The sequence below is a fragment of the Bubalus bubalis genome, chromosome 1 (genome assembly GCF_019923935.1).
Source record: "Bubalus bubalis isolate 160015118507 breed Murrah chromosome 1, NDDB_SH_1, whole genome shotgun sequence".
Taxonomy (NCBI): domain Eukaryota; kingdom Metazoa; phylum Chordata; class Mammalia; order Artiodactyla; family Bovidae; genus Bubalus; species Bubalus bubalis.
Window position 1 is genome coordinate 189770486 of NC_059157.1, and position 142300 is coordinate 189912785.

The 142300-nt window shown below is 50.6% G+C and overlaps 1 protein-coding gene across 4 annotated transcripts; it reads left to right on the plus strand.

The window, feature by feature from the left end:
• The first annotated feature begins 3004 nt into the window (after window positions 1–3004).
• ADARB1 (adenosine deaminase RNA specific B1) lies at window positions 3005–118720 on the plus strand. Of its 4 annotated transcripts, none has more exons than XM_044947714.2 (15): window positions 3005–3174; window positions 27061–27167; window positions 30372–30518; window positions 48752–48888; window positions 71009–71044; window positions 77500–77574; window positions 77737–77775; window positions 81622–82556; window positions 86969–87083; window positions 87807–87975; window positions 88586–88734; window positions 90024–90192; window positions 95322–95503; window positions 113480–113614; window positions 114977–118720. In XM_044947714.2, the coding sequence occupies exons 2-15, from the start codon at window positions 27151–27153 to the stop codon at window positions 115375–115377; spliced, it is 2706 nt and encodes a 901-aa protein (XP_044803649.2). In that variant the 5' UTR covers window positions 3005–3174; window positions 27061–27150; the 3' UTR covers window positions 115378–118720. The 4 variants fall into 4 exon arrangements, with proteins under 4 accessions (XP_044803649.2, XP_025148624.3, XP_044803655.2 ...); XM_044947720.2 differs by having other exon boundaries at window positions 3008–3174; window positions 113480–113658; window positions 114977–115367; XM_025292839.3 differs by lacking the exon at window positions 77737–77775 and having other exon boundaries at window positions 3006–3174.
• Window positions 118721–142300: the final 23580 nt, after the last annotated feature.

Genomic DNA, 142300 nt, shown 5'->3' on the forward strand with positions numbered 1-142300 from the left:
AAGGGAATGGCTACCCACTCAGTATTCTTGCCTGGGGAATTCCATGGACAGAGGAGCCTGGCGGGCTATATAGTCCATGGGGCCACAAAGACTGGGACATGACTGAGCTTCTAACACACACACACACACACACACACACACAAACGTTTCACAGGGACGACAAAGTGGCTTCCAAAGAACAATTAAATGTGGTCCTTCCCCACCATCAAGTGACCGAAACCAACACTCCCTGCGGGGCAGCAAGGCCTGAGTGAACTCTGACTGTGCTGGGTGGCGGCCTCAGCAGGACTGGCCTGGACCATGCTCGGCCAGCGGGGGACAGGGACTGGGTCACTCCGGTCAGCTTGCCCCATGTGAGCAGGACAGGCGGCCCCTAGGCTAGAACAGAGGGTCAGGAAGCCAGGCTGACAGCCGCCCCCTCTCAGGGCTGCAGGACTGCCACACTTCGCTGGATTGTTGGACAAGACAGTGGTTTCTACACCTGGGACACAACATTCTGTGGAAAGCCGTCCTGAGAATCAGGATATGAACGCTCAGCGAGCAGCTCCTGGCCATTGGCCTGAGCCCCTCACCCCTCCTTCCAGCTTTCCCAAACAGCCCTGAGCTACAAGCTGAAACCAGTCACACGCCTGCCCCACAGCAGGCGAGGTCTTTGTCCTTTGTCCCTGACAAGTCCTTCTGCACCATTCTGTCCTACATGTGGCGACCGGAGAAGTCCTTGTTCTGCTGCATGGTCAGGCTGTCTGGTTCATCTGGTGAGAAGCAGCAAGGCGGCCAGTGCTCCCAGCAGAGGCTTCATACACTCATGTGGATCCTATCCCCCAACTTCTGGGGTAGAGAGGGGACAGCCGGATCCCTACAAGCACATTTCCAGGCATCACCTGCATTTCCTTGGACAACCTTCACTTTCACAGTTTGCACAGGGAGGTAAACAGAATGGTGTCTGGGTGGTGGTGGTGGTCTGGCTGCTGCTCTTTGCACTGAAGGCTGTGCGGTCACAGCTGCCAGCACCTCTGTGGAGGCTGGGGCCCCTTCCTGGACGGCCATGGGTCTGACACAGAGTGAAAGGGAGAAGGACCGGCTTTTCTCAGGGGGCTGTGGGATCTCGCCTCAAGGAACCTGACCTCTCAGGCACCTGCAGGACCCTCCCTGTCTGGTGCACCCGTCTTGGCCCTGGGGCCTAAAAGTCACTGTCTCCCATGTCCACGTGTACTGGCAAGCTCTGTGTGTCATGCCCCCAGGTCGGGAGACCTCCACCATAAACCCATCTCTGGAGACGATGGAGGCAGAGGTTAGAGTACAACAGTCAGGGGTGACCTCAGGTTCTACAGCTGTCGTGAGGCTGGCCACCCAGCAAAAGCAGCGTGCAGGCCTTGGTCACGGTGGCACCACTCTCGACCCTGCTGCTGAGGTTCACACCACCCGCTTCGACAGGAGGCTCATGTTTCCTTGCAGGACACACAGGAGGCCACAGCCTCCAGGGCACACACAGCCCCCCCGGATACAGGCTCGGGCTGGGTCCTTTGCCTGGCTTCCGCCAAGGAGATGTTAGTAAGCACTGTGCAGTGGCTGAGAAGCCCTGTGACCGAGCTCTGCTGGCCGCGTCTCTTGCTGGTGACCGAGTCATGCCAGTGCAAGCAATAGCCGGGGCCACAGGGGGTCCCGGCCCACAAACCATGGGAGGGGAGTGGCCCATGGGAGTCCCAGCTAATACGGGCTGCACCCCAAGAAGCAGAGATGAGCTGTCCCACCTGCTGGCCCTCAGCATCATGAGCAAATAAAGGAATGCTTCAAGTCACTTAGTTTTCAGGTGGTTTTTGTTCATTAAGGATGAACTCCTAGGAGGCATTACAGGAGTCTTGACTTCTCCAAGCCCTCACAAGCACCCCTTTGAACCCTGTGCTGGCACTTAGCCCTCAGGAGGGTGTTGGGCTTGCCTGGTGGCTGGCTGGCCCCGAAGGCAGGTTTTCCTTTCCATCAGACAGCAACCTGAAACAGATAACAGGCCGGCTGCTGCACTTTCCCCTGTGGTTAAATTATGCTCCAAGCCACTGAGTCTCAGGGAAGCTCAGTTCTGTCTGATGACAAGGAATAGCTGCAAGAGGGAACCATCATGGAGCGCTGCGCTAGCCTCTTCCCCCACATTTGACTTTTCTCCCCCATTTTAACAGCAGAAAACAGGCAGAGGTCCGGAGAGACCTCCTGGCCCCACAGCTGAGGAGGGCGGCAGTGGCACTTGACCTCGGAGTCTTGCGGTCACCGGCCTTGCGCAGATGGAGGCCCCAGGCTTGCCCAGCTGCCCTGGCGGACCACCAGTGGCCCAAGTGCATTCAAGAATTAGTTTTCCCTACCCAACTATTTTATGTTGAGTAGACCTGCTGCTTCGAGTTGCTTATTCCGCTCTGGGACGTGGCACTTCTATAAATGCTTGCCGTCCGGTGTGCAAACGTTCTTGGTGCAGCTGTGCAGGAGCCAGTGGATATAAGAGTCCGCGTACTGCCCGGCTGCAAGAAGCTTTCACTGCCTCACGGCAAACCCACCGACCACCACCCCCAACCGCTCACCTGGACTCGCTTCTGCTCGCACCCAGGGCGCCCCTGGGGCCGTGACCCCACCTCCTCCTCCTCCCAACTCGTCCCGACCAGACCCCGCACAGGCCGGATGCACCTTCGCGTCCCGCTCCCGGCGCGCCCTCCAGCGCGGGGACTGTGTGGACCGGCTCGCTTCGTCCAGGGCTTCGTGCTTCAGGGCGGGGGTGTCGTGGTGCGGGCCCCGCCGGGTTTCCCGCTTCTCGCGTCCCACCCGGGTCCCCGGAGCCCACCCCCACCCTGGCGCCGCGTCCTCTCGGTCCTCCGCGTACTACCGGCAGGGCTCGGCGCGGCATGCGTGCGCGCGCCCTCCTGCGTCTTGGCGTCGCTCCCCGGCGTGCGCGCGGCCGGCGGCGGGGGCGGTGGGAGGGCGGAGCCGATGCTGGGGGCGGAGGGCGGAGGCTGAGGCGACGGCTGAGGCGGCGGCCGGTCTGGCCGCGCTCGGGGGCGCGCTCGGGAGCGCGCTCGGGGCCGCGCCAGGCCACGGCCAGCGCGCCGCAGCCCCCGGCGCCCGAGCAGAGTCCCGCGGACTTGCTGTCCGAGCCCAGGCGTTGAGCTGCGCGGAGCTGAGAGGCCCGCGGCTGAGGTGAGGCGCGCTGGCGGGGGCGGCAGGGCGGCGGGGTCTGGGGGGACGGCGGGGCTCGGACACCGCGGGCGGACACCACGGCCCGACCACGCTGCCGGGCAGCGCTGGGCAGCGCCGCGACCGCGTTTATGTAAGCGCCGCTGGGCAGGTGGTGAGGCCGCGTCGGGCGTGCGGCTCGAGCGGGAGCCGTGCTGCCCCGAGCCCTGTCCGGAGGGGCCGCGGCCGCCCGCCAGGGGAGGTTCGCCTAGGACGGCCCCGCGTCTCCTCCCCGGGCGCCGCATAAGCGCGGGATGCGCTGCGCTGCGCCGCGCCGCGGGATGGAGGGAGGCTGCGTTCCCAGAGTGAAGCTGCGCCCCGGCGCGTGTACACCGAACCCGGGATGAAGGGGAGCCTGCGCCCCCGGGGACAACCCTGTCCCCTCCCCAGGGGTGCCGTTTCTGCTCCGGATGCGCAGCGCCCTAGGGAGGGAAGGCTGCTCCCGGGACCAGGCTGTGCCCGGGACGGCCCCCGGGTCCCCTTCGGGAGAGCGCCGTGTCCGCGCGGGGTGCCCTGCGCTGCGCAGAGGGGAGAGGCACCCCCGGGGGAGGCTGCGCCCCCGGGGAGGGGAGGCTGCGCCAGGGCGGCCCGCGTCCCCTCGCTAGGGCGCAGTGTCCGCGTGGGATGCTTTTCGCCGCGGGTGTCGCGGGGCGGGGAAGTTCCCGCTGGTGCCCGGCGTCTGAGGCGACTGGGGGCTCGAGGTGAATTCTGTCGTGCTCAGATCTGCAGTAGGAAAATCACCGAGCTGTGAACGGGTCTGGGGGAAGGTGTCAAGATGGGCTGTGGACGCTACAACGGGTGGGAGTCCCAGTATACAGACTGGAGAACCTGAAATGTGTTCTAATACCGATTTATATATGCGAGACCCACAGCGCCGTGTTTGGTTCGCAGTTCATATTTTTAGCCAGCAGGTTTGGGTTGTTACTAATGATAAGGGCGTTTATTTATTTATTTTTTTCCCCTACACAAGCAATAGTGGTTAGCATTCAGCCCTCTAAGTATAAGGAAAACTGGCTTGGTTGTCAGACTTACTTTTCTACTCTTAGTGCCCTAATTGAGATGATGATCAGTTAAGTTTTGAGAATAGGAATATTTATTTACCTCTCTTTAATCTCTCCTAAATTTACAGTATGTTTTATTCCTTCAAAAGGTGCCACCTAGAGCTACAGTTTCCAAAACCTGGGATGTGTTAGGAGCAGTTCCAGCAGTGTCTTTTGATACCATGGTTTCTCTGAGGCTGAGATTCCTTTACCTGCTTGCTGAGGGTTTCCCTGAGGGGAAAGGGAGAAGGAAAATGCAAAGGTTGGCTGGTACCCTTCCTCCTGGGTGTGAGAAGTCCCTGCCCTCCCTGCAGGGTCCCTCCAGGGACAGGGTCCCCTCCTCATGCCACCCACAGCAGGGCCCGTAAAGTATTGGTTGAGAGTGGCTCAGCTGGGTGGTGAGCCCGCCCTGCTGGGGTGGAGGCAGGGACTGACCCCTGCTTTGCAGGGAGAGCCTTATCTCTGAGTGGCGTCCTGTTTGACATCTGAATGTTCCTGAGACTGAGTGTATTCAGGGACATCTTCAACAAAAATTGAAGCTGTAAGTGGAAGGGGAAAAAAAAAAAGGCGTTTCTGCAGGGGGCAGTGGTGAAAAGAAAATTGGTCCAGCTCTGAGAAAGTGATGACACATAGCTCTGGAGATGCAGCGTGCTCATGAGGCCAGTTCTGACCTGGGAGGTGAAGGTCGGACAGTTAGCTAGTAACAGCTTCCTCAAGAAACTTCTCAGCTTATAGGCGAATCCAGTCCTCCGTAAATTTACAGGTTGTAAAAGCATCTCAACTGCTTTTAGATTGGAGTAGGAACATTCTTTAAATTTATATTTATCTGGTGAACGAATGAAGCAGACTGATTCACTTGGCAGGTACTTATCTGTGTCGTGCTGCTCACTCTTTTAGGCTCCTTCGATACAGTGCTGAACAAATGAGGCAGAGTTCAAAAAAGCTTGAAAGCTGGCAGTTTGTTTTACTAAACAGTGTTACAGTATTACATTTTAAAAGTTACATCTGTACTTTTAGTTATAAAATTTTAAAATGTATACCATTGAAATTTTCATTTATAGATGTGAAAGTATGAGCATGCATATGCACAAAGGTATAAACACATAAGAAAACCCCATTCCACTCCACCCCAGCCATTCGGGTCCCTGCCACTGCTGTGGTCATTTGACTGTGGATTGTCCCAGCAGTAGTCAAAATATTCATGATTATGTGTATGTTTTAATATAATTTTTAATATCTGCTAAAAGTACTGCAGTGAATTTTTTTTATATATTAGTGTGCAAACAAAATCCACTAATCATTTTTTATTAATTGTCAAAATTCCTTAGCTGTAAGGTTTATTTAAGAGCTGGTTTGTATTCCCTTGAATGCTGTGATGAGCTATGTAAGTACTTAGCACCAAGGAATTTATTTAAATATTTAGGTTGGAGATAGTTAGAAAGTACATTTTCAAGATTAATAGGTGAAGTTATCCAGCCTATAAAAAACTTGTTTAAGAAAAATTGTTGGAGGAATTCCCTGGAGGTGTCAGTGGTTAGGACTTGGTGCTCCCACTGCTGCTGCTGCTGCTAAGTCACTTCAGTCGTGTCCGACTCTGTGCCACCCCATAGACGGCAGGCAGCCCACCAGGCTCCCCCATCCCTGGGATTCTCCAGGCCAGAACACTGGAGTGGGTTGCCATTTCCTTCTCCAATGCGTGAAAGTGAAAAGTGAAAGTGAAGTTGCTCAGTTGTGTCCGACCCTCAGTGACCCCGTGGACTGCAGCCTTCCAGGCTCCTCCGTCCATGGGATTTTCCAGGCAAGAGTACTGGAGTGGGGTGCCATTGCCTTCTCCATCCCACTGCTGAGGCCCTGAGTTTGATCCCTGGCCAGGGAACTAAGATCCTGCTATACGAGTGGTGGAGCAAAAAAAAAAAAGTCAATCTTCGTATGAAACTGAAGAGCTTAGAGAGGTCAGATTTTATTGGAAAACTTGATGTTTTTTTGTGTCAGATTTCTAAACACAAATTTCCGAATCTGAAATTTGGTGTGATAGAAATGCCTGTGTGTGCTAAGTCACTTCAGTCGTGTTTGACTCTTTGTGACCCCATGGACTATAGCCCACCAGGCTCTCATGTCTGTGGGATGCTCCAGGCAAGGATACCAGAGTGGGTTACCATGCCCTCCTCCAGGGGATCTTTCCAACCCAGGGCTGGAAACTGCATCTCTTATGTCTCCTGCATCAGCAGGCAAGTTCTTTACCACTAGCGCCCCTGGTAATGCTGCTGTTGAAAAAAAGAAAAAACGGAAAAAAACCTTTAAAAAGTGTGTTCCTAATATGTGAGGTAGGAAAGACAAACAGAATTTCATTTAAAAATTGTAAGTCATTAAGTCATTGAAGTCATTAAGATTTTCTTGTTCCGAGAGTGACTTTTCTTTCCGAGGTTACGTTTTGCTTGGAGTGTGGACAGAGGTGTTCACCTGGCCTTGCTGTATTCTTGGTGGTCTGATTAGTACTGCCAGCTGCTCTCCTGTATGTGTGTGTTGTATTCTAGGAGTGTACCAAAAAACGAGTTTGGTTTTCAGTTTGTGTTTGTGGTGGATTTAAAATGAAGACGGGGCAGGGAGTTGGGGGAAGTAGCTGAGAGGGCCTGGTGGTCTTTCGGAGAGTGCAGTGATGCTCTGTTTGCATGGAGGGCAGTTTCACTTCATTCCCATGCTCATCCCTCAAGTGTTTACCACATGCCAGGTCCTGTTCTAGGTGCTGGAGACAGAGGGGTAAACACAGAAAGGTAGTCCCTGCCCTCAGGGGTTCACATTCTGGAGGAGACAAGGATCGTAAACCCCAGCTCCAGCCCTAAGTGCTGGCCAGAGAAAAGCACAATTCGAAATGATACGTGCACCCCAGTGTTCGCTGCAGCATAATTTACAGTAGCCAAGACCTGGGAGCAGCCTACGTGTCCGTGGACAGAGGAACGGACGGAAAGATGTGGTACACGAATACAAGGGAATGGTACTCAGCCATCAAAAGGAACGAAATAATGTCATTTGCAGCAACATGGATGGACCTAGAGATTATCATATCAAGTGAATTGTCAGGCAGATAAAAACAAATATTGTATGGTATCCCTTATATGTGTAGTTAAAAAGAGCAATACAAATGAACTTATTTACAAAACAGAAATGGATGGCCAGACATAGAAAACAAAACTATGGTTGGTTACTAAAGGGGAAAAGTAGGGGGAGGGATAGATTAGCAGTTTGGGATTAACACACCCCCGCTGCTGTATATAAAATAGATAACCAACAAGGGCCTACTTACTGTAGGGCACAGGGAACTCTACTCAGTGTTTTGTAATCACCTATATGGGAAAGAATCTGAAAAAGAATAGATGTATGCTTACTTATGAGTGAATCACTTTGCTGTACATCTGATATTAACATATCTTTGTAAATTAACTATATTCCAATGTAAAATTTACAAAGTCCTGAGTGCCCTGCTGGGATGGGGATGGGGCTAGCAGGCCGGGAGGTCTATGGGGAGAGCTCAGGGTGGAGGGAGCTGGGCGCCGCCTGGCTGGGCGCTGGTGAAGGGGGTTCTGGACTCACAGGTTGGCCCCATCGTCCCAGCTTCCTGTCCTGTGCTGATGATAGCCGGGAGCCTAGTGTGGCCTGGAGGGAGGGAGGGAGGGAGGCAGGAAGTGAGTCCAGAGCCTGGCGGCTGGCTGTGGCTTGCGGAACCTGGCTTGGGGTGTGGAATTTAGACGGTAGCCTCAGCCTTGCTGGGGCTGCCGGCCTGCCTGCTTGCCGTCCTCGTTGGCGTCACAGTTTTGGACAACAGATGACACAATCTGCTTTCTCTTTGAAAAGAATTGCTCTGGCCATTATATAGCAGTGTTTATTGGGAGCTTGTGGTGTGCCAGGCCATTTAAGCGCTTCACATATATTAATTAAATTCTTGTGATCATCTGTAAGGCATGCAGTACTCTGAGTCTCCCACATTGCTGCTGCTGCTGCTAAGTCACTTCAGTCGTGTCCAACTCTTTGCGACCCCATGGACTGCAGCCTACCAGGCTCCTCCGTCCATGAGAGTTTCCAAGCAGGAGTACTGGAGTGGGGCGCCATCGCCTTCTCCGGTCTCCCACATTATGTGTGTGTAAAGCTCGGCGCAGGGAGACCACAGATCAGGGGCCAAGGGCGGACTCCCCCGTCCCTGCCCGGGGCTAGAGGGGAGCAGCCCGGCCATGGTGACCTGCTGGGGCCTGGCACCAGGGCAGAGGTGCGGAGGTCACCGATTTTGGCATCATTTTGTACTGAATCAGAAAATGCTGCCCATGTGCCTGCGACACAGTGCTTTCCTGTCACTTGTGTGCGTGTGCTCACTTACACCCACTGAGACAGCTTTCAGACTTTACGAATAGACTTTTAAAACCATCCCAGTCTCATTTGATGTAGAAGGAAAATGAAAGTGAACTAAGGTGATTATAAAATTGTGTTTCACCTTCAGCATTCAGTCCCTCCGAGCCAGCGCCGTGGCTGGGTGCGCTGCCCTGTCGCCATCTGTTGCGAGACGGAACCCTTCTCGACTGTCCTGCTGCCGTCTCTGGGGCGCGTCCAAGCTTCGGGACACACGATCCCGGAGGCTGGGAGCTTTCTGTCCTACCAGCAGGTGTTAAGGAGAGGTTTCCGGTCCTCGAATGGTTTGTGGACTGACCCGTTGACGGGGTAGGGAGCTCCTTCAGTCATGCCTCCTCGAGGAACTGCTGGGCTTGAGTGACTGCTCAGCCCCACCCCACCTCAAAGTCGCGATAACGTGGGAAAACTCGGGTCTTAGGGCCCAGGCGCCCTGGTGTATTTGCTGGTGGGGATTGCTGGCAGACTCTGAGGTGGAACAGCCCAGAAACGCCCCAGGTGCTGGCTGGCAGAGCAGCAGCCAGCGGAGCTTCTCTGACCCTGGCCCACTGGCTGTGTCAGCCTGTGCTCCCTCTGCCGCCGACCAGCGCTGCAGTGTTCTCTTCTGTAGATTAGGAGGAATGGCAACACCTGGTCCTCCACGGCCCGTGGGTCGATAGCCAAGCTGATGTAAAGGGCCTGAAACAGTATTTCACTGACGGAATTTAGGAGGGTTTACTCTGCTTGTTATCTTTGTGATCAGTCATTGAGTGGAGGTGTGTGGGTCTGCGCAGAATTTTAGGGTTGGGTTCAAGGAGAGGCTGGGGGTCATTTGTATATTGCTGGTGTTTGAGACTATAGGCTGGGCCCTGGGTGTAGACGGGGTGAGGACTGAGCCTGGGGGCTTTGGGTCCACAGAGGAGGAGGGTCTGGGGTTTAATAAGAGGCGGTGCCCTGTGGTGGGTGGAGAGCATCAGGTGTGGAGGACCCCCAGGAGGGGCCAGAGTAACAGGACAGTGACTGGAGGGTTGTGGGCTCAGGGAGCTTTTATTGTTAATTTTCAGGTAGAGTGATTATTGTGTGTCCTGGGGCTGATAGGACAGATTTCTAGCAAGAGGGGAAGCGACCAGGGTGGAGCGGCAGGGCGGTACAGCCCCCCCACCCCACCACCTCGGAGCGAGGCGGGACTTCTGTGCGTGGGAGCCTCCGAGAATATTGCTAAGAGACACACTGCCCCTTTGAAAGGAGGGCATAAAATAAAATATAATTTTGTGCTCAGTCCAGGAACCTTGGGAACTGTGCTGTAGGACTTAGGATCTAGTTTCTTATTAGCTTGTGTGCTAAACATACCTTGGGGTATCCTTACAGAAAGATACATGTGGAAATGGCATTTTTCTTTATTAAAAATATTCACTTGTCCCTAGAAGTATCATTAACTCAACTAGAAGTTGGCACCTTTATTCACCAAATCCAGTCCTGCGCAGAGGACTAACCAGACTTGGCTTCTGGTTTGCCCTTTATTTGTCTGAAAGCCCTCGAGGGAGGTGCGTGGGGGCCGGCTGCCCCCACCACCCGGAGGCTGGCACTGTTGCTTTGGGCCCTGTGGGCTGAAGCTCCCCTGAGGCAGCAGCGTTCACTTCCAGTTGCCTGGTGAAATGGTAGAACATCTGCCCTGCGTGTTGATTTGTACTCTGTGTGGTTATTTGGGGTTTTTAGGTTTGGAATTCCAAAATGTCAGCCTTCTCAGTGGTTCAGTCAATAGGATGAAACACATGAGGCCCCCCGACCCCTTGTCCTCAGGCCGTGGGGGAGCCGAGGGGGAGCTGGTCATGTCCCCCTGCCCTCTGTGGATGTGGAGGTTTGGCTGGGGACATTCTCTGGCCAGACTCGTGGAGGGGGACACTCTCTGCCTCTGGGAGCCGGCCTTCCTGTGGGACGACCCAGCCAGGTGGAGGTAGGGGGCAGACACCCTGCCCCAACGTGGAGGCCACTTATCAGAGTGACTGAGGGAGGCCAGCAGCCTCCATCGGGTTGTGTGTGGTGATGCCAGCTCTGGGGGCTCTCCTGGGCCTGGGAAGGGCCTGCAGAGAGGGGCGAGGGGCCCTGGAGTAGGACAGGGGGCCGTGGTGGAGGACAGACCTGGCTGGAGCCGTGTGGGGCCGCTGGGGAGGAGGGGCAGAGGTGTCCGCGGAGTCAGCAGGGTTTGGTGACGCACGGGGTCTGGGAGGCGGGGTCCAGGAGGGTTAAGAAGGGTTCTTGGAGCTGTGGATCCGATGCCGCTGAGGCCAGAGGGTCTGAGGTGGGGAATCTCAGTCATGGACATCAGCTTATGGTGGGTTCGGTTTGAGTCTGCACCTCACTTCCCCCTGCTGTGAAGTGTGCAGAGAATTTCTTTGTCCATACTTAGGTGTGATCTGTAGACATAACATGCATTGTCTGTGAAAGGCAGGCATGCGTGTGCTTACACTTCTGTGGGGCAGGACTTTGCTTCCATCAGCCTTTCCTCACAGTAGATGTTTCATTGCCCCTATTTTTCAAATCAGGAACTGGCAGAAGAGGCTCAGTAACTTCCTGGGAAAGCGGAATAATTTAATTTTATTACTATTATTATTAATAACTTAGTAATATTTAGCTGACATTTATTAAGTTCCTGCTATGTGTCAGCTGTGGTGGAACCAGTTTAATCTCGTTTACTCCTGAAGGTAATTTCAGAAGGTTCCTGTTCTATGGAACCATGGTTGTCCCCTTTTACCTGGCTCACCTGAGTAGCTACCTTACAGCCTCCGCTCCATTCCCCTCTGCCCTCCCCACTTCTCCCTTCTCCCTGTCCGTTCTTGACCAGCAGCCAGATTCAAGCCTGCACTACAGCCCTGTACCTGCCCCCACCTCAGGCCTCCTCTCCTGCCCTTCCCTCTGGCCACTCCCTCCAGCTGTCCCATGGCTTCACTCCTCCATGCCCTTGCCTCCCCCTCTCCCCTGCTGTGGGCCCTTCAGTCTGTTCTGTTCATCTGCCCCACCCCCCCCACCTCCTTTTACCAGCCTGCATGGCAGAGTGGAGGCCTCAGGAAGGCAGGGATCTTAATTCTGTCTTTATCCTAAGGGCCCAGAACAGTGCCTGGCAGATAGAGGCACTAATCAATGTTTGCTGAATGAATGAATAAGTTTTTCTCACTTGCAATGTAGGTAGTAGAATCCGAAACAAGGCTGTCTGCCTCTGAAAATATATTTTTTTCCACCCGAGCATACTGCACCCCCAGTTGCCCTCCCCCCACCAATGGGTCCCATCGTACTTGGTGAATCAGTCATATATTTACGGCCCATATGTCTGTGTTATCTCCAGATTTCTGTGCTTTTCTTTGTAGAACAGAAACATTTACAAAACATTCAAACTTGTTCTGAAACTATCAAGTGCAATATAGCAGTTAATCTGTTGAAAACACAGAGTTCTCAACTTGAAAAAAAAATAGCTCTGTTCTGCTAACCCCTTTCAGGTGGCATATTGAAATGCATCCTCATAAGAACTAACAGTATCCGTTGTAGAGAAGTGATATTCCTAACTACATCTTAATGAAAGTGAGGATACTTTGAATAATTCTCGGAGATTTCAGAAAAGCAGCCAAATAAAATGAAGTAGATTCACGGTGGAGGCTCAGAGGGTTTAAAGGTTGGAAGGAACGTCATGTAAGAGCTGTTTGGCAGGGGGGCCAGTGGTAGGGGGTACCAGAGTGGGGCGCTGGCACTTGGTCCAGCCCCATTCCCACGTGGTGGGCTCCTCCCACGTCTCCTCAGCAGGTCCTTGAGTGTAAAGGGGTGGTCGAGCTGGCGATGTCCAAGGTCACGCTGTTCCTAGCAAGCTGTTGTACCTGGGAGTCAGATGACAAATTCTGAGTGCTCTGAGAGTTGACAGCTCTCAGTCAGCTGTCAACAAGTGTTTGTCAAGAACAGCCCTGTGAGGATAGCATGGGGTGCCAGTCACCCAGCGACTGTGGACGCACAAGAGCCTGGGCTCGTCATGAGACATCCTGTCACCTCCCGGACCCACAGCTTTCCTGAAGGAGGGCCAGGAGGGGTTCAGGACACAGGACTGGTCTCTGGGACATCCCGATGACCCCGTCTCTTGTTTTTTCAGTCTCTGGGGACGAGACAAGATTGTACTCCGTCACATCTGACTCTGTGCGACACCAGGGCCCATAGTCCTCCAGGCTCGTCTGTCCATGGGATTCTCCAGGCAAGGATACTGGAGTGCTGGGGAGTCCGGATGAGCCCTGTCTCTATTTTCTCAGTTTCTGGGGACGAGACTGTATTAGTTGTTGAATTAAATTGGGTGAGGATTGGGTTTTCAGGTTTTCACGGTGACGCTTTCTACTCTTTAATTTTACCCTCCAGTGAAACCAAGGGTATTGATGACATTTCCACAGGAAAAGCAGGTGCTGCGTGACCTGGCCAGCGCCCCTCGAGTTCTCCCTGAGCACAGCTGGGAAGGAGGCGCTTGATGGCTTTCAGCATTTCTCTCTGAAAGCCTCACTGTAGGAAAAGCAGGGCTTTCCCTTCAGTTCACCAGGGCTTTGAGCCACACACTAGCCGTGTAGCTGGGTAAGGTGCTCAGGACTCGTGGGGCCAGAGCTCTGCTGGGAGCAGCTGGGGAGGGAAGTGCTGCACGGCCGGCGTGTGCTATTCACGGGCACAAACCCCAGGAGCCCGCCCAGCCTCACTGGAGGGGGAGAGAAGCCACACAGATGGACAGATGGTGCGCACCGTCAGCCTGTGGCCTGCATGTCCATTTCAAGTGCTTGGAGGTCGTGGGCAGGAAGTACAGGGACTGGCAGGGCCTGGGGAAGCTTTGCTTTCTTGCTTTAAAAGCTAGCGTGAGCTTCACCCCTGGTAAGTGCACAAGTCAGCGCTTTTCATGAATTTCTGAGTTGTGCAGCTAGTACCACAGTCCAGTTTTAAAACGTCGCCGTCACCCCAAAGTGCCCCTTGTGTCTGTGGTTAATTCCTGTTCCCACCTCCAGCCATGGGCAACCACTGATCCGCTTTCTGTTTCTCTAAGTGTGCCTTTTCTGAGCATTTCACATAAATAGAATCGTGCAGCCTGGAGTCTTTTGAATCAGGCTTCTTTCACCTCACGTGACTATTTTGGGGTTCGCCTGTGCTGTAAGTGGATCAGTGGTTTGTTCCTTTTAGTGGTCGACTAGGACTCTGCTGCGTGAGGGTCACACGCCTGTATTACCCTCCGCCAGGGACGGGCGTTTGGATGCGTTCTGCCTCTTGCCTCTGTGAACAGTGTGCTCTGAGTGTTAGCGGGTGCATCTCTGTGGGAACCGGCTCTCGGGTGGGGTTGGGATGATGGCACAGCCGCTCTCGGGACCCCAGTTACACTCAGGCCTGTCACTGCGAGGGGCACTGCGCGTCCGGAGCAGTGTAGACCCGTTAATTCCGGGATGAAGTACTGTGATGTGATGGCGCCCTCGGGGCTGAGCGTGGGGCCAAGGAGCCCTTCCCAGTGTTAGTCTGGCTTTTCTTTTCACTCATCAGAAGCCGTCCAGGAGGAACTCTGAGGTTTGTTAAAATCCACACCCGGCCTGCAGACACCACGGGCTTCATGCTTTGACCCTACAGTCCTCTTCTAGGAATTCAGCCCGAGGACACACCGCTAATAAGATGGAAATACAGATGGAAGTGACCTAACTGTGCAGTCAAGGGCAGGCAGATGGGCTCTGGGTGACCACACCATAACGAGCTATGTGGAGGTGTCGGTCTCTGATCTGAGGCGATTTCCAGAACATACAGGAAGGGAGTTGGGCCAAGCACTGGAGCGTGGCCAGTGAGCACCCTTGAAGTGAGCAAACGTGTATCTGTGCCTTCGTGTGGAAGGGACACCGAAAAGGAAAGCCAGGGCGAGCGGGGTGGGGCCCCGGCCGGTGGGAAGGAGCGGGGACACAGGAGGGTGGAGGGCTGGCAGGGGCTTCTCTGAGCGACCCTCTCAGTACAGCCCAAGTCTGGGAACCACAGACCCCAAGACAAAATAAATGAGCGTCAGCCAGGATGTTCGGGACCCAGAATGGAACACAGACAGAACCAGAGCTCCGTGTAGGACAGACAGTCATGGAGCTACAGTGGGGGTGGGGAGGGATTAGCTGGATTTTGGAAAACAAACTTTTCTGGGTTCTGTAAGGCCACAGACAAAAAGGGCTGCACATCATCTGTCTCTCTATCTCTCCCAGTGCCAGGTTAGTGGTGCAGCGTTCACAAAGGTGGGACAGCCAGTGTGTGGTAGGGATGGGATCCGGGAGGAAGGTGCGGATGAGGGGAGGGGACAGAGGAGCCTGGGCACTGGGCTAGAAGCAGGTGTCAGTGTGCACAGATGGGCAGAGAGAATAAGTGTCAGAGCCCAGGCCACTCAGCTCCTCAGCCAATCCCCCAAGGACAGTCAGGGGCTCTCCCGAGCAGAGAAGCAGGGCTCCTCCAAGATGATGCGACTGGAAGCCCTAGGTGCAGGAAGCAAGGAGGAGCCCGGAAGGGACCGGCCCACATGGAGGGGGTGGGGCAGAGCTGGGGGGTCTGAGCGAGGACCTTCACGGCGATGGCGTGGCTCATAACCTGTAGAATAAAGTAAAGCCCATCACTCCATGCTGGTGCGCGTAAGCAGCAGTCAGTAAGCAAGGAGAGGGAAACCAAAGAGTTCCAGCTAAGCAACGGGGAAGGAATGAAGACACAGGATCACCAAGAGGCAGACACCAGGGTAATAATTACTTTAGGCAGGGCTCGGGACTCATGCTAAATTAGTGAGAGTTTGAGGAGAAACAGGATATTTGTCTCGTCTCAAAGTATCTGTTCCCCAAGTTACTTATTTATTGAAAAGGGAAAAGCAGTAACTTTAGAGTGGAGAGAGCCAGCAAGACACCACCCCACCCGATGATCTGGGCAGTGTCACCCGTGATAAGACAGGTCACCCTTGTGCCCTCCCTCCTGCTTGGGCACGGGCACAGTGCAGGCCTGCCCCACAGAGGACGTCCCCAAAACACCAGGCCAGGCCCTTCACATGTCCACATCCCGAGAGACCAGGCAATTGAGGGGGTCTCGGCCTGGAGGGGCCTAAGGAGACAGGGAAGCGTGTGTATGGTCCTAACTCTGTCCCAGGGGAGGGTCAGTGTCGTCTCAACGAGAAACTCATGCCTTCTTACCAGAAGTTCTGGCCATCTGGACCAGGCATGGAGCATTCTGGAGACGTGTGACCTGCACCCTCGGCAGAGGGGCATGGCTCTTTCCAAAGTGGGAGCATCGGGGTGGCCTGGACCCAGTGGGCAGAGACCCTGTGACCCAGAGGCAGTGACCTCCAGAGGCGCAGGTAGGGACTTCTCAGCAGCAGGAGGGTTGTCCTGGGTTGTTCTTGATCTTTTGATTTTATCATTTTTTCCAAAGTGAAGTGAAAGTCGCTCAGTCATGTCCGACTCTTTGCGACCCCATGGACTATACAGTCCATGGGATTCTCCAGATCAGAATACTGGAGTGGGTAGCCTTTCCCTTCCCCATGGGATCTTCCCAACCCAGAGATCGAACCCAGGTCTCCTGCATTGCAGGTGGATTCTTTACCAGCTGAGCCACAAGGGAAGCCCATTTTTTCTGAAGAGAAATTTAAAAATTTTAAATGTTCAGATTTGCCAGTCTTTTCCTTTATGACTTGGTTTTGAATCTGCCTGAGAACACTGTCCTGTTTCAGGAGTCGTTCTTCTTCCAGCAGTTTTCTGTTGTTTTCCACACAGCCTGTTAATGCATGTGAAATCTGCTTCTGTACCGTTTAAGGCCAGGATCTAATATTTTTTTCTGGTTGGCTAGCCAGTTGCCTCAGTTGTCGCTTGCTCTGCCTTTTGTCCAGTGTTCAGAAATGTATTTAGTATTGTATTAGTCATTGTATCCTGACTAAATTTATTTAATTTGCTATTTAACTTGCTATTTATTTTAATGTTTTCTCCCTTTTAGAATGTGTCTCTTCTCTCCCCCGTGTCCTGTGTGCCTTTGAGACATGGTGCGCCTACTGTGAGGTACCTGCAGGGCTGTGCTGATCCATGTTTAACAGATGGTTTTTTTGGTGCTGGTGCTGGTGTAAAAAGCCCTGATTTGTAGCATTTGCCAATTTCCGCAGCGTAAATCTTCTCACCATCACCTATTTCAGGATACTGACGAGCTATTGGCTGGTAGTCCTGAGATATAACAGTTCTCTCGAGCTGGTAGGAGCTGGCCCAGCTGCCAAGTTTGGTGGGCAGCCTGCTGACTGATGGCCACACCCATGTGGCTCACAGGACCATCTCAGACATCCCCTGTGCTTCCTGGCCGTCCACTGGCACCCATGCCCTAGGTCTAACCTTAGTCACCCAGGGTCCTTGCCCCGTCTGGAGCCCTGGCATTCTTTCCTGTGTTCATAGCTCCTCTCTCCCACCGGCCACCTAGTGTAGAAAAGGTAAGACATTGGGTCACAGTGAGCTCTGTTGCAGAACTGAACATTGGACTCATGATTACTATTGTGGCACTGACTTTACTAGAGAACAGTGAGGGTTCTGATAGCAGCTTCCTTTAAATCTGAGGGGTTGCTAGCATGTTATAATCATGCAGCTTTTCATCTTCCTTAGTATTGATTAGGGCCTTTTCCCTTCATTTATTTGTTCAGTCATTCAGTTGGCATTTTATGAACATCCACCAGTGTCAGGCATTTGGTGCCAAAGGTATAGCAGTGAATAAAAGACTCAGTCTCTATCCTCATAGCAGGCTTCACCAGTGGCACAGTTGGTAAAGAATCTGCCTGCATTCAGGAGCCATGAGATGTAAGTTTGATCCCTGGGTCAGGAGGATCCCCTGGAGGAGGGCACGGCAACCCACTCTAGTATTCTTGCCTGGAGAATCTCACGGACAGAGGAGCCTGGCAGGCTACGGTCCATGGGGCCGCAGAGTTGGACATGACTGAGTAACTGAGCATGCATGCACGCTTTCTTCATAGAGCCCAAGTTCTGATCTACCTTTAAGTTGTGTGTTTTTCTGATCTGATCATTCTTGTGAGTTTTCTCCTTAGACATCCACTTGTCTTTGCCGCTGGTGTTATCTTAAATCAACCCTAAATTAATCCAATTTCTTCCACTGCTCCAGTTTTGAAATCCCCTGCTTCGATGTTAGTTGACATTACCTTAACTACTTATACAGCAATTTCTACTTTTACCAAAATCTCACCAGGAAAAGGCAAAGAATTGCATCTGGTGGCTTTTATGTTAGGAAAGATCAGTGTTTTTAAAGGGTTTGGTCAGTAGACTAATTGAAGAAGTTTAGTGAAGTGACATTCTTTATGGTGTGTGGCCTGTTGTCCGAGGAGGAGCCGGGGACGAGCTGGTGGTCTTCTGCTACAGTTCTTTTTGGGGGGGCAGGTGTCCACGGGCTGCTCCTCACCACCGTGGTCTCATCTCGCTCTGGACAGCATCAGGGTGTATGGGGCTGTGCCCTGGCAGCTTGGCTGCTCTGAGGGTGGGAACCCAGCCACCGATCCTTGTTAGACATTCACTGGGAGCTCTGGAACCAGGCGAGGTGGAGGAGATGGGGGCCAGGTCCCTGTGCCCATGGGCCACAGGCCAGGAGAGAGGAGGCTCCTGTGGGGAAGAGGAGCGAGAGGACCTTGATTGTGAGCAGCTGGCCCGGGGGCAGCTGGAAAATTAGGGTGCAGCCGGCGGGCCTTGCCAGTTTACCTCCCTGTCTCTGCTAAGCTGATTGTGATTTCTGCTTTTCAATCCTTTGCACAATTAGTTTGTCTTTAATTTAAAAGTCACTATTTCATTTTAATAAGAACAATCAGTTGTAGTTTATTTATTCAGGATCTTAAAAGACCTCAGAGATCAACTTTGCTGCCTCTCCGGGAGGATATGAGGAAGTCAGATGTGTGAAAGAACAGCATGGGTAGGCCTTGGCTCCTGGCCCCTAAGTGTCCGTCTGCACAGAAGAACCTTCCAGGGAAGGACGGGTCAGTCTGCTGCCAGCTGTCGGTCCAGAGGTGTGGTCTGGCCCTCAGTGTCAAGGATGGACAGAACCTCCGAGAGCCTTCTGCCGTGGGTGACTTGTGACCATTAGTAAACGCTCCGCAAGCTGGCTTTCCTTTCTCTTCTGACTGTATTGCAGCTGGCTTATGAAGAGGATTTACTATAAAAATGGATGTGACGAAAAGTGTTTTTCATGGGATTAAATATATTTTGGTGGGGGTATAGCTACACCTTGGAATTTAGTCTTTGAAAGTAACAATTCTGGGGGTGCAGGCTTAATCTGAAGGTTGAATCCTCACAGACTGCCTTTAAATCTTAGAATCAGAATTCAAGAACCCTTGTCAGAAATAATTTTCCATTGTTGTGGTCCTATTGGATTTTTAAATGGATACATCTTATTTATCTGTACTTAAATGTATAAGTCAGATACTAATAGTATCACAGAATATGAAAACAAAACATCCTTCTATAGATACCAAAAGAATGGACGAGTTAGAGGTTGTACCAGACACAGCAGATGAGATGGGGGAGATCGATGAGGCTCTAACGGCTCAAACCTAACTCTTGTGTCCTTATTTAAAGTGTCTTAGTGAGTAGAGCTTCTCACTACTGTGAAGTGGCAGTCATTCATCACTACACATTTGTATTCTTCGTTCTTTTTCCCGAAGCTGGATCCAGGGTCCTGGAGATGCCGAAACCACGGTCACCTTGAGTTTCCTAAAGCTGAGGAAATCTTTGTCCTGCTTCCTAGAGTCCACGAGGTCGTCTGTTCCAGGCCTGTGACACCCTTCTGGGGAGTCTCAGATTGCCCCCACCCCTGTGTTTACACAATAGGCACAATGAAAACCAGGAAACCGAGACTCTGAGATAAGTAAGGTCTCTGGGAGGAAGGAAGCTTGGCTCCCGACACCCTGTGCGGTCACACCCACCCGCACGTGACTCTGGCCAAGAAGGACCTCGAGACCCTGGCTGCTGGGTGCTGGGCACGGAGGTGGGGGCAGCCGCTGGAGGCTGGCCTCCTTCCCACTTCCCGGGAGGCTCCAGAGCTGGACCTGGGCCGTGGGGCCCTCTTACACCCTGGGCACTGCTGTCCCGGGGCGGCTCCCCTCCTGTTGGCCACTTTCCAGACCCACTGGCATCCCTGACTATCAGTTGGAAGAGAGAGAAGCGGGACCTCTCATGGTGCCACCTTTGGAGCCCCCCCTCTGCTCTCCTCTGACTCTGCAGCCCTGGGACCAGCTTTGCCCTCCACGGGGAGGCTCGGTGGGCAAGCTCAGGGCTGCGGTCTCACTGCGAGGGCACAGCCACTCCTGGGAGGAGGCCTTGGAGCCCGGGACCTGGGGAGGTACAGGCCTAGTTGGGGAATGCAGGGTACAGGCAGGCCTCCTGGATTTCTCACTCACAGTCCGGAACCTCCTTCCTCCATGTCCTTCCTGCTGGGCACCTTGGGGCTGGGCTTCGTGTCCCCACTGTACACGGTGCCCAGAAGAGGTTTGATACAATCTGATGAAATAACTTGCCTTCCGGCATTTCATAGGACAATCTTTTTAGTTGCCTTCTCAACTTGTGACTCATCTGAGTATTTGTATTGCTCAATGTGATTGCAACGTTTTTATTCAAAGCATTCTTAGAGGTGGTGCCTTGTTTTTAGTATATAATGTCTTTTTAGTTAAGATGAGTTTCTGGTGATTTTGTATATAAAAAGTGAGGCTCTTTTCCGAAATGGAATAAATCAAATGATTTGTTCAGAAATGTCCAGAAGTAGGTTTCACAACTCTGAGAGCAGCTGGGTTTAAACACAATCTTTAATGTGTCTCAATAAAGGCCCAGAAGAGCAGCCAGTTCAGGGCCGCTTGCCTGTCTTTATTGAGGGCAGGGCTTCCCAAAGGCTGTAGCCTCCTTTGGACCCAGTGCTGGTTTATTGTCTGAAATCACCTTTAGGGTGGGAAATCTTTCAGTAAAGTCTGGAAAGCTTAGGCTTCGTTCCCCAGGGTGCTTTTGAGTTGTGGGTTGGGCGGATAACCTGCTTTGGATGGTTCGCCTCCACTGCCGCCTGGGCTGGTTGTGGTCACTGGTCAGGACACCCCCTGCCCGGAGAAGCAGCCCCAGCGTGTCTGCTTTGGTGGGGCCTGTCCCCTCACCCCAGCCCAGGTGAATGCAGCTCCCTCAAGTGCCAGCCTGGGGGCTCTCTGCACAGGTGCCTCCCGCTTCCTGGCCCCGCTGTCAGCATCTCCTGGGCTATTGTGGTCAGGTGGCCTTGCCATCCCTGCACGTGGCTCTTCCAGCCCCTGGGGACCTGTCTTTGTTGAGGACAGTGGCCCATGCCAGCCTATCTTCCTGTCTACCCTCAGCCCGAGACCACCCTCCCTCCTGCTCTGGAGTCGGGGCCTCTCCTGCCCACCCCTGCTCCCCACCGGCTGGCCATGTGCTCAGCCCCCTTCTCAGCTTCGCTGTGTCTCAACCTGGCTGTCATCCTCTCCTCCTGGCTGTCATCCTCTCCTCCCAGTTCCCGTCTCCCGCTTGAGCCTCGCTCCGGGCCGTGGGCGCTCCTCCTCCGCTTCCTGGGTCTGGACTTGCTCTCGAGAAGCCCACCCTTCATCTGGCCCCTGCAGGCATCTCTCTGGGGGCACATCCTGCCCGGGAGCCTTCCTGGTGACTTCCCATCACACCAGGAGGGCGCTGTCTCTGCAGGAGTTCACAGTCTTCCCTGAGCCTGCTTCCCTCTGTTGCCCTGTGTGCTGCTCTGCGCAGAGCCGCCCTCCCCCCACCCCCCAGGGCCACAGTGTCCGCTCTTCCTCCTATGGGCAATGGCTGTCTCCTGGTGTTCACGGAGCTGCTGCTGCTCCCTGTTCAGCCATCCGCGCTGGCCCCCTGGCCTTCCCACCCCTATTGTGAGCACTCAAGGTGCCCCATTTGCTTGTAGGCACGTGTGCTGTCTGTCCCCTGCCCTGGCATGTGAGCTTTTGGAAACCAGAGGCGGTCTTGGGTCACTGGGGGCTTTCTCCCGGGCCTGTGTTTGGCTTGGGGGTGGTTTGGCAGCAAGTAGCAGACCACTGGCTCCTGTCAGGGCCCGGGACCCTCTGTCTCTCCTCTCTGCTGTGCCACTGTTCCGCTGGCTCCTTGGCCTCGGGGCGGCTGTTCTGAGGGGAAGCAAGGGACCGGTCTCTTTCAGGAGCCCTGCCGCCACCCCGCTGGCTGGGAGGGTGTCTCCGGAGTCAGGCTTTGCAAGGAGCAGAGATATAGTAGGGGGAGGCCTGGCAGGGCTAAAGGGTATGGCCTCCTGTCACCTGCGCCCACTCTTCTTGGCTCAAGTTCCTCTGTGGGGAGGGCCCCACACCCCATACACGGGCTTGTGGTTCCTCTGTGGGGACGGCCCCCATACCCATGGATGGGCTTGTGGAGAACAGAGGCGGCCCAGCCCTGTGGGATGACATTATCATTAGCCTACAGGCTGCTCCTCTTTCATCTCAGATTAGTCAGACCGACCCCCCTGGTGTCGAGCATGGCCAGGCAGGTGACCTCGACAGGGACCAGCCCCTCCTGCACAGTGACTTGAGGGGCTGGTCTCGGGGGTGGGCCACCCTCCCCCAGACCATCATTGCTGCCTCCTCCCTCCTTGAGGATGAGCTGGCTTCTCCCCTCAGGGCAACAGAAGCCAGAAGACGGCCTCCTCATCCGCCGTGGTCTTGGCCATCTCCCGTGGGGGCAGCCTGACATGAGTCGGCCTCAGGGATGGTGGCCCTGTCCTCACACAGCCCCTGATGAGCCCCCCTGCTACCTCTGTGACCCCCCCCGGGGGCCCTGCTGACCCTTGCCCCCTTCTTGCCGCCTCTTTGTGGCTTCTGAGGAGAAACCCCCCAAAGGTTGATTCCACAGTCCTGACAGTCAAGGGGCACCTCTGGGGGCACTCTTCTGGGATTTGGTAGCAGTGTTCCCCTGGCATCCCCCCGCCCCCCCCCGCCCCCTTGTATCCTGCAGGGAAGGGGCTGGGTTTCCTCTGCAGCCCCAGAGAGGGGTGGCGAGAGCAGGTGGACAGCCCCTTTGGTTCTTCAGAGAGAGTCACTCACCACCAGGTAGGCCCTGTACCTTCTCTTTGTTAGTCAATGGGGATGGAGCAGAGCTTTGCTGGAAACCTGGGTTGCAGGAGAGGAGGCTGGCGGAGGGTCTGTGGGCGGCAGGCGGTTGTGTCTGCTCTGAGAATTAGGGCAGGAGGAGAGCTCAGGCATGTTGGGGCTGCGTGTGGGGCGAAGGGGTGCCTTTGCCTGAACAGAGCTTGCTGGGAGGCAGCTGTAGCAGTGGGAGGCCTGGAGCAGCAGGTCTGTTCTGCACGCACACACTTGGCCGTGAGGGAGGTTTGCGTTTCCATCTCCAGCTCCCTCGGCTCTGGGCCCGGGCCTGCCAGGAGCACGGTGCACCCCGCGCGCCACGCTGACGAGCCACAGGCCCCAAACTGAACGTATGGAACCAATCCCTCTCTTCTCCTAAATTTTCTACCCTTCGCCCCCCAGTCTGTGTCCCAACACCCCCGGGTGTCCTGCTAGAAACCGGGCAGGTGTCCTAGACTTTCTCTGCTGTCACCTCCAGCCCCTCTCACATTGTATCACTGCTGTCCCTGCGTTCATCTCCTGGACGCCTGCTTCCCGTCCACCCCACCCCCCACCCCCCGCCCCCGCAGCCTGCAGGCCGCTGCTGTCTCTCCTTTGGCCTTAACAGAGGCATCCCGCTGGGCCCTGAGTCTTACCTTGTCTCTCCGAGTGCTCCGCAAGGTAGTGGCGGTCAGACCGTCTCACCTTGCGCTTTCAGTCTTTCCTGACGTGCCTTTGCATCTGCAGAGAACCCTGACTTAATTCTTAGCTACCAGCGCCTTGCTTTCCCTGGCCTCCAGCTGGCCCTGGCTTTCCTCTGACCACTGTTTCCTTATGCCTGGTCCACCCCAGCCTTGTGCCTAGTCGGCCCTAGCCTCCCGCTTCTGACCACTCGGGCGCCCGCCCCTGTCTGCCTGGTCCGCCCCAGCCTCCCAGCCCTGCTTCACTTGTTCCCGCCTCCTGGCTTTCCCTGGGCTCTTCTTCTCCATCAGGTGACTGCCACTGAGGTGGGCCTGGCGCACCTGTTCGTGGGGGTGTCTTCTGATGTTCTGTTGGGAGGTGGCTTCGGGATATGGTCATGGGCCTGGTCTCTGGAACCAAACTGGGTTTGAGTCATGCTGACCTTGCCTCTTACTGTGTGACCTTGACATTTAACCTTCTGGGCCTCAGTTTCCCCATCTGCAAGATGAGGATTAAATGGTCATGTGAAGCATTTGTGACAGTGTGTGTGTGGACAGCAGGTACTGGGAAGAACTGGACGGAACACCTAGCAGAGTGCCCCGCAGAGAGTGGCCGCGCAGGCAGTCAGGAACTGGTCTCCTTACCCTTGATCCCTACAGCCTTGCTTTGGGATTGGACACATGGCCAGGCTTTTCTTAGTATTTCAGCCTGGTAGACCAGAGTGAGCATGTTCCCTGCAGAGCAGCCGTGGCTGACCACAGGACAGAAACACAGTTTCCCCAACAGAACAGATACCTGATGCCAGCAGGAGTGGAGCTGGCAAGGGCTGCTCCAGCCTTCAGAGGTGAAATCTAATAGATGCTGGAGATGGAAAGGAATTCCCGTATCTTCTCTTAAGGGGTGTTAATTCAGCACCACTCCTTGAGAAATGGGTTTTGTAGGATTGGTGGCCAAAAAAATGTTTCCTATGGGAGAGCAGCATTTTCATCATCATTTTAAGTGAAATAAAGCTGTTATTGGTCACCATTCTTTACTGCAGAGTAAAACCTAGCTGTTAAATTAGGATCTTTTTCTTTCAAATGCTCTATAAGCTTAAAAAAACTACCACTTATGTTCAGTGCAAATACTTTATCATTTTATGTAAATCAAAGCATAATTATACACTAAACACAGCGTGTGATGCAGGACACACGCAGTGTTTGTTCACACGTGCTGTCCTCCCAATCTCTGGCCCCGGTGTTTCTGGAATGCCCTCTAAGGCTGGCACGTGTTTGGTCCTGAAGGCCTGTAGCCTCTGGGGGCCGGAATGTCCACGTGCAGCTGTGAACCACAGACTCTAGAGGGGGTGTCTGTGCATCACTGACTGTATTAGAGTTACCTCTGGAATCTATTTTAGGCTTTGCCCCAGATACTATCTGAAAACACTGATAGCAAGCAGTCCAGGTGTGGATTTGTAAAGAGAAAACACACCTTATAAAAAGAGCATGAAATTTGTGTGAACTCAACCTAGGCAAGTTCCAATCTTCCCTTTCCAAACGCTCAATTTACCTTTTTACCCAAACCTTATGTTCAAGATTTTTAAATGTTAAAAATACCCCTCACCTTTAAATTGTAAAAATTATTGGACATACAGAAATAAAGCAGCAGCATCTGCAGTTCAGTGAGGCTATGTGCGTCTCTCTCTGGGTCAGGGTAGGGTGTGTGGGGAAGCGGGGTGCACAAGTGACTCACGAGGTCTGGATTTGGGGACCATCTGCCATCACTGTGTAGGCCCTTGTCACTTACTGTCCCCAGGTCAAATGTGGCCACCAGCTCCTAAGAGAACTGCAGCTTACGAGCTGCCCTGGTGGGAGGCCTGGCCGCTGCCGATGGCCCACACTTCAGAGACACGCTTTGCCGTTTTTCAGAGACACCACCCAGCCATTGTTTGGCTTTATAATTTAATGAATCAAAGTAGAGATAAACTATCTTCTGGTTTCCTGGTACCCAGATTTCCTGAGCCCTGTCTTCAGTTCGCTGGGATGTGGCATCTCCTTTCAGGCTGTTCAGGGAGTCGCTGGGAGGTGTGACCTTGACAGTCACTGACGGCACACGGGGTGGTGGTGGGGTTCTGCTTTCTGGACCTGTTTCTGTCCGTGAGGTCGAGACGTGGAGGCCGGCGAGGTGCTGGTGCAGTGTCCACGCTGGGCAGGCCTGATGCAGCGTCCCTACCCGAGGACCAGCCACAGGGCAAGCGGGGCCAGCACGGCGAGTGGGCCAGGGACGGGGCTCGAGCCGCGGGCTCTGAGCTCGATGCCGGGCAAGGCCCGGCTCTCCGAGATGTTGCCCTCCGGGGTCAGGGTCGCGGTCGGGGTGGGCGCGCTGTTTGTGGACTCCGCGCAGGTCTGCGTGGGCAAGAGCAGCGCCAGCAGCAGCAGCAGCAGCACCGTCATGGGCGGGGTCGCCATGGCCGTGAGCTCAGGCACCTCCCAGTCAGGCCAGCGGGACGCGTCAGTGCCCGGTGAGTCTGCAGAGACCTTTCGGGGTCCTGTCGGGAGAGGTCTGGGAGGCTGCCCGCTATGAACTCACGTCAGCTACTGTTAACGGTCGGCTCTGGGCTGGCCGCGCGCCTGCGCCCTCCCACTCTCGGGAGCCTCGGTGCACGCGCCCAGCCTTGGGTCAGGGGTTAGCGCGCCGCCTGCTCTGGGTCTTCCCCTCCCACTTCCATCCGCTGCAAGCCCCGCCCGATTCCGCAGATCCCCAGGTGCGGATATTTTAGGGGACATCGGAAGACCTTGCCTCCTAAAGTATACACACAGAGATTTGGTTTTAGAAACCTTGAAATTATAAATTATACTTTTTCTTAAGTATACCTGTGATGTCACTAAAACATTTTTTGGCTAATTTTTCTCTTTTGCTAATGTACAACATTTACTTCCTGTCCTGGAGTTTAAGGGGTATCTGCCACCTCATGTGAAGAGTTGACTCATTGGAAAAGACTGATGCTGGGAGGGATTGGGGGCAGGAGGAGAAGGGGACGACAGAGGATGAGATGGCTGGATTGCATCACCGACTCGATGGACGTGAGTCTGAGTGAACTCCGGGAGTTGGTGATGGACAGGGAGGCCTGGCATGCTGCGATTCATGGAGTCGCAAAGAGTCGGACACGACTGAGCGACTGAACTGAACTTCTCAAGTAGGTCAAGAATGCTTTCGCTTTGGGGAGTTATGGTGAACCCCACCATCTTTGCAGCTATAAAACTTCTCAAGCAAAGCGTTTTGTAAAAGTTTCTAAATACTGTGTATTCAGCAAAAGCATTTGAATACTTTGAATGCTGTTCATGTTAGTTAACCAGAGTCTCTGCTGATTGTTAAATGATTGAAAGAGCAATGTAAAATTGTGTAAGAAAAAGAGTGGACACTAGACAGGTGGTGTGTGCTTTGCTAGACTCAGTCTATTCTGAAGTGAGCATGCTTTGTGTTCATTTTTATTCAAAATCAGAATTGTTACTATTCTCTCTCTTTCTTAGATTTGGTTTGTACTTATTGACAACACAAGGGTTTAAGTTAATTTTTTACATTTTGAAAAATATGTGGAAATAATACACATCCTCGGAAAAAGTTATGCAAGCAATTTAAAATGAAAAGTTTGGGCTTCCTCCGCCATCTTACTCCCTGCAGGTAACCCTTTCCAGAGAACCACCCAGTCATGTCCAGTGGGAGAAAGTCATTCCTTCTGAACAAGGTCAAGGTGCTGTTCCCAGGAGGAAGATGCCTACCTTTGCAAGGTAGGCAAAGCTAGCTGTCTGCCACTCGTGTTTTTTTAACATGTAACTGCATGCTCCATAAATGAGCATGTAAAAAATAAAGAGTGAGGGTTTCTTTCTGAGACTGTGCAGGAAATACCCAAGATGACCTGGAGCCCCTGGTAGTGCCAGAAAGTACAAAAGTGCTAAAAACAAAACAAAACAAAAGCCAGCCCCCACGGACGGGCGTGTCAGGGGACAGTAGAGCCAACCGAGGAACTCCCGAGGGCCAGCGCTGGAACAGGTTCAGCAGCAGAACAGAGTTGTACTGGATCACGGCCCAAAGCATAAAATAAATAAATACCCCTGGGGCCAGCCTGACATAAACAAGTGACAGAGAAGGAAACCAGGAGGATCCACGTGGCTCTGCAGCTGTCCCGTCCTCAGGGGAGGGGAGCGCCCCCTCCTCGGGCCGGGGGTGGGCACAGCGACCTCCTCCCAGAGGACGGTGGGAGGTGGTGGCAGCATAGTGGAGACACCTGCCAGACTCGCCTGAGCCGGGCGACCACGGTCAGCGTCCACCATGGAGGTCACGTGACGGCACGCACCCTGGACGGGACGTGGTGAGAAGGGCCCCTGCCCTCTGTGGTCTTCCCTGAGGGGCGTCCTGAAAGACGCCTGGCTCCTCCTCCAAACCATCAAGGTCCTTAAAGACAGGAAGGTCTGAGAGACTGTCACAGCCCAGAGGCGCTCTAAGGGGGACATGATGGCTGCATGTCACGTGGGGGCCTGGCTGGAGCCCTGGGGCAGCAGAAGGTCAGTAGCGGAAACTGAGGAGTCTGAACAGACTGTGACTTCCTGGTTTCATTAGCTAAAGTCTGACTTAGGTGACAGCTGTCCACTTGGTTCTCGTAGATATCACATTGGTGTGTTGCCCTGGTCAGTGTCTCTCGTGAATTTGCCAGTGCAGACCCTGCTCGGGGAAAAGGTCCAGTCACTAGCGAGGGTTGTGAGCAGAAACTGCCCTGCTTGTCAGCGGTGCCTCTTGCAGAGTTGAGGTGCCTGTTTTTCCCAGTGGGATGCCGTGCGGCCTTGGGGAGTGGGGCCTCTGCCCTGCAGCCTTGGGGAGCGGGGCCTCTGCCCTGCAGTGGGCGGCAGCCCTGTGAGCCCCCTGCCTGCTGGCCTGGGAGCTCTGCTCTGGTGTTGCCTCTGCGCACGCTCCTGCTGGCTGCCTGGGGTGACTGCTGGCTGGGAGGGCGGGGTCTTGGGTTTTATGACCTTAATACCAATCTCTGTTTTCCCCAAAAGGACACCCTCCCAAATGAAGGGCCGGGTTTAGTGGAAGAAACTCACCTCCCACTCAGGGTGACGGTGCTGGGGGCGTGTGAGCTGGCTGGCTTACCTCCTCCGAGGCTCTTCTGCTGCCTCAGATGCATCACTGAACCTTTGATTTTCACTTTTTGACAGTGGCGTTTGTGTTTTTAGAGGAACATTTGGGTTCTTTTTGGCCCTTCGTGTGATAACCGAGGGGCAAGGCCAGGTCTCTTGTGTTGGTCATTCTCAGAGGATAAGTAATGGATTGTATTCCCTGGTGGCTCAGCTGGTAAAGAACCCATCTGCCAGTGGAGATGCAGTGGATGTGAGTTCCCTGGGTCAGGAAGATCTCCTGAAGAAGGGAATGGGAACCCACTCCAGTAATCTTGGCTGGGAATTCCATGGACAGAGAAGCTGGTGGGCCACAGTCCATGGGGTCTCAAAGAGTCAGAAACTGAGCACTCACACATACACGTACCCTAAAGGAGATAGCCCCCGAGAGCCGGCTGTAAGCAAGCAGGGAAGTCTTTCGAGCACTGTACAGATGAAAGCACCCAGAAGTGTTGGTTCTGGCTTTCCGGTACACCTGCTATCTAGAGACTTGGTAAGGGGGTTTATTTCAGGAACTGGCCTCTTTCATGAAGGTGCACCAGAGGCCATGGGGGGATGTGGGACCGACCGCGTGGGGTTCACCGGCCTCAGAAGCAATGACTCCCTCACCCTGGCTGGGCTTTCTGGACCCGTCGGCTCTGTGCTCTTTTCATAACAGGTCTCTGTCTAGGAACTGGGGCTGAAGTCAGCTTCTTTGCTTTTTCAGACTGTTTTGCTCATGACACTGTTGCTTCTGTCCAGTGGAGCAGCTGTGGGGGAATGTCAAGAACCCGGGGTCCCTTCTCTCCTGAAGAGAAAGCACCTTGATGCCATTTCGAGTCTTAAGATTCTTCTCAGCTTGTTTACAAAGCTGTTCTTAGATTTTCAAGCGTCGTCAATAGGGTTCAGGCTTTCAAAGCTGCTTTTTTTTTTTTCGTTCTTCACAGCAGTGGTAATTCCTTTCTTTGTTTTTGTTGCAATTGTATCCTGTAAAACCAGGCTTATTAAATTCCTCTGGAGGTTTTTATAGGTCCCTCTCTCCACGATGCCTGCTGAGTTTAAAGACCTTTTCTGGGTCCAACAGAGCTCTCTCTGTTCAGGGCAGGTGGCGGGCCTGCTCCGTGTTGCAGCCTAGGCTAGTATATTCAGTACACACGTGGTCTGTCAGCTAACTCATCCTTCTGTTTCCACGATCGTTTCTGCACAACCGTCCCGCCACATGAACTTGCCTAGGCCTGACCACTGTGGTGCCTGCTTCCTGGGTGTGGTCTCCACAGCAACCCCTGCGAGAACACGGGAGGCCGCTGGCCTGTGGCGTGTTTGCTGACCCCTTTATTCTTTCTCTCTAATAATGAATGACTTGGGAATTAGAACAACAAATTAATAAAAAATGAATTTTCCCAGCAACATAAAGAAGTTCAGCCCACGTCACTTTTACAAACCGTGTTACTGCATCTGCGGTGGCCTCGGGTCCTCCCAGTGAAAGACTCTGAGGGCAGGATGCAAGGATCCCACGCCCCTGTGTGAGCGCGCTGCCCGGGGCTAAGCATGGGGTCTGTGAGGCACGTGATCATTGGACGCTGCACTCATGGAATAGGAGGCAGAAACGTGTTCTATTTGTTTCAAATTCTAATGAACATAACCTTTAGAAATCTTAAGGGTCTCTTTTTCAGGTCTACAGGTGTCAATCATTCAGTTTGTCCCAGATGGAAGTTTTGTTTTTCTGTTTGAAAAAGTCTTATCAGAGGTTTAAATAAGAGTCAGAAAAATAAAGAAGGTTTTACTGAAAAGTAAATTTTAGGCACTAATTGATCCTCCTTCCATCCCCTGTGCTCCCCTCAGAGACGTTGACCTGGCTGCGGACCAAAGGGAGGGCAGGAGGCAGGGGCTGCACCAAACACAGGTGTGCAGTGTGACGACTGATCACAGAGCTCCTCCCAGCCAGGCTGAGGAAAGAATAGAACACAAGTGGGGTTTGGACCAGAGGAGGTGAGTGGCCCGTCTTGGCAGCAAACCCGGGCAGTGCTGTCCAGCAGAACTTTCTGTGGTGGGGGCGGGACTACTCACACCTGGGCTGTCCATGCAGAGGCCACCACTCAGAGAATCGGTGATGAGAGCAACTCAGGTAATGAAAGAATTTGCCAAGGTAGTGGGAATACAAAGTTGATATGCAGATGTTCCTAGTGTCTTTCACATTCACAGAATTAACCAATTAGAAGATACCAGGGAGAAGACAGCCCTCTTTACAATAGCAAAATAAAGTCCTTAGGAATAAATGGAATAAGAATTATTCAAAACCTAAGGAAGAACATTCTAAAAGTTCTCCAGAAAGACACACAGGTAGCCTTTGGCAGACAGAAGGACAGGCCTTTTTCCTGGTTTGGTTGTTGCAGCACCAGTGAGATGGCAGATCTCTCTACATCAGGTTTTTTTTTCCCCTGGGGCTGGACATGTTGATTGTGTCGTTAACAGAAGAACATGTGTGACCACCTAGAAAACTCAGAAGAGAAAGGACCAAGGAGAAGAGCCCTGCCAGACATTAACTCATCCTGTAAGTAAGATAAGGTGGTGACAGAGCAGGACAAACATGAGTAACAGACAGCCCAGCAGACAGAAGTGCAGGAAGAAGCAGGTACAGACGGAAGCCTCGGGTCTGACGAAGGCGGCATCTCAGAGTGCTGGGTCAGGATGAACTTTCAGTAAGTGATTTTGGGACAGTCTGACACCATTTTGTAAAAGACAACAGTAGGTTTATGCCTTAGACCATGTACGAGGATAAGCACCAAATGGATCCGAGGAGACTATTCTGGTGTTAGAAACACCGGCCAGTATAATCTCAGTGCTGGGAAGGGCTTTTAAAACATGACTCAGAGTTGAGAGTCAACCAGGAGAGGGAGAATCTTATGACATTACAGTCCTCCAGCGATGAAGAACTTCTGACGAGGATTCAAACAGCAGCAATAGCACTGTACATGAGGTCAGAAGTCAGAAAGGTCAGCTGTGAGAAACATCTCCGCAACATATCACACATGCACATGTGCATGCGTGCGCACACACAGACCTGCACACAGGCCTATGCATACATGCTCAAGCACATGAGCACATGCAGGCACGCATGCATGTCTATGTATATGCACACACCTGCGCCGTGCACACGACCATGCACACACACTGCATGCATGTATGCACACATGTGCGTGCACACACGTGTGCACATATGTACACATGTGTTTGCACACACATATAAAAACGGCCCTTCAGCTTCTTGGAGGTACTGTTTCTCACACATCAGATGGGCAGAAATTCCAAAGCCCTTTGTCAAGCTGTCACTGTGTATGTGCTTAGTGGGAGAAGATGGTCAGCGGATGAAGGGGCCTCTTGGCTCCACCAAGAGGCTGCGTTCACAGTGGTTGACTCTGAGCTGACCTGCAACTGGCCTTGAAATGGACTTTATGATGGAAGTGACAACCCTGCCCTTGTTTTCATTGTTTGTAGGTTCTGAGCATAGAGCGAGTGTTTGGGAAGCTGTGTGTGTGAGCTGCTGGGCCCCGGGCCCCTTCCTGGGTCCCATGGGTCCCTCGGGCTGTTTGTCCTTCCCTCTCCCCATGCCTGAAGTTTAGGAGCTGCTGCTCTGCTGCCCTTTGCTGTAGGTAGTTCTGTGCTCACATGGATTTCACGCTCTGCTTGGCGGGAAGGTGTCTGCGATGTGTGTGTGGATTTAGGGGGAAGGGTGACGCCTCGTTCGTGTAGGCCATGTGGGTGCCCCTTCATCCGTCCTCGAGCCGGCTCACCCTAGGGGCTGGTCTCTGGGGACGAGACAGCCCCGTGCAGTCAGTGTGGAGAGTGTTGGCCTCGCTCCGCTGGCATCTGTCTCGGGAACTTTATGCGAAGAAGCGAGACAGGGAGGAGGAGAGGCCAGAGGAGAGGTCAGACCTGCAGCCTGGGCTGTGCCAGGCCCTCCCATCCTGGCCCTCAGGCCGCTGTCTCACCACTGACAGCCTCTGCAGACACTGGACAGCCTTCTCTGCTCCTGGGTTCTGGTTAAAGGCCAAATGGTTTTGATTTTGTGTCCCTTGTGTGGACCTACGAGCCCACAGCCTTGCACACAGGGAAGGCAGCCTCAAAGGTCTGACTGAGGAGTTTCAGGGCTGCTTCCGGCCCTCCTGTGCCCAGTGTGTGTGAGTGTGTGGGAGTGTGCATTCACCCGGGGTGGGGTGGGAAGCCGGGCCAAGGCCTCTTCCAGGCTGGGAGCCGTGCCCCCATTCCATGCGGGTGACAACATGGGGGCTGTTGTCCGTCCTGCCAGCCGCCTCTGTGGCTGAGGCCTGCTTCTCGCTGGGGGTTCAGCTTGGCCCTGGCCGGCTTCAGCAGCCACCCTGTCGCTCACATTGAGACAAACCCCCACCACCACACCAGGGTCAGTAGTGGGAGAGCGTGACGGGTCCGCCCCATGGTGGGGCCAGGAGGATGGCTGGCTGGAGGCTTGCTCCCTGCCCTCCCAGCAGACACTCGCAGTCCTCCTCTGTGGCCGCAGCCTGGCCTGGCCTCTGTGTCTGCAGGAGAGACAGTGGGCGGTGGGTGAGAGGTCTGGCAGGCGCGCATCCCCCTCTGTCCCTCATCCCCCCACACACAGCGGGTGCCCCATCCTTTACAGGCTGCTCGGGCATCGCCCACCACATTGGGAGCTTCCGTCCCTGGCATCTTCCTGCTCTGCGTGCCAGGCCTTGAAGCTTCGTTTCATCTTGGAGACCGGCTGGAGAGGAGGAGAGATGCCTCACCATGAAGAGGGCCTGGGAGGGAGGCACAGGAGCTGCCTCCCCGAGTGGCCGTTAGGACTTGCAGGGACCCTGACAGCAGCGCCGCCTGCCATGCTGGTTTGCATTTAAATTAAATAGAGACAGAAGTTGGTCTGCTCAGGTGCAATGGATGCCGAGGGCCTGAGTGGGGGACGGCAGGGACAGTGGTGTGGGGCACCGAGCCCAGCCCAGAGCCCAGTCGTGGGTCTCAGGCACAGGGGCAGCCAGGGCTCAGCCACCTCCTCTCCTGTGGGGCTTGCCCCTCTCACCGCTGGAGTTTTTCTCTTGTGAGAATCGTTTGCTTTGCTGTAGAAAATTCAGACTGCAGAGATGAGCAGAAGAAAGCAAAAGACGTCATCTCACCACCCAGAGGGGACTGCAGTGACCATCTGGGGCGGTGCCTCCTCGTGGACACATGTGGGCGCACGGGTGGGTGTGCCTTGGACCCAAGTTCCCCTGGCGTGTCAGTGGCCAAGGGGACATGGGGTCCGGCCTCTCTGCTCTCATCACAGTTCAGGGGGCTGAGGGGGACCAAGCAGCTGCCTGGGGGCTTAGCTCTGGGCTCACACGTGTGTCACTGCACAGCCACGCCCAAGCACGTGTGTGCCTATCTGTGTGGGCTCACACCTGAGGTCGTGGCTCTGCTGGCTTCTCAAGCGCCCGTTGCTGTGTGTGAGTGCTCCCGTGGCCAGTGGTGTCCCTCCGCACCCCTTCCTCTAGAGCTGGTGTGTGCTCCTTCTCAGCCCCTCCCCAGCACCTGCCTCTAGGGGCCTGGGCCCCTCGCTTGTTGGAGAGTGGCTGAGTGCCCCAGTATTTTAATCCTGGTGTGCTTTTTGCTTGCCTCCAGGTTTGCTGTTTAACCAGTGTTTGCTGCGGCTCTTAGTGTGCTTTCAGCTGAAAGGATAGAGAAACCAGTTCGATCTGATTTTCAACAAACATAGTTAATCTACCCCTGAAGTTCCCTTTGGGGTCCTGCTGCGAGTGAATCATTCCCGGCGCACAGCCGCTCGCCAGCCGCGAGGTGAGGAGTTTCCTCTCCTGCTGCTCATGGAAACGTGCGGGTCGGGCGCAGGGCTGCTCCGCAGTCACGACTCAGCCCCGAGTCAGATGTGAGTGTGTATTTATATCCTCAGCCTTTCTCCAGAAAGCTCAGACCGCTTTGCTTTCTAACTTTAGCTTTCTGCTCTATTAGCCAGCGCAGGGAGGAGAGAAGCCCAGATTAGTCAGTTTGCTTTGTATTTATTTTTACTTGGCCTTTTCACTTCCAGAGTTTGAGGAGAAAATGTGTGATTCTTTTCTCTGCATAATTTTGTGTCTTGACAAGAAGCCACTCTCAGCATGAGATGCTCCGAAAGTGGTGGGATTAACCTCAGGGTAGCATGTTCATTTTCCGTTCATGAAGCACACTTTAAAATGTTAATCCGTTTACTCTATGAAGCAATTGTTAATTCTTTCTCAGTAAGTTGGAGAACAGCACAGACCTGCCCCAAGTGGTGGTTGCGTTTTCCAGGCAGTCCGGCAGAGTCCCACGGCAGAGGGTCTTGGGGTGGCCGCACACGAGGGCCGTTTTGTCAGAGAGCCAGATGAGGCGAGTGTGCGGAGGATCTGCTTACTGTTTGGTGTTTGTTTATGTTTTCCTACAGGAATTAAACTAAATAATAGTCACTGGCAGGAATGTATTTTAATTCCTCAGAGAGTGAACCCCTCACTGGTGGCCATGGGAGGGGTCAGCCTGATGCGTTTAAGCCTCTGTCCGTTTGGAGCGTCTCACAGCCGAGGACTTGCTAGCATTTATAGCACCTTTGACCTTTCTAGTTAGCTTCCAGCAGGATTCATTTTGTTTTGAACAGGTGATGAATCTTTAGCCATTGTTAAAAGTAATAAACAAACACGTTGAATCTCATGGAAAGTGTTGCACAGACTCCTGTCCTGCCTCGTAAAAGCTCGCCGTGCATCTCTGTCCAGTTTGGCTCTTCTGGAGAGGACGGCCGTTGGCCCTGCGAGAACTTGTTCCTCTGTGGAGGCCCTCGTGGGAGGTGAGGGTGCTCGACTCTCTCAGGAACCCTCGTGCACTTCCTGTCTCACCTGTTCCGACTCAGCAGTGACTTAAAACAGTTCGTGTTTGAACTGTTGTTGAGAGGCATCACATGCACGGAACTTGCACAGAACAGAGACACGCAGCCCCGTGGGCTGTCACAGAGCAGGACGCCGAGCACTGGGAGCGAGCCCTGCTGGCCCTCCCCACCCCCATCCCCCAGGGCCGCCCCGCAGGCAGGGTTCACCAGGCATGCGGAGTTCAGAACGCCGCGGCACCCCTCGCCCTGCCAATGTCCTCTCCAGAGTTCTCGTTCCCGGGTCACGTTGTGATGAGGGGTGATCTCCTGGTTGTGCGTGCCTCTGGCTTCAGCACCCTCCCCCTTCTCCTGAAGTCTTGGGTTTTGAACTTCACATGTTTAAGAGCTGAGATGTCTTTCTTTACTTGTGTTGATGAAACCTGAGGATTCTTGCAGAAGTCGTTGAGGTTGTCTGGAAGGTGAGCGTGACTCATTTGCTCTGAATGCCCTTGTGGGGTCTGCGTCCTGTTGTGTAACACATGGGGTTGCCAGAGCCAGGCCTCATCCCCTGAACTGCGGGGTGAGGTCATCCCCCTAAGTTAGCGTTTGGAACGCGGACTTGTCCAGAAGGGAGCTTGCTTTGTCATCTTCCGCACAGACAGAAGCTGGGGAGACAGACACCTGTTAGCTCAGTGACCTCTCCTTGGTTGCCCCCACGCGGGGCCCATGTGCTGCGTCTCCAGCATGGAGACTCTGCCCGCTCATTAGGGCAGGTAATGGGGCGGGGGTGGTGAGTGCTTCCAGGGACGCTGGTTGGTCAGCGTGTCCCCCTGGTCCTCCTTTGAGCCAGGTTTGTCTTACGAGCAGGGTCAGTCTGGGAACCACCTTGTCCGGGCGGGGCTGGCGGGACAGGGTTGTGCCCTCTGGCCCCACTGTCCCACCATGTGTGCCCTTTGCCTCAACTGCGGTCTCTGCAGAGCACTCCTCACACTGCTGAGTTTGAGTGAGATTTTATGTTTTATTCAGAAACAAAATATTGTTGTGAACCGTGCAGTGTGCAGGGATGCACACTAGGAGCAAGGAGGAGCAGTGACCCCTCTGCCTGATGGCAGCTGTGCTGATAGCGTTTGTCTGTGCTCTTAGTCTCTTTCATACGGACATGTTTTATTTTTCCCTAAACACATTCGAGAGACTGCTGTTTCTCTGCGTATTTCTGCGGGTCTCTCATGTCATCGGAGCAACATGTGCTACAGATTAGCAGCAGCGACTGGAAGAATGGTTTATATTTCGTTTTCACTGTACAGCATCGTTTAGTAGGACTTTGCTGCAGGTCCCACGTGGAGTGGACGGCACTGTTGTGCATCTGGGGTTTCTTCCTCTGAGGACAGTGGCGCAGCAGAGGAGCAGCCCTGGGCACTGCCCTGGCCTCTCTCTCCTCCAGGATGCTGTGCCCGCTGCCTGCCTGAGTTTCCAGGGAGGCCATCTCCAAGCACTCCAGCATCTTCCCATGATGTCTGTTCACTCTCCCGGCCGGCGTGTAGGGTGTGTGAGTGTGCGAGTGTACATGCAGGATAAACGTGGAAGGGGGCAGCTAAACGTGCTTGTAGCCCTGACTTCCTTCCGTGCTGGGTTTGGGTCTGTTGTCATGTCCGTGGGCTTCCTGTGACATGTGTGGGGTTTCTGTTGTCTGTGTGGCATTTCTGTGGTACGTATGGGACTCATGTTGTGCACATGGGATTCCTGAGATCTATGTCCACATCGTATAGCAAGCATATACACATACATGACGTATCTGCGGGCTTTCTCCATTAGATACTGGCTTATTCTCTGCCCAGTTGTAACAACACACCTTTTCCATTACCTTGTGGGCGTGTTAGTGCACAGGGACCTCCCTCTTCTTAGGGCTGATACATTTTATCTGGTACATGTTTGCTTCCACAGTTAAAAATAGTTTCAGAAGCCTTCTGATTTTGTGTAACCAATACCATGCTCATAACCTTGTTATCGGGCTCATTTTGCCATATTTACCAGGACAGCCTGTCCTTCTGTCCTGCAGATGGACTGCAGCCGTTCAATATGCCCTGATGGGTGAGGGTGCCCTTGCAGTTTAACTGTTTAAAAGCCCAGAGTGCTGTGAGCATGCATTCGGAACGAAGTCACCCGTCCCCTTCCGCCCTCGGTGCTCCCCGAGGTGAGCAGTTGAGAGCGTGCGGCTCCTCTGCTTCCCCATCCTTTTGGTCCTGACCGTCATCACTTCGTCTCTCTTCTGTTTCTGTGTGGAGCCAGCAAGCAGCGCCTCTCCAGCGCTTGACTTTTACGAGTTACATTTTTAGATTTATATTGACTAAGCTCTAAACATTTGTAGTCTGTTTCTCATCTACCATTATTTTAGGCTTTCTGTGCTTTTTCTACAGCGTTAGTCCAGGAATGTTAACAGAAGGAAAGCAGCGTGTATAGTACTATGATCATATAAATGTATTTCACTGCAGAGCCAAGTAGCAGAAAATGCAATTCCGAATCACAGAGCTCCTGCCCAGCAAAGAGGACATTCAGACGGCACCTCCTGCCCTCTTGTGGGGCTTCCGTACTGCCTCTGGCTGCTCCAGCTGCTGTGGGTCCTCATACCCCATAATGTTCATTTCTTAGATTCCGTTTCTCTTTTGCTGGTGCACCTCCTTCATCCACTTCCTTATGGAATGCACAGCTGAGAGACTTCCTGGGTTCCTGCACACAGTTTTCAAACATGGTTTTTTTTTGTTTCTGAACTCAATCGATAATTGGCTGGGTCTAGAATTCTTGGTCCGTGTCACTTTCCTTTAGAACTTGGCAAGTATTCTCTAGTATCTTCCAGGGTCTGGTGTCACTGATGGGAAGTCAGGACGGCGATGCTCATTCTTCTGCAGGTAGATCTCCTGCTGTCCCGTCACGTCCCTGCGTGGCTTTGAGTGCTGCTTATCTGACTTAGGATTGCCCTCTGCTCCCCCCTGCTTCTCATCTAGTCCCATGCTTGGGCCTCCTTCAGACTCTTGGCCTGTCTTTTGACAGTCATTCTCAAGTCCTGCTCTTGGCTCGTTGGTCTTGGAACCCCTGCCCTGCCATCCTGCACATGGCTCCTTCCACTCACATGAGTCAGGCTGGGTCCACCTGCCTTCTGCCATGATGCCTGTCCCAGCTTCCTCCACTGCTGGGCCCCCTTGGTGACTTTTCAGCACTATTTCAGCTCATTCACCTCCAGAACGTAGCTTTTCTGACCCTTTGACAGGGCCTTGGGAAGGAAGGAAGGAAGGTGTGGACTTTATCACTGTTTTCATTTAAAAGCCTTTTTAGATCACTGTGAGTGGCAAGGTTCTTGAACATCTCCAACAGTCGGGGTTCTTTCTTTCCACTGGAAGAACTGCCCAACATTATCAAAGAATTGGGAAGAAATTAAATGAGCCGGTTCCAGTAAATTTGTCAGCAGCATGTACTTGTCATTTTGTATTATGTAAGTGTGCCCTATAAATTTAAAAATAGCTGGGTAATATTGTTACATTTACCTAGATACTGTGTTGCATGTTAGTTAAATTTCACAGACTCAGAGTCAGCACGTGGTTTCCTGATAAACGTCTCTGCTGCTGCTGCTGTTGCTAAGTCGCTTCAGTCGTGTCTGACTCTGTGTGACCCCATAGATGGCAGCCCACCAGGCTCCCCTGTCCCTGGGATTCTCCAGGCAAGAACACTGGAGTGGGTTGCCATTTCCTTCTCCAATGCATGAAAGTGAAAGGTGAAAGTGAATTCGCTCAGTCGTGTCCGACTCTTAGCAACCCCATGGACTGCAGCCCCCCAGGCTCCTCCATTCATGGGATTTCCCAGGCAAGAGTACTGGAGTGGGGTGCTATCGCCTTCTCCGGATAAACATCTCTACTGGATCACAATTCAGAGGGGCTCTATACACATGTTTAGCCATAAGGTTGGAGATCATTTATGATACTGAAAGTTTAGTTATTGAAAAATTATGGTCCAGGAAAACTGACCAAATTTCCTCCCTGTGTACCCAAATAACCCATATTAAACTAATATGGAATGATAAAGCAAAGGTAATGTTATAATGATTAAAAAAAATAATAGTTAGCCATTGGAGTCCATGATAAATTAAAGCCATCATTGATAAAAGAACTGTTCTTTCTGAACTTGGAAGTACATGGCCCTCTGCAAACTTGAGAACACCCCAGGTTTGGGTTATGAATTACAACTTTTAGTTTTCCTTAATGATTCACTTTATAGGTTACCATCGAGTGATAGTTATATCAAAAAAAGAAAGGCTGTAACATCTTGTTGGTTAAGTGCCAAAGAGAGGAATGGGGGCTGCCCTGGTGGTCCAGTGGATAAGACTCTGCCTGCCAGTGCAGGGGACACAGGTTTGATTCCTTCTCTGGGAAGATTCCACATGCCCCAGAGCAACTAAGCCCATGCACCAAACTCCTGAGCCTACGTGCCATAACTCCTGAAGCCCACGAAGCCCACACGCCTACAGCCCGTTGCTCTACAAGAGAAGCCACCACAGTGAGAAGTCCGCGCAGAGCAACGAAGAGTAGCTCCTGCTTTCCACGGCTAGAGAAAGCCCATGTGCAGCAACAAAGACCCCCAGATAAACGAGCAAATAAAAGAAAGGCTGAAAATCATTAAAAAAAATAAAAAGAGACTGGGTTTGAGGTCAGCCACAACCTGTGGTTAGACATGCCTGAAGCAGGGTGCAGGCCAGAGGGTCTCGGGGTGTCTGACTGCAGCTCTGTTCATCTGTCCTAGGAAGGTGTGTCTGGACACACACACACACCATTATGTGTCTAATTTTATGTTTCCACAGACTCGAGGACCCCTCAGTGCACCCCTCCTCTAGATAAGGTGGTGGGGCCATTGTTTCCCTCTGCCCAGCACCCACCGGGCGGGGGGCATCACGCATGGAAGCAAAGGACAGAGGGCCCACAGGTTGCTGCCCCCTCCTGCCACAGCCTGCGGCTCTCTCACAACTTCCTGACGGAGGACCCAGAGTCTTCCGAGGATGCTGAGCCCTGCGGCCCTCGTCCTCCCAAAGGAAGGACGGGGCCAGAGAGGCTTCTGTGTGCTTGGTTTTCATCTTTGTGATTTGCAAGGACGCAGACTTTCATTCTCTTGGCTTCTTTATTTCTCCTTGCCCTGTCTTCAGTTCTTTTCCGTAATAGAGGGTGGTTTTGGGGACGAGCACCAGGCTCACCACACTAGTGTACAGTCAGGAGAACACCAGTTGGGTCACTGGGGAGCCTTGTCGCTGGTGACGTGGGTACTGGTTTGTTTTCAGATCCAGCCCACCGTGCCCTCTCGGTATGAACACAAGGAGCTGATGGTGACATGTTGTCACACGTGCCAGGGTTTGAATTTGCTTGTATTTTCGTTATGGTTTTTGTGTCTCTGTAAGAGAAGTTGGCCACTAGGTTTTAATTCCTGTAACTGATGTCCTCGAGAGGCTTCCAGCCAAGGTCGTGGCGGCCGTGAGGAGCATTGGGAAGTGCGCCCTCTTCCCTTCTCTGGGGGTCTGGGAGGCCCTCAGGCTGCCCGCCTCATCTCCATCCTGCCCGTCCTCCACCTCACCTCCTCCTGCTGAGATGACTACCGCGCTTGGCTGCAGGGGGCCCCAGGCGCCTGTCTGGGCCTCTTGGCTTTCCTCACCGTGGAAGGGCTACTGCCCATGTCTCTTGCTTGTGGGGGTCTCACCACCCCCCTCCAGGCCTGGGCTCTCTGGGGTCTAAGCTCATAGTTTTTAATAGCTTCGTTTATTCATCTGGAGTGACTGGGCTGGTCCCCCACCCACCCCAGCCTCCTGGCTATTCCCTCCTTCTAGGGACCTTCCCCCTTCTCTTTTCTGATCTCTAACCAAAGACCATTTTCTGGTTAAAAACTTATGTTTAGTTCATCTTATGTAAGAGCAGGGAGACAGATTTGAGAACTTTCTATCAAAAATGATTAAAGGTTTTTCTTGTCTAGACAGCTCATCTTCCTGCAATGGATAATAGGATATATTAATTTTCAGTATTTGATACATAACCTTACTGACGGCTTTTAAAATTACAACATTACTTAAGAAATACAGAGATCACATTTGTTTGGGCTTTAATTAAGAGCGTCTGAGAATGTGTTAGTTTGACACATGAATCGGATCCAAGAGGTCGATGGCTGGCCCGGGTTTATGTAACGCAGGGACGTGACGGTGGGGGCTGGCGCTGCTGTCACTCAGGGACACGCGTCCTTAGGGCAGTTTCCGCACTATTGGTATTTTTAGACCTTGCAGTGAATGGTGGACCCCTGCACTCCCTGCTAGGGCTGCTGCCCCAGCATCTCTGCTTGTCTGCTCTGGTCTGTGCGGGTCTCAGAGTTTTGTTCTTTCTTTCAGTTACAGGAAGCTTCCTGAGTTTTGCTCTGCGTGTTAATTCTTCCTGTCACTCTGCCTTCCATACTTGGCTTGTGCATTTCAGTCTGGAGAGCGTTTTGTTTTCTCCAGTTGTTCAGTTCATGATCCAGTCCAGGTTTCTCGGGGGAGTGGCAGGGCCTTCCTTGTGGGTTTCCTGGTGTCTGTGGGCAGCGGCTGCAGACTAGGGGCAGGCAGGCATCCTCTGGGGCAGGTCCCCCTCGCCTGCTGCTCTGGGTCCTGTTGTTTGTCGGCTGTGATGGGGTTCGAGGCTCCACTCTAGGCCAGTGTGCCTTTGGGGTCCCCTTGGCAAAGACACCTCCTCTGCTCACCCATTGGTCTCACTGGTTTGTCCTGAAGGGCGCAGGGGCCGAGGGCGGGGCGGGCTCAGAACGCCTGTCCCTCCCCATCTGCTGCACCTGCTGTTCTGGTGACCAGGCCTCTGCCCTGTGCCCAGGATGGAGTCACTCCTGCTCCGGGCTGGTGATGGCAGTGCTGCCCGCAGCCCGTGTCAGCATCGACTGTCCTGGGCCCGAGTGCGGAAGGGCAGGCGAGGCCGGGCCTTGGGCGCTGGGTGACGGCTCGCTCTGTTCCTGCTGGTCTCTCTGGCCCTCTCTCGCTGCCTCTCTTCCCTCTGTGTGCCTCTCCTTCTCTTTGGGTGTGTGTCTCTCTCTCTGTGTCTTTCCCTTTCTGGGTCGGTCTCTCTCTCTCTCTCTCTCTCTCTCTCTCTCTCTTCCACTCCATCTCTGCTGTCTTCCAGTGGAGACCCAGGGCTCATTCCTAGTGTTGGGAACATTGGGTTTCTCTAAAAACGATCATAAAACAATAAAATATATCCAGACAGGGAGCAGCCTCCCACCTACTTAATGAATTGTTTTAATATTTGCAACACGCTTTAATTGCCCATGAAGCATTTGATTGTTGAAAGTTTGAAAAAAAATAACATTTCCTTCAGGTCATAAAAATATTTCCAGTAATGTTCACCAGTTCACTTCAAAAAATAAGTGGTGTTTTAAAATACAAAACAAAGTAGTCTTTTTTTTGACGGCAGCCTTTTTGGGGTGCGGTTGACGTATGCCCGGAACCTGCACGTGTAACAGGAGCAGCTGGCTGAGTGTTGAGCCCCAAGGGGCCTCGCCCTGTGAAGGTGGTGAACGCCCCCACCCGGCTCCGTCCTGTCACGATGGATCCTGTGCAGCTCCTGGCTCACGTGGATGGGATCAGGCCATGCGTCCCTCTCTGTCTGGCTCATTTCACTCAGCTCGATGACTCAGAGACCCAGCGTGTTGTTGAAACTGTCAGTGCTTCATCCCAAAGGAATCTTTCTTATGAGGGAAAGGACAGTACTCTTGCTTGCTCAGAAGGTGGGGTAGATCTAATTCACTGAGGAGAACAAAGTCCACTTCGACTGGGGCTATTAAGCCCCAAAAGCGGGGGGAATGAAAGGCTGGTAAATTGAGGCCCTGCTGGGCGGTCCCAATGTCACATGAGAACCTGTATCTGGCTGAGCCTTCAGGACTAGGCAGATCCAGTGCTCTCCCCTGGACCCCGTCCCCCTGGCTCAGACTGGAGTGGGCCCTGCTTGGGAGCAATGTCGAGGGTGGTTCTCGGGTGTCGTGGAATAAATGCCTGTCCGGAGCGTTTCCTTGGCGTGCAGGGTCTTGGATCCCCAACCAGAATTTGAACCTGGATCCTGGCAGTGGAAGTGCCGAGTCCTAACCACTGGACTGCCAGGGAATTCCAAGTGGAATGTAAGTTAATACAAAAAGAGATGAAATCAAACCAAGGCCTCTGGACTAGAGAATCATTTCCTTGGGCGAGTCTTTCTTCATAGACTTGCCAGAGGAAGTGAGGGCCAGTGCCCCCCGCCCACTTCCCTTCCTTGGGTGTCCCCTTCCTCGGGATGTTTTTACATTTAAGTGCTTATTGTAGTTTTACCACATGAAGCTGCTGCTTGTCTCCACAGTGGTCACATACCAGGATCGACTTGATTCTTCTGAAATCAGCCAGGGAAGCTTCTGTCATATCGGAGCTGCAATATCAATGCTCAGAGGTTTCCCCAGTTCAGAACAGTTGAAGACACCTGTCTTCTAGAACTTCCTTTGCATTTTCTCATGCTAGTTGTTGAAGAGCCAGCCGCTCTGCCCTCTGGGTGGAGCCAGGATCCTCAGAATGAGGATCCTGAGTCACTCGGCTTCGATGGTCTCCTCCACCCACAGGCCTCATCCCGGAGGCCCAGCCACTGAGCCTCCCAGTGAGAAGCCTGACGTTTCCATCTCTGTCATCCCTCTGCCCCCAGCTGTCCCGGCCTCACCCCTGGCATTGCCCACAGAGCTATCAGCCTGATCTTTCAGAAAACACATCCCAGATTCCTCTTTCTCACACCAGCTTCTGCCGAGAGCCCCTCTCCTACCAAAGGCATCCGGAGGGGGGACTCCTGCCTTCAGTCTCAGCCTCAGCTGAGGGACGTCCGCACCCCCTGCCTGGCTCAGTGACTTGGGGGTCCCCTCCTGGCTCAGTGACTTGGGGTCCCCCCTGCGGTCCCTCGTCTGGTGCTCCCCCGTGATCCCACCTCCTGGTGCCCCCCCTCCCAGCCTCTCCTCCTGGTGGCCCCCTGTGGCCCCTCCTCCTGGTGCCTCCCCTGTGGCCCCTCCTGGTGCCCTCCCTGCCCGCTCAGTGACTCGGGGGGCCCCCCTGCGACCCCTCCTCCAGTACCAGCCCCCGTGGCCCCTCTTCCTGGTGCCTCCTTGGTGGAAGATGGCAGGACTAGTTAAGCACTTGACGCGGCGGCGCCAGTGGTGTGGAAGTACCCCTGTGTCAGCATCCCTCTGCTGACCGTTTTCTGTCCCCTGCCTTGAGCTGTGAAGCCTTGTGTCTCGGATAGTCGGCATCTCTAACATCAGGGAATCTGGTGTGTGTAACTGCATACTCACAAACGGTGCTACACACCCGCAAGGTAGAATGTCGGGGCAGAGTGAGTGAGTAAATGTCGCTCAGTCGTGTCTGACTCTTTGCGACCCCATGCAGTCCATGGAATTCTCCAGGCCAGAATACTGGAGTGAGTAGCCTTCTCCTTCTCCAGGTCTTCCTAACCCAGGGATCGAACCCAGATCTCCCACATTGCAGGTGGATTCTTTACCAGCTGAACAAGGGAAGCCCGGGAATACTGGAGTGGGTGTCTGCTTTGTGTATCTGCACACTTACGAATGGTGCTACGCATCTGCAAGGTAGAATGTGAGATACTTATTTGGGGGCAGAGTGAAGCCTTGATTTCCAAAGTCAAGTAAAACTGTAATGATAAATACCACTTCTCAAGGAAATCCGAGAGCTTCATTCAGTCAGCAAGGTTCCCAAGGGCACAGCAGTCCATCGGGTGCTGAGCAACGCGTTCGTGTAACGGGACTGGTTCTGTGTTTGCAGTTAGTGCCCACGAGCTCAGCCCCACCTGACCCTGTTCCACCAGCACTGCTGTGGCATCTGAGCTCCTTTCGTCAGCAGAACGACGAAGCCCTGCAGAAACCCTTGCAGCCTGACTAATGAGTGGTCACGCTGCTGTCAGAGGAGGGTGTCCTGAGCCAGGCGCAGCCACCAGGAGAGGGCTCCGGGAGGCGGTGGCGGTGGCGCCTGGGTGTGTCAGGGACTGGAGACCATGGAGCCTCCAGCTGACAGGGCTCCTCCATGTCCCACCCCCTCGACCCCTTCCGGAGTTTCAGGGTGCCCAGGCCCTACCCTTCTCCTGTGGCGTGCCGGGTGTATCGAGCCGGGCAGGGTCTGGCTCCTGACCCTGCGCCATCAGCTGGCCTCCTATCCCTGCGGCCTGGCTCCCTGCGTGCCTCTTCTCCCACAGGGTCTCTCTTCTCTTTTGCGAGAAATAGGAAACCTCCTTGATGGTTCAGATGGTAAAGAATCTGCCGACAATGTAGGAAACCCAGGTTTGGATCCCAGGAAGAACCCCTGGAGAAGGGAATAGCAGCCCACTCCAGTTTTCCTGCCTGGAGAATCCCATGGACAGAGGAGCCTGGCAGGCTGCGGTCCGTGGGGTCACAAAGAGTGAGCCACAAGTGGGCGACTAACACGCGCGCCTTCACGGGCAGGAGCGTGCCAGCGGCCTCTCCCGGCCTTGCCTGAGGCCCCGCCGCCCTTTACGCCCAGGCTCCTCGGCTCTCTGCTGCCGCAGTCAGTGCCGCTGTCACTGGTCTCGTCTGGGTCACAGCGCGGCAGGTGCGGCTGGCCCTGGCCCAGCTTGGGTGTGAATGGGTCGCCTTTCCATCAGTAGTAGTTCTACAGCACTGCGCGACCCAAGGACACAGGGGACCTGGGCACCCGGGGCACCACGCGTGGCCGTGTCGTTCCCGGGTCATTCCCGGTTCAGCTGTGCTGGGCTCCGTTGTTACTGACAGCGCTCCCTAACACCGTGGGCACCATGGCGGGTTTGTCTTCTGTGCCTTGTAATTTTCTCCTACATCTGTATTATAAGCTGTGTGACTCCCGCAGAGGCGTGAGGGTCAGGAGAGTGGTTCTGATGACACGTCCGTCCTCTGCCTTCCCCAGGGTAAAAGCAGACATGTCTCAGTCTCCCTCGAGCTCCTCCTTGACCACAGCCCCTCCCCATGTGGACATGGCCGCTGTCCCGGGTTTCAAAACAGCACTGTGCTTGCCGTTCTCTCTACATCAGCACGGAAGCCTGTGTCCCTTGGAATCCAGCTCAACTGTGCCTGCTACTGAGCTGCCAGTAGTGGGGTCATGGGATGTCCTCCTGCGGCCCTCTAGGTTTATTAGCACGGAGGATTACATCAATAGATGTCCACGCATGCAGTCATTCTCGTGTTCCCAGCACAAATCCAGCCAGATCATGCAGGATTAGTAAGGACTGCACTCGCTGATGTTTTGTCGTGGGTGTTTACGTCTGTCCCTGGGAGTAGTTTGGCTGACACCTCTTCCTTCCTCCTCGCACTTGGCAGATGTGTTCCTGCTGAGTGTTGGGCGAACTTCCTGGGGGAGCCACCCGGGCATGGACTGTTGTTCGTACAGTGAATTTTTTTCTCTCTTGATTGTACTTCTTTAATGTCAGTAGTCTAGTCAGATTTTCCATTTCTTCCTGAGTCAGCTTTGATGAGTTGCATTTTCTTGGAATTTGCTCATTTTACCTAAGGTTTACAAGGTTTTTGGAGTAGCTCCATTCTGGGGGGGTCTCTTGCTGCTTAACTCACACACCCAAGACTCAGCTTCAGAGAACAGTCACAATGTTGTTCTGCTTGTGTCTTCATGGGTCAGGGATTTGCAGGGCACGTGTGGGTGGCATGTCTGTGCTCTGCAGTGATGGGGACCTCAGCTGGGCTCGCCCAGATATCTGGAGGTTGGCCATGTGTCTGGAGCCATCGTTTAGGCTGATGCCTGGGTTCATTGGTTCTTAGTGTCCTGCCCAAGGAGGCTTCGTGAGTGGCATGGGGTGGCACCTCACGCAGCTGGGTGATGATGGGTGGGCAACGCTGGGCACAGCTCTGGGCACTCGGCTCAGAACCTCTGTACTGGACAAGATGGCTGTGTGACCGTAACCCCAGGCCTCAGGGGCTCTGCAGCGAGTGCCCATCACACCTGGTGATGCTGGAAAGGAGATGGGGACGCCATGTGCCCTGTCCTCATAGACACGTTCTAGGGGCATCTGAGCTGGTCACAGCAGAGAGGTGTGGCGGAGCCTGAGGACCTGCAGCTGTGGCTATGCAGAGGGCGGGTCCTGGTGGCTGGGGATGGGGTCTGCACAGCTTGGCCGCACTGTGGTCAGATGCACTGCCTGCCCTGTCTTGCCACTGCCCCTCTGAGACCTGCCGCTCTCCCCACAGACGTGGGCCGGTAGGTCTGCACTGGAGAAGCAGGTGTCATTTGGATATCAGTTTGTTTTTCAGAAAGAAAATACGGGCGCTCCATTGTCAGGTCTCATAGGTATATCAGCAAGTTCCATCGTCCCACTGGTCAGGAGGAAGTGATCTGAAGAGTTGTTTCCTGGGCTCCGCTCCAGACACAGGGCGGGCTGTCGGCGCTGACTGGGGCGGGAAGGGGCGGGGGGATGCCGAGCCTGCAACTCCGGGTCTGTCTGGACTCACACACGTGTGCACAGGCCTGCGCAGGTGGCGTCTGCTCTCTCGGAAGATGGGTCCGGACAGGACTCTGCCCGAGGCCTCATTCCTTGGCGTGTGGTTGGTGCTTGTTTGCACTGGCCTGTTGGCGAGTGGAGATCTGATGGTGTGTGTCACGCATGCCCCTGTCTGTCATGGCAGGGGGTGAAGGTGGAAGTTATCATGGGGCATCTGCTTTAAAAACCAAGAACACATTAGAAGTAAGTGAAACATATCTAGGAGTTGTTCAGTCGCTCAGTTGTGTCTGACTCTTTGTGATCGCATGGACTGTAGCCCGCCAGGCTCCCCTGTTCATGAGATTCTCCAGGCAAGAATACTGGAGTGGGTTGCCATTTTCTTCTCCAGGGGTTCTTCCCGACCCAAGGATTGAACCTGCATCTTCTGCATTGGCAGGCAGATTCTTTATCACTGAGCCACCAGGGAAGCCCCCATATTCAAGAGAGGACTGGTTTTTGGGGGGGCTGTGCTGTGCAGCCTGCAGGGTCAGTTCCCTGGGAGAGGACTTTTCACGAGCAGCATGTGTTATGGAGTTGTCTTCCCTGGTGGCTCAGAGGTTAAAGCGTCTGCCTGCAATGCAGGAGACCTGAGTTCGATCCCTGGGTGGGGAAGATCCCCTGGAGAAGGAAATGTGCAACCCACTCCAGTATTCTTGCCTGGGAAATCCCATGGACGGAGGAGCCTGGTGGGCTACAGTCCACAGGGTTGCAAAGAGTCGGACACAACTGAGTGACTTCACTTTTTCACTTTGACTTCTGCAATGGTGGAAAGGCTTTATTGTTGGGTTAAAGTTAACATGAAGCATGGGAACCATCTGTTACAGGGGGAAAGCTTTCCGGTCGGCATGGAGAGCTGGACAAGGGCCTGAAGGAAGCTCGCCGAGCCGGCACCACGTTCGGATCATCTCAGCTCCACCCGCTCTGCAGGGCCCAGGCAGCACAGGAACACGAGGGAGTCACGGTAAGAGTGGAACCTGTAAACCTTTGCTAACTTTCGACTCATAAAAAATACCTCTGGCCCCACGTAAACCCATTAGTTAAGCCTTTTGGCTGGCTGTTTAAAATGCATTTTGTTAGGAGCTTTCTACCGATGGTCTGTCCCTGTCCCCACAGCCTCTCAGCTGGTACTCTGCTGCCCCCCAGTGGCCGCCGCGGTGGCCAAGGGCTGGGCACTACTGGGGACTTGCTGTAAAGCCTTTACTGCAGGTTACTTTCTTTGAGGTAATTAAAAGAACATTTCTTCGGTACTTGTTGTTGGCGACTATTACATGATTCAGCGTCTGCTCTTGAGGAAGCTGAGACGATAGCTAATCCCTGTAGTTAGTATGACGTAAGGTTAGTTTGTGGCCTGCAGAGTGACTGAGTCAGGAAGGTTGAGCACTGAACTTTCACATAGGTTTTTTTCTTGGGGAAGAAGTATTATAGGAAGTGGCTGCCAGAGGCTGCTGCTTGCAGAAAGAGGGCGTTCTGTGTTCGTCCACTCCCTCGCTGGGGGCTGAGGCGTGTCAGCCAGGACACAGCCCCCGCTGGGCCGTGGTGGGCGTGGAGCCCATGGGGTTGCTTAGGGGCGGGAGATGTGCCATGCCTGACCACAGGGCCCTGGAATTGTACCTGGAAAGCCCCACCTGTCGTTTCTGTGTCCGTAGACATCAGGAACATCAGGTCCCTGGTTTCCAGGGAAACCTTTAAAAGAGGTTTTGTCTAATCTTCAACTGGTGCTTTCTTTCCGTTGTCTTTTTTTTCTCTTTTGTACATAGCCAGCAAGTGTACGGAGAGGGCAAACCATGGTTACTTTTACCACTGCTTGTGCCGGTAGGATGGAGTTGTATTTTTAACCACAACTCATCTTTTAGCTCAATTAGTGATCTTAAACCAGTTTCTCTGTAGCCAGAGTTGATTGGGAGATGGTAAAAAGCCCAGAGTGAGACCATGCTTCAGCACTGCAGGTGAGCTGGGGTTTACGGCCACCTCCATCCAGGCTGCTGTAGGTGCAGCGCTTTTGTTTAGTCGCCCAGTTGTGTCTGACTCTTTATGACCCCATGGACTGTGGGTCACCAGGCTCCTCTGTCCATGAGACTTCCCAGTCAAGAATCCCAGAGTGGGTTGCTATTTCCTTCTCTAGGGGATCTTCCTGACCTAGGGATTGAACCTGTATCTCCTGCACTGGAAGGTGGATTCTTTCCCACTGCGCCATCAGGGAAGCCCCCAAAACATTGCCCTCTTAAGCCTGTCTGGGATTCAAACCCAAGATCTCCTGTTTACTAGACAGGTGCTTTCACAGCTAAGCCACAGAGCCAGTCATAATGTGATGTGAACTATCGTTTTAATTATGCTGTTGAAGTGAATTAGAAAGTGTTTTTTAATGTGACGTAAGCATGCACTGAAGAAGCGAATTGTTTTCGATCCTGTGCACAAGTCAGTTGTCCCTAAAGGCACAGGAAAAAAAGCAAGGACAAAAGGTGGCATCTGAAGCAGAACAGAGGGCGGCATGGTCAGACGCCCAGAGTCAGGAATCAGGTCTTCTGCTGAGTCTGTGCTGATAGGTGGTACCTGCAGAGTAGACACTTCGCATTTGTTTCATAAAATGAGAGCTAATTCTAGCACCCGTAATCCCGTGTATTAATCTTTTTTTCACAGTGATTTGAAAAAGAAAAAAGCATGCAAGTTTCTGGCTGGATAAAGTATCTCTTGGCTGACGTGCTCCTGCTCGGTAGCCTCATTTGCCGTCTGGCGGGAGCGCTGCAGGCAGCCTGTATTTTTAGCTCCAGGCCAGTCCCTGCTGCCACCTCTCTTGCTCCTCTCTTGCTCCTTAAACAGGCTGAAGTTGCTTCCTGTGCCTCACAGGTGAGAACACCTTCCAAGGCTGGGGCCTCTTGAGGTTGTGCTGTGGAGCCCCTGCAGAGTTCAAGGGCCCGTGCGTGCTGTGCAGGCCAAGTTGCTTCAGTCCTGTCTGATTCTTTGTGACCCTATGGACTGTAGCCTGTCAGGCTCCTCTGTCCATGGGATTCTCCAGGCAAGAATACTGGAGTGGGTTGCTGTTCCCTTCTCCAGGGGATCTTCCCAACCCAAGGATCGAGCCGAGTCTCTTACATCTCCTACATTGGCAGGCGGGCTCTTTACCACTGGTGCCACCTGGGAAGCCCTTAGGCTCCCTCAGGGGGTTAATTTGAGGGGGTCCCAGGGAGGCCTGGCTCTGCTCAGACGCTGAGGCTTTCCTCAATGTCTCATTGCCACCAATCCCCGCAGTCTGCTTATGACAAATACGTATAGACTCCCCTTCTAATTCTGAAATGAAATCATTACACTTATGACCGTATCCAAATGTAGTAAAAGAGAAATTAAGGACGCACAATGAGTAGCTCTCACGTGGACCTGTGAACGTCCTGTGCCGCGCACACACCTGCGGACGCAAGCTGCAGGCGCTGCGATGGTGACGTGGGGCTGCGGTGCTGACTGGAGTGGTCTGGCCCTCAGCTCGTGGACTGGCTCTCAGAGCCGCAGGATGCGGCCCACTCTGCCTTCACACAGCAGTTGCACTCTGGACTGCTGGGTGTGTGGGGAGTTGTGACCGTATTGAAACAGGCCTGGTCTTGTGTCCCCATGAACCTCTTTGTCACCTGCGTGTCAGTCCTTTGGGCAGGACAGTTATTTCTGGGACAGTCCTGCTTGTCTCACACATTCCCTCTCCCTATATGGTGCCCGAGCGCCCCAACCCTGTGGCGACCAGACCGTGTCCACACGTGGCTACCGCTGATAGGAGCCTTGGCAGAGAGAAGAAAGTGGCAAGGAGGGTGGCCTCAAGATCCTTACAGGCCTCTGGGTGTCCTGAAAGTGAGGTAGCTGTGGGCCTGGGAGGGGCCCCCTGGGGCATCAGGCAGGCCCTGGCAGGTGCAGTGACCCCGGGCGCTCCTGACTAAGCCCAGTGGGGGAAGCGGGAGGCAGCGCTGCGAGGGCGCCTAGTGCTTAGGCAGGTGGCTGAACCCTCACATACTGGGGTGGAAACTTGACTTTCCCCCTTCCTGTGATTTACTGGCGAACAGAATCTGTTCAACACAGATGACACTTCAGTTTACAAACACTTCTGAAGGTCAGTGAACTAAAGAAAAGTTTGGCTGAGAATGAAGAGTGTCTCAGTGTGCTTCTGGCATGAGTCACTGCTGCCGAGAAGGTGTCCTTGTGTGGCCTGCCTGACTCATCAGCGTCAGCTCAACAAGGGGCGTCCAGGCAGAAGCGTCCCTGTTTGTGAGGTCACGGGTCTCGGGCAGCCAGGGGCAGAGACTGGCCCTGTGGGACCCCGGTGCTGCCCAGGGATCCGAGGTCTGCCCAGCTCAGGTCTGCCAGTGTTCACTCTTCTGCTCGGGAACCAGGAAGCCGAGCGGGAAACGGATCCTGCTGGGGACCGTGCTCTTCTCCTGGAGGCTTCTGCATGTGAACCTTGGTGGCCCAGTCATCACTCATTGGGAAGCTTGTGTCCTGCCTCCTGGGGTGGCGAGGGCCTGCTTCCCCAGGCCACGTGGAGGAGACGCGCTCAGGGTCCAAAGAGCCCAGGTCGTGGGCGTGGCCGGTGTGGCGGGCATGGCCGGCTTCGTGGGCGTGGCCGGCGTTGTGGGCGTGGTTGGCGCAGTGGTTGTGCTTGGTGCAGTTGGCGTGGCTAGCGTCAGGCAAGCCACACTTCCCCGGCCGCCACAGGTCACCCGCCGGCTCAGTGCAGAGTGTGAACCCAGTTCTGTCCTTGGAAGCATCGGTGGTCAGCATGCCCGTGGACTAACTTCTTGTCACTGAAACAAACCGCAGCAAATGTCCTCCAGCCGTCTCAGCGTCAGGGCCAGATTCCTTGCTCCCGCTTTCACCTGGTCCAGAGTTTAGAGGCCCAGGGGCCCTATCCAACCCACGGAGTTACTTGTGGTTGCAGGATGCAGGCCTTTGGCCCCAACCCCTGGACACGGGACGGGGAGGGAGCCTCTTCTGCTGCCTCCCATTCGGATTTCTTTCCTTCACCCTAATTGGGTGAGCCCACCCAGGGAAGCCAGCTGATTCGGGACCTTCATCATATCTGCACATCCCTTCCCCATGCCTGTGGCAGTAGGCCCGTCATGTCTGCAGCTCTGCCACCATCAAGGGGGAGGGAGAAGCAAGGTGTGGAATGAAGTTTGGCGCCAACACCCATTGTCGGGGAAGAACTTACTGCACCCACACCTGGTTGAGGTGCGTATCTGAGGTGTGTGTGCCTCGCAGGATGTGTATCTGATTGGTGTGTACCAGACAGGCAGAGGCCTGCGTGGTCTCTAAGCACATAATGCATATGGGCCCCTACAAACCAATATGGGCAAGACAGTGGGGAAAAAAGGGCAGGAAAGCTTGCACAGGTTTGGCACCAGAAATGAAATGGGGGTGGCCAGTGAACATATGAAGCAGTGCCCACTGGCAGCGAAACCCAGCATGTCTGGAGGATGGGCCAGCACCAGCCTGAAAGCCACCTGGGGATCCTCCCGGAACCATCCCCAAGGTGGGTACCTGGGCCCCAGGTGGGCCTGGCATTCTACTTCTGGGGCCTGTCCCAAGATATGTGCAGCCTAGAGACTGAGACCCTGGCAGCAGCCCTTGACTGAGTCTGTGTATGTGGACTTGAAGCTAGAGTGGAGAGGCTGGTTCCTGGGGAATCCTCCCCTGCTCACCCTCTCCCCGTTCCTGCTGCTTGGCACTCCCGGAGCCCGAGGAAGCCCTGAGGGTGTTACCGCAGCTGTTGTCTCAGCACTCAGTGCAGGATAGACAGTTAGAAGCTGCTGTGAGCATACTCACGGGGAGACCTTATGGGCTCATCAGCAGAGCCAGGAGGTCATTCTGAAACTGCTGGCCTGCTTCTGTGCCTCACTGCCCATCAGACAGGCTGGGAAGGATGGGGGCCTGCTAGGTGGTCAGGTGTGTGGAGGGTGCTGCAGATAGACTTCTGGGGGGCCTGGGGTTGGGGCGAGGCTGGGATGAGTGGACCAGGGCTGGAGCTGGGGGGAGGGAAGAACTCCATCTTCTCCCCCGACCTGGAGCTCACCTTCTGGGAGGGCTGTTCCCAGGTTGTCGCCCCTGGCGCGGTCCAGCTCCGGCCTCCTCCCCACCCCTCATGGTGGGTGATGGTGCGGACCAGGCACTGGGTTCATGACCTCCTGGCCAATCTTGCATAATTGGGGGTGCCCCCTTCAACGTCCTGGGCCCCTAACGCGCCTTCTTTCTCAGCTCCAGGGCCTCAGGTAGGGGCTCAGATGGCAGGGAATGTCCGAATGAAGCTTCTTAGCACCTGCAGCAGTGTTCGAGGAAGATCTCTGTTGCACTCTGGACCCAGTCTGTCATTTATCCAGCAGATACGTGCCTTCCACCTGTGGGCAGGCACTAACGGAGGCCCTTGGGACCTGGAAGCAGAGGACAGTCATGGTTGCCACCAGGAAGTGCTGGCTGTGAGGGGGACCTGCAGGCCAGGGGTGGGACCTCTCCCAGGGGGCAGCATCCCAGCGAGGACCCAGGAGGGGCCCCCATGTGCCTTCTCTGCATATCCCTGGCTGAGGGTGGCTGCAGGCAAAGTAGTGCTCAGTTAACCTCACGAGTGGGCTTCCCTGGGGTCTCAGACAGTAAATAATCTGCCTGCAACGCGGGAGACCTGGGTTTGATCCCTGGGTTGGGAAGATTCCCCTGGAGGATGGCATGGCGACCCAATCCAGTTTTCTTGCCTGGAGAATCCCATGGACAGAGGAGTCTGGCGGGCTGCATTCCATGGGTTTGCAAAGAGACACAACTGAGCAGCTAAGCCCAGCGCAACTCAAAAATACGACTCGGCAAATAAAAATCCAGTTGCCTTTGCAGTGTTGTGTGCCGTTGCATCTGTTGTTCTTGGAGATTAATTGGTGATTTTCTTCTAGCTGTTTTGAGCTCTAGTCAATACTAGACTCAATACTAGATAATAGAATCAGACACTTAAGACTGATGTGTAAAAGAAAAGTTAAGAGATTCAATTATATTCTTTAGTCGCTAAGTTGTGTCCACGTCTTTGTGACCTCATGGACTACAGCTCACCAGTTTCCTCTGTCCTCCGGTATCTCCTGGAGTTTAATCAGATTATGTCCATTGAGTCAGTGATGCCATCCAACCATCCCAGCCTCTGTGGCTCGATCATTGTAGATACAGGAAAATCTGGTGTTCTTCCCTGTGTCCTCATGGAGGGAGTTTTAGAAATACTAGCATCGCCCTCTTGTGGACGGGTTTGTTACGTAGTCACCACTCTAAAATCTGAAAGGCTGAATCTATGAGACCCCCTGGCCCTCCTGTGCACATGGAGAATTCTAGAAGATTGATGTTTCCTGACCATCTTATGAATGCACTCTTGGCTGTGTCCAGGACGCTGTGGACCGCTTCTGGGTTTGTAGTCCACCTTTTGAACGTGAACTGGGACATTCCACGTGGTCTCTCATCACTCCCTGGAGTTTGTCAGGTGGCAACTGGCAGCAGTGATGAGAACTCCATGGGCCCAATTCTGGAAGAACAAAGCCCAGAGCCGCTTAGAGGACAGGGCGGGTCTCTTGGTTCCTGGGGGCCCTCGGGCCTCTGCAGTGCTGCACAGGCAGGCCCTGCAGGACGGGCGTGGCTGGGGGTGGGTAGGAAGCAAGTGATGACAGCCGTGGCTGCTGCTGGGAAGAGAGTGGGCGCAGAGGCCAGCGACCTGCTCTCTAGGCAGGGCTGCAGGCTTCATGGGGGTGGGGAGTCCTGAACATTGTGTATTTTCCAAGCAGATGGTACGGGGAAGTGGGCACAGAGCAGGGGATTGGGGACAGGAGAGGATCCCAGCAGCCTAGTGGGCCCAAGCGGGCTGCAGCTGTCGGGGTGGGGGCATGGAGGGCACTTTAGCCTTATCATTGGGTCGTGCCTTTTTTGTTCAGTGTTATCCTCTTCTTCCTGCATTCTTGCATTGTCTGGGGTGGTGGAGCGGGCCGGTGAGAAGTGGCTCCAGCCCGAGTTTGGACTTTGGCCTCCCTGACACAGCTCTGTGCTTGAGGCAGTTTGCCGGCTTCCCAGCCCGGCCTCCTCGCATGATATGTCACCCGTAGCAGCGAGAGCTGGTGGCACCGTCCTCTGCTGTCCTGATGAGAGAGACCGTGCTTTCCAGTCTTTTCCAACTGATTCATTCTGTGTTTGGAATCCATTCATTCCTTCTTCTACATACCTTTTATTTCAAATTGAATGGTGACTTTCTCATATAATTTGTGTTTTTTTTTTTCTGGGATTTTTTTTTAAAAGCTGACTTTATTGAGATATAGTTGACAGGCAATAAAAATCACTTTTCTGTGAGCAGTTAGACGTGTGCTGACAGTGTGTGCACTTAGCACAGCACCGCCGTGTCTCCTTCCTCCCAGAGGCGCCCTCTGGCCCGCTCAGATGTCCCCATCCACCCTCATCGCAGAGTGGCCTTGTCTGTTGGTGGTGTTCTGTGCCATTGCCTGCCACTGACAGAGAGCCAGGACGTAGCAGTGGAGAGGGCGGACCGCACTGTCCAGCGTGCCCAGAGCCCCAGGTGGACGCCTTCAGACAGGAGGTGGCGCTGTGGGGTCGTGCCGAGATAACGAGAGAAGCCTGTTTCCCATCCTGAACCCAGATACCAACTTATGTGGAAAGTCTGCAGGAAAGTTTCGGTTCACTGACTTTGTTTCAACCATTTTAAAGGAGCCAGGAGACAATGGCATGGAATACTTATGGCTGGTTTAGTTTACTGAATGACCTGATTTATACATTTTATCAAATAATTTATGTTTAACTATACTAATAAATTGAGTCTGTGTTACAGACTTGGAAAGCACAGTCACATAATTTGTTCTCATCTTTAAAAAAGTATTGCTTTGCTTATTTATGTGTAACATAATTCTGTAGTTCTACTATTTTAGCTTAATATTTCACATAGGCAATAATGAAGAAAAAATGCAAAAGAAAAAATCCCAGTCTGTACTCTCAAGTTCTAAATGTATGGTAACAGATTGCTGATTTTAATAAGACTAACCAAAATTTGTATGTGTGTGTTTGATCTTTAGTGAAGACAACTCTTCACTAAATAAAGAAATAATACGACTGCTTAAGGTTTAAAATTCCTCTTCCATAAACCCGTGTCTTGCAGCCCTATGGCTGTGTTGAAACCACGCCCACTCTGTTGTCCTGTCCGCACCCTAACTTGCTCTGCTGAGGCTGACCTTGCAACACTGTGAACCAGGGAGAGGGGGAGGGGGGTCGGGTCTGGCCAGGCAGTAGCCAGGGTCCTGGCCAGGCAGTAGCCGGGGTGCTGGCCAGGCAGTAGCCGGGGTCCATGGTGTAATCCAGGGCCTCCAAGTCGTGGCTCAGATTCTGCCTATGAGATCCCAGGGTGCTAGACTTTGGGGATGAAGGCACACTCCAGCCAGTAGAGATCCCTGCGGGCCAGAGTGAGTAAGGGACCTGTTCCCACACCTCTCTGTGAACGTCCGTCCAGGATGACACTCACATCTCCTGAGGGCCTCCTGGCAGTTTGGGGATACAGATCTGCAGGTGGGGTGAGGCCTGTGGGCTGCCCCACCCTGGAACTCGGGGTCTCTTAGGCTCCCACCTACATAGGTGATCAGCTTGAGGGACCTGAGATGGGTCACCCCCTCTCAAACTAGGTGACACCCTGCCACTGCCCTCCAGCCCAGCTTCATTGCCTCAGTAACCAGACTGCTTTGGTCTCGACTCCGTTGGCGCTCTCTAGTCATGGATTTCAGTGACAAAGATGTGGGTTTTCATTGTTGCCTTTTATTGCCGTCTCCTTGCGCTTGGCATCCATTTGGTGGCAGATTCGGATCTTCACACCCTGAGATATTTCCCCTCTTGCAGCTCTGAGTGTGCCCCTCGTGTGTCTGTTCCTCAGGCTCATGAATTGCATGCCTCAGGTGCCACCTGCGGTCCAGGCTTTCACACCTCTGGTCTCTTTTCAAGTTGTTTCTTCCCCTTCAGTCTTGCTGATGTTTTTAGTCAAATCTGGTCACTTTTGTCCTCTTGGGCTCCAGAATCACTGCAGATGGTGACTACAGCCATGAAATTAAAGGATACTTGCTCCTTGGAAGAAAAGCTGTGACCAACCTAGGCAGCATATTAAAAAGCAGAGATTTTGCCAGCAAAGGTCCATCTAGTCAAAGCTCTGGTTTTTCCAGTAGTTATGTGTGGATGTAAGAGTTGGACCATAAAGAAAGCTGAGTGCCAAAGAATTGATGCTTTTGTCCTGTGGTGTTGAAGACTGTTGAGAGTTCCTTGGACTGCATGGAGATCAAGCCAATCTATCCTAGAGGAAATCAATCCTGAATATTCTTTGGAAGGACTGATGGTGAAGCTGAAGCTCCAATACTTTGGCCACTTGATGCGAAGAACTGACTCATTGGAAGAGACCCTGATGCTGGGCAAGATTGAAGGTAGAAGGCGAAGGGGATGACAGAGGATGAGGTGGTTGGATGGCATCACCAACTCAATGGACTTGAGTTTGAGCAAGCTCTGGGAGTTGGTGATGAACAGGGAAGCCTGGCATGCTGCAGTCCATGGGTCACAAAGAGTCAGACACGACTGAGCAACTGAACTGAACTGAACCTTCCTTGTACATACATACGTTCACATCAGCTCTTTCATCTACACATACCCAGTTAAAAAACGACAACCCTGGAATCATTTATAAATAGATCAACTAGGCCAGAGGTTTTCTACTCTAGATTGAGCAAAGTCACTCTGTCTTCTTTGAAGAACCAGCCAGATTTAATTTGTATTTCAAAAAGTTTATGTTCTAATTTGTTATTAATAATCAGTAATAGCTAAAGCATTTTAAAGGATACTTCAAAAACTGTTTAAAGAAAAACATACATATATGTATATCTATGACTGATTCATGTTGATGTTTGAGAGAAAACAACAAAATTCTGTAAAGCAATTATCCTTCAATTAAAAAATAAATAAATTTAAAAATATATACAGTAGAGAAAAAATACCTATCCAATCATGACTATCAATTGTGTACTCAGTTTAGCTTCAAATTTATGTTCAGACTTGATGGCAGTGTTTATTTCAGACTTTCTTTTCATCTTTAGCTAGGTGTCCGAGCCCTCCCCGCACAGCCCAGGCCTCTTGGGTTTGAGATGGCCTCTGCTGCGGGCACTCATCCACGGGCCACCATGGCCACTTGTGGATCACCTCCGTCATCCATGGAACACTTGAGCCATTTGCCTACCACCATCTGTGGCTACTTCCTTGCCTGACTTTGTTCAGTTGCTCAGTTGTGTCCAACCCTTTGCAACCCCAGGAATGGCAGCACGCCAGGCTCCTGTCCTCCACTGTCTCCTGGATCTTGAGCACTGTCTTGCTCAAACTCGTGTCCACTGAGTCAGTGATGCCATCCAACCATCTCATCTATCACCCCCTTCTGCCCTCAGTCTTTGCCAGAATCAGGGTCTTTTCCAAAGAGTCGACTCTTCCCATCAGGTGGCCAGAGTATTGGAGCTTCAGCTTCAGCATCAGTCCTTCTAATTAATATTCAGGATTGATTTCCTTTAGGATTGATTGGTTTGATCTTGTAGTGCAAGGGACTCAAGAGTTTTCTCTAGCACTACAGTTCAAAAGCATCAATTCTTTAGTGCTCAGCCTTCTTTATGGTCCAACTCTCACATTCATATATGACTGCTGGAAAAACCATAGCCTTGACTATAAGGACCTTTGTTGGCCAAGTGATGTCTCCGTTTTTAAATATACTGCCTGTTTGTCATAGCTTTTCTTCCAAGAAGCAAGCATCTTTTAATATCATGGCTGTAGTTACTGTCCCCATGATTGGCTATTGGAACTAATTTCAGGGCCTAATTTCAATTCAAGTGTCTCCCCACTTTTTTTTTTTTTTTTTAGATTCAACACCTGCTTTACCTATTTGAGCTGTGTAGATTCTTATTTTAATCCAAAGTTCCTTGGTAAAATCACTTTAAAAGAAAATGGAAAAAGCTTGCTTGAATCCGTGATCTTAACTGAGTGGAGCAATGTTGCAGGTAGACTGACAACTACGCTCACCTTAGTCTGCTTGAAACTGTTCTATCAGAGAAGGTGGAAACATGCAATGTTAAAGAAATATGGGCATGTCATTTTGACAATACTGTAGAATCTTAATATACCAAAAAAGTAAACTTGAGTGGCTGTGCTTTTGCCATGTTGGCTGTGTTGCAGAGGTTGAAGCGCTGGGTCTGAGCTGGGTATGTCCTGGGTTCTGAACAGGGCCCTGCTGCCTGCCTAGTTGTGACTGTGGACAGGTCACTTAGCCTCTCCAGCTGGCAGGCTCCTCTGTAAAGCGGTGCTGCTAATACAGGAGCAGCTACAGCTGAGGGTCCCCGCCCTCCCTGCACACCGTCCTCATGTGGTCTCCCCAGCAAGCTGGAGGGAACCTTCACTGTCACTGGGGAGCCAGGAGGGTGAGAAATTCCTGTGGCCCCAGGCCAGGAGGAGGTGGAGCAGGGCTTCAGCGGGGAGGCCCCTGTGCTGTAATCAGGCTGCACTGCACCACTCCCCTCACAGAGGCTTGACTGGCATCCCTTCTGGCCGTGAAACAGCTGGTGGTTGTGTCCAGGCTGCCCCTCGTGCAGTCATTGCAGAGTCTTCTTTACTGAGATTTGGTGATGTTCAAGTGAGCTAAAGCACGGGCAATGACTGACAGGCGATGGTCAGTGGATAAACCTGTCCTACGCACACCAGCACACCACCTCGTGGCTGCTCCCTCTCCCAACCGCCCAGCAGCAGCGTGTGTCGCATCCACACTCAAGACTCTCGCCTCCTCTCTGTGTAGGTGAGTCCCATACCTGAGTCTCCAGCCCAGACCTTTCTCTTGCTCTCTGTACTCAGACCCTGGGTCCCCCTGCATCTTCTGGGGAACTACCTCATCTCCAGCTTGGCACATCAGAGTGAACTCCCAATGACCTGCCCCCACCCCCCACAGGCCTCAGCTCAGCGGCTCCGTCCTTCTGGGCTCTCAGGCTGAAAGCCAGGCATCCTTTCTCTCTTGCCCCAGACCCGAGCCATGAGGCCGGCCCGCCTGCTGTGCTGCTCCACTGCACTGTGGAGTCGGGCTGTTTCTCGCCTCGCCACTGGCGGGCTCCGAGCCGCTGGGGCTGTTGGCACTGGCCTCCTGCCCTGTCTGCCGCCTCAGCCCTGCCCCACACCCACTCCCCAGAGGATGGCCGGACGAGCGAGGGGGCCAGTGCTACTTTCCTTATTAAGAGCGATTTCTCAGGTGCCGTAATGTTAACATTAAATCAAGTGCTGTTACAGTTTCCCATGTGTTCATTATATATGAGTAACTAATGAATAACTGACTCATTTAGAGGGTTTAGAATTCTAATAGAATAAACTTTTTTTTTCCTTCTTGTAAGAGTAGAAAAATAGTTTTCAAGAGTCTTATTCTAGATTAATAGTCTAGGAACATTAAATTTTGGTGTCTTTACTCTAAGACCTGGATAAAAATAAAGTTAATTAGGGTACCAGGAATGTCAGATGCTAAATGGTGTCTGACTATTTATGACTTTCTCTTGGAATTCAGTAGTTATTAACTTGCAAAGATGTGACAGCTGAAGTCCGAAATTGATGTATTTTTAAATTAAAAAAGAGCTTTGAAGTATTTTTTTAGATTATAAACTGTCAATTTAATGGTTCTGGAATCCCTATCTGAAACAGCAAATCATTGCCATTCTGCTGTGAATCTCTTGATTCTCATGAACATGGGAATTCTATTTTTACACTTCTCTTAAATAATCCTAAAGGTGGAAGAAGGAAGTGGGAAGAAAGAAGACTATGATAGATGCAGAGAGAGGTCATTACTTCACCTCTGGGGACTCCGTGTGGAGTGGCTCTGAGATAAATTAAGACGCAGAGAGAAGCATGGTGCTCCTTGAGGGCGCCGCCTGACCACAGCCACAGGCTCAGCATGGTCAGGGCCCCACTCGCCTTGTCATTCTGGTGGATTCTGCCTCACACTTACTCTTGAGAATATGGCATTCATTACTTGATGAAGATTCATTGTGCATTGGGTCATGTCATTTGATGAGAAAAGCAAGCTGTCAGTTTATGAAGTGAAGGCTGTATGCTTGTAACTGCCACTTTGCCTGCCTCTTGATACGGATGTAGAGCGGGTGTGAAGTGGGCTTGTGCACATGCTTGTAGGAAGCTAGCTTGCCCTTGTGTCTCATGGACTTTAGTCGAAAGGAACCTAAATGGACTCAGTGTCATCACACCAAGTGTCTTGAGAACCAAACTGTGTCCTCTTGCACCCATGGGATCATCGTGAGCAGTGGGTGCCCTGGAGAAGCCTGGCTGCACACATGCCCTGCAGAACATGGTAGCACCCACTGGGGTCTGGAGGGATAAGGCAGTGAGAAGGCCTTTTGGGGAGTTTGCATGGGGACAGCTAACAGAAGCAGAAGATATTAAGAGGAAGTGACCAGAATACACAGAAGAACTATATGAAAAAGATCTTAATGACCCAGATAACCATAATGGTGTGATCACGGACCTCGAGCCAGACATCCTGGAGTGCTGTGTCAAGTGGGTTTTAGGAGCTATCACTACAAACAAAGCTAGTGGAGGTGATGGAATTCCAGCTGAGCTATTTCAAATCCTAAAAGATGATGCTGTTAAAGTGCTGCACTCAATATGCCAGCAGATTTGGAAAATTCAGCAATAGAGCCCCAGGAAGGGAAAAGGTCAGTTTTCATTCCAATTGCGTAGAAAGGGAATGCCAAAGAATGTTCAAACTACTGCACAATTGCACTCATTTCACATGCTAGCAAGGTAATGCTCAAAATCTTTCAAGTTACAGTTCAATAGTATGTGAGCCAAGAACTTCTAGATGTACAAGCTGGATTTAGAAAAGGCAAAGGAACCAAGATATAATTGCCAACATGTGTTAGATCATAGAAAAAGCAAGAGAATTCCAAAAAACATCTACTTCTGTTTCATTGACTATGCTAAAGGCTTTGACTGTGTGGATCACAACAAACTGTGGAAAATTCTTAAAGAGATATAATACCAGACCATCTTACTTGTCTTCTGAGAAATTTGTGTGCAGGTCAGAAACCGGCAGTTAGAACCAGACATGGAACAACGGACTGGTTCCACATTGGGAAAAGTGTATGTACGTCAAGGCTGTACATTGTCACCCTGATTATTTAACTTCTATGCAGGGTGAGTGAGTGAAAGTTGCTCAGTTGTGTCCAACTCTTTGTGACCCCATGGACTATACAGTCCATGGAGTTCTCCAGGCCAGAGTATTGGAGTGGGTAGCCGTTCCTTCTCCAGGGGATCTTCCGAACCCAGGTCTCCCACATTGCAGGCAGATTCTTTACCAGCTGAGCTACAAGAGTACATCATGTGAAATAGCATGCTGGATGAATCACAAGCTGGAATCAAGATTGCCAGGAGAAATAACAACCTCAGATACGCAAATGATACTACTCTAATAGCAGAAAGGGAAGAAGAACTAAATAACTTCTTGATGAGGGTGCAAGAGCTTAAAACTCAACATTCAAAAAAATAAAATCATGACATCCTGTCCCATCACTTCACGCCTAATAGATGGGGGAGAAATGGATACAGTGACAGATTTTCTTTTCTTGGGCTCCAAAATTGCTACGGACAGTGACTGCAGCTATGAAATTAAAAGACACTTGCTTGTTGAAAGAAAAGCTATGACAGTCCTAGATAGCGTATTAGAAAACAGCAACATCACTTTGCCTACGAAGTTCCATATAGTTGAAATTATAGTTTTTCCAGTAGTCGTGTATGGATGTGAGAGTTGGATCATAAAGAAGGCTGAGCACCAAAGAATTGATTCTTTTGAACTGTGGTGTTGGAGAAGACTCTTGAGAGTCTCTTGGACAGCAAGGAGATCAAAGCTGTCAATCCTAAAGGAAATCAACCCTGCATATTCATTGGGAGGACTGATGCTGAATCTGAAGCTCCAATACTTTGGCCACCTGATGCGAAGAGCCGACTCACTGGGAAAAACCCTGATGCTGCAAAGGATTGAAGGCAGGAGAAGGGGATGACACAGGATGAAATGGTTGGATGGCATCACTGACTCAGTGGACATGAATTTGAGCAAACTCCGGGAGGTAGTGAAGGACAGGGAAGCCTAGCACGCTGCAGTCTGTGGGGTTGCAGAGTCGGACATGACTTTGTTGTGTTAGCAACTGAGTAACAGCATGGAAACAGCGAAGCGGGGCAGAGTCAGCCACACAGGACTGGTCGGTGTGGGTCGTGCTGACAGGCTCCAGGCTGGAGCGGTGACTTCTGCTGGCCTGGTCCCTGCCTGAGGGCCTTGGGGTGAGGCAGAGGGTCTGGGGAGAGGTTGGATGGTGGTGGGCACTGGGGTTTGCACTGCTCCTGGCTGAGCCCTCTGCTGTCTCTGGGAATTGGCTCATTGGGAAGGGGCAGTCTCTCTTGGGGTCAGCAAGGCCTCTCCCCATGCCAGAGCATCAACAAAAAGAAAATAATGTGCTGTGTGGTGTATGGATGCCACGTGGAAAAATACTGGACAGAGTCCAGAAAATCAGAGTTAGCGTGACCGCCTCCATCAGCAGCATGAACGGCTGTGCCTGGGGCTGGGGACAGTCCCTGGGCTCTGCCCACCAAGCCGGCCCACCGCTCGGGTTTGCGCTCTGATCCCCTGCCCCACCCCTACCCCAGGCCAGGGGTGGATTCTGTTCCCCTCGTGCCCACTGCCTGGAGCCTTGGGGAGGGGGCTGTGCAGGGCAACCTCTTCTGTGGGGCACATTTGGATGGGCACACCCACAAGCCTAAGGTAATAGGAGCTGCTCGACGTGACAAGACATGGCTCAGCTCTGCATGCAGTTGGTGAATCTGGTGTTAATTCGTGTACACCTTTGGAATACTAAATTGTAAAAGGGACGCTGGCATTACTGGGAAAGGAACTTTTTTTTTTTTGCAAGACACAGTCAGTCATGTTGTAAAGAAGAGTTTGACACATTGATTGACTTTTCTTTGGCTGAAGGACTGTGGCATTCATGTCCTCCCGGCTGCAGCTGCCTTTTTTTCGGAGGACAGGGCCCCCTAGATGTGGGAGAGTGTCTACACTGCCTGTCTGGATGAGGGGGACCAAGGGCGTGGGTTGTGCTGGGCCAGCCCGAGTGCGGGGGTCCCATGCCCCGAGATGTGCCTCTGTGTGTGTGCGCGCGGGTGTATAACTCTGTGTGTGTGTGTGCGCGCGCGTGCCTGTGCACCTGGATGCGTGGAAGGGGCGAGTGGCACTGCCTGGCCTGGCTGCCCACATGCAGGTGAGCGGCAGTGTCCCTAGACGGGGTCCTGGCCCCTGTGTGTTCTCCCTGGCTGCATTACTTTGTGCAGTGTGTTTTGTGAACTGGCCTCCTGGCAGTTCTGCTTCATTACTTGAGGGTTCTGCGTGTTTTGAAGATGCTGGGCTTTTTCAGGTCAGGTTCTGTTTGCTGGGGAGAGCATGTCTCTCCTCCCTTTCAGGGTCATGTCCCTGCTTGTGTTTCAGGGCTGAGGGTCCCGGGCCACTCTCCAGCTGGTGGCCCCTCCATCTGCCTCTGATGAGTGAGCCTGGGGCGGGGGAGGAGCCGCCCTCCCACGTGTCCCCGGGCGGCCGTCGCAGCTGTGCAGCTCCAAGGGTTGGCTGAGCGTCCACCCCAGTAGCTGCAGGGCCAGACTAGGGCCGGGCTGCCCCGGGCTGGCTCGCTCATCACGGGGACACAGGCTATGGGGACCATCCTCAGCATCAGGGGCCGCCGGTGTAAGAGGAGGCGCAGGAGACGCTCCGAGAGGAAAGGTGAGTCGTCCTCTTTTATTTTGAAATGCAGATCCTGGATGCAAATGCGCTGTGGGAATGTGTTCTGACTTGTGGTGCTGTGAATTCATCTTATTGATGCCAGTGATTCCAGCTCTCCATTTAAAGCCCTCCTTCTCTGTTGGCACTTCATAGAATGTCAGTGAGGGGCCAGCTTACAAAGGCAGATTTAAAGAACATGTCTAGAAACATGTCTAGAAATCCCGTTGGCTTCCAGGTTTAAAGTATTGTTTGGAAAGACGTTTATGGAATCTCAGAAGTGTGCGGCTTGGAGTCCTGGGGGATTCTCCCTCTAGAGACGGGCGCTCTGTAATTTCCCTTCTGCTGCCACGCTTCCTTACTGACTTTTCCAACCTTAAAACTGCTCTTCATGCTGTTTGCCACTGTTACGTGTTTGCCTTTTTAAAAACGCGGAGAGCGTTCCATTCACCACTTCAGATGATTTCAGTCTTTAATTCAATTTAATGTGTTAAGATGTTAAAATCATTATTTTTTTCTTAACACCAGATTCAGAAGTTGCCCTTGACTATAAAAATCACTCACTCCTGGCTTTGGGGCAAATCGCTGCTTTAACAGATGTTGAGAGTTTGCTGTTTCCATGTAACGTGCGTGAACTAACAGAAAACGTCATCAGTGCAAAGACGCCCCTACTGAGGGAAAAGCCAGGTGTTTTCTGGGGGCCACCTCGTTACCCAGCAGCCGACAGGGCTGGAACGGACCTTTCAGGAGCACCACATCTTTGGGGTCTTCTGCAGCAGGAGACAGTGACCTCTCCAGGAAATAGAATGAGCCTGTTTTTAGTGCGTGTCCTGAGAGGAGGAGGAGGAAACCCACCTTGATACTGGCAGTCTTTCGATATCACAGACAATCACACTAGTGGGAGCAGTGGGGCTGGCTCACAGTGCGAGACCTCCGGGGGTGCCGTGCCCACGTGCTTGTCCAGGATCCGAGGGCACGCGGGTGCTGCCTCAGTGTGTCCCTGCTGCTCCCACCGCGCATCTGGGTGACAGTATCAGTCAGGCTTGGGAGAGCAAGATGGCAGGAAGACAAGCAGCAGGAAACTGAGACAAAGGCAGGAATGCAAACTTTAAGAATTCTCATCCAAAGACCCTAAATTTAGACTTGCCACCTTTTTCCCCACGGTCCTTCATCACTAGACATTTAAATTGGAGAAAGTTTTGAGAAGCGTAAGAACAGTTGTGTCATCATTTGGAACTTGCTGTAACTCACGTGGTTTGCGTTAGCCCCACCGTACACAAATTCTGAATGTCTTCACGCATGCTGGAATCTTTTTCTGCAGTAGGAAAGCTGTTGGCATTTTCAGACCAGCATCTTGGGAGGCTGAGCGTAATGAGATGTAGCAGTGCTCACTGCACATTGCCATGTGTGCACGCCCGTGGTGGACACTGTATGTGCACGCTCATGGTGGACACTGTATGTGCACGCTCGTGGTGGACACTGCGTGCACGCTCATGGTGGTTGCTGTGTGTGCGCGCTCATTGTGGACACCGCTGATGAGTGGGGCACACGTGAATGCCTGCTCCTGTTTACCACACACCCTATGTTTGAAACTAATAAGAATGCCTTTCAAATTTATGAGTGTTATTAGGACTGGCCATCCCGTTTATGGGATGAGTTTTACAGGATTTGAAATGTAATCTTTACTGTTTTGTAATTTTCAAGTGCTCCCGGTCACGTGTAAAGCCTGGTGTGACATGTGGCTTTTCGAATGCCATTGGTTGTCAGTATAGCATAGCAGCAGGTGACTTGCTCTCAGTAGTGATGGGGTCTCAGTGGTTTTTCACCAATCCTAAATTATCCCTGTGGTCACCCCCTCCACAAGGCAGATGTTGGCTGTGGCTGTGGATGAGACTCTGGTGGATTAACTCAGTCGTCAGGAAATGAATCGCAGTTAGAAAAGAGTGATGTGCAGTTTAATTACCAACCACCAACCAGGACCCGTGAGGCAGATGCTGCTGGTGGGCACTGTGCCCAAGGCCCAAGGTGGGCTGGAGCCCAGGTCACACCCGGGGACTGTGGAGCAAACCCCAGCCTCCCCAGGGCCCCGAGGAGTGCCGCCAGCTCCACTGTGACCTCCTCCACTCCTGGCCTGCTGCTGAGAACGGGTGGGGGAACCCCATGTGAACAGGCTCCTGTGTTTTGGGGTTATGGGCTTCCCTAGTGAGTGCTGGGTCCTGAGTGTTATAGCACCCTTATCTGTGTGCTCTGTGATGGTCACTGTCCTGTGCTCAGGCCATCTGGGCGCCCCCATCTTTCCAGAATGGAGAAGTGGATGGGCATGGAGCCTGTTGTAGAAATGGAAGCCCAGACCCACAGCGGTGAGCCTCTTCTGAGCACCGCCAGAGGACAGGGCAGCAGAGACTGGGCTGACTTCCCCTTGTAGATGGAGGAGATGCAGACAGTGCCTGAGGCTTCGGGCTCCTTCCCTGCTTCCGCCTTGCTGAGAGAACACCTCCTTGTGAGGGGCGGAGCACTGTGCCAGCTGGAGGCATAGGGAGGGAGAGCATTTATCCACCCACCCAGGCATCCACCCATCCTTCCATCCATCCATTTGTTCATCCACTCATTGATCTAATCCATCCACTCATCCTACCACCCACCCTCCCACCCACCCACCCATCCATCCTTCTATCCATCCATTGTTCACCCGCCCATCCACTCATTCATCCAGTCCACCCACTCATCCCCCCACCCACCCACCCAGGCATCCTTTCATGCAACAAGTAGCTATTGGCGCCCTCAAGTGCCAGCACCAGGATTGGGGCCTGTGTGTGCAGGCATGGGTGATAGGATGGTAGCCTGGACACTGCTCTGCAGTGGGCCACCCGAAGTGCCCTTTGGTGGGTGAAGAGAGAGGAGTTCCATGTATGCCTCAGGAAGGAAGGATCAAGCCCGTCTCTGGCAAGAGTCGGTGACACCATGTCTGCCAGGAGAGGATACAGGGAGGGGAAGTTGCTGACCGCTGATGAGCAGCAGTAGTGGACAGAGGGCCCGAGGCTCCCAGAATTGACCGTGACACGTGTGTGGGTGCGTGTTACTGCACTTGTACTGCTGGGCTTCCCAGCATGAGTGGGGACCAGGCTCCCCGGGGAGGAGCTCCTCCAGTGGGGGGCCTTTGGGGTGGACAGAGCCACCTCGCCTGATAGTTGAAATTCTAAAACAAACGTGGGGTTAGGTCTGTGGACTGTACTGCTACTGCTGCTGCTAAGTCGCTTCAGTCGTGTCCAAGTCTGTGCGACCCCATAGACGGCAGCCCACCAGGCTCTCCCGCCCCTGGGATTCTCCAGGCAAGAACACTGGAGTGGGTTGCCATTTCCTCCTCCAGTGCATGAAAGTGAAAAGTGAAAGTGAAGTTGCTCAGTCATGTCCGACTCTTAGCGACCCCATGGACTGCAGCCCACCAGGCTCCTCCATCCATGGGATTTTCCAGGCAAGAGTACTGGAGTCGGGTGCCATTGCCTTCTCGGGTGGACTGTATTGGGTTGGCCCAAAAGTTCATTCGGCCCGATTCCCTGGGCATTCCCAGTCCCTTTGTTGGATCCCCAGGCTGGGAAGCCTGATGTGGGGCTCAGAACCTTCACAACAGCAGGGGAACTTCTTTGGTATTATTGTTCTGTAGCTTGTGGGTCACCCACCCGATGGGTATGAGGTTTGATTTTACTGTGGTTGTACACCTCTTCTTTGTCTTTGGATGTAGTATCTCTTTTTGGTGGGTTCCGGCGTCCTTCCGTCGATGGTGGTTTAACAGCTAGTTGTGATTTTGGTGCTCTTGCAGGAGGAGATGAGCACACGTCCTTCTATTCCACCATCTTTGTTCAGATCTGTCTTGATTCCCATAGCTGTATACACAGTAAGTCTTGAAGTCAGAGACTGCCAGGGCCCCTCTGTTCTCCTTCATGTTATGTTGGCTGCTCTGGGTGTTCGCCTCTCCATATGAACATGGGAACAAGTCAGTTGATTTCCACAGAATACCTTGCTGGGATTTTATTGGGATTTTGTTGAATCTATAGGTGAAGTTGGGAAGAGCCGATACCGACATTGTTGAGTCTTTCTCGATTATATCTCCGCTATTTAGTTCTTTGGTTTTGTTCATCAGAGTTTTGTACTTTTCCTCATATGGATCTTTTACATATTTTGTTAAATTTATTTCATTGGGGGGAGTGATACTAATGTAAACAGCATTGTTTTTTATGTAAAATTCTAGTTCATTGCTTGTATGTAGGAAAGCAGTTGTCTTTTGTGTGTTAACTTCGCATTCTGCAAGCTTGATATAACTGCCTCCAAGAGTCTTCCTGTCGGTTGCTGTGCGTATTTTGATTATCCTTTGTTGCATTTCACTAGGAAAACTACATTCTCGGAAAGTAGCGCTTGAGCCTTGTTTGTTGTACACAGTCTGCCTAACCGTGTCCAGTGTGTACCGAGTCTCTAAAGGGAAACTGAACTGAGCATCTGTTATTTGGGTGGTTTCCTAGAAAGGAAAATATTTCATTGTAAAGTATTATAAGTTGATTGTTTTGAATATTTTAGTGATACTACTTTGTTTAGAAAGCAAAATATTGGAAGCAAAATACAAGTCATGAATGCGTTCTCTAAACATGCATGATTAAGTTGTTGAATTTGACATTATTTAAACTTCAATCACCTTTGTTAAATAAATAATCAAATCAGCCTTCAATTTTTTCCGATAGCTGCAAAATTAGTCTGTGCTGTACTTGGTCGTGTCCTACTCTTTGTGACCCCATGGACTGTAGCCCGCCAAGGATCCTCTGTCCTTGGGATTCTCCAAGGCAAGAATACTGGAGTGGGTTGCCATGCCCTCTTCCAGGGGATCTTCCCAATCCAGGGATTGAACCCAGGTCTCCCACATTGCAGGCAGATTCTTTACCATCTGAGTCACCAGGGTAGCCCCTTAACAAGTTGTTTGATTTATAGTAAAAAGAATTAACATGAAGAATCTTCATTTTAACAATTCTCTCTTTAAAATTTTGTAGTGTATGGCTCCTAACTGAAACCCATAACAGTCATTAAGAATATGTAAAACCTTTTCAAAACCATCCTTTTCAGAGCATAAGGTAGATTAAAATGAGTAATAATTACTAGTAAGTTTTGTCAAGTTTACTGTCTCTCTTAACATTTTTAAAATTTTTAGTGAATTCCTCAAGATAGCTTTTTTTTTTTTTTTTTTAACCAGCACAACAGAGAATTCATGTTCTGATGCATCTTGAATGTGAGTAAGTCCTGTTCTTCGTGTTTTATTCCAGAAACTCTTCTTTTCACCAAGGGAGGGGAGGCATGCATGCAGGTTGGTGTTTACACAGTGAGAGATGCGGAGAGAAATGCTATAGTTTGCGTATTTATTTATACTTTGTCTTACATCAGAAACACCTACAAGCATGTAAGGAATCACACAACAGATGACCATCTACCCACCAGCCACTTAGAAAGTAAAGCTTTGCCATGGGGTGGCGTTATGGAAAGTCAGACGCAAACCCACAGGGAGCCGACGCCGACACTGACCGAGGGCCCTGGTGGCTCGAGCCTCCTCTTCCTCCAGGGGTCACCCCGGGTCTGGCCCCACTTGTTATAAAGGGCACTGGTCAGTGCTGGGGAAGCCCTTCTGTCCTGAGTCTGTCTCTCTGCTCTGTGTCCATGAGCCATGAGCACATTCTGGGGCTCCATCCTTTCCAGTCTGGGAGGACCAGCCCCACCTCGTTGCTCCTCAGTTCAGAGTTCCCCTAATTATTCAAATCTGATTATTTCTCCACATAAACTTTAGCATCAGTGTGTCTAGTTCTACTGTAGAAAAGGAGAGTTGAGATTATAACTGGAGCCAAGTTAAACTGAAATCCCAGGTCTTTTGATGCCGAGTTTAATCGTCTTTCCTACCTTACTGCCTACTTCTTAACGCTTTGGGGGAATCCTGCAAAATGAAGAAATTATTCGAATGTTGCTATCAAACAGAGCTTTTCTTTCACTGGCAGTTGCTGGAATTTTGTTCATATGGGATTTTTGATGGGGTTTTCATTCCTCAGTGTTTGTGGTGCAGGCCATATAAGGTGCTTTTCAGAATGAAATAAAAATGGTTATGTAAAATGCTCTGAAGTGCTTGTATTTGCTATTTTGCTTTGTTTTATAACCTTCAGTATGAAGGCTGGCATTTGTGCAAGCTGGAAGTGCCAGCTTCTGCCCTGCAAGAGGTCTCTGGCTTCCATTCTGTTACACGTGTACTCAGCGGCACGGTGCACAGCCTGACTATTTTCTACTGTGAGACATTTTCCCTGTCCTTTTTTAGGACTTGGGTATGAAAGAGCAGGAAAACAAGGCACGTCCTATAGACCGAGTGAGCTCTGGGGCCACAGGACTCCTGTGGCTCAGACTGCCCGTCATGGTCACTGCCGGCGTGTGTTCCCCTCGTTCTAGACCCCAGGGAAGCCAGCCTCTCAGCACACCAGTCACTGATTAGTTACATATGAATATGCTGTGTACCTTCTGCCTACTTTTAAATCGACATTTTTATTTTGAGAGAACCCACATTCATGAACAGCTGTGAATACAGGGGAATTGTGTTCCCTTTACACGGTGTGCGGTCTCAGTGGGGGGCAGACCCCAGGGACAGGTCCAGAGCATCTGTTGTCACCAGGACCCCCACCCCCTTGTGCTTTGTAGCCACGCCCACATCCTCCCTGACCCCCACAGCCACTGCTCTGCTCCCTATTTCTATGATTTTCTCATTTTAGGAACCCTTGAAAGTTGACCCTTGAACTGCGCAGGGTTGGGTGTTGACCAGAGCTGCCGTCAAAAACCCACGTAATGGGTCGTCGGCCTTCTGTGTCCTTGTCCTTGGCTTCAGCCGGCCTTGGGATGTGCAGTGGGCAGTATGCGTTTAGTGAGAGAAATCTGTGTCTGAGTGACCCACGCAGTTCAAGCCTGCCTTGCCCGAGGCTCCCAGTGTGTAAATAGGTGTAACGTATGTGACCTTTGGGTTGGCCTTTCCACTCAGCTGAGTCCTCTGGAGACTCATCCAGGTTGTTGCGTGTTTACGGTTTGTTCCTTCTTATTGCCTGTGGCGCTCCTGGTGTGGACGACCCGCAGTGTGTCCAGCCGGGTCCTGCAGAAGGGCACCTGGGTTGTCTCTGGGTTGGGGCTGTTATGAAAAAAGTTGCTGTAAACATTCGCCCACACTGTTTGTTTTAATGTGAATGTAAGTCTTCATTTCTCTGGGATCGATGTCTGTGTTGAGTTTTAAGAACCCACCAGGCTGGTTCCCAGGTGGCTGTGTGGTGATCCACTTTGTCTTGTGCCCGCTGGCCTTGGGGTCATTGGCCCTCTGCTTCAGCCATTCTCGTAGGTGTGTGGAGGATGCGTGTGGCTCTCAGTCCCTTTCCCTTGTGGCTGATGCCGATGGACGTCATTTCCTGTGTGTCTCTGTCTGTGTGCTCTCTTTGGTGAAATGTCTCTTCCTCATGTGAGTGTGTGTTCTGTTCTTGAGAGTTGCATGCATGGTTTTCACATATCTGCTCACAGTCCATAGCTGGTCTTTTCATCTTCTTAACAGAGTTGTTAGCAGAGCAAAAGCCATAAATTTTGATGGATTCCAGTTTATCATTTTCTTCTTTTATGGATTTGATGGCTAGTCTGCAAACTCTTCGCCCAGTCCTGGTTTTGGGGTATGATTTTTGTGAAAATTTTCTAGTTTTATGCTTTGTATTAAGCCTGTGGTTCATTCCGAGGACCTGTGTGGGGTGTGAGCTAAGATCGCTGGTTGACCCAGCGCTCTGTGGGCGAGGCCGTCTTCCCCTCACCGCATGGCTTGTCTGCCTTTGTCAACAGTGAGCAGGTTTGCTGTGCGGGCTGGTCTCCGAGTCCCCTGTTCTGTTCTGTGTGGTCTGCCTGTCTCTCTTGGTGATGCGGGCTATATAGGCTATGTTGAGATTGGTTACTGATCCCTCCCACTTCTGATTTGATTGCTGCTTGAAAGCCCTTCTCAGATAATGCTGACGTCCTGGGGTAGGCATCTCTTGCCTTCGTTCATTCAGTTTGAGGTTCTCAGTCTGGTGAGTGACTTCAAGTGCAACCTGGACGTGTTATGTTCTCTGATCCGAATCCTGCTTGAACCTCTGTTTCACTTGCTTTCTCTCGTGGCCTCTGTAACAGAGGGGAGATCTGCCTCATTGCTGCCGGTGGGATTGCATGTCTGGGCTCCCCGGCCTCCACTGGCACTGCTGGGTGGGGCCTTCTGCGCCACCCCAGCAAGGAAGGGGCAAGCACCTGGGTGCCACGGGGTGGGGGCAGCCCAGGCTCCCACCCCTTCTCCCTGACTGCATTGCAGGCAGGGTGGGAGGGGTCGTCACAGCCCAGAGGGCATGGGACTCAAGGCTCCCCCACCCCGTATTCCTGCTGGGTGGGAGGCTGGGGTCTGGCTGGAATGGGCAGTTCAGTCTGTCAGTCTCCTGTCCTGCTGGGAGGGCCTCTCCTGGCCCCTTGGCCAGAGAGACAGTTTTGCTGGGAGTTTGGGTCTGCCCAGTGGGGCTTTCAGATTGCTGGTGTCTTCAGCTCCAAGTCTGGGGTGGTGATGCAAGCAGAAGACTAGGGGACTCGCAGCCACACCATCCTCGGGTCCCAGCTGTCTGCCATCTTCTCCCCCACCCCTTGCTCAAGCCTTCTCGTGTGCTGTGCTGGGCCGTCTGGGGTTTCCAGTCAGGCTGAAGGAGAGGGGACGGACGTGCCCTCTGACCTCCCACCACATGAGCCCCTCTGCCCGCTTCGAGTCCAGCTCTCAGCCAGAGAGAGCAGGGTGTTTGGACGGCTTGTGTGGTTGCTTCCAGGACTGATCTTCGAGTCTCTCAGCGGTAAGTCCTTTCTCACTCAGCCTCTGTCCTTCCCAAAGGCCCCTCCCCTCCAGGCTCAGCGCAGCCACCGCACGAGGCTTCTCAGAGCACCCATACCTCACCCAGGGTGAGGGGCGGTCAGCACTCATGTCCATTCTAGATCTCAAGGGCATTACTTTTAACAGTCTCCGTAGTGGGAAGGTTAAAACACACACCAGTACAGAACTGCAGCCTGAACCCCTCATCCCCGGCAGCACCCGCGTTGCCAGCTCCTCGGTTTCATCTGTATCTGCTTGCTCCCACTGCACTGGATCATCTTTTATAATAAATCCCAGGTACCATTTCATCTGTAAGCATTTCAGTATATATCACAAAAAATAAAAACACTACTTCCACACCTAAAATGATCAAAAGTAATTCCTTAATATAGTCAGCTATCCAGACAATATTTTTATTTAAGTTTCTCAGTTGCAGAGTCCGTCTGATTCATTTTAGGTTCTTATAGTATCCAGTACTGTGCTTTTCCTATGGTACATTTTCAGAAACATATATGTTGAAGTAATTCATGAATATAAAATATTAATACTTTAAAGACTATCTGAAACACTTTCTTGAATAAAGGAGTCTATATAGAAATTCAGAGGGGCTTCTGGTGACCCAGTGGTTAACACGCTGCTTCCACTGCAGGGGCCCGGGTTCGACCCCTGCTTGGGGAACCATGATCCCACATGCTGCATGGCACAGCCAAGAAACAGAAACCCATTTAACTTTTAACTCATTTAACTGTGTATTTGCCAGATACACAGTAAGGGTTAATGTTATTAACAAATGATTGTCATGGAAACTATTTTATATATGTGTTATATGAGAGAGCTGTATAAGATATAAGCATGATTGAGCTCATTTTAGTCACCATTTTCTTAAAAGCAATAAATTTGCCTTTTACTGATTTACAATTTAATTTGTATACAAAGCAACATGTTACTACAAAATTTGCCAATCTCTTTTTTTCCTCAATGGCAATTTGATGGGATTCTTTATTATGGGTTTAGAAAAGGCAAAGGAATCAGGGATCCAATTGCCAACGTCAGTTGGATCATAGAGAAAGCAGGGAAATTCCAGAAAATCATCTGCTTCTGCTTCATTGCTAAAGCCTTTGACTGTGTAGATCACAAGAAACTATGGAAAATTCTTCAAGAGATGGCATACCAGAACACCTTACCTGTCTCCTGAGAAACCTGTATGCAGGACAAGAAGCAACAGTTATAACGGGACGTGGAACAACTAACTGGTTCAAAATTGGGAAAGAAATACGTCAAGGCTGTATATTGTCATCCTGCTTTTTTAACTTATATGCAGAGTACATCATGAAAAATGCTGGACTGGATGAAGCACAAGCTGGAATTAAGACTGTTGGGAGAAATATCAACACTCTCAGATATGCAGATGATACCACTCTAGAATGTGGCAGAATGTGAAGGAAAGCTAAAGAGCCTCTTGATGAGGGTGAAAGAGAAGAATGAAAAAGCTATTTTGAAATGCAACATTCAAAAAACAAAGATCATGGCATCCGATCCCATCACTTCATTGGAAATAGAAAGGGAAAAAGTGGAAACAGTGACAGATTTTATTTTCTTGGGCTCCAAGATTTGAACAGTGATTGCAACCATGAAATTTAAGATACTTGCTCCCTGGAAGAAAAGCTATGTCACATGTAGACAGCATATTAAAAACCAGAGATATCAGTTTGCCACCATAGTCAAAGCTATGGTTTTCCCAGTAGTTATGTACGATGTGAGAGTTGGACCATAAAGAAGGCTGAGTGCCAAAGAATTGATGCTTTCAAATTGTGGTGCTGGAGAAGACTCTTGAGAGTCCCTTCAACAGCAAGGAGATCAAACCAGTCAATCCTAAAGGAAATCAACCCTGAATACTCGTTGAAAGGGCTGATGCTGAAGTTCCAATACTTTGGCCACCTGATGGGAAGAGCCAACTCATTGGAAAAGACCGCAATGCTGGAAAAGATTGAGGGCAGGAGGAGAAGTGGGTGGCAGAGGATGAGATGGTTGGATGGCATCACTGACTTAATAGACATGAATTTGAGAAACTTCATGAGATAGTGGAGGACAGAGAAGCCTGGCATGCTGCAGTCCACCGGATCCACAAAGAATCGGACCAAGCAGAGGGCACGACTTAGCAACCAAACAGCAGCAAACACGTTAGTATAGTCCTGCAAAGTACAGCCAAAGTATTTAAGAAGAGGAAACTCTTGAATTTGTTAAAAATTATATAATTGGAATAATTGTTCTTTGAGGATTTCTTGTGGTTTCTCCTGCCAACAAAATAATAAATTATACATAATTAAGAAATTAGGTCAGATTTGAGGAATTGCTTGCTTTTTAATGTCATCCATGCAATGCTGCTCAAGATGAGAGGGGACTGGTGGGGTGAATGCTGAGGCATGTTTGTTCTTACTCCACAGCTTTATCTTATGACCCAAAAACTGAAGTCTCCCCAGAGCAGAGATCACGTGGCAGCCGGGCCTGAGTTCTGTCTGGGGTCTGTCTTGATGAGTCTGGGATGCATAGGTCCTCACCCTGCCCTGGCTTGGAGCTCTCCATGGTCCTGACCCCAGAATCCAGGCTGCCCTCTGCAACGTGGCCTGAAATCTGCCCCACCCCACCCCAGCTGCAGAGTCCTGGCCGGGACCCTGGGGTTCCTGGTATGTGCTCAGGACGTGGGAGCATCAGAATGCTGTCCAGAGGGCAGACCTAACCATCCTGTTTTGCCGTTTTCCCACAGAGGAGACTTACATTACTTGTACACTCAGTGTGGTCTTCTTGATGTCTTTCAGACAGAAACAGCCTCCGCCAGTCAAGAAACCCTCAGAAGTATTTTGCCATGGATGTAGAAGATGAAGAAAACATGAGTAAGATCCAGGCCTATCCTGTAGTGTCAAGTGGCTCATTTTTCTATTAAAATCTTAGTGTTGTGAATTTATGCAATGGGACGGATTTGGGGAGGGTGATTTTTTCCTTCGATACAGCCTGTTCACAGTGGCATGTGTTTAATTTTCATATATTCTCTACAGTAGGTCTCGGAGTCTGCTGTGGGCGTTTTCCTTATAGCGGTTTGTCTGAATTTTTATTCTTGTTTTCGCCCTGGGGCCCCAGTGCACATGGCTGAAAGGAGGGGCCCAGCCTCCAGGCACACACGCCATAAAGCCGCATGCTTCGTGTCCCTATGTGCTTCTCATAACAATGGCCCTGATTTCCATCTGTGTAAATCTAAGATGGCCTTTGAGATTGGCCGTGTAGGTGCCTAGAATCTTCAGGTGCAGTGGGGCTGTCCTGCAGTTTGAGGGAAGGGCTCACACGAGTCTCTTGGTCTTGTTTGATGAGCCTCAGGGCTGGAGTTGGCTGAAGCCCCTCCTCACTGCCCTCCCTGGCCTTGGCTGCACCCTTGACCCTGTTCCCTATAAAGAGTCAGTAGACACACTTCTCTGTTCTGTTTGTTGCTGATCCCGGGTAGCAGAGCAGTTAGATAAGGTTACAGGTTCCCACAGAGGCTGGGCGTGTTCTGTAGGGAGGTCACAGCAGAGACTGAGAGTTTTGGTGTGTGTGATGTGTGCCCTTCCTGTTACCTGTGTGTGTTGAGGTGTCCCTGGAAGAACCCACGGGTGTAAGGGATGAACAGTCACTCGGGATGAGGACACACTTCAGCCTAGCGTCCTGCGGCCTCACCCAGAGCCTATAGCTGAGGTGTTGGGGTTAGCTTGTCTGCTCACAGAATCCAGGCTTCTGTCCCCGAGGGTAGTGGGTACCGTGGGTTGCTGGGTCTCTGTCAGGTGACCCTGCAGTTGTGTGCCCTCATGTGGGAGGCCACCCCCAGGACGCTGGCATGAGAAGACGTGACCAGGTGCAGTTTTGGGCCACATGGCAGCATGGGTGTGACCTCTGGCTGCCTGCGCTTTCTCCAGGCTGCTGCCCCAGCGGTCACTCTCGGGGGGCTGTGGGGCCAACCCACTCCCCACGCCCACTGTCACCCATGCAGCCCCCCCCCTGCCGTGAACCCACTCCCCACGCCCACTGTCACCCATGCAGCCCTCCCCCTGCTGTGAACCCACTCCCCACGCCCACTGTCACCCATGCAGCCCTCCCCATGCTGTGAACCCACTCCCCACGCCCACTGTCACCCATGCAGCCCCCCCCCTGCCGTGAACCCACTCCCCACGCCCACTGTCACCCATGCAGCCCTCCCCCTGCCGTGAACCCACTCCCCACGCCCACTGTCACCCATGCAGCCCTCCCCATGCCGTGAACCCACTCCCCACGCCCACTCTCACCCATGCAGCCCTCCCCCTGCCGTCAGGGCTGTGAGCTGTCGTCCGCGGTGCTGGCTGTCAGGTTTGGGAGGAAGCTTCGCAATGCTGTAGGCTATGTAACTGTCCCCAGACTGCTCTGGGGGTCAATTACCAGATAAAGAGTCCTTCTGAATACGTTTTCTGGAAAGATAAGCTGCTGGTTCTAGTGCTGAAACTGAAATGCCAGTCCCATATTTTTCTGTCATTTTGAAAGCAATGATCATTTTTATCATGATTAGTATTCACATTTATGAAATAAAATAGCATGATATGGAAATAGAAAGCATCTATTTAAGAAGAGTTGTGAGGGTGGGATGTCTTCTTGCAATTCTGGTGTTTTATTTGCCTTTATGTAGAAGCGTTTTTAGGAAAGTAGAGCATGAGTAGCATTTCCGAGCTTCTGAAGCACATGAGAACGTAGAAGCCATGTGAACTGAAGCACAGAAGAATGTAGAATTCATGTGAACTCTCTTGTAGAAAGTGTATTTTTCTATAATCAACACTGACTATTTTTATTTCTTAAAGGAAAGCATTGGTTTCAGAGAGTATGAACATTTGATTAAATGCATGTCAGAATGTTTACCATGACTTGACTTCTTTACTGATAATTCTGTTCAGCAGTAACATGAGAATGTACGCAACCGTGCGGTGTGCCGTGCTCTCGCTCACTTGTTAATCTAAACTCTGTCTCGCTCTGCCCTCTCTAACCTTCTGTTTCCTTTGAGCACCGAAAGGAGTAACCTATTGAGCTTTTGCTGGAGGATGTTATAAATGAAAATTTAGTGTTCATTCCGTCAACTTTGTCAACTGGGAAAAGTGGTGTGTGTGTCAGGTGTACCTGGGAGGCAGTGAGTCCTAGGAAGGCTTGAAAAATGAAAGTGAAGTCTCTCAGTCGTGTCTGACTCTTTGCGACCCCATGGACTGTAGCCTGCCAGGCTCCTCCACCCATGGGATTCTCCAGGCAAGAATATTGGAGTGGGTCGCTGTTTCCTTCTCAAGGGGATCTTCCCGACCCAGGGATCGAACCCTGGTCTCCCACACTGCAGATAGACGCTTTACTGTCTGAGCCACCAGGAAAGGCTTGGCAGTGTCCTAATCTCAGCCATAGCAGAGATAGAGCCAGTCTCCCTGTGGCTGTGTTTACATGAGCACCGTTCTTGCATCTCAGTGAGGATGGCAGCCCGGAGCCCAGGAACTTGAACTGTGGGCACTGGCAGCCGGGGACCCAGACTTGCTGCCACGTTAAGTGCCTCCCATGGGTCCAGCTGGAAGGTCTTTATGGCTATCCTCAGCCTCCTTAGCATGGTCAGAATCTACTTTCATGTTAAGTAATAGAAATGGCCTCCTTAGCATAGTCAGAATCTTCTTTCACGTTAAGTAATAGAGATGGAGCGGGGGCCACCTAATGGGGCACCTGTAAACCAGCTTATGATTGTGAGCAATATTCTGTGGCTGAAAACACTTGTGGATTCTTAAAAGTTAGCAGTAGGGCTTTAAATACACTCACATCAACAGTATTGTAGAGCCCGGTGGTCATCAACCTTGTGCTTCCTGCAGCCAGTGGCCTATGCAAGCTAAGCAGGAAAACAAGAAGTTACTGCTTTTTCTCTTTTCCAAAAAGCTTGATAAACTTAAAGGGAAGAGTGAATGCTTTTTTATTCCCATTTTTTTTGAAGTTAAAATCATGTTTATTTTGCCATGAACTTTTAGAGTTCTAGAAATTATTTTTATTAGTTGTAAAAATAAACTACCTTTAAAAGGTAGTATAACCAAATTATTCTGTAATTTCATCAAATATTTGTTTTTCTAAAAAGGAGCACATTGCCACCCTCAGGAAGTTGGGAAGCCGTGGCCACCACCAGCGTGTCAGTCTTCATGTCTGGCCTTATATGTTTTTTTTGTATCGTGGGGTGTATTAAGGATTCAGAGACAAATCGGTCCCCATAACATATTGAAAAAAAGTTATCTGAGCACCAGAAGTGAAGCTGTGTCCTTTAAAATAATTTCTAAAAGGCCAGAACACTTTACATAAACAGTTTTCTAAGACTTATCCATGAACCAAATCAAACAACTGCACATATTAATTGAATATTTTAAACCAGAAAAACTAAGTGACTTGTGAATGCGTATTTTAAATCATGTTTTCTCTTCTGGAAAGGCTGCAGTTGAAAGCCCAGTATGGGTATAGGATGAGAAACAGCCTTGAAAAGAAGGAAATGCTAGAATAAAAGGCACTTTGTTGATACTGATGTTAGATTATTAATGTAAGGTCTTCTTGGATTCGTTTATTCCACATTTTGATAAACTTGAATAGATACCTTTAGATGCTTCAGAATATTCTCATAGAAAAAGATGACTTAAAGATTCACCTTTTGATGCAAAAGCAGTCGTTGGTACTAAGTAGAAACAGGATTAGCCATTATTTAGCAGAACATCAAATTGCTTGTTCCAGTGTAGGCAGATAGTTCTGTGGTTAAAAGTGCAGCCAGGAATAAGATATATAAGCACACATCACTTAACCAGTTACAAAGAGAGATAAAGGAATCTATAAATTTTGCATTTACAAGATCCTGCAACGAAGGCGTTGTAAGTTACTCTTTCTGGGCACCGCAGGTTCGAGCAGCACAGATGTTAAGGAAAACTGCAATCTGGACGGCGCGCCCCCCAAGGACGGCAGCGCCCCAGGGCCTGGCGAGGGTGCCCCGCTCTCCAACGGGGGCGGCGGGGGCACCAGCAGGAAGCGGGCCCTGGATGAGGGCAGCAACGGCCATGCCAAGTTCCGCCTGAAGAAGCGGAGGAGGGCGCCGGGCCCAGCACTGCCCAAGAACGCGCTGATGCAGCTGAACGAGATCAAGCCCGGCCTGCAGTACACGCTGCTGTCGCAGACGGGGCCAGTACACGCGCCCCTCTTCCTCATGTCTGTCGAGGTCAACGGACAGGTGTTCGAGGGCTCCGGCCCCACGAAGAAGAAGGCCAAGCTGCACGCGGCCGAGAAGGCCCTGCGCTCATTCGTCCAGTTCCCCAATGCCTCCGAGGCCCACCTGGCCATGGGCCGCAGCCTGTCCACCAACGCGGACTTTACATCTGACCAGGCTGACTTCCCTGATGCGCTCTTCAACGGCTTCGAGACGCCCGACAGGTCGGAGGTGCCCTTCTACCTGGGCTCCAATGGCGACGATTCCTTCAGCTCCAGCGGGGACCTCAGCCTGGCTGCGTCTCCGGTGCCCGCCGGCCTGGCCCAGCCGCCCCTGCCTGGGCCCCCGCCTTTCCCGCCGCCCAGCGGGAAGAACCCTGTGATGATCTTGAATGAGCTGCGCCCGGGACTCAAGTACGATTTCCTCTCAGAGAGTGGGGAGAGCCATGCCAAGAACTTCGTCATGTCCGTGGTCGTGGACGGCCAGTTCTTTGAAGGCTCTGGGAGGAACAAAAAGCTGGCCAAGGCCCGGGCCGCACAGTCTGCCCTGGCGACTATCTTTAACTTGCACTTGGATCAAACCCCGTCTCGCCAGCCCATCCCCAGCGAGGGCCTGCAGCTGCACCTGCCGCAGGTGAGAGAGCCGCTGAGCGCCGTGTGTGGCTAACGCTCTTAGACCAGGTGCGGGTGTCGGGGTCAGTTTCTCCGCCGCCCTGTCCCCAGCAGAGAGAGAGCTCCTGTAAGCCAGGCTGCCGGTGGCCTTCCCTCTACTGTGCTGCTTGTGTGGGCGCGGGAGCCCAGCTGAAGCCAGTGCCTACAGGTGCTCTGTGGCCAGTGGTGCCCACGGCAGGCAGGCCAAGGCGCCCTCACCTTGTTGCCCACCCTGTGGCGACCACACCCCTCAGGGCCTGTCTCAGAGGAGCAGGAAGGCAGGAGAGGGACCGGAGCCCTGCGCGGGTCACAGCTCGGCAGTCTCCTCCCTCCACGTCTCACATGGAACCCTGGGTGCAGAACAGGTGAGGCCGGCTGGTCAGCAGCTGAAACCCAAGTTAGGGTCAAGGTACCAGGGCCTTGTGGAGCATGTCCAGGCGGAGGCCAAGCCTCCACAGTGGTGAGCATGTGTCAGAAGGCCTGGGGTGTCGGGCTTCCATGAGAGATCCAGAGCCCCAGGGTCCCAGGGGTCTCTGCACCTGGAGTCCCCGTGGGGTCCCTGGAGCTCTGCCTGCTCAGCCACAGGTGGGCACTGCTCTTAGTTTGCTCTTGGACAGGGCACGGAGCAGGAAAATTAGAAGAAGAGGGGAGGGGTCATCTCAGGGTGGGGAGGCATCATCTCAGGGTGAGGAGGGGTCATCTCAGGGTGAGGGAGGGTCATCTCAGGGTGAGGGAGGGGTCATCTTGATGAGGGAGGGGTTGTCTCAGAGTGAGGGAGGGGTCATCTCAGGGTGAGGGAGGGGTCATCTTGGTGAGGGAGGGGTTGTCTCAGGGTGAGGGAGGGGTCATCTCAGGGTGAGGGAGGGGTCATCTTGGTGAGGGAGGGGTTGTCTCAGAGTGAAGGAGGGGTCATCTCAGAGTGAGGAGGGGTCATCTCAGGATGAGGGAGGATTCATCTTGGTGAGGGAGGGGTCATCTCAAGGTTAGGGAGGGGTCATCTTGGTGAAGGAGGGTCATCTCAGGGTGAGGGAGGGGTCATCTTGGTGAGGGAGGGGTTGTCTCAGGGTGAGGGAGGGGTCATCTCAGGGTGAGGAGGGGTCATCTTGGTGAAGGAGGGTCATCTCAGGGTGAGGAGGGGTCATCTCAGGGTGAGGAGGGGTCATCTCAGGATGAGGGAGGATTCATCTTGGTGAGGGGGGGTCATCTCAAGGTGAGGGAGGGGTCATCTTGGTGAAGGAGGGTCATCTCAGGGTGGGGAGGGGTCATCTCAGGGTGAGGAAGGGGAGAAGAGGGGAGGGGGTCACCTCAGGGTGAGGGAGGGGTCATCTTGATGAGGGAGGGGTTGTCTCAGAGTGAGGGAGGGGTCATCTCAAGGTGAGGGAGGGGTCATCTCAGGGTGAGGAGGGGTCATCTCAGTGTGAGAAGGGGTCATCTCAGTGTGAGGAAGGGTCATCTCAGGGTGAGGGAGGGGTCATCTCAGGGTGAGGGAGGGGTCATGGTGAAGGAGGGTCATCTCAGGGTGAGGGAGGGGTCATCTCAGGGTGAGTAGGGGTCATCTCAGGGTGAGGAGGGGTCATCTTGGTGAGGGAGGGGTCATCTCAAGGTGAGGGAGGGGTTGTCTTGGTGAAGGAGGGTCATCTCAGGGTGAGGGGGGGGTCATCTCAAGGTGAGGGAGGGGTTGTCTTGGTGAAGGAGGGTCATCTCAGGGTGAGGGAGGGGTCATCTCAGGGTGAGGGAGGGTCATCTCAGGGTGAGGGAGGGTCATCTCAGGGTGAGGGGAGGGAACATTTCAGCGTGAAGAGAAGGGACATTTCATTGTGAAGGGTGATATCATCTCACAAGAAGGTGAGGGGTCATCTCAGGGTGAAGAGGGGACATATCACGGGGGGCTCTGAGGAGAGTGAAGGAGAAATACTTAGTTATCTCAACACCCTAGAACTGTTTGGTTATTTATTGCTGCTTTTCATGGAAATCCAACATCTTTCTGGGCTATTGTGAAGATGTTTATTTCAGGGAGAAAGTCTCACCCTGTTCTCTAATGCTTTCTATCATCATATGATTCAGTTTGAGGATAAAATACACATTGATGTGATGAGAAGGTATGGAGGAACCCAGGTTGACAGGCAGCCTGCACTCCCCCAGGAAAACCCACCCCCATCCAGCCTTTGGGGGACCCTTGAGGACCAGTAGTTCTCAGCTGTGAAAGAAGGAACTTTATTTATTTATTTATTTATTTATTTATTGCTGAAAACAACCAATACAGCATCAATGTAAAGTAATATATTCAAAGTATATTACTGTTGTTTTTTTTTAATGAGCCACGTAACTGCTTCCTGTATTAGCCTCTTGTTATATAATTTATAAGGACTATTGGTCCATTTATCATTGCACACATTAGGGGCACCAGCTCCCGAGGGACTTTATTTTCCAGTTGAGTATTTGATGCAGTCTTTTCGGCCAAGGTTCGTCCATGCCGTGGTTGCGGTGACTCGTGACGTGCGCCGTCTTCTAGTGTCAGCAGTCGTGTAAAGAGACTGGGGTCATTGAAAGCTGCATGAGAGTCACCTGTGGAGGGAGGGATGAGTGTGCGTGCGTGCGTGCATGTGCACTGGCAGCCTGCTTCTGTGCTGGCCGTGACAGCTGTGGGGAGCAGTGACTAGAGCTGCTGGCTTGGGAGGGGCCTCCTCAGCCCTGCCCAGCTGCCTCTGTGGCCTAGGCCAGCTGGGTCTGGGGAGGTGAACTGTCTCCCCACAAGCCCCCATTGCTTCCAGGGGCCCTACGGTGGCTCCCTGCCCTCAAGCGGTACCCAAGGATGCAGTCATGCCCTCCTGGGAGGACCTGTGGGCGGCCTTCAGAGTCGGTCCTCTTAGCGTCATTTCTGGACTCAATGGCTTTTTCCAGACATACACTCTGGGAGTGAGGTGTCTTGCTGGCTTCCTGGGGTCACCCTGAAGGATGTGGGGGGGCCATCCCTGGTCCCAGGGACTTGTTGCTTCCATGTTGCCTTCATGGGGCATTGAGAGATTATAAAGTCAGATGGTGCTGCCCACGTGGTAAGCACAGGGCTACCCATGAACCTGATGGACGTGGCCCAAACAAGGCATCCCAGGAGCCCACCCAGTCCCCACTGACCGTGAGAGCATGCTTGCTGTGTGACCTTGTCTGCCCCAAAGCTGGAGGGAGGGGCTTCATGCCACTGTGTCAGGGGGATGGTGGGTGGGGGACTGCCCAGGCAGAGGCGTGGCAGGAGCCCAGACTCTGCGTCCGCCCGTCTGGAGCTCCTCACCCTGTCGGGGGGCCGCTGTCTCCTCTCGCTCACATTCCCTCCACGTCCTGTGCTGTCCGCGGTCTGGCTGCCTTTCTTGCGCTCACCCATGGCCTTGCTCCTTTTCCGAGGGTGCCGGGTGGGGTCCTGGCCCTGCCCCCACTCTCCTGTTCCCCTCCTACGTGGCCGTGAGCACCATCTTCTGGGGCTCGTTGCTGGTGCAAGGATGGAGCAGTGACCTGATGACTGTTCTTTCCAGATAAGCTGCCATTGAGGATGATGGCTCTTCTGCCCATTCAGGAGTGTTTCATTGAGGGCTTAGCTGGGGACTCAGACAAGTGTGAGCTGCTGGGACGTGGGTCCCACGTGACTCCTTGAACCCCTTCCCATCAGGCATTGTTCCCAGAACACAGGGGGTCCCTCAGTCCATGCTGTAGAAGGAGGACCAGGTCCACACTCTCGAAGCCGTTTGCCCCCAAGTGCAGTGCTGCGCACCCCCCAGATGCGACCAGCACTGTGCGCAAGTGGCCTTGCAGCCCTCCCCTGTCGTCCCAGCTAGGGGACAGAGCCCTCGCCTGTGGGGCTCTGAGCAGTGTTGCTCTCTGGTCTCAGATGTGGAGGTAACAGGCGCAGGTGGACTGGTGCCTTGGGAGGGAGGTGCTGAGATAACAGTTTCCCTTCTGACTCCCCTTTCCATCTTGAGTGGCCCCTGCAGGGCCGTTCTGGCCTCCCTCCTGTGCTCTTACTTCCTCCAGAAGCCCTATTGCTTTGGGAGTGTGGCTGCAGGACTCGGAGCTCTGGCTCCAAGCCACAGAGGGAGGGAGGCAAGTGACCTTGCCGCCCTGGGCCTGGGTTCCCCCGGAGACAGGGCTGGGGTGGGAGGCCTTAGCTGCTCTATGCAGCTCCTACATGGCAGGGCTCCTGCCATCCTGTCCGTAGAGACCCTCGTATGCCCCTTGGATGCCTGGTTCCAAGAAATGTCTTTGAGGAAAAACTGCGCATGCACACGTGTGCGTGTGCACGCACACACACACACACTCACACGCTCATTTGCCAGACCTACCATGTGGCTCAGAGAAGAGGCCCCAGAACGTAACCCCAGAGGGTGCTGACCCCCTCTTGGTCCTCAGGTCCTGGCCGATGCCGTGGCCCGCCTGGTGCTGGATAAGTTTGGGGACCTGACAGACAGCTTCGCCTCCCCCCACGCTCGCAGGAAGGTCCTTGCTGGAATCGTCATGACAACAGGTAACCGTGTCGGTGTGTGTCCACTACGTGTTCTCACACTTAATGAAGAAGACACGCTCTCAGTGTACAGAAGCCTCTGACAGGAGCAGAAGGCTACTTTTTCATTCTCCTTCAGAATGTCTGCTGTGTGCAACTGGAGAAGCTGCACTTATGTTTTTTCCCCCACCATTTCATCTGTTTAACCTGAGTGTTTTGTTTGGAGAAAGCATCCTGTATTAGTATTTGATTCCAGTAATCTTACATGAATCCTCTCGAGTGAGTCTGGGAAATGCAGGAGACCTGTTGGTTTTCGCTTCACTGAGAGTAGCCGTCTCTGGTGTGTCAATTCACGTCACTGTTGCCAGATAAGCTTCCTGTGCCCTTCCCCGCGAGAGAAGGCTTCCACAAATGTAGGGACTCCGTGGGGGAAGCACCCTCGGGACGGCAACAGAAACCCAGCTAAATTTGCCTCTAAGTTCCCAGCTGTGACAGGATCCCTCCCCAAGTCCTCTTCTACCTCCCAGAAGTGAGGCCTCTGAGCAGTGTCTTCATGGACCACTCTTGGGAGCAGGAACCACAACCACGGCCAGTGCCTGTGTCCCTGGGGCGGCCAGAGGACCTTCAGTTCCTGAGGGCCGGGTCTGAGGCTGTCTTGGGGCCCTCTCTTCTTGGAGTATCCGCTCAGCCCAGCTGGCTGAGCCAATTCCTGGGAGGAATCGCTAGACGGTTTCTCCTGTGTTCCAGGCACAGATGTGAAGGACGCCAAGGTGATCAGCATCTCCACGGGAACAAAGTGCATCAACGGCGAGTACATGAGCGACCGTGGGCTCGCACTTAACGACTGCCATGCGGAGATCATAGCCCGCCGGTCCCTGCTGAGGTTCCTCTACACGCAGCTTGAGGTTTACTTAAAGTGAGTGTCCGAGGAAATGGGTGAAGGAAGCTGTTTTCCATAAAAAAAAATTTTCCTCCAATCAAAGTGTATTGCATCCTTTTCACTGTGTCTGTCATCACTGAAAAATTCTCAGCGTAGTGACTTTCTGGGTTACAGGTTGGGAACCCTTTTGCCCTTGAAGCTCAGGCTGTCAAGTAGAGTTGGCTGAGTTATATAACTCATATGCCCACGTACATACCCGCCACACATGCAGTCAGAGGGGTCATGTCTGTGTTCCAGACCCCAGGCTTTTGCTTTATACAGGAATAAGTGCTGGGGAGGTCACCATGCCCGGATGGCTGACTGTGAGTCTGACTGCTTCCTGCTCCAGGCCATGTCCTACTCTCAGCCTTTCTGTTCTGAGGTTGTAAATGAAGAGAACGGGGTTACTTGTGTACTGATGACTGTCTCATTGGTGAGCAGGCAGGAACCATGCTAATTATCATAAACATGTCAAGTAAATGCCCCACTGCAAGTTTATCTTACCCTGTTGAAAACACTGGCCTTTGAAAATCATCATAAGCTATGAGAGACTGAATTTTGATTGTGTTCAGCTTTAAGGTTTATCTTTGCAACTTACTCCTTTCAGTAGCAAAGATGATCAAAAGAGATCCATCTTTGAGAAGTCTGAGCGGGGCGGCTTCAAGCTGAAGGAGAATGTCCAGTTCCACCTGTACATCAGCACCTCCCCCTGCGGGGACGCCAGGATCTTCTCACCACACGAACCCATCCTGGAAGGTACCATGCCAGGCTCAGCAGCAGCCGCCACTTCCCAAGAAAGTTCATGACTGTGTTGTAACAGAGAAAAGGACAAACCTGTATTAATATCGTTTCTTCTTCAAAAATTTCCACCTTGGTTGTGGATCTGATAGGAATGTATAAAAACATGAAGTTTTCTTCTCAATTAGTAATTTGAAATTTTTAATGAATGAAGATGTGGATTCAAACAAGAAATTAGAATACAGTGAGGATATTAAAATTGTGTTCAGATTTTGAATTTGGATGACACGATGACACGCATCTCTAGATTGGAAATGCATGTCGTGGTCCATGTTTCTGGTGGGTTGTGATATCACGAGAGTGTGACTAAGTCTCAGAAGCAGGTGTCGGTGGGCAGGAAGGCCTCTCCCTGACCTCCGTGTTGCTCTCATTCTTGTTCGTGCTCTTGTTTCATAGTAATTTGTATCCACAACTCTGCTCACAAGCTTAAGCATTATGTGTTCCAAATAGAACATTTGATTACATTATTTTTATTGATTATAAAAGCAACATGTGGGGACTTCCCTGGTGACCCAGTGGCTAAGACTTCTCGCTACCAATGCAGGGGGCCTGGGTTCAATCCTGGTCAGGGAACTAGATCCCACATGCTGTGATTAAAGATCCCGCGTGCTGCAACTAAGATCTAAGATCCTGCATTCCACAAAGAAGACCCAGCACAGATAAACAGATACATAAGAATTTTTAAAAAGAAAAGACAAAATTATAAAACAAATTTTTTTAAAGCAACAAATATGCACTGTAGAAATTGCCAAATATTTTTAAAACATAAAAAATAACATTTAAATCACTGTATTCATGTAAAAAACCTCTGGGTGTTTGTGAATGTTTCCTATGGATTTATTTCCACATCCCTATAGATTTATTTTTGAAAATTTAAATATGCAGCAGAGAAATATAGCAAATACTCTAATATCCATCACCTAGAATTCGTAAATGTCAGCCTTGTGTTCTGTCTGCTTCAGCTAGTTTCTAATCCTAGAAATACATCAGTTGGTTAAAATGGAGGCCCTCTTTTCTCCCAACCACCAAGGAAACACCTTTATGAATTTGGTTTGTATTGTATCCTCCTGTTCAATTTTCTATGCTTGCATCGTACGCACATGTCTTGGGTGTAGAATGAGCACATGCACACGTGCGTGTGAACCATATTTTGAATTGACAGAGTGTTGTTAGACATGCTTTCTGGTGAGTTAAATAGGTGGTCGACCGGCAGACCCTCTCCAGAGGACCTTGTGTCTCTGTCTTAGAACCAGCAGACAGACACCCGAACCGAAAAGCCCGTGGACAGCTGCGGACGAAGATAGAGTCTGGTGAGGGCACCATCCCCGTTCGCTCCAACGCCAGCGTCCAGACGTGGGACGGGGTCCTGCAGGGGGAGCGGCTGCTCACCATGTCCTGCAGCGACAAGATGGCCAGGTGAGTCCCCTTGGACACGCTCCTGGGCCCGCCCCCACCCCTGCACGCCTGGGTGCCCCGGGGTGTTTCCAGGGACACCTGGGCATGTGTCCCACAGATTCACCGAAGGACTCAGGTTTTAAAAGGTGCTTCAGGGCCACCTTGAGAGGAGAGGTGGGGTCTCTGTGGACAGAGGCTCTGGAGCCAGGTCCTTTTGGGTTCTTATGGAGGCTTCACTACAAAGGCACCGTTGATTAAAAATCATGGCTGTTGGTATGGGAACTCAACCTCCAGCTGCTCTCCCCTACCGGGAGGTCAAGAAGGTGAGGCTGAAAGTTCCCATTGTATGTAATCAGTATTTGGCTCCACAGCCAACCAGCCCCTGTCCTCGGGTGGGTGACACAATCTACCTCATTAACATAGACACCTTATGGTTAATCACTTAGAAAGTTCCCAGGGCCTGGGAGCTGTGAGCCAGGAACCCCAGAAGAAGACCAAACATATATAAGAAAAATATATTTCTGATCATCTGAGTGGCCAACTGTACTTTTCTGATAAATCACAAGCTCAGTTACTGTAGCTTCATAGTAGGTCTTGAGGTCGGGTAGTGAGTCCTCCAACTTGGTCTCCTGTGTTATGTGGGCTCTTCTGGCCTTCTGCCCTGTATGTAAGCTTTGGAATCAGCTTGTCAGCATCTGCAGAATACTGTGCTAGAGCCTTGATGGGTTTGTGCTGAGTCTGTAGCTCAGGTTGGAAAGAATCGAGTCTTCCTCTCCATGAACGTGGGCTATCTCTCTGTTCACTTAGTTCTTTGATTCTTTTGTTGGTTTTATAGTTTTCCATGTACAGGTCTTGTATTTTTGTTAGATTTGTACCTGTATTTAATTTTGGGAGGTGTTAATGTAAACAGTGTTGTGTTTTAAACTCAAGTTCCACAAGTTCATTGTTGGTCACAGCTGATTTTTGATAAAGGTTCAAAGCCAGTTCAGTAGAGAAAGAATAGTGTTTTTAACAAATGATGCTGGGACAACTGAACATCCCTATGTAAAAACAAACAAGTGAACTTCATATTTTGCACCATATACAAAAATTAACTGAAAATGTGTCATAGACCTAAATGCGTAAAAGTTATAGAAGAAAAGAGGAGAAAATCTTGGCCACTGGGATGGGTTATGTCTTAGCTGCAACACCAGAAGCACTCTCCTTGAGAGGAAAAAGATGGTGTTAGACGTCATCAAATTAAAAATAGCTTCTCTGAAAGACTCTGTTAAAAGAATGAGAAATAAAGTCACTGGCTGGAAGAAAATATTTATACATCGTACATCTGATAAAGGACCTATATCCACACTATGCAAAGACTTCTAAAACCAACAAGGGGGAAAAACAGTTTTTAAAATGGGCAAAATATTTTAATGGACACTTCACCAAAAAAGATGTCAGATTAGCACATGAGAAGCTCGTTAATCATGGGAGAGAGCTATGAGGGCACATTCTTCCCTCCAGGCTTAAAGCCCTGTCGGATACGGTGGGGACCCCAGGCCCTTTAGCGTCATTCTCCCAGGCTGGGAACAGACAATGCAGCCAACTGTGAAGACAGCTCATCTGTGTCTTAGATGTTAAAGGCATTTCTGGCCTGTGTTCCCTCCACTTTACTCCTGTTTCTGGAGAGAAATGGAAGCACTGTCCATGCAGACTCACCTGGAGTGATTGAAGCAGCTTCTCCACATCTGGGAGCAGCTCAAACGGCTGTCAGTCTTTAAACAGGGTTAAATGGGAGTATCTGTGCCTCGGGGCACTGCTCAGGCAAAGGAAAGAATAAGCTGTCATGTTCAGTCAGTGGTACGTGGACACATCGCAGAAGGACTGTGCAGCATGCCAGGAACCAAAGGAGTGCTTACCATGTGATTCCATTGCTGTAGATTTCTAGAACGTGACAGAAGCAGGTCAGTGGTGGCCCAGGGATGGGGCAGAGCAGGAGGGGCAAGAGGAAGGCCTGGAGCAAGGAGGGAGGAGACTAGAGGGCTGGGAGTCGGGGTTTTGTTGTTTAGTTGCCAAGTCATGTCTGACACTTTGCAACCCCATGGACTGTGACCTTCCAGGCTCCTCTGTCCAGGGTATTCTCCGGGCAAGAATACCGGAGTGGGTTGCCATTTCCTTCTCCAGGGGATCTTCCCGACCAAGGAGGGTATTTACATGCTAGGACTCCCCAGATTCTGTGCTCTGACCCCAGGCAGGGCACTGTGCGTCCATCAAGCCTCAGCAACTCACAGAAGAAATTGCAGGGGAAGTTAGGAGATGGTCATAAGTGAACGACATAAAACACCACAGCTGAGAACAGGAGAACAAGTCCAAATTCTCAGAAGGGAGGGAAGGACACAGAGCAGACATTAGTACTCGATGCAGCAGCGATGAGCAGCGAACAGTCAGAAACCCAGAGTGCTGCTTTGAAAAAGGTAATAAAATTGGCAGACCTCTGGAAGTCTGACCAAGACAAAGGGTGCAGCCAAGTCAGGGGAGGAGGAAAGGGTGTCAGGATCTAGTAGGAATGGACACGTGCGCAGATGGCTGCAGTGAGAGTTACAGACACCATTAAAACCGAGATGACATAAAAGCTTTGTAGAAACGTGTATGTTCCTAAAATTGCTCAAGCATGTGTAAGAAATTTGAATGGAATTCCAAACATTAAGATAAAGAAAACCAGTCACGCCCTCACTCCCAAGAAGTAAATAAATTGGAGGAAATCAAAGAGGTGGCTGCAGAGAAAGAGGATGCAGCTCTTGCAGGAGACCATTGAGTGAGTTCTCTGCATTCTGGGGAGGTATCCTCTTCATACATACAGTCATTTCTACACATCAGGAAGGTGGGGAAGGATCCCAACTCATCCCGTATCCCCAGACCAAGCCAGGAAGGGAAACAAAATGACAGGCCGTCTTCTAATCTAAAACATCCATGTATATGCCAAATCTAACATTATTACTGATAGCTTGATTTTCTTCCAAATCTATAACTTCGATCAAAATCTCATCATTTTTTGTAGCACTTGACACTCAAGTGGAAAAGTCTCGCTGAGTGGTTAAGGCAGCAGGGCGTGGGTGGAGGACACTCCCAGCCCTGTCCTCTGGAATCTCCCTGCAGGTGATTAAATCCTTGGTCTTTGGTGATTCACTCAACCCCGGAAGTGGGGGCGGGGCTGAGCTCCCACCCTCTGATCTTTGGTGCCCCTGGAGGGCTGCCCCTGCCTCTGGCAGTCATGTGGACACCATGAACAGGGTCTGGGGGGCTGGCCTGGGTCTCACAGAGGGCAGGGCTGCCTCCCACAGACGGTTCCGGTTCCGGTTCCAGAGGGGTCAGGGCAGTGGGCGGGCTTTGGGTGAGACCACAGTTGGGGGGTGGCGGTGCGGGGTCCTGGGGGCTCTCACCTCTGAGTGAATTCTGTTGACTGGGCCATGGGAGGGGGTAGCACAGCCTGTGCTGCGCGCAGAGCTGGGGAGAAAGCAAAGACCACCTGCCTGAGGGCAGCAGTGCGCACGACCATGCAGAGCCCTGTCCCCCACCGCCGCCGCCTCCCCCTCCCCCAGACACAGGGGGGGCCAGGGGCATCGGCTGTGGGCCCCCCTACCATGGGGAGGCTGTAGGGTCACGGGGACAGCCAGTTTTCACAGGGGTTTGCTGGGGGCGGTGGGCTTGTATGGCACACATCCCACGAGTGTTTGCTGCTGGTCAAGTCGGCGCCTCCGTGTTCCCCGTGAGGCTCGCCCAGGGGAGCTGAGCCGAGTGGGTGGACCACTTCCCACCAGGGCCTCCGTGGAGCAATCGGGGCCTAGGATTCGCCTGCGAAGCATGTGTTCAAAATTAATGACTCGTAACTCGTATAAGTTTCTGCAAGAGCAGGGTTTTCAAGTTTGCCCCAGGAGGCTGAATTCAGCTTAATGGGGCCTAACCCCCCTGACAAGACTCTGATTTACATAAGAAAGGGCTCCCTGTGGGTTTTGTGTGCACTGAATCCTTCCCTACTGTTCCTTGCTAGATAGGAGGAACCCTGTGCTCTAATTTCCTTCTTAGAGGGTTGGGGGAGCCGAGGATTTGTCCAGTCAGCGCACACTGAGCTGTGAGGCCAGGTCCCTAAATGCTGGGATGTTTTAGTATGCTAAACAGACGAATCCCTCCCGCTTAGAGCCTGTTGATGGGAGAAGGTAGGGGACAGATGGTAAGATCTGCAGGGGTTCAGCAGAGGGGGCACCTAGTGGGCTCCAGTGGCAGCTGAGAGAAAGACTTTACACAGACCAAGGTGGGGGCACTGGGGACCCTTGGCTGAGGGCTGGAGCTCCACAGGGAGCAGAGGATGCTCATGCTGCTGGCTTGGGGAAGGGGTGTGAGGGAGAAGACCCCTGGATCCAGTGAGCTTTGCCCCCTGGGTGCTGGGACATGGACTCCCGAGGCCATGGAGGGCTGCTTTCCTGCTGTCTGTGGGGCTCAGAGCGGTGAGGCGGTGTTCGAGTTGTCATTGAGACGAAGCCATGGAGGGTTGGTGCTGTGACCTCACCCACACCAAATGCGGGGTCAGGATAGTCGATGCCGCTACCAGGGAGCAGGAAGAGACCAGTTTCCGTCCCTCTGGAGCTGCCATTTTTTATTCATTAGAAGTAATGAAATAAAGGTTTATTTTTTCTTTTGATTTTTCTCACAAGAAACGTGGCTCAATATCTTTTTAGAACTAATCTTCGGTAAATGTGTCATCTTGGGAAACATGGAGGCAAAAGATCGTTCCAGCATAAAATAATTAAGTAGATTTTTCTCTTTAGAATTTTAAACTAAGTCAGTTATTTAGTGAAAGTCGCTCAGTTGTGTCCGACTCTTTGCGACCCCAGGGACTATGCAGTCTGTGGAATTCTCCAGGCCAGAATAGTGGAGTGGATAGCCGTTTCCTTCTCCAGCAGGTCTTCCCAACCCAGGGATCGAACCCAGGCCTCCCACATTGCAGGCAGATTCTTAACCAGCTGAGCCACCAGGGAACCCAAGTCGGTTATTTAACTGCCTTTTAAATTGGTTAACACTTGTATGGAATGAGCAGCATGCCCACGTGAGCACGGCACTATGGAGGGCCCAGGCCAAAGGGACCCCACGCTGAGTGCCTCTTCCTTTGCCTCCAGGTGGAATGTGGTGGGCATCCAGGGGTCCCTGCTCAGCATCTTCGTGGAGCCCATTTACTTCTCCAGCATCATTCTGGGCAGCCTGTACCACGGGGACCACCTCTCCAGGGCCATGTACCAGCGCATCTCCAACATCGAGGACCTGCCCCCGCTGTACACCCTCAACAAGCCTCTGCTCAGCGGCAAGTACCCCCCCTTCCTGACTGCAGCGTGCAGGTCTCACGAGTAACACACCAGTGGGGGCTGCACTGAGGTGGGGGAGTGGCGGGGAGTGTTGGGCCATTCAAAAGGGGCGGAGGCAATGGATGGGTCGTTTAAGTGGGTCCCTCGAGGTTCCCCTCTCTTGCCAGTTGAAAACCTCGCCATTTACAGGGAAATTAGAGCCCAGACGCGGCACCCGCGGGCTTTCCTCTCACCCATACTCGTGCTGCTGAGTCCTGCGTCCACTGTAGAGGCTTGCAGGAGCCATGAAGGCTCCACTGGCCTCAGCTGCCCGAGATGATGCTAGGCCAGCCCACAGAGGACTCACGGCCACAGAGACGAGCTCTGCAGGAGGTCGGCCGTGGGGCTGTGTGCCCGTGGCAGGCAGTGGTGTCTCTCTCAGTGGGACGTGCACCCGCCTAGTGCGCCCTGGGTTACTGGTTGTTTATTGTTTTTCTTCTAGAATGTCAGTGGCTAGCAGTAAAGTGAACAAGAGCTTTTGAATTCAAGGGCCCTAACTTCTCAGTTCACCTTTACTTAAAAGGACACAGTTAAGGTATTTTTATCCTTTGGAAATCTCGCTTTACCTACTTTTAAAACTAGAACTAAAACCCTAACCGTGAACTAGAATGCCTCTTGGTGTGTGTGTTTTGCCGTGGTCTGTGGTCTTGCTACTAGCCCATCTCTAACTGAGAAAAGCAACGTGGAGCTTTGTTTGAAAGCATGTCTCTTAGAGCACATGGATCACACGGGAATGGAGAAAAAGTTGCTCCAAATTCAGTTTCACAGCTCTCTATTGTAAACCGTTACCTTCTTAGGAGAAAAAAGATAAAAGTAGACTGATAAAATCTGATGGTAAGTTGAAATTGTAGCGTCCCTACCGTTGAACGTACACTGGTAGATGTGAGCAGGTGTACTTGGATGTGTGTTTGGGTGCGAATCTCACACGAGTCAGAAAACAGTTTTCCTTGTCCGGTCTGTGCTTTGTGTGTGGGGCAAGCATGCTTTGATTCAATCAGCTGTCACTTGTCTAGAGTGTTGGCAGCCACTGAGAACATCATATGTGAGACGCGTGGCACCGGGGGCTCCTCGGGAGCTGCCTGTGCCCAGTTGGGTGGCTCTGGGTGTGTTGCTCCACCACCTGCTGAAGGAGTCCTGGGCGCTGACCGGCTTGCTCACCCATGAAGTCCGGTGTGCTTTGATCACGTCGTCCGTGTACAGAGTGCGTCTGGATCTATGAGCACCTGCTGGAGAACAGTGTTTCACCACGTATGTTTGTTAGAAACGTGAATTTACAAATAAGGAAGACCTGTTCTTCCCTCTTCCTCCCCAGTATTGCCCTGAGGCCCACAGACACCACGCAGGGCATCTTCACAGACAAAAGGATTCAAATAGGAGAAATCTGGAGGAGAGGGTGTCAGTGTCTCAGTAACGCAGGAGGTCACACTCCTTTCAAACGGGCCCATGGCACCGCCCTCAGCTTGCTCACAGGGAGTCCCCACAGTCAGTGAGTGGCCAGGTCCACCTGGGCTGTCCCCTCCCAGTCCTCCTGCTGCGCACACCTGGTGCACGGCTGTGTGCCTAGCAGGTCATGCCCTGTTCGTTGCTCTTTTTCACCTCATAGTTTATCGCAGGTCATTCCCATGTTGGAAAGAGAAAGCCATGTAACAGCCATGAGAGAACGGTAGTGTCTGAAGGGAGCGAGAGAAACGGACCTGAATGCCACACAGAGAAAGGCTGAGGTGACTGAATGAGGTTCCCTGGAAACTGGAGCAGATCTAGATGGACTTACTAAAAGGTTTATCAGCAGACTGTGTTTGAAAATGCCGTCGAGGTTAAAAATGAGAATTTTACTTGAATTTCAGCATGAAAAGTGTGTGTTTAAGAAAGAACTTCCTGGAGGTGAACCTTTGCCTTGGGCGCTCACGTGATGCGCTTTCCCATCCTCCTGAATGCTCTTGTCTCTCCTTTTCAGATGAGTTTCAAATCCAGCGCCTGCAAGTGCAGGGCAGCTCTGGCTCCTGGCTCTCCTCCACCGGCCCCGGGTCTGAGTCTCTCCCGGCCCCGCTTGCTGTCAGGCACACTGAGACAACTCAGCAAGGAAGACCAAGAGGCTTGACTGCCGTGGTCACAGCCAGGATGCCCGGGGTCGTGGGGTGAGACCCACTATGCCGATCTCACTGCCAACGGTGTCACAAAACAGTAACACACGGAGAAAGAGCGCAGGGTGTGGGGTGAGCGTGTGGGGCTCACCTACCGCCTGAACAAAAGCACAGGAAATGGAAATTTTAATGAAGCCCCAATCAGAAATAGATGATTCAATATCTGAAATTAAATAGCACTCTAGAAGCCATGGATAATAGACAGAATGACCCAGGAGAACACAGAAATGGTCCGCAAGAGAGAGTAATGGAACTCACCCAACCAGAGCAGCAGACAGAAAGACAACAAAACAAAATAAAAATGAGTGGGACATATGGGGTCTCTGGGGTAACGTCAAATGTGCCAGCATTCGTGTTGTAGGAGTTCTAGAAGGAGAAGGAGGGGTAAAAAGTGTATTCAAGGAAATTATGGCTGAAAACTTTTCAAACCTAAAGAAGGAAACAGATAGCCAGGTACAGGAAGCACAAAAAGTCCCGAACAAGATGAACCCAATCAAACCCACACCAACACATCATTAAATTGGCGAAAGCTAAAGAATTCTTAAGGCAACAAGAGAAAAACAAGGAGTTGGTTACATGAGATTCCTGGTAAGGCTTTCGGCAGCCAGAAAAGAGTGGCACAGGATATTCACAGGGCTGAAAGGGAAGAACGTACAACCCAGGATATGCTTCCCAGCAAGATTAGAAGAGGAGATGAAGAATTTCTCAGACAAGCAAAAACTAGAATTCCAGCAGTACTGAATGTACCCTAAAGGAATTATTGAAGGGCTTTCTCTAAATGGGAAAAGAAGTAAGAAAATATAGGAAAGAGAAAATCCCATTAGGAAGGCAAATATGGAGTAAGACGATCACTTAAATAATCCACTATGTAATTAAATGACCGAAAAAATATAAAAGCAACTATGACTACGATAAACCATAAAGGAAAATAGACACATGCAGCCCAGCGTTCACAGCAACACTGTTTACAGTCGCTAAGGTATGGAAGCAACCTAAATGTCCATCGACAGATGAATGGATAAAGAAGACGTGGTGGAATGTTACTCAGCCATAAAAAGAATGAAATAGCGCCATTTACAGCAACATGGCTGGACCTGGAGATTGTCATACTGAATGCAGTTAGCCAGACAAAGAAAGAGAAATGATATGATACTGCTTTTTGTGGACTCCAAAAAGAAACGATACAAATGAACTTATTTACAAAACAGACTCACAGACTGAGAATGAACATGTGGTTACCAAGGAGGAAGTGGGGGGAAAGGATAGTTAGGGAGTTTGGAGTGGACATGTATACACACTGTTACATTTAAAATGGATAACCAACAAGGACCCACTGTATATCACAAGGAACTCTGCTCCATATTCTGTAATGGCCTAATTGGGAAAATAAAGAAGAATAGATACGTGTTATGTGTATTAAAAATAAATGATAAGTTAAAAAAAAAAAAAAAACCTGTGGGGCTTTCACAGAATTCACAGATAGAGATACATGAAATTCTGTTTCCTTCCTACTCCATTATTGTAGTTTTCCCCATAAAAGCTCATCTTAACAAAAGCAGCTGCTAATATTGAGTGATACTTCTCTGTACTGTATTAGTTGTGTCTTTGGGATAAGAAATTGATTATCTGACCTTAACATAGTGAAGACTTTGCAGGTGTGCCGCTTTCTACCTTAGGTAGTAACTTAGTTATGTAAACAGTGAGAAATAAAGTACAGGAATGTTGTAATTTGATTAGGAAAACAAAAAAATGAAAAAACTAGGCTTATTTATTTATATTTTCCATAGCAAGTTATGGATTAAAATGCTACTGTCTTAAATAATGCATTTTATAGTGAGTTTTGATATTGTTTGTATACATATTCATAAACTTTTAACAGTGAGTTGATGGGAAAAGAAGTGACACTGAATGGAGTTATATATCATGATGCCTATATTTCTATCCAACGGCAGACATGCTTTTCAGCTTAGAACTCATAGAGTATGACAATTTCCATTCATAACAAAACAGATCAATCACAAAGAAATGAACATTTCCCCGTATTCAAACTTGGTTAATGTTTTTCACCCATTTGTCAGTTCTGAGAAATTAGAAATTAGTGTGAACCCCTAATATCTGTCTGAATGACAGACATTTTAATGTATATATAATCTTGATTTAACTATTTGTAAAACAACTTATATTGTTATCAGATATAGTAAATATTCAACCATAATTGACCAGAATAAAACAGTAAAGGGATAAGCATGGACGATGTAAAATATGATACCAAAAACACAAAATGTGGGGAAGAAGAGTGTAGAATGTAGCTCTTTCAGTGTGTTTGAACTTAAATGACTTATCAGTGTAAACCTAGTAGATATGATTATGGGTCAACATATATGAACCCCAAGGTAACAACAAATCCAAAACCTACAACAGATACACAAAAATCAAAAAGAAAGGAACCTAAGCATTGTTTTTGTTTAGTCACTCTTTTGTGACCCCATGGATTGCAGCCATACTACTAAAGAAAATCACCAAAGCATGACAGGAGAAGCAAAAAGAAGAAAAGAACATAGAAGAACTGTGAAAACAACTGGAAAACTAGTAACAAAAGGGCAATAAAAATGTACATATCAGTAATTACTTTAAGTGTTGATGGACTAAATACTCTGATTAAAGGACATAGGGTGGTAATTGGATAATAAACAGACCCTTCAATATGCTGCCTACAAGAGACTCACTTCAGGGTAAAACACAGACAGACAGAAAGGGGATGGAAAAAGATATATAAATAGAAACAACAAGAAAAAGGAGATAGCAATACTCATATCAAACAAAGTAGACTTTAAAACAAAGACTATTAACAAAGACAAAGAATGGTATTATATAGTGATAAAGGAAATCAATGCAAGAGGAAGATATAACATTCCTTAACCATGTATTGACTAGAGATGTATTAATACGCCTTTTGTTACCTGAATGTTATTAACCAGAGTGTTTCAATATTTACTTACATAACAAATCGCCAGCCACAGGCATTAGTTTCTGCAAAAAACCCCCAGTCAATAATATGTTAACATATACAGGAGCACCTAAATTTATAAAGCAAATACTAACAGATGTAAAGGAGCAAATTGACAACAATACAATAATAGATGACTTTAACATTCCACTGACATCAGTGGACAGATCAGAAAGAAAATCAGTAAGGCAAAGGTGGTCTTAAATTACAAATTAGACTAGTTGGACTTGATTGATATCTATAAGACATTATGTCCCAAACCAGGAGAACATACATTCTTTAAAGTGCACATGGAATGTTCTCCAGGATAGATTACATACTACATCACAAAACAGACTTCAGCAATCTTAGAGGGCAGAAATTATATCAGGTATTTTTTCTGCCCATAGTATATGAGACTAGAAATCAACTACTGATAGAGAAACAGAAAGAAAACAAATCTGTGGACACGAAACAACATGCTACTAAAGAAACAATGGGTCAGTGATGAAATCAAAGAGGAAATCAGAAAATAAATGAAAACGTAACACAACTTTCCAAAATATATGGGATGCAGCAAAAGTAGTACTAAAGGCAAATTCATGGCAATACAGCCCTTCCTCAGGTAAGAAGAAAAATTTCAAGTAAACAACTTAAGCTGCCATCTAAAAATTTAGAAAAAGAACAAATGATGCCCAAAGTCAGAAGGAAGGAAATAATAAAGATCAGAGAGAGATATTTAAACATAGTTTTAAAAAAGCAATAGAAAAGATAAACGAAACCCAGAGCTGGTTTTTTGGTACAGACACACAAAGTTGATAACTTTTAGTCAGTCTCATCACGAAGAAAAGAGAGAGGATCCAAATAAACAAGATAAGTGAAAGAGGGGAAATGGCAAAAAATACCACAAAAATACAAAAGATCATAAGAGTACTATGAATAGTTATATGCCAACAAATTGGACAATCTAGAAGAAATGGACAAATTTCTATAAGCACACAGCCTGGCAAGATGGAGTCAAGAATAAACAGACAATTTGAACTGACCAGTCACTAGAAGTGAAATTGAATTTGTAATTAGAAAAAAAAAAAACTAGCAAACAAAAGTCAAGACCTGACAGGGGAATTCTACCAAACATACAAAGAAGAACTTCCACGTATCCTTCTTAAACTATTCCCCAAAATTGAAGAGGATGAAACACTCCCAAACTGATTCTACGAGGCCACCATTGCCCTGATGCTAAAACCAAAGATGCTATAAAGAAACAAAACTTTGAGCCAATATCTTTGATGAATATAGATGGAAAATTCCCCAACAAAATATTAGCAAGCCAAATCCAGCAATACATTAAAATCCAGCAATTTGACCATCATGTATCATGGTCAAATTGATTTACTTCAGGGTCACAAGGATGGTTTAATGTTCACATGTTAGTCAATGTGATATATACCACATTAACAAAATGAAAGATAAAAATCATATGATCATCTCAATAGACTCAAGAAAAGCATTTGAAAAAATTCAACATGCATTCATGATTAAAGCTTTCATTAAAGTGAGCATAGAGGGAACATAGCTCAACTATATAAAGGCCATTTACAACAAACCCACAGCCAATATAATAATGGTGAAAAGCTGAAAGCTTTCCTATTAAATTCAGAAAGAACACAAATGGAAATACTCTTGCCACTTCTATTTAATACAGTTTTGGAAGTCTTCGCCACAGCAGTCAGACAAGAAAAAGAAATAGAAGCTACCTAGGTTGGAAGGGAAGAGGTAAAACTCACTGTTTGCAGATGATCTGATAATCTCTACAGAGAACCCTAAAGTCTCCACCCAAATACTATTATAACTAATAAGCGAATTCAGCAAGGTTGCAGAAGCCAAGATTACTATCAGTTCAGTTCAGTTCAGTCACTCAGTCGTGTCCGACTCTTTGCCACCCCATGAATCGCAGCACGCCAGGCCTCCCTGTCCATCACCAACTCCCGGAGTTCACTCAGACTCATGTCCATCGAGTCGGTGATGCCATCCAGCCATCTCATCCTCTGTCATCCCCTTCTCCTGCCCCCAATCCCTCCCAACATCAGAGTCTTTTCCAATGAGTCAACTCTTTGCATGAGGTGGCCACAGTACTGGAGTTTCAGCCTTAGCATCATTCCTTCCAAAGAAATCCCAGGGCTGATCTCCTTCAGAATGGACTGGTTGGATCTCCTTGCAGTCCAAGGGACTCTCAAGAGTCTTCTCCAACATCACAGTTCAAAAGCGTCAATTCTTCGGCGCTCGCTAATAGTGGCTTCCCAGGTGGCGCTAGTAGTAAAGAACCCACCTGTCAGTGCAGGAGACGTAAGAGATGCAGTTTCAATCCCTGGGTTGGGAAGGTCCCCTGCAGGAGGGCATGGCAACCCACTCCAGTTTTCTTGCCTGGAAAACCCCATGGACGGAGGAGTCTAGCAGCACACAGCACACACACTAATAATAAAGTATCAGAAAGAGGAAATTTTAAAAGAATTCCATTTAAAATGCATTAAAAAGAATAACATACCTAGAAGTATTTTCTTCTAGGAGAAAAAAAATAAACTTAACCAAGGATCTGAAAGACCTGAAAATTATAAAGCATTGATGAAGGAAATTGAGGGTGATGCTCCTTGATTGGGAGTATTAATATTATTAAAATGGCCATTCTATCCAAAGACAGCTACAGATACAATGCAATCTCTATCAAAATGCCCATGACATTTTCCAGATCTAGATCAAATAATCTTAAAATTCTCTGGAACCACAAAAGACCCTGAATTGGCAAGACAATCTTGAGAAAAAAGAATAAAACTTGAGGAATCATGCTTCCTGACTTCAGACTATACAACAAAGCTACATTAATCAAAACAGTGTTGAATTGGCACAAAAAGAGATGCATAGATCAGTGGAACAGAATAGAGAGCCCCGAAACTAACCCACACACCTGTAATCAATTAATCTTTGAGGAGGGAAGCAAGAATATACAATAGAGAAAAGACAGTCTCTTCAGCAAGTGGTGTTAGGAAAGCTGGACAGCTGCCTGCAGTCAGTGAATTAGAACACACCCTCACACCATACCCAAAAATAAACTCAAAATGGTTTCTAAAGACCTAATTGTAAGAACTGAAACCATAAAACTCCTAGAAGAGAACCTAGATGGAACCCTCTTTGATAAAGGTCATAGCAGTATTTTCTTGGATCAGTCTCTGAAGAGGAAAGAAATAAAAGCAAAATTAAACAAATGGGACCTAATTAAACTTAAAAGCTTTTGCATAGCAAAGGAAACCATCAACAAGATGAAAAGACAACCTACCAACTGGGAGAAAATATTTGCTAATGATACAACTGATCAGAGGTTAATATCCAATGTGTACAAAAAGTGCATACAACTCAGTACTAAAAAACAAACAAAATTTGGGCTGAAATCCTGAACAGACATTTTTCTAAAGAAGACATGGATGGTCAATAGGAAGAGATGCCCAGAATCACTAGCTTTATTGCTGTTGTTCAGTCACTCAGTCGTATCTGATTCTTTGTAACCCCATGAACTGCAGCATGCCAGGCTTCCCTGTCCTTTACCATCTCCCCAAGTTTGCTCAAGCTCATGTCCGTTGAGTTGGTGATGCCATCCAACCATCTTGTCCTCTGTTGCCTCTTTCTCCTAGTGTCCTCAATCTTTCCCAGCATCAAAGTCTTCTCTAATGAGTCAGCTCATTGCATCTGGTGCCCAAAGTATTGGAGCTTCAGCAGCAGTCCTTCCAATGAATATTCAGGGTTGATTTCCTTTAGGATTGACTGGTTTGATCTCCTTGCTGTCCAAGGGACTCAAGAGTCTTCTTCATGACCACAATTTGAAAGCATCAGTTCTTTGGCGCTTAGCCTTCTTTATGATCCAACTCTTACATCCATACAAGATTACTGGAAAAACCATAGCTTTGACTTGGTTGGCAAAGAGATGTCTCTGCTTTTTAATACACTATCTAGATTTGTCACAACTTTCCTTCCAAGGAGCAAGCATCTTTTAATTTCACGGCTGCAGTCACCATCCACAGTGATTTTGGAGCCCAAGTAAATAAAGTCTGTCACTGTTTCCATTGTTTCCACATCTATTTGCCATAAAGTGATGGGACCAGATGCCGTGATCTTAGTTTTTTGAATGTTGAGTTTTAAGCCAACTTTTTCACTCTCCTCTTCGCCTTCTACCATTAGAGTTGTATCATCTGCATATCTGAGGTTGTTGATATTTCTCTCAAAAGTCTTGATTCCAACTTGTGATTCATCCAGCCTGGCATTTCGCATGATATACTCTGCATATAAGTTAAATAAACAGGGTGACAGTATACAGCCTTGACGTACTCCTTTCCCAATTTGGAACCAGTCTGTTGTTCCAAGTCTGGTTCTAACTGTTGAATCTTGACCTGCATATGTATTTCTCAAGAGGCAGGTAAGGTGGTCTGGTATTCCTACCTCTTTAAGAATTTACCACCGTTTCTTGTGATCCACACAGTCAAACTTTAACATAGTCTGTGAAGCAAAAGTAGATGTGTTTTCTGGAATTCCCTTGCTTTCTCAATGATCCATTGAATGTTGTCTATTTAATCTCTCATTCCCTTGCCTTTTCTGAATCCAGCTTGTACATCTGGACGTTCTCAGTTCGTGTACTACTGAAGCCTAGCTTGAAGGATTTTTAACATTACCTTGCTAGCATGTGAAATGAGTGCAATTGTACAGTAGTTTGAACATTCTTTGGCATTGCCATTTTTGCAATTGGAATGAAAACTGACCTTTTTCAGTCCTGTGGCCCCTGCTGAGTTGTCCAAATTTGCTGATATATTAAGTGTAGCACTTTGACAACATCATCTTTTAGGAGTTGAAATAGCTCAGCTGAAATCCCATCCCCTCAACTAGCTTTGCGGAGAAGGCAATGGCACCCCATTCCAGTACTCTTGCCTGGAAAATCCCATGGACAGAGGAGCCTGGTGGTCTGCAGTCCATGGGGTCGCTAAGAGTCAGACATGACTGAGTGACTTCACTTCACTTTTCAGTTTCATGCATTGGAGAAGGCAATGGCAACCCACTCCAGTGTTCTTGTCTGGAGAATCCCAGGGATGGGGAGCCTGGTGGGCTGCTGTCTATGGGGTCGCACAGAGTCGGACATGACTGAAGCGACTTAGCAGCAGCCGCAACTAGCTTTGTTTGTAGTGATGCTTCCAAAGGCCCACTAGACTTCACCCTCCAGAATGGCTCTAGGTGAGTGACCATACCATCAAGGTTATCTGGGTCATTAAGACCTTTTTTGTCTAGTTGTGTGTATTCTTACCACCTCTTAATATCTTCTGCTTCTATTAGGTCCATACCGTTTCTGTCCTTTATTGTGCCCATCCTTGCATGAAATGTTCCTTTGGTATCTCCAGTTTTCTTAAAGAGATTTCTGGTCTTCCCCATTCTGTTGTTTTCCTCTATTTCTTTGCATTGGTAACCTACGAAGGCATTCTTGTCTATCCTTGCTATTCTCTGGAACTGTGCATTCACTTGGGCATATTTTCCCCTTTCTCCTTTGCCTTTCTTCTCTTATTTTCTCAGCTATTTGTAAGGCCTCCTCAGACAACCACTTTGCTCTCTTGCATTTCTGTTTCTTTGGGATGATTTTGGTCATCCTGTACAATGTTAGGAGCCTCTGTTCGTAGTTCTTTAGACACTCTTATCAGATCTAATCCCTTGAATCTATTTCTCACTTCTACTGTATAATCATATGGGATTTGATTTAGGTCATACCTGAATGCCCTAGTAGTTTTCCCTACTTTCTTCAATTTAAGCCTGAATTTTGCAATAAGGAGCTCATTATCTGAACCATAGTCAGCTCTTGGTCTTGTTTTTGCTGACTGTATAGAGCTTTTTCATCTTCTGCCATAAAGAATATACTCAGTCTGATTTCGGTATTGACTATCTGGTGATATCTGTGTAGAGAGTCACCTCTTGTGTTCTTAGAAAAGGATGTTCGCTAATGACCAGTGTGTCCTCTTGGCAAAACTGTTAGCTTCTGCCCCACTTCATTTTGTACTCCCAAGTCCAAACTTGCCTGTTATTCCAAGTATCTTTTGACTTCTTGCTTTGCATTCCTGTCCCCTCGGATGAAAAGACCATGTTTTTTTGGTGTTAGTTCTAGAAGGTCTTGTAGATCTTCATAGAACTGTTCAGCTTCTTCAGCTTTACTGGTTGGGGCATAGACTTGGATTACTGTGATGCTGAATGGTTGCCTTGGAAATGAACTGAGTTCATTCTGTCATTTTTGAGATTGTACCCAAGTACTGCATTTAGGACTCTTTTTCACTTTGAGGGGTCCTCCATTTCTTCTAAGGGATTCTTGCCCACACCGGTAGATATAATGGTACATGGAGGACTTGAACCCTGTCTGAGGTGCCTCCTGTGGAGCTGCATGTTCTGTGTCTGTCTTGGGATCTGCTGCCCTGCCCTGCCCTGCCCAGATGTCCTTTTCCCCCTGCACCAGAGTTGGAGCTCCCCTCTCATCCTCAGGGCATGTTGCTTGGGGTGGGGGCACTTTCTCTTCCACCCACCAGCCCTGTTGTCCTTGGGATGAGGCTGGCTTGATCCCCTGTCCTCTGGGCCAGGTTGTCAGCAGCGTGCATTTCACCTTGTGGACCAGAGCACCCAGTATTTTGCCTAGGTTGGTGCTTTAAACACCCCCCACCCCAAGCTGGTGTAAGAAGGGGGTCTGATTTGGCCTGAGGTCCACCAGGTGGAGCCTACAGTCTCACGATCTGTGTCTGGGGTTGGGGAGCTAAAGACGACAGAATGGGTGTGTGTGGCCGCCTTGCCCTCACAGACTCATATTTCCCATTGGTTCCCACCCCCTCCATCAGCCCAGGGGAAGTGAGATGGACGTCCCCAGGGGCTCCACTCCAGGGGCTGCAGGCCAGGGACACACGGCCTGGCCGACGGACTGCGTGGCCATTACTGTGCTGTGCACTTGATTTCCTTCTCCTTTAGCTCTGCTCGGGGTTTCGTGTGTTTGCAGAATGAAGGCCACACTCAGTCCAGATTGTAACTACACGTTGTCCTGGCCATTTAATGAGTGAACAGTAGCCTCTGTAACAGGAGCCTTGGTCCCCTAGGCATCCATCACTCTTCACTGTGTGTGTGATGCATCTGATCACACCGTGTGTGGCACAGGAATCACCCTTACAAGGGAAGCAAGAGAAGTACCAGCACCACCAGCCAAGTTTCCTGTTTCCCTTGTGTCAGTTACTAGGCCAGTTCACAGTTTTTCATGCTTTTGCTCTAAAAGCTCTGACTCAGCATGCTGGATATACAGCAGCAGAGACACTCTCAGGACCACCAAGCTTTTGCTGCTTTTACTGTTTTATGCACAGTAGCCTGTGGTTAGCTCGTTACCCCAGTTCTCACTTTGCAGCCCCGGAAACACAAGCTCCTTCTGGGTGTCTGTCCTGTGGGGGTATTGACCCCACAGACTTATAGACAGGATCTCCTGGGCCCATATGGGCTCCCTGCCCCAAGAAAGTACATGGCTGGCCCTAAACCTTGGACTGCCTGCTGTCTGTAGCTTTATTTTCTCCATTCTTCCTAAAGATGGTAGTTTATTTAACTTAGAATATGAAAAATATTTATGGAGTTTCCCTGGTGGCTCAGACGGTAAACCATCTGCCTACAATGCAGGAGACGTGGGTTCGATCCCTGAGGTGGTAAGATCCCCTGAAGGAGGAAATGGCTACTCACTTCAGTATTCTTGCCTGGAGAATCTCATGGACAGAGAAGCCTGGCAGGCTATAGTCCATGGGATTGCAAACAGTTGGACATGACTGAGTGACTAGCACTTTCATGTGAAAAATATTTATACAGTTACTTAACCGACCATGTCTAGTTTTAATGTAAAATGTTGCAATTCTAAGGTTTAAGTATCACTGAAGAGTAACCGTTGATTTTGATCTTATGTCGAGGAGTCATGGAATTGCAAAAGAGAATAATATAAGCAAAAACAAGACCGAGAGCTGATTGTGGCACAGATCATGAACTCCTTATTGCCAAATTCAGACTTAAATTGAAGAAAGTAGGGAAAACCACTAATCATTCAGTATGACTAAATCAAATCCCTTATGATTATACAATGGAAGTGAGAAATAGATTTAAGGGACTAGATCTGATAGAGTACCTGATGAACTATGGACGGAGGTTCATGACATTGTACAGGAGACAGGGATCAAGACCATCCCCATGGAAAAGAAATGCCAAAAAGCAAAATGGCTGTCTGGGGAGGCCTTACAAATAGCTGTGAAAAGAAGAGAAGTGAAAAGCAAAGAAGAAAAGGAAAAATACAAGCATCTGAATGCCAAAGAATAGCAAGAAGAGATAAGAAAGCCTTCCACAGCGATCAATGCAAAGAAATAGAGGAAAACAACAGAATGGGAAAGACTAGAGATCTCGTCAAGAAAATTAGAGATACCAAGGGAACATTTCATGCAAAAATGGGCTCGACAAAGGACAGAAATGGTATGGACCTAACAGAAGCAGAAGATATTAAGAAGAGGTGGCAAGAATACACAGAAGAACTGTACAAAAAAGATCTTCACGACCAAGATAATCACGATGGTGTGATCACTCACCTAGAGCCAGACATCCTGGAATGTGAAGTCATGTGGGCCTTAGAAAGCATCACTATGAGCAAAGCTAGTGGAGGTAATGGAATTCCAGTTGAGTTATTTCAAATCCTGAAAGATGATGCTGTAAAAGTGCTGCACTCAATATGCCAGCAAATCTGGAAAACTCAGCAGTGGCCACAGGACTGGAAAAAGTCAGTTTTCATTCCAATCCTAAAGAAAGGCAGTGCCAAAGAATGCTCAAACTGCCACACAATTGCACTCATGTCACACACAAGTAAAGTAATGCTCAAAATTCTCCAAGCCAGGCTTCAGCAATACATGAACCATGAACTTCCATATTTTCAAGCTGGTTTTAAAAAAGGCAGAGGAACCAGAGATCAAATTGCCAACATCTGCTGGATCATCGAAAAAGCAAGAGAGTTCCAGAAAAACATCTATTTCTGCTTTATTGACTATGCCAAAGCTTTTGTGTGGATCACAATAAACTATGGAAAAGTCTTCAAGAGAGGGGAATACCAGACCACCTGACCTGCCTCTTGAGAAACCTGTATGCAGGTCAGGAAGCAACAGTTAGAACTGGACATGGAACAACAGACTGGTTCCAAATAGGAAAAGGAGTACGTCAAGGCTGTATATTGTCACCCTGCTTCTGTAACTTATATGCAGAGTACATCATGAGAAACACTGGGCTGCAAGAAGCACAAGGTGGAATCAAGATTGTGGGGAGAAATATCAATAACCTCAGATATGCAGATGATACCACCATTATGGCAGAAAGTGAAGAGGAACTCAAAAGCCTCTTGATGAAAGTGAAAGAGGAGAGTGAAAAAGTTGGCTTAAAGCTCAACATTCAGAGAACGAAGATCATGGCATCCGGTCCCATCACTTCATGGGAAATAGATGGGGAAACAGTGGAAACAGCATCAGACTTTATTTTTGGGGGCTCCAAAATCACTGCAGATGGTGATTGCAGCCATGAAATTAAAAGATGCTTACTCCTTGCAAGGAAAGTTATGACCAACCTAGACAGCATAATAAAAAGCAGAGACATTCCTTTGCCAACAAAGGTCTGTCTAGTCAAGGCTATGGTTTTTCCAGTAGTCATGTATGGATGTAAGAGTTGGACTGTGAAGAAAGCTGAGCACCAAAGAATTGATGCTTTTGAACTGTGGTGTTGGAGAAGACTCTTGAGAGTCCCTTGGACTGCAAAGAGATCCAACCAATCCATTCTAAAGGAGATCAGCCCTGGGATTTCTTTGGAAGGAATGATGCTAAGGCTGAAACTCCAGTACTTTGGCCACCTGATGCGAAGTGTTGACTCATTGGAAAAGACTCTGATGCTGGGAGGGATTGGGGGCAGGAGGAGAAGGGGACGACAGAGGATGTGATGGCTGGATGGCATCATCGATTCGATGGACGTGAGTTTGAGTGAACTCCGGGAGTTGGCGATGGACAGGGAGGCCTGGCATGCTGCAATTCATGGGGTCGCAAAGAGTCGGACACGACTGAGCGACTGAACTGAACTGAAGTGATCCATTCATTCACAGAAGATTCTGTCCCATTACGAGATTCCCCACAAGTTGTACCTAAACAGATCCCCTTTCTTCCCCAAGCCACTCTTCCTGACTCCGTCCTCGAGAGGCTGTGGCCTTGAGTGCACCCAATGCTGGCCAGGGGACCTGCAGAACCGCCTGCACCTGCGCACATGTGCTTGGGACAGCTGCCCCAGGCCCAGCAGCCGATGAAACTGCGATGAAAGGCGTTCCCAGCTTGCAGGGTAGAAGCGGCCTGGGGGCAGAGGGTTGGCATCGAGGATGTGCTGCCCTGGGACACCCGGGACGAAGCCAGAGCTTCCTTGGTGGGAGTCCTGCCCACAGTGAGGCTCCCGTGCCGACAGCCAGACAGGGGCCAAGCGGGACTCTGGACTCTTGGTCTAGACAGACGTGGGTCCAGGCTCTCCCTGTACGCGCAGGCCCTTCCCAGAAAGAGGCTCAGGAGGCCATGCCAGCTGCCTCTGTTCATCAGCCAAGATGTTTACTCACAAACGTGAATGAATGGCCATCAAACTTCTGAGGAAAATAAACACAGAAGAGAGTGATCTATATGAGAAAACACAACTGAGAGAAAGTAATTCTGAGAACAGAGAGGGTGTAAGGAATAAGCCTTATTAATACGTGTTTTTAGTAAGTACAGAGATCACACGTTAATTCGAAGGTCTGGAAAGCACTTGTGTAACACATACTAAGGCAGGCAGCAGTGATCAGTGATGTGGTGTCGGGCTGCTGGTGGCTGCCGTGGCGGAGGAGCAGGGATGGGGCAGACTCTGGGGCCAGAGGCTCAGTTTATTGAGGGTTTGCTCACTCTGTGAGATGTCCGATAATTTAGTTAAAACATTTATGGAAAGTGAAATCATTCAGGGCTCATGTCTTAGAATGAAAAAAAAAACGATTCAGCAGTTTCACGGAGAAGGCAGAAACCTTGAAAAAAACCATGAAGATTTTCTCGGAACTGGGTCTGTCTGCCTAGCGGCTGTCGAGTCCCCCAGGCGAGCTGGAGGCAGGCTGCTGGGGAGCAGCGGCCCTGGGCACCGGTGGGGGACTGCACAGGGGACTGGCCTTGCTGGGCGGATTCTGCAGGCGGGTGCTGTGTACACCTGAGGAGACAGGCGGGTAGACGGGCTGGGGCTGCAGGAGAAGCCACCGGAGGCCAGGACCAGTGCACCTCTGCTCTGTGTGTGCGGTGATTCTCCACTCGGCCCCACCGGGGGCTCTCACCCCTCCCGTGAGGCTCTTCACTGCCTCTGGGAGGAGGGCGTGCAGCCAGTCAGGCAGCTGGACCCCCCGCGTGGGGCTTGGACAAAGCCCTCAGAGGTGGCCACTGTAGCCAGGAGGACTTGTGAGTCAGAACGATTAGCAGGGCCAGGCAGTTCTGTGGGCAGATGACTCGAGGGGACGTGTACCTCTTATTCTGTACTCTTTCCTGGGGACAAATCATCATTTTTCAAGTGTTCACTTGCTGACCTGAAGTCAGCCTGGCAGTCACCTCAGAAGGGCAGGTGACCCAGGGTGGAGTGCTCCCAGCACGAGCTCCTTTCCAGTGCCCAGTACCTATCCTCTGCTGTGGCAATCCCGCCCTCCCCCGCCGACTACCTGGGGAAGACATACTGGGCAGCCAGCCCGGGGGTTCCATTGTGGGGTCTGTGTAAAAAACCCGGGTCTTCAGGAAGCTCCACCCAGTACTATCCAAGTGTGAATTCAGACGCCAGCACCCACCAGGCAGTGGAGGGGCAAAGGGGAGGCTGAGCACAGTGGGCACCCACTCCTCCCCTGCATGTCTGGGGGAGGGGGCAAGGACATCACATTGAACACATATTGTCCCTTGAAATGAATCCCTGAGATTGGTGGCCTGTAAGCATGAATTTTCCCTGTTCCTTCTCATGCTGCTTTGCCCTGAAGAAGTGAGGCTTCTGAGTGAGGCCTGGGTGCCATGGGCTGCCTGGACCTGCTGCCCTGGCTTTAACACTCTGTGCAAGGGGGAGGAGGTGGTCACCAAGAGTGAGGAGCCCCGGGGGAGCTCCCTGAGGTCCGGTACTGCCACCGTAAGCCAGCTCTTGTTGCAAGCACTCTGGCCTGTGTCTGGGTCCATGGGGTTGCGTCACTCTGCCCATGGTGGGCACCTGCATTCAGTCCCCAGTGACCCGAGGGCATCCACCTGTCAGCTCCACAGCACAAGCCTCTGGCTGGTTAAGACAAGAGACTTGTACCCTGCTGAGAAGGCACCGACATTCGCTAAGAGGCGAGTTTGCTGGGTCTTGAGTGTCATGCGTGTGGGGAGGGATCTGAACCTGCCTGGCCCTGGCGGAAGGGCCCAAGCACAAACATGCTGAGGTGCACAGCCACATGGCCCCTGAATTAACCTGGAAACAGAGCCCATCTGCTCCTGGATGTCAGCAGTTTTGGCCCCAAGGGAACTCAGTGCATGAAGTCTCAGGTTTTGGGGTTTCTGTGGACCTGCTTGCCTCCCCACAGGGGCGAGTTTCTGAGCTGCATCACTGGACCGAACTGAGCTGCTGGGAGGGCGGATGTGCCCGGCTGACGACCGTCAGACCTGTCCCCACAGCACCCGTGTCACTTTCCCCTTCTCGTTCCATTCCAGGCATCAGCAACGCGGAGGCGCGGCAGCCAGGGAAGGCCCCCAACTTCAGCGTCAACTGGACGGTGGGCGACTCGGCCCTTGAGGTCATCAACGCCACCACGGGGAAGGACGAGCTGGGCCGCGCCTCACGCCTGTGTAAGCACGCCTTGTACTGTCGCTGGATGCGTGTGCACGGCAAGGTACTGCCCAGACCCCCGCTCACGGCCGCCCTCCCTGTGAGGCGCCCAGACCCCCCCCACCCTGTGAGACGCCCAGACCCCCCAGCTCATGGCCACCCTCCCTGTGAGGTGCCCAGACCCCCCTGCTCACAGCCACCCTCCCTGTGAGGCGCCCAGACCCCCGCACTCATGGCCTCCCTCCCTGTGAGGTGCCCAGACCCCCCCACTCACGGCCACCCTCCCTGTGAGGCGCCCAGACTCCCACCCGCTCGCAGTCACCCTCCCCTGTGAGGCGCCCACACCCCCATCCGCTCGTGGCCACCCTGCCCTGTGAGGTGCCCAGACCCACCCCGCTCGCGGCCACCCTGCCCTGTGATCCCTGTGAGGCGCCCAGACCAGCCCCCCCCCCCCGCCCTGTGAGGCGCCCAGACCCCCCCCGCTCGCGGCCACCCTCCCTGTGAGGCACCCAGACTCCCGCCGCTCGCGGCCACCCTCCCTGTGAGGCGCCCAGACCCCCACCCGCTCGCGGCCACCCTTTCCTGCCTCCTCAGGCTGCTCTCAGCTGGCAGTCAGGCCCTGCCTCCTCAGATCCAAAGCAGGCTCAGCCCGTAACCCCCGGCCCCCACGCCCATATGAACCCAGGACTCAGCACCCCCTCCACTTGGCCCCCCACCAGCTCTGCCTGGCAGGCACTCCCCCTCACTGCAGATTCCTGGGCCCTGCAACCTGGGGCTGCCCTGAGTTCACTCAGCCCTTCAGGAAGCCTCTTAAACCTGTTGATTTTGAGGTTTGGTTTGGAGTTAGAGGGTTTTTACAGCAACAGGTCCCCTTTTCCCCAGATAAAATCTTCTCTAGTGGATCCGTATGTGACCAGTTTTCACCTATTACATCGAGTTAGAAACTTTTATCTGTGATGGACAGAAGTTGCCGTGTCCATGTGGCAAGAGGGTCACCACACGGGCAGCCTCACAGCAGCTGCCCTCCCTGCAGATCCTAGCTGCACAGAAGTGCGTTGGCCTCACGGGCCGAGGCACAGAGTTCTCTGTGACCAAACAGCAGAGTGGTGTTTGCTCAAGACCTGAAAGTGTTGGTGTATCATTTGAGTCCCCTGCTCGTGGGTCGCCAGCAGCCCGCCTGTTTAACTGCGAAGCCGCCACTGGGGCTGAGGACGCGGCGCACGGGGGCGTCTGGCATGGCTCTGTGTGATGTGGTCCTCGGGGTCAGTGGGGTCCCCCAGAAGCAGCACAGGCTGAAATGCTGCTCTTTGAACATGGTCCTGGATTGTGTTTTCCCCTGTAACGGCTTGAACAGCTGCACTTGCCTTTTTGTCTTTTCACAGGTTCCCTCCAGCTTACTGCGCTCCAAGATCACCAAACCCAACGTGTACCACGAGTCCAAGCTGGTTGCCAAGGAGTACCAGGCTGCCAAGGCCTGTCTGTTCAGAGCCTTCATCAAGGCCGGGCTGGGCGCCTGGGTGGAGAAGCCCACGGAACAGGACCAGTTTTCACTCACACCCTGACGGCGTGCAGCGCAGCCCCAGCCTCACAGCGGGGCTGGGGCCGGTGTGGGTGTGCGGGCGCCGTCCTGGGGGCAGGCGTGCGGTTCGGGGCAGGGGTGGGGTGGTGGGTGTGGGCTCGGGGTCCCGGTCCCCACCTGCATCGCAGCAGCAGCGTTTCCCCTCTGAGTCATCCAGTGACTGCTTTCAATCTCAGTTTACGTTTAGAAATTGAGTTCTACTAAGTAGGGCTTCCTGAAGTTTAGGAAAATAGAAATTACTTTGTGTGAAATTCTTGAATAATTTATTCAGAACTAGGAATGTGGTTTATAAAATAAGAAATAATTATGCCAGGTCACTCTTATGCCACATCGTTTAAGTGCAAAGAGGCATTTCCATATGGAGGGCACTAGGAAGTAGCGAGGAAGCTAGCCTAAGGAAACCGTCCCTGTCTGCCCGTGGCCCCTTCCCCCACAGTCTCTGCCCTCCCACAGAGGCCGATCTGCAGCACGGTGATCTGCTGGGTGGCCCCCGGGACCATGGCCCAGGTCCTGCAGCCCCCTCTTCTATAAGCTTCTGTACCCCTTGTTGGACCATATCCTGGAAAACCTCTCCGTAATCACAGGTCAAACATGGCCGGTGAGCCTGGCCCTTCTCTTGGGTTTTTTAAGCAGTGTTTAACTCTTAAGGACCAGAAGGAGTCTGCAGGCCGACCGCACAATAAATGGCCTAGGATTCCCTCTGGTCCCTCCTCTGAATCATGCGGATGTGAACGACCGTCCCAGAATCCTCGCAGGATGGAAATAGGATGAATTGCATAGATATTCACTCTTGGAAAATGCCACTGAGGGCATATTTTTAAATTATTCTTTCCCACTTTATCAAAGACATGTGTTTGAAATATAAGAAGTGTTCAGGCTGAAAGCTAGCGAGACAGCGTGTCGCTCACATGGTCTCGACCGGGGTCGGGTGTTGGTGTCACGGCAGGGAAGGGGTGGTCTGGCGTCTGGGACACCCGGGACATGGGCCAGCACCCCACTGTGCAGGGACGAGCCCAGGCAGGCCGAGCCAGCGAGTCTGGGGTCGGGGCGGGCGGAGGGGCCTTGGGAGGCCATCCCCACTGAGCACAAAGTCCACACTGACTGCCTCCTGCTTCCTCTCAGGACCCCGGAGGAGCTTCCCGCCCTTTGTGGGGTCAGTGCCAGTTCCTGGTCTTGGGGTGCTGTGGGTGAGAGGGCAGACCCCACTCCCCAGCCGAGTCCAGGAGTCAGGCTGTATGCCCAGGGGGCATGTTGGGGGGTGGATGGTGTCCTCTGTGGACTTAATAAGCAGGAGCTGGGTGGCCCTGGCCGTGACCCTTGTGCTCAGGGTGGGAGGTGGGGCTGAAGAGGGCTGGCCTCCAGGTGTCTCCTTGCACCACAGAGACATGAGATGGTGTGCCCTGTGGGTGCATGCTGAGGGTGCTGTCCACACACAGGAGCTGACCGGGTTAAAGGACAGATCTTTGTCCTTTGAGACCCACACCTCCCTCTGCGGAGCGTGGCTTAGCCTGACCCTGCCAGCACAGGGGCTGGCGGGGCCTGCACACTCAGAAAAGACATCTGTGGGCCCCTGCATTTGTATTCTCGTCTCTATAGATGGTATTTTTTTCTAATGGGGAGTGGAAGATGGACTTAGTTTTTTAAAAATACGTGGATTTTGGTTACAAAGTCTAGAGGAATGGTGTTGCGCACACACAAGCTACCCTGCACGCCTGACCCCTCCCCACCCCCACCCCAGATAGTTGAATGCCTTATGTGCGGCTCCCCAGGGCCTCAGCTGGGTGCCGCTGCCTCTCCCAGGCGGATCTGTGCCACCGGGCAGCACGGGCCTGGCACAGGGCTCCCGCCCCAAGAGTGCTCAGGCCTCGGGAGATGCTGGGGGGAAGGTGGCCAAGGTTCACAGGGGTAGGGGTTCAGGGAGCCCTGGGTGGGCAGGACCCCTGTATGAGGCCAGGGGGAGTCGAGCCAGGGCAGGAGGCCAGCCCTGCTCCTGTAACAGGACAGCTGGACGCTGCTCATAGGCAGGAAGTCTCCAGCCCTATCATTCTGAGTGCGGCCAGTCTCCTCCATCTGTGTGTCTGTCTGTAGGCAGGAAAAGCAGGGCAAGCACCCCTTCAATCCCCAAAGAAATCAGGGAGCCCAGCATCTTACACACCCCTCCCAGATGCCCACATGGTGTTACCATGGAGCTGTTCCCTTGAGGAGTCCTTTACATCTAGGGTTCTTAATCTGGGCTTTAGAAACAGAGATTTGACAAAACCAAGAACTTGATCTTTTGAAAAAAATCTTACATTTTTGAGGATAGCTTGACCAGCGGGGATGGGAGGGGCTCTGTTTTGACTTGTTGGCTGAGCCTGGAGTGCTAATTCTGCCAAGACACTGGCCCCTCTTCAGTGCCCAGCCCAAGGGGCAGCTGTCCTGTGTTGTAGAAAAGTGAGCCAGGGCTCATGGGGGTGGGGCCAAGGCAGGCCCCCATCCTGGGTTCTCCAGCCCTCACCCCTGCTTGGGGTCAGGACACTGTACTCCTCCCTGCTGGTTGACTCTGAGTCTTAAAGGGGCTTTTCTTTTGTGTTTTGGAGATTTTTATTGTGATCAAAACGAATTACTTTTATTTTAAAATGTACAAGCCAGCATTGTGTGAGATACACACTTCTCTGGAATTTGTTTCCTTGGAATAGTTTTGTTGCCCTCCAGACTGCAGAGCCCTTACTCTCCTCGTCTCGGGGCCGAGCCCCTGGGTCTCCTTGCTGGGCATGTCCCAGGGGCCACCGCCTACCCCTTTCCTCAAAACAGATGAAAAGGATGGATGTTCAGCGTTTCCAGAATGCCTCACACCAATGTGTAAGGTCTGCCCCAATCATCACTTTGATCCGGCCTGAGAAATAAAGTGAGCTGGCACTCCCATCTCTAAATTCTTTGAAATCGGTGAATCTCTCAGAAGGTTTATTTTTCATCAAACCTATGCAGATGGTAAAAGCAGAGCGTGACTGTGTGGGTCCAGCTTTGTGAGTCCTGGGACCATCCCTCCCTCAGCAGCAGCCAGCCCGGGGTGCTGGGTTTTGTGTCCCCACGACTGGGAGCGGGGGTGGGCACTCTCACTTAATCCCGACTCTGAGCTCCTGTTCCTGGCAGCACGTCTGCACCCCCTCGCTCAGGGTCTGGAGGGACGAGGCTCCCCGCCCTGCCCCCCCAGCCAAGGACTCGTGTTTTGGCCACAGCTTGTGCCCGCAGTGCATCGGGCGCAGCCGTGAGCAGTTTAAGGCGGTCTGTGGAGTGAGCCCCGAAAACGGTTTGCTTCTCCGACTTTGGGTTCTATGCTTTTAATTTTGTTCTAGAGTTCAGACACCTTCTATGAATGTAACTCAGCTGAGAACACTGTCACTAGGGCTCAGCCCTTGGTGTCCCCACGTCTCCACTAATGTCCAGGCCACACGTGACCCCCGCATGAGCTTCCTCCTGCACTGAGACCAGCCAGAACCGAGCATGAGACGCTGTCACTCAGACAGAGGGCATGAGATGTTCTCAATAAAACCATGTTTCACCACCACAGCCTTGCCCAGACTCTCTCTCCTCCTGGGTGTCCCCCTTCTTGCTCGGGAAGACGTGTCAGGAGCAACACCTGCTGGGCCGCTGCAGCTGGGCCCCACTCCCCGCCTGTGTCTGCTCTGAGCACCTGCCCCGGGGTCAGCCCTCCGAGTCCAGTCCCCAAGTTCAGGGCAGAGGAGTGGACACTGCACAGCTGCCCTGCTCCTACCCTGTCTGTTGGGGAGGGGGGGGACATGAGCCCATGTGGTAGGAGGCATGTGGAGGGACGTGGATGGGGCAGCAAAGGGGGGCCACACTCCAGGGTGGTGCTGACAAGACCATCTGGGTGTTGGGGCCATGAGGTAGCCCCCTGGTCGCAATAATGTTCAGGCCTGGTGTTTTGGAAGGATGTTCCCAGTAGAGTGGAAAACTGGCTGTAAAGCTAGTGTTAAAGTTCACAGTTGTGGAGATGCTTCATGGAAGGAGGGTACGCACAGAACAATCTGAAAGGACTGAGTCTGGTCACCGTGCGTGGATGACGGGATAGGAAGTTGTTTTCATTTGATTTTCCTTTTTAAAAAATCTACCTTTGTCCAGCATTCCTACAACGACATGAAAAGCAAATAGGAAAAGTTTTTGGAAAGTGAACAGTCCCATGCAAATAAAAAGCAGCACTGTTAGAGACAAGTGGTTTGCTCTCTTTCGCGTCAGTTTTCATTGTTTCCATTTCTTTCCCCACAATAAAAGCAACGTTCGAATGAAGGTATGTGTCATCAGAAAGACCAATGACACTTCAGAGAAAAGGTTGGGAGCAGCCTCTTCACAGGTTCAGTCCAGAGTTGTGGGGACTTCCTGTGGCTCCTTTGGAGAGGTGGCAAGACCCCGGGTTCTGTGATGGGGCTGATCACACGGAGCACACGTTCTCCAGCAGAAAAGGCTGAAAATCCGCTCCCAGGTTGGAAGGGGATCTGGGGGCTGCCTGAAGACTCGCTCGACTGCTGGACATCTGGGAAACCAGCTGCTTAGTAAGTTGCTGCTGCTGCTGCTAGGTTGCTTCAGTCGTGTCCGACTGTGCGACCCCATAGACGGCCTCCTACCAGGCTCCTCTGTCCTTGGGATTCTCCAGGCAAGAATACTGGAGTGGGTTGCCATTTCCTTCTCCAATGCATGAAAGTGAAAAGTCAAAGTGAAGTTGCTCAGTCATGCCCGACTCTTCGCGACCCCATGGACTGCAGCCTACCAGGCTCCTCTGTCACTGAGTCATTGTTAATATTAAAATCCAATTAGTCACATCATTAATAATTTCCTTACTAAAGACAGAGGGACCAGCCTGAGTGGTCCTGGGGCACTGGCCCAGCAGTGAAGCTACAGCATTCTGGGGAGAGGTGGAACCCAGCTGCTGTTTAAAGCCACACAATACGAGCTCACAGCTGTGTTGAGAACAAGATGCTGGATCCTCAGCGCTGTTGGCTCATCGTTGTGCCTGAGCCTCGGCCTGCTGGGCGCCCTCTGGGCCCTGGGGAAGCCTTGTACCTCGGACGCCCCCTCTTGGGCCTGGTTGGCCACCCTGCATTTCCCAGGCCCGAGAACGGGGTGCAGATGTGCAGATCACACTGAAGCATACCTGTTAGGTTGCAAGGGCCCCGGAATTGAGGATGGGTTGGTGCAGCCTCTGAAAGCTGTTATGAGAGGCATTGCTTGTCCCGGTCAGATGCGAGAGTGACAGTGACCCCTCTCTGGTCAGAACCACGGTCCCCACACTACTGGCTCTGGATACGAGGGCACAGTGAGAACCTTCCAGGTGTCTGTGGGGGCAGCAGGCCCCAGGACTTGCCAGATCATCATACTTTTTTATTGTTTATAAAGCATGGGCTGCTGTCTTCACAGCTGTAAAATTGATGATTGGCTCTGAGCCGTGCAAGGGCCCTGAGCTGGGAGCGTCCACCTGTAGCCCTAAGCGCAAGGCTGCTGAGCTGGGGCACCCCCGCCTTGGTGCACCCCATCTCTCCCCGCCCCTCAGTTCCCTGGGCTGTGGCCACTGAGGCCAGCTGTCAAGCAGCCACAGCACCCTGAGGAATGACCTGAATAGAAGACGTGTGATGAGTACAAGTATTTGATAATTAGAATGGAGACAGTGATTCAGACTCCATCACAGTTTATGTGCTAATATTTTCAAACAGAGAGCCCAAGAATTTCAAATGAGCTCAATTAACATTCTAAAAGAAATAAAAAATGTGAGAGCAAAGAAGAATTTGAAATAGTGAACATAATGGACTATCTCAATAAAAGAATGCATTTACAATCAGAAAACTGATGGAAAAAGGAAGAGAGGAATGCTAAAATATTTGGACACTAGCAGCAAGGTACTGGCATCCGGCTAATGGGGAGCCTGTGTCATTTGCCAGCATCACAAAGGTGCTGCTAGGATGTGCAGTGAAGTCTTTGCAGATGAACAAGTCTGGAACTTGCTTAAAAGAAAAGGCATAAGTGATGGGAAGGTCTAGATAAAATGTTATTGGCCAAACGTAGGAAATTGCTAGAGCTGACAGAAATTCACTACACTGTTCTTTCTGCTTTTATGTGTTTAAATTTTTTCCTCGGGTAGGAAACAGTGGGGCCAAAGTGAAAGTCAGCTATGTTTAGATAAAGTCTGGCTTCATGAACACGAGCTTCTCATGAAAACCGAATTCCTCCCCGCCTTAAATGATTTCAAGAGTCAGACTACTCACTTCCCTACTCTTTTCTTATATGGATAAACTGAATATTCTTAAATAACACTGCAGGCATACATTGGAAAGTGCTAGCTATCAGACTGATTGGTTTTAGCAATGCATAACTTTCTTTTTCATAAAACATGAAGGAGGCTTTGATCATGAATTAGTGAGGCGGGGCTTTTTTAAATGCTTTTTAGACTTAATTCTTACTTAGACTTTAGCTCCTGGGAATAATGTTCAATACCAACATATACACATTTTTTGTCATCATTCTCCTCACTCAGTGTATAACCTGAACATTTGCCTACATACTTTCATTAAATTTTACAAGCTGAGTAAGGAAATCAGTATATAGACTGATTTTCTTTTAATGGCACATTATAAAGTGGGTCAATTAATTACATCTAGGTGTTCTAAATCTTGGCTTCACTGCCTTCAGACGTTTAAAGGTGTATCCTATCATTTTATTTCTCAGGATTTTCTTTTTGAAAATCGCTGGAAAATCATGTTAATGTTTTTATTTCAATCAGAAAACTGGGTCAGACCTGGTTGGACAGAAGGTAAGTCTAACTCAGTTCCCAGGCTTGACAAGGAGGGTCAGGCTGCATGGCAGGATCAGTAGAATGAAAATAATCTGCACCTCCAAGGTTTGGTGAAAATAGATTTAAAATAATGGAATGGCCAGAGCATTTTATTAAAATGTCAAATGGGCTAAAAAGCAATGAAGTGAACATTTGCACATTCCCAACCCTCTCAGAATGTATCAGGTTGAACAAAGGACCACCTGGTGATGGAGAATCACTATAAGCAGAGGTGAGGCCATGCCAGTAAATGTCCCAGCAGTTGAGAATGACAGGGTAACATATCGTCTGACAAGTACAGAGTTTTGGATCCTTTGCTTTCAGAGCATTTGAATGAAAAGGTAACCTGGACGAGACCTGATAAAGCATTTTAAATGTTTTTATAATTTTTACTACAGATCACCTTCTGATGAAAGGATACTAGGTTGGCGTTCAATAAGCAGTTGAGGGACATTGCCATCATGTATCACTGCCTCCTTCTCTGTGTATTCTGCAAAGTGTTGTGGCTTTACAGCTATTGAAAAAACACTAAGAGTGTAACTAAGACAGAGCTGGTCTTGTTGCAGGAGACTGCCCCTGATCCTTGCACCTGAGAACCATCTAGTTAGAAGAACAGTCCTCATCTCATTAAGGAATGCCTTTTACCTCAGATGTTGCTTTTGTGTGTAATCAGTTCAGTTCAGTCACTCAGTCGTGTCCAGCTCTTTGCGACCCCATGGACTGCAGCACAACAAAATTCCCTGTCCATGACCAACTCCAAGAGCTTCTCAAGCTCATGTTCATCGAGTGGGTGATGTCATCCAACCATCTCATCCTGTCGTCCCCTTCTTCTGCCTTCAATCTTTCCCAGCATCATGATCTTTTCCAATGAGTCAGTCCTTCCCATCAGGTGGCCAAAGTATTGGAGCATCAGCTTCAACATCAATCCTTCTAATGAATATTTAGGACTGATTTCCTATACGATTGACTGGTTTGATCTTGCAGTCCAAGGGACTCTCAAGAGTCTTCTCCAACACCACAGTTCAAAAGCATCAATTCTTCAGCTGTCAGCTATCTTTATGGTCCAACTCTCACATCCATACATGACTACTGGAAAAACCATAGCCTTGACTAGATGGACCTTTGTTGGCAAAGTAACGTCTCTGCTTTTTAATATGCTGTCTAGGTTGCTCATAGCTCTTCTTCCAAGGAGGAAACGTCTTTTAATTTCATGGCTGCAGTCACCATCTGCAGTGATTTTGGAGCCCAAGAAAGTAACGTCTATCACTATTTCCATTGTTTCTCCATCTATTTGCCATGGAGTGATGGGACTGGATAACATGATCTTAGTTTTTTTGAATGTTGAGTTTTTAGTTTTAAGCCAGTTTTTTTCACTCTTGTGTATCAGTTGCCTATCAGTGTTGTTATGTAGTTCCCCAGGCTCCTCTGTCCTTGGAATTCTCAAGGCAAAATACTAGAGTGGGTTGCCATTCCCTTCTCCAGTATGTATTTATGTTGTTTGAATAATTGTCACCTGAGAGTATTTAAAAAGAAATACAAATCCAGGAGGTATTATTAATAAGTAAAATCTGGTGATCACAAAGAGGTGAAAAGGAAGGCAAAGAGGATAAAAGATGCTGGAAAGTCAAAGAGAGAAAAGTGAGTTGTGAACAGTCGAGGAACATGGTGGAGTGGAGAAGGTAGAAATGGATCATGGATGATGGTGGTGGCTGGTAAATGGTAGAAGGTAGATGGGCGGGATGTAATAGGTCCATGGTGGATAGTGTGTGGTAGAAAGTGGCTGGTGGGGGTGGTGGAGAATAGTGGTGTTTGATGGAAGGTGAATGGTGGAAGGTGACAGGAGGCAGGTGGATGGTAAAGTGTGGAAGGTGGAGGGTGATGGTGGAGGGTTGGTGGCAGGTAGACAATGAGTGGTCACAGGTGGAAGGTGATTCTTCTGGTTGAAGCTGAAAACTTATGTGGATGTGAGTAGTGGATATCATGTGATGGACAGTGAAATATGGGTTTTGGAAGGTGGAAGATGGGCAATAGAAGGTTGAGATTGTAGGTGACAAGTGGAAGGTGGTCGGCTCAAGGTGAGTGGTGGCAGGTGGATAGATGGATGGTGTACAGTGAGTTTTGGGTGGTGAGTGGTAGGTGATGTGTGGTGGCTAGTGGGTGGTAAATGTGGGTGGTGAAAAGTGAGCAGACGTCAGAGGACAGTGGAAGGTGAAAAATCAACAGTAGAAGGTGGTGAGTGGGGTTGGTAGGGAAAGGAAGATGGGTGGTGGGAAGTGAAGTAAGAGTGGAGGGGCGGTGGTGGAAGGTGGATAGTAGAGACTGGCATTTGAATAATGGCGCATGATGGTGGGAAGTGGATAGTGGGAAATGGATGGTGAGGTTACAGGGTTTTAGGTGGATGACCTATTGTGGATAGAGGATGTTGGGTGGTAAATGAATGGTGGCTGTTGGGTGGTGGATGTGTGCGGTAAAAGGTGGGAAGTAACAGGCGGACTGGCAGAGGTGGACAGAGGCTGGCAGATGGTGTGTGGTGGGTTTTGGAGGGTGGGTGGTGGGTGGTAATTGGGGAAACAAGTGTGGTGGAGTGTGGAATGTTGAAAGTGGAAAGCAAATGGCCAGTGGTGGAGGATGGGATGAAGAAAGTGAATCATGGGTCATGGGTAGGAGGTGGTGAAAGGTGGAATGTTGATTGTGGAAAGTAGGTAGTGGTGATTGATGGTTGCTAAAGAATAGTGAGGAGTAAATTGTGGATGCTGGATGTGGAAGAGTGAGAGGTGGTGGGCTTTGGGAATTGACTGGGGGATGGTGGAACGTGATTGTGGATGTTTGAAGATGAATTGTAGACTGTGGAACGTCAATGTTGATAACATAAAAATTCCAGTTATAAGAACACATCCCAGGAACATAATCAGTGTTTGGACTAGATATGCCAAAAAAGAATATTTATTACAGAATTACGTGTCATAGCAGAAACCTAGAAATGTTACTGAAGGTCCAAACACAAAGGGACAATTCAGTCAATTCAGAGGTAGGTTTAGGATGATGTTCTATGAGTAGGGGGAGCGCGAGGTCTTGGGGAGAGGGCATGGACACCACTGATGACTGGTGAAGCTGTTGCTATGGGAGACGTTAAAGGGGCTTGTTGCATCACTAAGGATACAGTCACGTGTGTGCGTGCATGGAACATACCTGCCAAGCATGGCTAATGATGGAACCCTCCATGAACTGAGGATTATAGTTTAGCCAATTCAGAGAAATGATACACCAGATGGATGATACAGATGGATAGATGATAGATAGACAGGCAGTAGATGCAAACACAAATACACATAAATGTATGTGTGTACATATGTAGATTTCTATATATTTTTATATAATATTTAACAATAAAATTTTAAATACCCTTTATAATATTATCCAAAAACATAAAATACTAAGATAAATTTAAGAAAAGTTGTGTAGGGCATATAGAGTAAAAAATATAGTAAATGAACAAATACCTAATACATTAATTACAATAAACTATAACGGCAACCCACTGCAGTATTCTTGCCTGGAGAATCCTATGGAAGAGGCTCCTGGCGGAACTACAAACCAGAGGGTTGCAGAGAGTCAGACACAACTGAGAGACTGAGCACAGACCCGCATGGTAAATATACTGAGATATATAAAATGGAACCCAAATTAATGGTAATCTATAGTATTTACATCATGAACTCCTTATTGCAAAATTCAGAATTAAATTGAAGAAAGTAGGGAAAACCTCTAGACCAGGTATGACATAAATCAAATCCCTTACGATTATACAGTGGAAGTGACAAATATATTCAAGGGATTAGATCTGATAGAGTGCCTGAAGAACTATGGACAGAGGTTTGTAACATTGTACAGGAGGTGGTGATCAAAACCATCCCCAAGAGGAAGAAATGCAAAAAGGCAAAATGGTTGTCTGAGGAGGCCTTACAAATAAAAGAAAACAAGAGAAGTGAAAGGCAAAGGAGAAAAGGAAAGATATATCCATCTGAATGTAGAGTTCCAAAGAACAGCAAGGAAAGATAAGAAAGCCTTCCAAAGTGATCAATGCAAAGAAATAGAAGAAAACAATAGAATGGGAAAGACTAGAGATCTCTTCCAGAAAACCAGAGATACCAACCAAGGGAATGTTTCATGCAAAGATGGGCACAGTATAAGACAGAAATGGTACAAACCTAACCAAAGCAGAGGATATTAAGAAGAGGTGGCAAGAATACACAAAAAAACTACAGAAAAAATAATGATGCAGATGACCACGATGGTGTGGTCACTCAGCTACAGCCAGACACCCTAGAGTGTGAAGTGTAGTGGGCCTTAGGAAGCGTCACTACAAACAAAGCTAGTGGAGGTGATGGAATTCCAGCTGAGCTATTGCAAACTCTAAAAGATGATGCTGTTAAAGTGCTGCACTCGATAGGCCAGCAAACTTGAAAAAGTTAGCAGTGGCAACAGGTCTAGAAAAGGTCAGTTTTCATTCCAATCCCAAAGAAAGGCAATGCCAAACAATTTTCAAACTACCAACAATTGCACACATCTCACACGCTAGCATGGAGAAGGAAATGGCAACCCACTCCAGTGTTCTTGCCTGGAGAATCCCATGGATGGAGAAGCCTGGTAGGCTGCCGTCTATGGGGTCGCACAGAGTCAGACATGACTGAAGCGACTTGGCAGCACATGCTAGCAAAGTAATGCTCAAAATTCTCCAAGCGAGACTTCAACAGTACATGAACCGAGAACTGCCAGATGTTCAAGCTGGAACCGGAGATCAAATTACCAACATCTGCTAGATAATAGAAAAAGTAAGAGAATTCCAGAAAAACATCCATTTCAGCTTCATTGACTCTGCTAAAGTCTTGTGGATCACAAGAAACTGTGGAAAATTCTTCAAGAGATGGGACTACCAGACCACCTTATCTGCCTCCTGAGAAGTCTGTATGCAAATCAAGAATCAACAGAAGAGATGTGGAACCACAGACTGGTTCCTAATTGGGCAAGGAATACATCAAGGCTGTATACTGTCACCTTGCATATTTAACTTATATGCAGAGTACATCATGTGAAATTCCGGACTGGATGAATCACAAGCTGGAATTAGGATTGCTGGGAGAAATAGCAAAACCTCAGATACCCAGATGACACCACCCTTATGGTGGAAAGCAAAGAGGAACTGAAGAGCCTCTTGATGAAGGTGAAAGAGGAGAGTGAAAAGGCTGGCTTAAAACTCAGCATTCAGAAAACTAAGATCATAGTATCCAGTCCCATCACTTCATGGCAAATAGTTGGGGAAACCATGGAAACAGTGAGAGACTTTATTTTCTTGGGCTCCAAAATCACTGCAGATGTTGAGTGCAGCCATTAAATTAAAAGATGCTTGCTCCTTGGAAGAAAACCTATGACCAACCTAGACAGCATATTAAAAAGCAGAAACATTACTTTACCGATAAGGGTCCATATAGTTAAAGCTATGGTTTTTCCAGTCGTCTTGTATGGATGTGAGAGTTGGACCATAAAGAAAGCTGAGCACTTAAAAACTGATGCTTTTGAATTGTGGTGTTGGAGAAAACTATTGAGAGTCCCTTGGACTGCAAGGAGATCCAACCAGTCAATCCTAAAGGAAATTAACCCTGAATATTCATTGGAAGGACTTATGCTGAAGTGAAGCTTCACTCCAATAATTTGCCACCTGTTGTGAAGAACTAACTAATTGGAAAAGACCCTGATCTGAGAAAGATTGAACTCAGGAAGAGAAGGGGTCGACAGAGGATGAGATGGTTGGATGGCATAACCGACCTGATGGACATGAGTTTTGGAACAAGCTCCGGGAGACGGTGAAGGACAGGGAAGCCTGGTGTGCTGCAGCCTGTGGGGTCACAAAGCGTCGGACATGACTGAGTGACTGAACTTTAGAGTTTACAGGATTGGACACAACATTTTTATGATGTCAGTTTGCTTCAAATTTACCTGTAGAAGGAATGCCACCCTCAAGCACCAAACAAGCTTCTGAAAAATTATATTAAATTCAAAATCCCTAGAGTAGCCAATAGAATTTAATAAGGAACAAACTTGGAGAAATTATAATACATTAACTGACTTCCAGGTTTAATGCAAAGCTACAGTAGTAACAACAGCACTGTGTTAGTTAAAAAGAACAGACAAAAAAAGGATCAACAGAATCAATAGAAACCAGAAATAAACCAAGCCATCTGCTGATCACAGAGATCAGGACAGAAGTGAGTGTCCAAGGCCAGCTTCCCCAAGGATGACTATGCATCCGAGATTCCTGACGGTGCTCTGAGATGGGCTGTGTCCTCAGGACTGTGTGGGTCCAGGGGAGAGAGGAGCTTCTGGGAGGAAAGCTTGGTCAGCTGACCTGCTCATCTTACACTCCAGCTCCACCAGGCTCCTCCTGCCTCCAGTATGTTTGTGGCTGCCCTTGAGGAGAAATGTCCCTGCCCATCATTCCCCCTTCCTGCTCCATCATCTTCTAAAGATCATGTTATTCCTGCCTGGTCCCAAACTGAGTGTCTCCAGGGAGAAGAGAAGGGTCAGACCCAGACCAGAACCTGGGAATCAGGACCTGCTTGGCAACAAGCTCTCCGGGGGTCCCTGTGGCCTAAGGTGTGGGAAGCACTGCAGAGAACTCTTGCTCCTCCATCACTACCTAGCTCGGGCCAGCCCCTCCAGGGAGCCCTCCCTGAATCCTCCCTCCATTTCACTGCTCAGACAAATGAAGAACCGGGCAGTTCCAGCAGTAAGGGTACAGGCCCACTCGAGGACACTTGGGTGCCCGGGTCTGTCTCCTCCTAGGCCATGCAAGTGCAGGAGGAAGCCTGGTCCACTCTGGCCCCCGAGGAGTGCCACACGGGCTGCACTCAGCGGGTAGGAGAACCCCCTCAAGAGGCCTCACCTGCATCCAGCCCCTGCTCCTATCCTGGGAGGCCCTGTGTGGGAGTTCCTGGGAGGTGAGACCTGATGGCAGGATGTGGGGTGGCAGGAGCCCCATGAGTCCAGATGGACAGATTGAGCTCACTGTCCTCTGTCCCCAGGAAGAGCTCTCACGGGCCTCCCCTCCTTCTCCAGGGCTTCCCAAGGCCTCCCACAGACATGGTACTTGGGTTCCTTAGGACCCGATGACAACAGGGCCCTTAGAAAGCTCTGGGTCATCCCATTCCCCTCTGACACCACAAACCCCACCGGCCTCCTCCTCCATCCTGTGATGACCACCCGAGGGCCACCCAGCACTCCTTGTAGACCCAAGAGGGCTCTCCCCTGACTCCTGCCCCTACATTCCACTCTTTCCATCCCCACAGGGGTCTTCAGGGAACAGCCCTCTTCCCTCACCCCACTTCCCTCAACTCCCTGCCCAGGGCTGCCCCTCCATGGTGGGGTCTCAGCCCTAGAGGACCTGCTTGGGAGCAAGAGGCCCTGCCCCGCCCCTAACCCAGGTCACCTTTGCCACATTTCCGGCCCCAGACACCGAATCTAAGGCACTCCCACTCCTGCACCCTGCTTGGGACACTGTGCCCCTGGCTTCCAGGCAGACTCGCCCTGCCGCAGATGGACAGCAGCACCAATGTCCGCCGGTGGGAGCTTGCCACCCTGCTGGGCAGCTGGTGGACGAGTCGGGGGAGCAGATGGGACCGTCTCTCCCCTGGTTCCTTTCCTCCCGAGAGCTAGACACTTGGTCCCCTGGACCATGCACCTGGGTAATGTTTTCGTGCCCAGATCCAACACCCAGGACAGTGCTGGGGACACCGGAGGAGACCCGGAAATGTTAACTTAACAGACGGATGGAAATAACACCCGCAGCCCAAACACACACACTGATCCAGGACACTGCAGTGTGGGGCTCACTCCCCGCGCCCCACCGGCATCCACTATGGCCTGGCCTGCCCCAATGCTCCCCTCTGCCGGCACCAGCCCGGTCTAGGGTACCATCCACTGCTCCTGCATCAATGTGGGGACAGCACCCAGGTGGGGGCCCTTTCCGTGCTCCCGACAAGCCCCTCCCCAGAGCAATCCTCACCTCTTCCCCTCCTCCCTCCATGCCCAGGGCAGGGATAGCTTCCCTGCTGACCCCTGGAGGCCTGTCCTTGGTCCTTCCCTCCTTCCTGCCACCGCTCAGGACACAGCCTCAAAAAGAAGACTTTTTGAAAGTCTTCTTTTACATTTTTCAGGCACACGACACAAGTAACAGGGTCTAATGCCTGTCTTGTGAAGGGTGTGTGTGTGCGTGAGTATGGCATCAAAATTAAACTTGTGGATGAGTGCATATATTCAGAAAAGTTGAATGAAAATATGATCTTAAACAAAGCAACAAAGATTAAAAAGAAATTAGGCGTGAAACGGTGGCTGCAAAATCTTAGCTTTTTCTAATCTGTGAATTAAGAATAAATTACAAGTGAAGACTAAACTAATACAAATATTAAGTAGTTTGCCTAGCTTTTTCTAATCTATGAAGTAGGAGTAAATTATGAGTGAAGATTAAACTAATACAAATATAAGTAGTTTGCCAGGAGTTTGTTTTTCCTTAAGGTTTTCTTGTTTTGTTTGCCTTCCTGCTTCTGTTTTAAAAACCAATGAAAACTTATTCCGGTCAGTTTTAGTCCTGGCCCCAGTCACAGAAGAGTTCTAATCCTCTGAAACATTTCTATCAAGGCCCACACAGAGGAGGCTCACGATCACAGTGGGCATCTCATTTAAACAAAACCACGTGACTTATGGAATATACTTCTAAAGGCTCCCTGGGGGAATTTCGTCATCATGAGAAGTCATGATGGGATCTGGAGTCGCTGGGGTATCTGTTTAGTCATGGGAGCTGCACGTGGAGAGGAAGGAAGATTCCTTCACAGACACATATGGGTCTTGGGTGTGGTGCTGGCGGTGAGGCTGGATGCTGGAGCCGAGTCAAGACTGGCCTGTCTCCCGGGACCCCCGAGCCTCCCACTCCTAGGGGGTCCGATCAGCCAAGGAGCCTCTAGGGCAGTGGCTGGCGCTCCAGGTCCCCGGGGGCAGGGCCGGGAGGGGGCCAGGTCAGCGGCCAGCTCCTGCCTGAGGCACGCGTTGGAGCTCCCGAGCTCCTGGACCTTCCTCCAGGTCTGCTCAGCAGCCATCCAGCTCTCCCACACCATCCTTTCCTGGAAAAGGGTCTGCTTGTGATGGAAGGTGACGCTGACCTCCAGCTCACGGCCCAGGCGCTCGGCCATCTCGCTGTAGATGCTGCAGGCCTCCTCCTGGGCGGCCAGGTCCTCCAGCATGGCGGGCAACCTCCTCTCCAGCTCCAGGCAGCGCGTCTCCGCCTCCAGCTCCCTCTCCTACAGCTCCGCCAAGATCCAGGTGTGCTGTCCCGGCAGCACCTGCAGCTTGTGCTTTAGCAGCTGCACATCGTGCTCCAGCTGAAAGGCCGCTCCCCACAGGGCCGCCTGCTCTCGCTGCAGACGCACCGTCTCCCCCACAAGCCTCGCAAAGCGCCACCTTTTCTCTATCTCCTCCTGTCTGTCTCTTCCTTGGGGCTGGGGCTCCAGGCCCGGGAGGGACACGCACAAGTCCCCGCCAGCACCCACCTTCTTCAGGACACCTTTTGGCTGCTGGACCGGGGCACGGCCAGCCGGCTTGACGTCCCTGTCACCCCCACGGCCCCCAAGGAGGTCGGGGACCGGGAAGACCCTCTGCAGTTGCTCACCCAGGGCCTCTACCTGGCAGATCAGGGCTTCCAACTCCTGCTGTCTCTGCGTTCACCTCCTGCAGCCTCTCTTTCTCCTCCTCCTTCTCCTGGACTTTCTGCTTCCATCTCGCAAGTTCCTGGGCCAGCAGCCCTGGATGCTCGGCAACAAGAGTGTTTTCATTCAAATCGCTCACAGCTTTCAGGCAGCACTGCCCCCCACTCTTCTCGGAAGCTCTGATGCCGGGTCTGTCATCGGTCACTCGGGGGCGTTGAGGCTCCTGGCTCTCCTGTGCCTTTTCCACCAAGTCCACGGTGTCCTGATGAGAGGAGCCTCTCAGGTGTGTGTTCAGTGCCGACAGGCACAGGGTGTGGCCCACGGGTGGGCCGGGTTCCCCGTTGGGCGGTCCGGGGGCTCTGTCGGCCTGTGCTGTGGGGGAACCGCCTGTCTCCCTACTTTGTCCACAGACCTCATCACGGGCAGGACACCTCCTGCACGGCACCTTCCCTCTGCGGACAATGTGCCATCTCCTCAGGATCCAAAGCAGCCAGACAACACTAACCAGGGCCCCCCAGGGCAACAGAGGGAGGCCTAGGACACAGGTCAAGCTCTCAGAAGCCATCAGCAGAGTGCCCACTAGCAGCCCCAGGGTTAGCTGGCTGTGGACCCCAGGTGCAGACAGTGGGCCCTCCATGGCAGGGAGGGCTCCCCAGCTCTGCCTCCGAGGGCCAGTGTCCTGTGGGCCACGACCAACCACTCAGAACCCTGGGGAGTGTTCCGTCTCCAAGGGAAATAGGTGCCTGATGACCAGGAATGGTTGCTGAGGTGGGGGAGGGGAGGCATGCCAGGTTGAAGAGACAGTTCTCAGGAGAGGCTCTGAATTAGAAGGGGATTGCTCGTGTCCAGGCTGGGGGAGGTGGCCGTGGGGGAAGGCAGTGCCCCACCCAGGCTCACAGCAAACCTTAGGTCAGGTACAGACCCTGGGGAGGTGGCCAGAGGGCAGCCTTGGGGCCGAGCCACCTGCAAAGGACCCCTAGGTATGCTGGAGTGAGCATTGCACTGCGGTGTCCTGAATCCTGAGTATACGTTTGGGGTGGGCGTGTTCTCCATTATTTTCATCCCTCTGTTCAGTTAACATCTCGGGGCTCCTCCAGTGTCCCCAGGATTGTCCTGGGTGTTGGATCCAGGGATGAAGAAGTCACCCAGGTGCATGGTCCAGGGGACCCAGAGGTCCAGTTCTAGGGAGCGGAAGATCGGGTAACACGAACCAGAAGAGAGATGGTCCCTTCTGCTCTGTAGACTCGTCCACCAGCTGTCGGGAGGGATGACAGACTCCCGCCAGGACAGACACTGGTGCTGCTGTCTGAGGCAGGAGGAGTCTGCCTGAAAGTCAGGGGCACAATGTCCCAGGCAGGACCCAGAGTGGGAATGTCTGTGATCTGAAATTTAGTCATAAAGTAAAATATATGAAGAGATACTGCTCAAAATTATCCAAGTTAGGCTTCAACAGTATGTGAATAGAGAACTCCCATTGCTCAAGTTGGACTTAGAAAAGGCAGAGGAACCAGAGATCACATTGCCAACATCCTCTGGATCATAGAAAAAGCAAGAGAGTTCCAGAAAAACGTCTGCTTCATTGACGATGCTAAAGGCTTTCACTGTTTGGATCACACCAAACTGTGGAAAATCTTAAGGAGATGGGAATACCAGACCACCTTGCCTCCTGCAAAACCTGTTTGAATGTCAGGAAGTAATAGTTAGAACCGGACATTGAAAACTTTCAAAATCGGGAAAGGAGTACGTCAAGGCTTTATCTTGTCACCCTGCTTATTTAACTTACATGTAGAGTACATCACGTGAAATGCCGAACTGAATGAAGCACAAGCTGGAATCATGAATGCAGGGAGAAATATCAATAACCTCAGATATGCAGATGACACCACCCTTATGGGGCTCCCCTGGTAGCTCAGACCGTAAAGCGTCTGCCTACAACACGGGAGACCCAGGTTCCATCCCTGGGTCAGGAAAATCCCCTGGAGAAGGAAACAGCAACCCACTCCAATATTCATCCCTGGAAAATCCCATGGACCGAGAAGCCTGGTGGGCTAAAATCCATGGGCTCTCAAAGAGTCGGACACGACTGAGTGACTTCACTTAACTTCCACCCTTATGACAGACAAGGGAAGAGGAACTCTAGAGCCTCTTGATGAAGGTGAAAGAGGGGGGTGAAAAAGCTGGCTTAACTCAACATTCAGATAACTAAGATCATGGCATCGGGTCCCTTCAGTTCAATTTGGTTCAGTCGCTCAGTTATGTCCGACTCTTTGCAACCCCATGAACTGCAGCACACCAGGTCTCCCTGTCCATCACCAACTCCCAGAGAACACCCAAACTCATGTCCATAGAGTCGGTGATGCCTTCCAACCATCTCATCCTCGGTCGTCCCCTTCTCCTCCTGCCCTCAGTCTTTCCCAGCATCAGGGTCTTTTCCAATGAGTCAGCTCTTCGCATCAGGTGGCCAAAGTATTGGAGTTTCAGCTTCAACATCAGTCCTTCCAATGAACACCCAGGACTGATCTCCTTTAGGATGACTGGTTGGATCTCCTTGCAGTCCAAGGGACTCTCAAGGGTCTTCTCCAACACCACAGTTCAAAAGCATCCATTCTTCAGCACTCAGGTTTCTTCACAGTCCAACTCTCACATCCATACATGACCACTGGAAAAACCATAGCCTTGACTAGATGGACTTTTGTTGACAAAGTGATGTCTCTAATTTTTAATGTGCTGTCTAGGTTGGTCATAACTTTCCTTCCAAGGAGTAAGCATCTTTTAATTTCATGGCTGCAGTCACCCACCCAGAAAAATAAGGTCAGACACTGTTTCCCCATCTATTTGCCATGAAGTGATGGGACCGAATGCCATGATCTTAGTTTTCTGAATGTTGAGCTTTAAGCCAACTTTTTCACTCTTCTCTTTCACTTTCATCAAGAGGCCCTTTAGTTCTTCTTCACTTTCTGCCATAAGGGTGGTGTCATCTGCATATCTGAGGTTATTGATATTTCTCCCGGCAATCTTGATTCCAGCTTGTGCTTCCTCCAGCCCAGTATTTCGCATAATGTACTCTGCATAAAAGTTAAAGAAGCAGGGTGACAATATACAGCCTTGACATACTCATTTTTCTATTTGGAACCAGTCTGCTGTTTCATGTCCAGTTCTAACTGTTGCTTCCTGACCTGCATACAGGTTTCTCAAGAGGCAGGTCAGGTGGTCTGGTATTCCCATCTCTTGAAGAATTTTCCACAGTTTATTGTGATCCACACAGTCAAAGCTCAATATTCAGAAAACGAAGATCATGGCATCTGGTCCCATCACTTCATGGGAAATAGATGGGGAAACAGTGGAAACAGTGTCAGACTTTATTTTTTGGGCTCCAAAATCACTGCAGATGGTGACTGCAGAAGAGTTGACTCATTGGAAAAGACTCTGATGCTGGGAGGGATTGGGGCAGGAGAAGAAGGGGACAACAGAGGATGAGATGGCTGGATGGCATCATTGACTCAATGGATGTGAGTTTGAGTGAACTCCGGGAAATGGTGATGGACAGGGAGACCTGACATGCTGTGATTCATGGGGTCGCAAAAAGTCGGACACGATGAGCGACTGAGCTGAACTGAACACAGTCAAAGGATTTGGCATAGTCAATAAAGCAGAAATAGATGTTTTTCTGGAACTCTCTTGCTTTTTCCATGATCCAGCGGATGTTGGCAATTTGATCTCTGGTTCCTCTGTCTTTTCTAAAACCAGCTTGAACATCTGGAAGTTCACGGTTCATGTATTGCTAAAGCCTGGCTTGGAGAATTTTGAGCATTATTTTACTAGTTGTGAGATGCAATTGTGTGGTAGTTTGAACATTCTTTGGTATTGCTTTTCTTTGGGATTGGAATGAAAACTGCCCTTTTCCAGTCCTGTGGCCACTGCTGAGTTTTCCAAATTTGCTGACATATTGAGTACAGCACTTTCACAGAATCCTCTTTCAGGAATTGAAATAGCTTCACTGGAATTCCATCACCTCCACTAGCTTTGTTTGTAGTGATGCTTCCTAAGGCCCACTTTATTTCACATTCCAGGGTGTCGGGCTCTAGGTCAGTGATCACACCATCATGCTTATCCAGGCCCATCACTTCATGGAAATAGATGGGGAAACAGTGACAGACTTCATTTTCTTGGGCTCTAAAATCCCTGCAGATGGTGATTGCAGTAATGAAATTGAAGGCGCTTGCTCCTTGGAAGAAAAGTTACGACAAACCTAGTATTAGTATTAGTCGCTCAGTCGTGTCCGAGTTTTTGCGACCCCATGGACTATAGTCCGCCAGGCTCCTCTGTTCATGGGATTCTCTAGGCAAAAATACTGGAGTGGGTTGCCATTTCCTCCTCCTGGAGGAGGTGTGTGTTAAAAAACAGAGACATCACTTTGCCTCCAAAGTCCATATAGTCAAAGCTATGGTTTTTCTAGTAGTCATGTATGGATGTGAGAATTGGATCATGATGATGAGTGCCGAAGAGTTGATGCTTTTGAACTGTGGTGTTGGAGAAGACTCTTGAGAGTCCCTTGGACTGCAAGGAGACCAAACCAATAAATCTTAAAGGAGATCAACCATGAATATTCTTTGGAAGGAGTGAGGCTGAAGGTGAAGCTCCAATACTTTGGCCACCTGATGCCAAGAGCCCACTCATTAGAAAAGTCCCTGAAGCCAGGAAAGATTGAAGGCAGGAGGTGAAGGAGTTGACAGAGGATGAGATGGTTGAATGGCATAACCGAGTCAGTAGAGATGAGTTTGGGCAAACTGCAGGAGATGGTGAAGGACAGGGAAGCCTGTTGTGCTGCAGTCCATGGGGTCACAAGAGTCAGACACGACTGAGCCACTGAACAATAACAACAGGGTATCAGGAATCTCTCAGAGATTGTCAGCAAAACTGAAATTGTGAGGGCCTCTCTTCGAGACCCTCTCGCCCCACCAATCCTGTCCACACCAGGAGTCCTGTGGAGCCTTTTGCTTGGGGAGGTTGACTGCCCCACTCCTAAGTCCTGTGGTGGGCTTCTAGCCAAGACTGATACCCCTGAGATCCCGTCATGAAGCTGTCTGGGCCCATAGAGCATAGGACAGACCCCTGAATGTCATGGGCTCAGGACCCTCCCAGGTTTGGGTCTTCAGGGCTGAGTGTTCAACTGTGTCCTGAGCCCACTCCCTACAGCCTCCTCTGGGGAGAAAGAACCAAGAGATTGAGAGAGGGTGGGTGGGAAGGGCTTTTTTGGAGCTGGAATATTTTTAAGCAAAGTCAGATAACATTGACCTTCAAAGCAGTGTTTGTCTTTCTCCTTCCACCCAGAACTAATCAGCTCATGATGATGCCCTGGGGCCCTGGGATGGGGGAATCCACTGCATCCAGAGTGTATCTTTTATTGGAAAAAAAAAAAAAATCCCATGTCTCACGAGTGCCTGGTTTATTCTAGACCTTGTCTCAGGAACAGCTAACACTGGGTCATGTAAGGGACAAAGTGGAGACAGTTTCTTTTCTGGATTATTTCTAACTGCTTGATCTTTAACCTTTTAGGGTGGAAATGCCGACTGTAGTTTAAAATGTTGTCACCTGCCCCGCAGAGCCTGGTCACTCGCCTTTCATCCACTGGGGGATTGGAGCCCAGGCGGCTGGAGACGGGCTGCAGTTCCTTCTGTGCCCCGTCACCTGTGCTGCCTGAATCCAGAAGATGGTAACCTTTTTAGGGTTACCTGTCTGTGTTGAAACTGAAGCATCGTGGGGACACAGCCAATCCCTGGATTCCTAGTGAACAAGAGGGTGGGTGACTTAGCCCCTGACAGTAAAAGGACACTGAAATTCAGATTTAATTATTGTCCCTCAGTTTGCTGTGCTCGCCCACTTTCCCACCCCTGGCGACAAAACTAAGGAGAAAAAATATGTGTGTTTGGAGGGTTTGTAGTCAGGGTCACAGCTGGAGAGAATGTCATGCTCACTCTGGCAACAATAACAGATCCAATCACATTGGAGTCTGTGAGCCCTTCCTGAACATCAGCAGTCCTAGAGCAAACAGTGAGACCTCAGGGGGACAGTCCCACTCAGAGGGCCACCAGATACAGATGATGCAGCGGGGAGAAATGGACACAGAAACGACAGGAAGGTGGGCCCGCACCCAGGGTGCATTCCCTGGGAGTCCTGAGGTTCCTCGGAGAAGAGAGGATACAGGAGGAGACTGGCTTTTTGTCCTTCACAACCTGCGGGGAGAAGATGCAACAGACACGGCCACTCCTGGCTGCTGGTCTTAAGACTATGTCGTCTGATACTGATATCAGCAATTCAGCCTTCTTTCATTAGTGCCTCTTTATCTGTTTCTGACCTTCTATTTTTTCAATGCCCTTGTTTTTAAGGTTGATCTCTCATGGAGAAGAAAATGGCAACCCACTCCAGTATTCTTGCCTGTACAATCCCACGGACAGAGGAGCCTGGCAGGCCACAGTCCATGGGGTCACAAAGAGTCAACAAAACTGAGAGACTGAACACTCCTATAAGTGGGGGAACTGTACTTCCTGATCTGCTCTGGAGAGTAATGGTTTATGCCATCCCTGGTTCTAAACCAGAAGCAGGTTTAGAACCCCCTCTTATGGTCCAAAGCAACGTGGTTTGGACAATGTGGTATATAATCACCTGACTTCTAAACAGTAGATAATTTGGAATTCTAAAAGCTACCCAGGGACTTCCCTGGTTCCAGTGGCTGGGACTCCACGTGTTCACTGCAGGGGGGCCACGTCTGATCCCTGCTTGGGAAACTAGATCCCACACGCTGCAACCAAGACCTGGCATAGCCAACCATCCACACGGACACTATACATCTTTGAATGGTGTGACTTAGTCCATGTTTATACACTTCATCCACGTAAATGCTGACAAAATAGGATTTTCTCCATATTATTACCTGATTTCATCGATTCTAAGATGTACATTTTTCACATAATGTAGAATTAGGATGTGTCTTATAATTGATGTGGTAAGAAATTATCATCATCTTTTCATTTCTAGTGGTGTTTTTTCTTCCTTAATTATACACAAAACGGTAAGATTCACAATAGCAATACTTCAGATCTAACGTGTATGCTTTCAATTTGTCCCCTTATACATTTTTCCTCCCTCCTTTTTTATCTTCGTTTTTGTTTACTGACATGTTTTGAAAATCCTTTTGTCGTTTCCTTTTTTCCCCTATGTGTTTACAAGTTGTGTTCTCTGGGATCATTCAGGTAGTAAGTGCCCTTTTGCGAATACATACTTAGTTTAAAAAGTCTGTGGTGTATGGGGCTTCCCTGGTGGTCTCATGGTTAAACTTCCAATGCAGGGAGTGCTGGTTCAATCCCTGGTCGGGGAGCTAAAATCCCACATGCCTTGAGGCCAAAAACCAAAAAACGAAAGAAGCTTACAAGTCAACATTACAAAAGCTAAGATCATGGCATCCAGTCCTTCATGGCAAATAGGGGAAACGTGGAAGCAGTGACAGATTTTCATGGGCTCCAAAATCAGTGCAGACAGTGACTGCAGCCATGAAATTAAAAGACACTTGCTACTTGAAAGAAAAGCTATGACAAATCTAGACAGCATGTTAAAAAACAGAGACATCTCTTTGTCAACAATGGTCCATACAGTCAAAGCTATGGTTTTTCCAAATCTTGTACAGATGTGAGAGTTGGACCATAAAGAAGGCTGAGCACCAAAGAACTGATACTTTAGAATTGCAGTGCTGGAGAAGAATCTTGAGAGTCTCTTGGACAGCAAGGAGATCAAAACAGTCAAACCTAAAGGAAATCAACCCTGAATATTCACTGCAAGGACTGATGCTGAAGTTCCAATACTTTGGCCACCTGATATGAAGAGCCGACTCATTGAAAAAGACACTGATGCTGGGAAAGACTGAAGTCAAAACAAGAAGGGGGAAGCAGAGGATAAGATGGTTAGACAGTATCACCATCTCAGTGGACATAAATTTGAGCAAACTCTGGGAGTTAACGAAGGATCACTCATCCAACAGAACTTGTAGTGATGATGGAAAGTCTGTGCTGTTCAGTCTGGTGGCCACCAGCCACATGTGGCTCATGGGCAACCAAGATGTGGTTAGTGTGACCGAGGAGTGGAATTTTTTAATTTAATGTAAATTTCACTTAAATTTAAAGAGCCATGTGTACCTAATGGCTACGGTATCCGACAACATGGTTCTAAAGTATTCTTTCACTTTTAGTTATGTGTTTCTTAAACTCTCACATTTCTTCTTTGTTTGAAAGAAAATTACCATAATTATAGTATGATAGTTTCTGTAACACTAGGCTATCTTCTCTCAGGACATTGAAGACAGTATACCAATCATGGCTTCCATTGATACCGATGTGAAATCAATAGTCTAACTGTCATCCTTTCATGAATAATCTGATTTTTCTTTTTGGCTATTCTTAGACATCTCTTTTCCCTTGGTTTCTGCAGTTTCACCATTATATATTTTAATGGAGATTTATTTTTATTTATCCTTCTTTGGGTTTATTTGACTTAGTGGCTCTTCCAGGTATCTTTAATCTTTAACCAGAGAAGTTCTCCGTGCTGTCTCTTGAAACGTTGCCTCTTCTCTGCTTTATCTATCATTTCTTTTGAAAAATCTTATCAAACATATGGTTAATCTTCTATTTGTATCCTCCAGTTTTTTTCAGCTCCTTGTACGTTTTCCGTGTCTTTGTTTCTCTGTATTGCAATTTGGATAATTTCTTTGGACCTATTTTCCAGTTCACTGTTTCTCTCTTTAGCTGTATCTAATCTGTTGTTAGACATTGAATTTCATGGTGACTTTCTCTTTTATAATTTGATCACCAATTGCTTGCTTGCTTTGGAAGCATATTTGGTTGGAATTCTTTGAGTCCTTCACTTGGTTTTTCTGACTAAAGTTTGGTGTTCACTTCTGTCACCTGGGGGATGCCACCAATATGGGACCATTATTATAAATAATCAGCTTGAAATTTGGGCCACATGGTTAGCGTGAGTTTAGATCACCAACTTCACTGAGGTGTGGCTTGAGTTGATGAATCCTCATGGGGACTTTTATCTTTCCCTAGTATCTGGGCTACCCACTCCAGTGTCCTTGCCTGGAGAATCCCAGGGACGGGGGAGCCTGGTGGGCTGCAGTCTATGGGGTTGCAGAGTCGGACACGACTGAAGCGACTGAGCAGCAGCAGCAGCAGCAGTATCAGGGCTGATACAGGAATCTTTCCTGTGTGTCTGTCTACTTCTGCCTATATGTTTCCAACCAGCTTTATGAATTGTCCTTGTCTGTTTCCCACTTTGGAAGATTCTCAGCCTTGTGTCTCCCTCCAAGCCCTGAATGGTTGTCAGAGTGGCACCAGGTCTGTAGGACCCTGCATGGCACCCCACATCTGAAACCTGATTTGGACCTAGCTTGCCTCCTGGGTTCCTGATTTGCTTCTGTTTGCTGCCATGTGATTTCTTTGTTTTTATAAAAAGTCTGCAATATATTGTATGTTTTCTTTTAATTCAGCTATCCTTCTATTTTCTTCAGAAGGGTTGTTCAAGGCATCTACTCTGCCAGACCCAGGAAATAGAAGTCGTCACGGCAGTTCTTCACTTTTGATGTCCCTTAGGTATGGCGTGTCTTAGCTGAGGTTCTCCAGAAAACAGAGCCTGAGGCCAGGATGAAAGTGTTGGTACTTTAATTGGGAGGTGCATAGGGCAGAGAGTGTAAGAAACTGGCAGGTGGGCAAGGAGAGATGTGGTCAGCGCAAAGGGAGGCACAGGCCCCGGCTGCTGCTTCAAAAGGGGCTGGAATGACCCACCTTGGCAGCTGCATCCATTCAGCTCTAGGGACTCCCCCAAACAGGCTGCACAGAGAAAATGGCTCTGGGAGCACTCAGGGGCAGGGGAGAGGAAAGGTCTCTGCCTGGGCCCCTCCTAGTGCCCACTCTCCACTGATTGAAGTTCTCGCCCCAGGGAATCAGCTGCCCTGGTTTGCATCTCTTGGCCTCTTTACGGCGCTCTGGGTACCATGTCATCAGGGCGGCAGAAGTGGCAGGAGGGCTGTACTGAGGTGGTTGATGGGGGAGGAAGGAGTGGGAAGTGCAGAGACCTGTGTACTTCTGGCCACACCTGCTGGACTGGGGTGTCATTGCCAGGCCAGGTTATGATTTCTGACAGAAGTAAAATCTCAAGTTTTTAGAAGTAGTGTGAACTGATGATGCTCCCATCTTCCTGGCCCTGCAGCTATCCTATCATCCTGCCCTGGTGGGTGGGCCCTGGGGAGGGTCACCGGATGCTCTGGGGGTGGGTCATGGGACAGGGGTGGGATGACAGGCTCTGCTCTCTGAGAAAGGCTCTGGGCCGCCAGCCAGCAGCCTGTGATCTGATGGGCAAGTTCAGTTTAGGTGAACCGGCAGGAAGCCAGCTTTGGTGGCAGGTCCACACCTGCCCCCTGGCCGCTGTCACTGTACTCAGACTGTCAGACCCTCACTGACACCCTAGTCCTTCCAGGGCAAAACTCCAAACTTCTGCGGGGCCCTTG

Excerpts from the sequence above, each read along its gene's own strand:
- ADARB1 (XM_044947714.2), top strand. Across the intron at positions 77,776-81,621 it reads TGGGCGTTTTCCTTATAGCG|GTTCGAGCAGCACAGATGTT; the intron begins GTTTGTCTGAAT and ends TGGGCACCGCAG. Across the intron at positions 113,615-114,976 it reads GGGCCGCGCCTCACGCCTGT|GTTCCCTCCAGCTTACTGCG; the intron begins GTAAGCACGCCT and ends GTCTTTTCACAG.